Consider the following 114,073-nt stretch of genomic DNA (forward strand, 5'->3'; position numbering starts at 1 on the left):
TGGCTTCATATTCCATCATATGGATTTGACACGTGTGCCAAGTTTCCCAGTGATGCTTTGATTACCTATCCTTTTGAAGCAGGCGACCAAAAAGTATGGCCAGAAAGCAACTTGCCTGACTTGGCACAATCTCTAGAATCCAGTTTGAGGCACCTTAAAGTAACACTCACACACACACACACACACGCCTACACACACACACTTGCCTCCCAAGAGGTATCTTCCCTAATGAAGGGATACTGACACACCTTAAAGAAAAAGAGGCACCTTAAAGTAAGAGGATGCAATCCATCAACATTGGACCGATGATGGACCCCAAGAGGTTCGCATACATGCGGGGAGGTTACCGTACTAAAGAAGGATAGTATTAGCAAGAAGCAATAGGAGGTGATGAGTTGAGCCTCGAGTCGGGTACAAGGATGTAAACGTAACACATGCTCCGAGGAGCCCAACTAGGAATTAGTACCTAGGAAAAAGATAAAACTAACAAGGGAAATAACTTGGACATGGAAGTACACCCTTGAGATGAAACCATATATAGGGATATATGATTACATGAAAAGTGTAACTATATATTGAGATATACATCACTACACTCACGAATAAGTATGGTCTGATGGATTTATAAACCTATATACACACACACGAGCATAAGTTTGGGGAGATACCCACGACCATGAACATACAGGGGTATACCCAATTAGAAATCACCAAATTAGTGGACACTTATCTCGTATGGAGCAAGGTGCGAATATATACCCCCACGGGGATACCTACCCTGAATTACCTTAGATAGGAGCTAACATACCAAGCACACAAGGGCTTGAAAAAGAAAACCAAGGGGACCCGTATTGACCCCCTAACTTAGAAATTGGGACAAAATGCAGTGAGTGGCAAACAATGGAGATGATCTACCGCATACCCTGGACCATTGAAATGGATGAAGCACGGAGGGCGTGAGCATTTATGAGCCATTACAGGCCCTCGGTACCGAAAGTTGCCGAGGCACCTCCCCCAACATACACAAGCACCAGGAACTTTGGATTCCTTGGGATTCCCTGGGCCTTCCCGCCTTCTTGCCCTCGGCATCCCCACCTACCAGATTTACAACACTAACTAGGGTGCGGTAGGCCGCCTAAGGGGAACGACGGAATGAATTGCAAATTTTATAGTAAGTTGATTTAAACTAACAATGTTTTAAATTGAAATGAAAAAAGTAAGCTGAGAATATCAAAATTGTATGCTTTTTGCTTAAAAAGCAAAGATATGCTTTTACCCACGAGTCTTTACACTATTTGTATAAAACCTTCATAATTGGCATTAATTAAAATCAATCTAAAGGCTCATATTTGTAAGGGCTAAAGTCAATATAGGGGCTTAAATTCATTACAAGTGACTCAAGGAGATGGAAGAAAACTGAAGAGTATGATTTCTGTAGGTTTTGAAAGTCAAGAAAGGGAAATACCTTAGTATAAACTAAGCAGGCAATAGTAGGTTCAAGCAAATGTCATGTGTGAATAAGCGTTCTTTTCTTGCAAGTACCTCAACACAGAAATAGATAAGAATTTAGAATATGCAAAAGCAAAAGTCAACAAACAAGGTGAAATTCAAAACATATATATACATATATATAATATACTTTATATAACCACACATAGTGTGGGCGGAGAGGCGGTGCACTTCCTTCTCCAAAGAGTTATAATCTGAGGAAACGGGCCCTTCCCTATGCGCCGAGATTGGAATCGTTGAGATTGAGTATTGCGAATATGTAAGAGACTGACACATTACCTAAATCTCAATGGACGTGTTTGTATTCCAAGTTGAACATCCAAATTTGTGTACGCACCAAGTATGTACGTCTGCTTCACTTTCTGAAATGGAAATAGTATTAAAATACGGTATTATTGAACAACAAATGATTAGTCTAGCTTTTATCAAAATTATATATATAAATTGCTACATGTAGTGTAATGTAAACGACATTTCCGAGGCAAGGTCATAAACATATGTGTCTCTCAATCAAAATCACCAATTCTGATATAAACTAATTTATCTCGAGTCTCCACTCTATTCCATGGTTTGATGTACATGTGGAACAATCCAAACTATGCAAAAGTCTAAATATGTTGGCATGGTTTGTTGCATCGTATGTGATGATTTTAACATTGGGAGGGAGCTTCCTCTTCTTCCAATGTAGAAGAAGATCAATCTGACATCCTAGGATATATAAAGGTGATCCGCCAAATGGTGCTCGTAGCGGCAAGCTTGCTTTATGAATCACTTCCTCAAGAAATCATCGCCGCATATAATTCTTGCATATTTGCAAATCCTCCTATCCCTCTACATGCTCTTCGGCATCATCCTTGTGAGCTAATTAAATATCAAAGAAGGAATCCCCAATCAAATCTTGGTCAGTAGAACTTTAGCCTTTGTTAAAGCCATAGCTCAATTCAAAGTTCTTATGTTCATCATCCTTTTGACCAAGCTTTGCCCCGCCGATAGTGAAGGCTCATTGGTTGCTTTCTTCATGTCCTGCCACTTCATGGCATCCATATTCAGTGGCTATCTAGGCTAGGCACCATTCTTGCGTAGATAGTGAGAAGGAGGGGGAATTTGGGTGGTGAGGAAGAGAGGGTAGTTGCCCCAACTACAGCACAGAGCCAAAAAAAAAGGCCCAATAATAGCTCTTGGAAGTTACCATAGCTGCTGATACGAAGTCGAGGTGAAGCAGACTGCTCTTTAAAGCCTTACTTTAATTCACGTGTCGAGTGCTGATGGGGTGAAGCGAAGGGAAGCAAGCCAGGAAATGGCAAAAAGCATCCAAACCTTTGAGCCCCACCCAAGGCAAGCCCAGGCAAAAGGTGGGATAAGTCAGGCTTGATATCACATATGGTGTTGGATGGGGGCTATGGTGCAGATAAGTTTCAGAAGGGAAAATCTCAATCAAAACTTTTTGACCAAAGCGCATCAAATTAAGCCTTTGATCAGCCTTCTCGCCACAAACAACAAAAAGAATGGAATTAAAAATCCCGCAAAACAGCTAAACTCTTGTGCTATATTCTTGACAATGGCGGCTTAATGATCTCCCCTTCAAAGCTCTCGATGAAAACAGGGAAGAAAGCTTGCAGATTCTAATAACAAATATTGGCAAAAATGGAGAGGCAAAATGTGAAGAATCCAACAAAGTCAGAAGATGAATCAACAGGAAAGGACCTCATGAAGGCTATCGACCATCCCAATGGACAACCAAAACCATGAATTTTACCTTTTGCCCCCGCTTAAGCCTTCCCAGTAGGGTAGGCCCAAGTTGTAGCGAACAAGACTGTTGAGACCATGAACATGGCTTGGGGGGGCACTAATCAGCAACAACAGCAATAGCAGCAGCTTCTCCTCCTCATGTTGTCTCTTCCCACTTTCATTGCTTCTTCTCTACAAAAAGGAATACACAACCTCATTTCTTCCAAGTGTGTTTTCCTTTCAAGGAGTGCCTTGACAAGAGCACACGACTGGAAAAGATGTCAAGGCCAGCCCTTTTACTCTGTTCGTGTTCTAGTGGCTGAAGTGGCGCATGCAAAAGAAGATGTCGCTTCTCTCAAGATGCATCTACTTGTAAGTTTTCCCTTCCTAAACTCTTTTTGGGGTGCAGTCATGCAAATTGTTTATAATGAAAAGCTTCAGTAGCTTCACACTAGATTGTTGTAGATGTTGCCTGAAGAGAGTGGTCAAGGGGCGAGACAAACACGGCTAAGCTGATCATGACGCTACTGCTCCTGGGACTCCACTTCAACTGAAACACCATAGCAAGAACGTATGACGTCTCATCATCTTAAAGGGCACCATAGCTACTGATCATTCCACTCTTTTGTAAGTGTCTACAACCTATGTAGCCTCAACCGCAATCGTTTGTCGCGCAGCTCATCCAGCCAGGTTATTCTCGACCCATGACCAAGTTGGCCGGAAGAAGGATCGCCATAGCAATGTAATTTGCTTCACCGTTTCCTTTAATTCGTTTGGCTTTCTATTGGACTACAATGTTTTCATGACCTGACCAAGTTCACCTCGTGGTTCTAGCAGTCAATGTTGAATCGGCTCTTAACGAAGAAATTACTTCGAAGCAACAAAAAGGCGAAGCGATTCTCTGCGGATGAGCTGTCGAATGATTCTTATTACGATGCAGACGAGCTGTCGGACAATGGAGGTAATTGAAAACCGTGTTCGTTTTTATGTAAAGATTAAGCCTCATTCCCGTGTGCAAACTTTGCATCAAGATACTTGATTACCGTTGTTTAAAGCTTGGAGATGTAAGATGATTCGATGCATATATGTTTGCATCTATTATATACAAGAATTGTAGGAAGTTGAAGTACTGGTCGGTGGGATTTTGAACAGTAAAACGAATTGTCATGTCTCGGCTAGGAATTACGACCAGACCTTCAGACTTCCTACAAACTCTCCTCTTCGTACGACACCGGGATCGAAGTCATTTCTCGAGTCATTAGAGACGATCTCGATGAACCGACAATATACCTCTATCTAAATTTCCTGATATGAGTCCGTTCCTTGTACACCACAACACTTCATTCAGTCGAAAGTGGATCAATGATTGAAGAAATTGATTTGCAGGTTATTCGTTGGGACTTGGAACGTGGGAGGAAAAGCGCCTCCCAATGATTTGGCTATTCAGAACTGGCTAGGGCTTCAACCATTTGCAAACATCTATGTCATCAGGTAAGTAAGATGGCTGTAGTTTAAATTCCACAAGAAGACTCTGTTCTAGAGGACGAACGCAGGAAAGAGACGACTGACATCGATCACTGGCCATGGATTTCCACACCAGATTCTAGGAGATCGTTCCTTTGAATGCAGGAAACGTCCTTGGCATTGAAGACAGAATACCAGCTTCGAAATGGAACGCGCTGATTTGAAACACGTTGAACAATCCCTGCAAGTTTGGGAGAACGGAATACTACAACGCTCGTTCGTCACCCTCTCGTGATGATCTAGATCAGACCCCCGGTGTCGATGAGCCAGCAGAGCCCTGCGGAAGGTTTTCCTTCAATTTAACGAGCGGTTAGTGTTGGAGGGCTGCCTTCGCAACAAATTGCTCGAAAGAGCCTACTGCCCAACGGCCGATTTGCCACCTGCTGTTCAACCTCAGCGGAAAGACCTGAATGCTTCCTCCGCCCTTGGAGATAAAGCACCCTGAGTGGTGAAGACTCCTGATTGAGACGCTAAAGCCTTACAAGAACGGCATGCAGTTTGGGCTGCCGTCAGGATTCTTGTTCCACTCTGATTTAAAAACACTCATGGGAAAAGCCCACCAGAAGTGATAGAGAACACACAGGTAAGGCCAAAACCCCGCACAAGCTTTACGGGTGAAGATACGATGCCCCTCCAAGCTCCAGACCTCTGCCATTCGCTCGCCCTCCTTCTACACCCTTAGTGGAAACTGAATACCGCATATTCACTGGCTCGAGTTCGCTTAGTTGAGGATGGACGCCATAGCTACCATGAGCCCCTCATGGCCAACATAAGATAGGCGAAGCACCCCCTCTCCCTCTACGCACTCACGCTGGTTAACCTGAGTATCTCGCGGGACTGATTCCTCGATATCTACCATTGTCTATTCGCTACTATCGTAAATCTCACAGGCCCAATCGACAGCGAGCTGCCTCAAATCACATGGGTCTTGCGGATGCAGAGTGTAAGGCAAAAACTAGAAGAAGGATACAGATACCATTTCCTCCCTCAATACGCGCTCGTTAGTCTCGTAGTATTCCAAAACTCCTCGCCTATGATTATCGACTGCTTCCTGAGGCAGAGCTCGTTGTTTTCTTAGGCTCGAAGTTTTAGCAGACAACGCATTGTTTTTAGTTGCGTGGCAAATGCTGGAGATTTGGAACTCGTAGAGCACGATGCAATACCAGCGACTAGGCTCTGCAACAGTTATTTGTAGATGCTACGAAAAAGCATACTCTGGACCATGGAGAACGAATGTACGTGAAAATCTGTTCCCAGAACTTCATTACTCTCATCAACTCAGATGCGGGCACCTTGTTGAGCCCGTATGCTGAGAATGGCCAAGTGCTAGGAAGAAAAGCACAAGGAAGCCTGGCATATGGGATGCAGAGACAACGAACATACTCACGAGCATACTCGGAGGGAGCCTCTAACGTTTTAACGGATGCATGGAGGTCGTTGGCGCTGTAGGGGATGTAACCCACGCTCGGAATGATCACACGTATAGTGGGACACAATCGGTCGATCACTAGCATATCACGATAGGAGAAACACTCGCGACAACGTTGCTTGACAGCTGCTCACTGTTATCACGAGCGACCAAGGCTTTAAAAGAAACGAAAGCCTCACGCGCTCGATATGGATCTTGGAACCCATTGCGAATGCCCGTGTAGAGCAATACGTTGCAGGCCGTGTCTGTGCCGAGGCGGAGAATAAATAGGCATGGGGAAACAAACCATAGTGAGCTTCTTACGAACTCCCTCATCTCCCAATGATGATAGGAGTTGGTCACTGCAGCTCCAAAGATCCACCACCTTGATACTCGATGCGCACCTCTCTTTCATACAATACTTGGCCTGTTCTAGAATATCCCCACCGTTGGTTTATGGGACGTATAGCTAGCATGAAATGTAGCTCGTCGAGTTTCCCTTTACTTTGATTTGAGTGCGTGTCTATGGACCTCTCAAGTTTGTCCTCGAATTGACTTGCCCCCACAAATGGGATGTTATTGGTAGGAATAATGGTTCAACTCTTAATGGATTTTTTTCATGTATATAGCAAGAAACAACCATTATTTCACAGCAAAAGAAAAAAAAAAAGGCACAAACTGTTGTTGGTTTCCTCCACCCACAGGATTGATTATATGGCGTAAAACTTTAAAAAACCTTATAGTGTTACTGATTTTGACCTAGTATCATGGGACGTTTTGATACATTAATGTGAAAGTAGATGAAACGGGGACCTTCTTATGGTTAAAAGTAGTTTTCCAACCATGACCTCGGTAATGTAAACACGAAATACCCTGCAGACTAGGGTTTCAAGATCTGCAACAACTAACAACATGATATCCATTTGAAAGATGGGCACCCTCCTGATGATTGACTTGCCCTCGATTGTACAGAGTTAGGAAGGAGCTATACCCTGATTTACTGTTATGCTTGTGTAGTCTCCTTACATAAATCTCAGTTATACTAATATACTCTCAATGGAGAAAAATCAGGATAGCACTGTTTACCTAATAGATTTTTCTAATTCCCATGCCACTTGTGGTCTGAATGGATCCTAGAATCCTTCATGACTCTAGGGTGCACAATGCAAATGTTGTCCTACTATATGAACGTTAATACTTTTGGTTAATGCAATTGGGTAATATGTTTTAAAATGGATTATGACTTCCCCTAAAAACTCCATCTCCTCTTGTTGCTAAATTGTTGGGAATGACAGGGATGACAACTATAGCTGAGCTATGAAGCCTGTGGTTACAAGTTAAAGACAACAGTCCTAACTCTTGTTTTTACTTGATTGATGCAAGTGATCAGTCCGGCTACCTATCTCAACTTTTTGGCAAAAAGGAAGGGGATTGATGATACACTTACTAGCAACTTAGACTATGATACAGTGACCCTCAATTCATGAATACTCACCACTGGAGAGCCCTTCATGTTAACCCCAAAAGGAATTTTGACACCTTTTGATGTCTTTTGGGAGGTCCCATGCAAACAATACCTAATTGGATGCCATGCTGTCCATTGAAACTTGGTTATCACAAAAGACAAGGCAAAATTAATGGATAATTTGAGTTCAACCATGTTTTGGACAGACTAGAGTTTAGGATTAGGATAACTTTAAGGAAGGGCGATGTTTTACTTCTGCACTTTATGCTCAAATTTTTGATTCTGCATATTATATACAAATGATATATGGTCTTAACATGACAAACTTGCCTCGATAATATTTGTCTAACGGAAATGCGTATGAGCATTTACCTTGGATGCGTGATGCACTAACCCCAAAAGCATGCTATACATAGTGGAATGCTTTAATAGCATGGCAATGATGATGCATTGGATGAAAAAGGCATTCTTTACATAGGAACCAAGAATGTGTAATGGAGAAGTAGATTATATTATTTCAATAGGTAACACACACCATAACAAGCTCATCGGGATGACAAAGATCCTAACTTGATGGGTTTGTTTCTGTCTCCTCGGGCACCTACTTGGTTTACGGACCTCACCAGGATTGGATATGAGGATCCATTGCCAGCCCCCTCACAAGCATGCCAAGCAGTCATGACCATGTTCCCTTAAAGCATCCATGAAACTATAATTGGCTTGGACTCGCACGAATTGAAAGAGCACCCAGATTCGGGAAGACTGATAATAATGCAATTATCCTTCAATGACTAGTGCAAAGTCTTAGTTCTCAGCAAGGGCAAGGCAGATGAGGCAATAACCCTCATCAAGCAACTCCATGGATCTCTAGACCCTCTAGACCAGATCATTCATGAGGACAACAAGGCTCTCTTAGACTTTGTGGAATCATCTCCAAACACTATGAGGAACCTATTTCTAAACTTCAGTTTGACCCCCGGTTCAACCCAACCTCTGCTGAAAACATGGGACAGAAGTGTTTCATCCCTCCACAAAAATCTGATCTCTCCCCCCCAAACACAATTTCTGCAATATGGAGGGACTATCTCAAGACAATCAGGAGAAGATCTTCTCAAACTAAATGGTGACTCTGGTGACAACTGCTAGAAAGAGCTCATGCCCCACTCACACAAATCCTTTCTTCCCACCCAGGGTTTTGGAGGCAGAACTTATGGCACACGATAACAAAGTTTGGGATCTACATGATACGGACCTCTTGGCTCCATTTCACATCGACACTTTGTTGTTTCTCATTGACCTTTTGCAGTTTACTAAGAGCATAAAACTAGAAGTAAAACAAGTAGCTCAAAACTTTGATATCCCAATTATATATAGCCATGCGCTGGCCAGCTTCTTCCCCATGGCTATGTTTGCGATATATTTAATGTGGGGAGACCATATATAAAATGCAGATGCAATGAAGAAAGAATGGGCTGTAAAGCCCAATCACTTTGGTTTGACCATGCCATATGGTTCATTGTTAACAATTTGGTCACCTTCTTCCCAGGGAGACCCCTAAAAGTAGGCTTCAACTCATTTCTATTATTTATGAAGACCCCAGATATGGTGATGTTTGGAAGAGCCTCTGTTACCTTCATGTACATGAGGGAATTGATGCTTACAGTAGTATGGAACTTGGAAAAAAACCCTTCTTTACCATTGCTCCCACAACTCTCCCCTCGAATGTGTTCATATGGGGAAAGAATAGTAAGAGGACATGATGGCAGTAGCCATAGAGCAGTAAGCTCCTCAAAACGGGGCAGATTTCAGTCATCACGAGGTGGAGGACGGTGTGGGAGATCCAAGAACCTACAGCCAGCCCAATCATGCACCTCGAAGTAAATTGAATGGCAAAATAGTGCAGAAAGCTCAATCGACTTGGATACAGGTGAATCTTAGGTAAGGCCTTTGAAGATTATGAGAGGAGGCAAGATGATGTCCTTTATGCAAGATGTTAATACAAAACTACCAGTTAAGCACCTTCTGTATGACGAGAAAGATTGATATTTTGCAGGTATGCAACCTCACCTCAAAAAGCCTTGCCTTCCTCCCTCATGGAGAGTTCACCTTAACCACTCACCACATGAATAAAATTATGAAAGGATTTATATCTCTCGAATTTAATAACCCCCTTCTTGATTATTTCTCCTTAAAGAAGCTAATTTCTAATTTCTGCTTGGAGCTCACTCACTCACTCACACACACACACACACACACACACACACATGCATGCATGCATGCGTGCATGTGTGCACACAAGTATGTGCACATGCATGCGAGCACACGCACACACACACATCAATGCACTTTAGAATTTGATTTGTGCATTGTTGTTATTATTCCCAAGATTCTTGTATTCTAATTTTATGCCTCAGGCTCTTGATATCCCTTGGTATGGTGCATATGTGCACTACATCGACTCCACTTTGGTTCTTACTAAGGTTTGACTTAACATAAAAAACTAGTGACGTTGAACCTATATTAGGAGACTTAAAGTTTGTGAAAGGATTTAATTGTGAACCACGTAGACTAAAGTAAACTTACATGTTTTGAGTGATTGGCCATGTGTTGTTCAATTTTGTCCACGTGTAGCTCAATTTTGACTACTCCAATCAAGCAACTACTGAGTGGATCTTATCAATTGAGCCAAACCCCATGCTAATTTAAGAACCAACTTGAGTACAAAATGCTTACATCCCAAAACATTCCAAATATTAGAGTCTCTAACCAAGAGCACCAAAAGTTTGGGCATTGCCGATCACATGTTACTATAATTTTTGACCTTATGTTTTGTAGTTTTAACTCTGTGCCCTTGGGTTTTGACCCTATGATGATTGGCTCCAACTTTATGCTACTAATTGACCTTATGCTACTTAGGTCTACCTTATGATTGGTTCTTACCATGCTTGATCCTAAAACAACCGACCAGATGTTGCTCAATTTTGATTATGGCAACCACCAAAGTGAACCTTCAAGCCACTCGCCGTCATATGCCCAAGAATTGATTGATGAACCCATATTGAATGCTATATTTACAAATGCTCCAAGTTTTGGATTTGTCAAATCATGATTTTTCATTGAGGTTTGGGGACACCCACTACATCTCACCTTATGTTGATTGGTTTTGACCTTATACTTCCTAACCTTTTGTTCCTTGTTTTAACTTTTGCTACCCGATTCCCGAGATTTCTTGCTTTCATTTTGCTTGTTGTGGTATTGGCTCCTTAGAAAGTCATAAAGGACTTAGAATCACACTAGCTATTGCTAATGAAGTGCCAGTATTGAATGATTAATGCCGACTACTTGTCATTGGAAAGGACAATCCCTTACAAAACTCTCCACTACTACATATTCCCTTCAAGTCTACATGGAGGACACTATCAAGCATTGTTGGATTTTTAAAATAAATCTTCAGTCATTATGAAAAAACTTTCTCCTATGGATTGATACCTTCATAAGGTCTATTGTCCCTTGATAATCTTGGCTTGAGATGCTCCTCCACCCATGGCTCAACTAGTGATACAATTGGTGATAGGCCTATTATAGCTTTAGAAATTTTGAGGGTCTCTGTTAGGAAATAAAGGATAGGATAGTAATGGACTTTACTCCTTTAACCCAAAAAATCTAGGAAATCTATGGGCCCAATCTACACTAACCCTTTCTTTCCTAGTAGGGTGTTATTGGAAGTGTCTATAATTGGGCAAGGTTTGGAATTTAGGGGATATGAATCTAGTTGTAGATCCATATATTCCTAATCTATGCAAGTACTGCCATTACCCTCACAATGTATTGGTACTTTGCCTCATGGGAGGGAATATCTCAGGAATACAAAATGTATCAATAGGGCTAACCACATCAAGAGGGCTAATCATGGGAGGGAATATCTTGGTAGTATAGAATGTATCAATCGAGCTAACCATATCCATTTTTTAGAGATTTTCTAGAAAAAGACAATTTGCATAGTTTTTTACAATTACTCAGAGAAGGGAACTACTATAAAAAATGAAGAAGATAAAAGAGAGAGATGTGCCAGTGCCATCCAGATAGGTTTGGAGATTTCATAAATCCTATCTTGCATAACTCTAAGTATTTCTTGAGAGGATTGCTTTAGAAAAAGATGTTCGTGGTACAAATAATATCTTCATTGAAAATCCAGAATCCCTCGTGGAACTCTAGAATGTCTATGGTACAAATAATATCTTCATTGAAACTCTAGAATCCCGCATGGAAGCATGGGAGAAATTGTTGATAGCATTTCACTTAAAAACCAAAGGAGTGAGTGCCTTGAAACTCTACTTTGAGGAATATAGCTTGGTTTTTTTAAAAGACTACTCAAAAAGGAAAGGCCAGCCACAGAGGGGTGATTTGATTAATCTAGATAATGAGGAAACTAGGAGGAGCTAGGTATTTTGTTGGAAGCATTCTTATTATTTCTATACATAAAATCAACTATGACTACTACATTTATGCCTAGAAACATGATTTTTGAACAAGAAAAAAAAAAAGCTACAAAGCTCAAATTTTGTCCTCATCCAAGAGGACAAGATGAATAGAATGACCATGGAAATGATCAATTCTGATCTTATGGAATGTTTTTTTGCTTACTCGTTTCCTTCTCTAATGGCCACATTCAAAGCCTGCAAGGGCTCTTTCAAATGGCACAAATGCATGCTCATTTATCTACTAAAAATTTATAGAGATGGCTATGGAGGCGTTAACTTCATTCAAGAGGACAATCCTCAGGGACTATGGGATTGATACAAGCTCGTTTAGGATGATCAAGTCAATTTATGATATTGCCCTTAGTTTGCTATCTGTACTGTAGATATTGTGAAATGCTATTAGAACATCCCTTATGAAGGGGAATGGGGCCTTGCATCACCACTAAAAAAGTTTATACTATCAGCATTCCAGAATACATAGATTGTTAGCACTATGAAGCAGGGTCCACAAGTAGTGTGGGATTGTTATTACGAAAGTGAAAATTTAACGTTACCAAGAAATAGAATCAATTCATAAAGACACAAAAATCCATGAACAAGAAGAAGACAAGTAATAAGCATTGGGTACAATCTCCCCCCCCTAGGTGTGTAACTCTATCTTCCACACCTAGACTGTGAATAGATATTATGTTACTTTAGAGCCATGAATACAAAAGATGCATGGTGTCTTCATGATACCTACTTTTTCATACTCTCCCTCTCATCCATCCTTTTCCATACTTTTCCTTTCATCCATCCTTTTACATAATTTTCCTCTCATTTACCCTTTTTCATACTTTTTTGAAAATAAAGTTGACACAAGCTCAAAAGGTATGGTAGGCATTTTAATTCCTCTACCATGTTAAAAAATCAGTTGAGCACTATTAGGAATCCTAAGGTTATTGTTTTCAAACTCCTAGGCATACCTATGGGTTTTGGCATTCCCATGAAAGACAGGTGGGACATGGTAATGAGAAATTCGACAAAAATCTTGATAGAAGGAGAGCAATCCAAGAAAATCTAGCAGGCAAGAAGATGGTACTTAATCATTGCATTTATCCTATTGTTATTTTTTCCCTGTCTTGCTAGCACCCTTGTAGAATTTGCTTGGACAAATTCATTGCCAAATGTAGATCTTTTCTTTGGTAAGATGGAGCTTTTACACAAGACCCAAGCAAGAAGGAGGTCTAAGGGTAATAGGTGTGAAACATGCTACTGCTAAGTTGGCTGCCTCCTAGATTATCATAGCTCTCCTCGACCCAAGCTAGGCTGGGCGTAGCTCCTCTCTAGAAACTTCATGTAGATTAGACCCAACATGGCTGTCAAGTGGAGAGGGTAATATTTCCATGAGCTACTTCACTCCCATTCATCCACGTCTTCATCTGTACTCAGGTAATCAATAACATTAGATGTCACAATTGAATGCATCACACATCAATCAATTCTAATGTTATTGTTAATAATCAAACATCAATAAACACATGAACATGGCATCACAGTATCGTATGGTCATATAAGCACATGCCATCCATATTAGTATTTATAGCGGAATCACCCATTATACTAAATGGCAATATAAAATACACATGTCTAGCTAGGCATCCCGAACTAAACACACAAAGTATAGATAGGACCCTTGCCACATCTCGTGCGCTTGTACCTAATACTTTGCTTATACGTAGTCACTCACTTACTACCAATAATCCTAGCAAGTAGGGTGAAAAATAAATATGCGTAACAGTCCCTCTTGCTTAGGGAGCAACTAACCTCAGTTGCAATTGATTATAAGAAAGGATCAAATCAGGAAAAGCTCGGAAATACCATTCTAGAAACCATTGTGCATCATTGTTTGAATGGATTTTAGACTTCACCAGATAAGAGTTATAGGTCTTTCCTTTACGCGTATTTCTTTGTTGATGATCAAGAATGCAATCAGGTTCTAATATTTTTTCCTCATCAATGATCAAGGGTGGCTCTTCAAAAGTAGGATAGTTAGGTACTTCTCCCTTGAAAGGTTCCAATAAATGGATGTGGACAACATTATGGATCTTCCAATGATTTGGCAATTCTATCTATAAGACACATTATTTATCACTTGAATGATTTTGAATGGCCCATAAAATCGTGGTGCCATTTGGACTAAAGGCCATTTCTCCACACTTTTTAGTCTTCTTTTCTCAATTTGCACTGACACATAGTCACCTTCTTTATATATCAGATGTTTTCTTTTCTTCTTTCATCAACAGAATGAAAGAATGGAAGCACTCAATCTCTCAATCTCTCGATCTCTCTCACGAGAATGATGGCACCTCAGCGGAAGGGAGATCCAAGCTCTGATACCATGACAAAATATGAAGAGGGGAGAGGAGAAGAGTAGAGATGAGGAGAGAGGGCACAGCTAGAGAGCACACCACAAATGAGTAACTATACACTAGATTTAGTTGAAAAAATAGAATATATACAAACCCATTTAGGGTTAGGGTTAGAGGATCTAACCCTTTCCTTTATAGCACTCTATAAGGTTAGTGCTATGCACATATAATCACGTGATGGTGCTATGCACACATGATCACATGATGTTGAGCATGAACTTGGCCTGTTGGAATATTTCTTTTGAGCTCTTTTGATTCACAACGAGACTTCTTCCATGATGTTATCATAATTGTGCAGAAAGTCATCTCTAGCATCTCTAGCTTCTACATCTTTATGGATTCTAGTAATGGGTATCGGTAGAAGCTTTCCAGAAACTATTCCAAATGGAGCTCTCCTAGTAGCAAAGTAATGGGTATTGGTACAAGCTTTCCATAAACTATTTCAAATGGAGCTCTCCTAGTAGCAGAGTGGGGAGTATTGTTGTATGCAAATTGCAACAAATGCAAATACTTATCCTAACTCTTTGGTTGACACCAACATATTCTCTAATCATGTCCAGTGTTGTGCTATTAGTGGCCTCGGTCTGGCCATTCACTTCTGGATGAAAAGCAAAAGTGAAGTCTAGTTTGGTTCCAAGATTCTCAAATAAAGCTTTCCAAAAAGCGCTACAGAGCTTGGAGTATCGATCAGAAACAATAATCCTAGGTAGTCCATGATGTACAAAGATGTGTTTTAGGAACAAATGTGCTTCTTATTGTGTAGTCAAGACTTTCTTGCATGGAATAAAATATCTTTGTTTACTTAATCGATCTACAATGGTCCAAATCGATTACCCAAGTGGAAATACAATAATAAAGTCCATTGAAATTTATTCCCAAGATTGTGTAGATACTCGTAAGGACATCAATAATCCTACTGTCTTTCCCTTGTAGCTTTTGATCTTTTGACATGTCATACATTTAGCTACAAACTTTGCCACATCTCTCTTCATGGAAGGCCATTGAAATTCCTTGGAAATAACTTGCAAAGTAGCAGATACTCCTCTATGTCCCATAGAGGGTGGCTGATGCATCTCTTCCATAACTTGTAATTTGTAAGGTTGAGTGATACATAGCCTTTTCTCAAAGAAGAGATACCCATCACTATATGAATAACTTGGGATATAGAACTCCAATTATTTTTTTCAAGCTTAATCCAGATATTAGAGAAATTTTAATCGTCTTAGTAAGAATTTTTCATTTCCTCATATGGTTGCATCTTTAAGGCTATAATGTTATTAATTCGTGGTCTTCAGCTTGGTGCATCAGCAACCACATTCTCTTTTCTAGGTTGATATTGAATCATGGGCTAAAAGCGTTGAATAAAAGATGCCCATTTAATATGTCGATCAAAAAGCAAAGGTTGTGTATGCTTAATACTTTGCTGATAAGAAATTTGGAACCCATCAAATAATGTTTCCGAATTCTTAGTGCATGAACAACTACAATTAGTTCCTTGTCATAAGTACTGCACTTGCATTCAATTGGTTTTAACTTTCTACTTTCAAAGGCAATAGGGTGGTTGTCTTGCATAAGCACTGCTTCTCCAATACCTTGTCTACTAGTATTAGTTACTATCATGAAAAATGGTCTTGAAAAATCAAGTTACTGAAGTACTGGAGCCTTTGTTAAAGCTTCTTTCAAAGCTTGGAATGATTATTTTGAAGCTTAGTCCAATTGAAGTACTTGGACTTCTTTAGAAGATTTGTTAAAGGATTTTCTATAAAAGGAAAGGTCCTAACAAATAGTCTATAATAACTACATAGCCCAAGAAATGATCCTACTTCATGGACGTCCTTTGGTTAAGGCTAAGTAGAAATGCACTCAACCTTTTTAGGATCCACTCAAATTCCTTGTGATGAGACAATGTGACCCAAATATTCCATTTGATATTGAAAGCAAGTGCTCTTTTTCGGATTTATAAACAATTGATTTTCTTTTAAGAGTCGAAAAACTAACTCAAGATGTTTCTTATGTTCTTCAACATTTTCACTAAAATCAATATGTCATCAAAGAACCCACTACACTCAGATGATTCATCATCCTACTAAATGTAGCAGGAACATTAGTCAAACCGAAAGGCATAACCAAAAATTGATAATGACCTGTTTGTGTTCAAAAAACAATTTTATAAACATCTTCCTCGACCATTATTACTTGATTGACAACCCGCTTTCAAATCAATTTTGCTAAACACCTTAGCTCCCCTCAACTTATCCAAGAAATCATCAAGTCTTGAAATTGGGTAGAGATTCACAGTGATTTTAGTACCTTATAGTCCCATTTTTCTTTTTAACATGAAGGATTGGCGCATCATATGGGGAACTACTCAGTCTTATTAACTTTCTTTCCAAAATTTCTTCAATTTGTCACTGAATTTCTTTTTGTTCCATTATGTTTACTCTATAAGGAGCATGACAGGGAGGTGAATTACCAGAAAGGATGTCTATTTTATGATCCTCAAGCCTAGATGCTGGTAGACTAGGCAATAATTCTTCCATAAAACATTTTAAAGATTGGGATAAGAACTATGCATGTTCCTTATTAGATTTTTCTTGAGTGGCAATGATGGAATGGACAAGAACTAAACAAACTTTTTCCTTCTTTCTTAAAGCCCTTTTTGCTTCTGTGTGATTCAATAATGGATTCAATTCTTTTTCAACTAGACCATTAAGACACAATTCTTCATTGTCCTTTACAATTGGCATTTGATGACAATCATAATCAATATTGGAGTTATACTGGTGTCTCCATGGCATCTAACTTCCTTGACACAATTATATCTAGTGCCTGTGAAAGCTGACTTTATAATGAGTAGGTGAGACATCAAGATTTAACATTCCAACCATTCTTTCAGAAATAAAGACATACGAGCTACCACCATCATGAAAAATTGTGACATCTTTACCACCCACAAATACTTCCTTTCATTTTCAACAATGAATTTGGAGCATACTTACCAGCAAGTCTTGAAGATGAGTTACACTCTTGCTTAGTATCGTCATCGTTAATCATGTTGACTTTTGCTAATGGAGCTTTCTTCTTTTTAGGACGATTGTTGGCAAAGTGTCCCTCCTTATGGCATTGGTGCAAGTAATGGACTTCTTAATTGGGCCCTTTACTCCACTGGATTTGTTGTGATAACCCTGTACATTCTTGATGTTTGTAGGAGCAAACCTAGAGTATGCCTTACCCTTGAACTTCTTGCCCTTCTTTAGAAATGGTACAAATGGCCTCTGAGTCTCACCTTCTCTAGGCACTCCATTTTTCCTTTCACAGTTTATTGCAAGTAATATTGCAAAACTCAATGAATGTGGATCGAACATGTTTATCTCTGCCCTGATTTTAAGTCTAGGGCCCAATACAAACTTTCTCTTTTGCTCTCTTTCTGAAATCTTGTTGAATGACTGAAGTTGAATAAGAATTTTTGAAAACCTCTCATTGTAAATAGATATATTCTCGCTCTCAAATTTGCTTAAATTGTCCTATTGTTGCCTAATTTTAGCCTTGAATTGAGTCAATAAAAATACTTTCTTGATAAGCATTTTGAGCTCTCTCCACATTTTAGGACGCTTCCTACCATTCTTTACCACATTCCACCAAAGAGCTACATTATCAACCAAATGATTCACTGAGCACTTTATTTTGTCCTTTTTTGGAATTTTCTCTCCGTGAAGATAATCATCATGCTTACTAACCCAAAATAGTACAGTGCATGCATCCTTTTTCCCACTGAAGTTCTGGAAAGAACAACTTTTCCCACAAATCTTGGTATCCTTTCTTGACTTTTTTTCTCTCAGTGTGGCCTTTATAGTGCGTCGAAGTCTCTCATTCTCAGAGTTAGATTTTGAAGTGCTCTTCTCTTGTGTCTTTTCCTCTTTTTCTTAGTGCACTTGATCTCTCTTTCTAAATTCTCTCAGTTCTCCCTCTCTTGTAATAATTGTTCTTGTAGTGCGTGCAACTGATCTTGGATTGATGGTGATTGTGGAAAGTGTTGTGCCATTAGGACTCAAAGAAAAATAGGAAATTTACCTTAATAAAATATCAACTTATCTCACTCATGATTTTTATCAAAAAATCTTGCAGAGCAACAATTGATCCTCTAAACCTATGTTTTTAATGATTTGTAGTTTTCCAATGCTAACCTCAAGGAATTGATGCATATTTGTTAGAGAGTACGGTTCTTGTTGAGGTTATTGCATTGATAATATTGGCATGGCATTTTAACAAGGGTCCTAGATGCTTGTACGGAGAGTGGAGCCATGTATGATGATAGAGCAACTCTAAAAGATCGGGGTACTTTGGAAATGCATGAAATTAGACCCTCGTTTTGAGGATGCCTATTCACATGGAGTATTTGACCCATATTAGCTACTACTCTACATGTCGAGTTTGCAAACATTTGTTAAAACAAGAATATTTCTTATCATAATGCACTTATAATTAAATCAATTCCCCCTACCTTTCCCCCCTCTCTGTCTCTCTGTCTCCCCTACTTCTCACATCCTCCCATCCCATCCCCATGCCCTACTAGGCTTCTTTGCCCACTGTTGCCAGACTTTCTCTAGCTCATCCTCACTCATCTCTTTTATGAATACCAACCACAAAAGCCCTAAGTCTTTGTAGACCTCTTATAGCAGCTTCTTAAAGAGATGCACTATCTCTAAGCTCGAGAGGCCCAAGTAGCATGATAGATTAACATTCTTAGACTTGATGTCTTGATGATCTAGATTAAGGCTACTGATCTTCAAAAGGAGGTGGATGATCTTCGACGATAGGTAGAAATAACCCTGAGGAGCATTATGGTTGTAGAGGAGTGCATAGCCACAATGCAGTCAGCCATCAAGGAGGCTCCCAGGTCGGTGGATGTAATGAAGCAAGAGCTTGCAAAAGAAACCATTTCAACCACCCTACTTAAGCACCAAAACAAAGAGCCAATAAAGCTCTTAACAAGAGAGAATGCTAGATCATGTGCACTCCTACTACTGTCAAGTATGCCACCACTTTTGTGACCTCAATTTGGGAGGTACAAGAGCATGGGATCAATGGGGCTTGGCGAGTGGTGTGTGACCCCAATAGGTTTCAGCCCTTGATCGTATACTTTAGGGATACTCAATCTTGATTGGTAGCACTGTTGAAATGTGTAGTTCTTTGGGAGTATCCATAGATCCATATGGATGAGGATCTTACCCTCTTGTAGGTGGAGGATTCTCTTACAGCAGAGCGAGATACTGCCTACAAGGGAAGTACTATGGGTGTGAGTGGATAGTGATTCTAGGCTAGAAGTGCGACTCTTAATAGGACCTAGATGGATGCTCATTGGAAAACCCACCTAGAGAGGTGGGGTATGCAAGATTCAAGGACCAGACCTTGACGTGCACCATTTGGAACTACAATGGAACCTTGTCGTCAGATCCAGGGAACTTCTTAGAGTTTTACATAGGATGATATATTATCTTTTACATAGAGACTTATTAAAGTCCAGAGTGCCCACTACAAGTAGTTTGTGGTCATTCATGGGTGTTGGCCTATCGAGATGAGACTAGATAGACATATACAAAATACAATGATTAAAGGAGTCACAATTCGATACCGATCTTCTCTCTTGGGGTGATCGCACAATAGAGACGTAAGCCCCGTGTTGGTTCCTATGGTAGCTCAACGAGACCTTCTCATTGCAGTCTCCTTAGAGACCTCACATTTGACTACGGAGCTTCAAGAAGAGGGTAAGACATCTCTATATCCGGCCATATATCTAGATATCATGGACTTTTCAAACCATGGCAAAGTTCTTCTTGGGGACTAGGATTGGTTGGAGACGACAAGGATTAATCATTGACTTTCAGCATGACTATTCTTTTAGCTGACATTGATCTAGATGAGGAAGGCATACCTTGAATCTTCGCAGATAGGCAAGCCATGGTCACCTTATATGGATACTCTTTCATGGATATGGGCAAGATACATGACCTGATTATCTAGAAGGCCTGCACAAATGGCCTTCAACATCCACAGAGTACAGTTGCAGAATGCAGGGTAATGAGTGATTAGACGTGATTAAGATTCATGATTTACTTGGGTTGCAGCCATGGAGGGAGTAGAGTGCAGGCTTCATAGGGTTTGAGCCACAAATAACCCAAGCGATTCCAGGCCTCACGGGTTTTGAGCTGCAAAGATTGGCCTCGCTACTCCAGGTTTTGAACCTCATACACAGGTTTTGAGACTCAGATGGCTTAGGACTTGGAGGCGTGAGGATAATACAAGCGCTATTTGGCGCTTTTATATGGTTTACACAAGTGCTATTTTCAACACACAAGAGTGGAACAATAGAGGAGAGATGGAAAGGATAGTGAAGATGCCTTAGCACCCTACGGGCCCAAGAGCCTTATGAATGCAAAGAAAGGGAGAGTGCAAAAAGGAAAAGGGTTGTCCCTCCCTTCAAAAGGTGACTTATATAAAAGGCCAAATGGTTGACTTTGGTCTTCATTGTTGGATGCACAAGTTTGGAATACAAGCTCCCTCTTCTCTTCCAAGAGTGTCTTTGGGTCTTCTCTTGTTTCCCTTGTAGTGCCTTTGTGTTTGTCACTCCATCCCCCTTCATTCTCTCCTTCCCTCCTCCTTCCCCCTCTCCTCTCCCCTCTCTTCTCCCCTTCTCCCTCTCCTCTCCCTTCTCCCCCTTCCCTCTTTCTCTCGTGGAAACACATTCCAACAATTCAGGAGCCACTTGAGTGACACGTGCGGCTGGCTTGTGCCTTGCATTACTCTCACAAGGAGTAGCTTGGAGTGGAGGCTCCATAGGCATTCCTTCAAGATCCCCATGACACGTGAGTCACTGCTGTTGAGACTACACATTTTTAGCATCGCTGTCACGGAGTCCAAGGTATGCTTTTGCATTGCATTTGCTTTCTTTCATAATCTACCCATTGCACATTTCTTCAAGCTTAACTTGGAGTTTTGTTAGTGGAATTTTAGGAGAGGAATGAGGAAGGAAGTGTGAGTTTGGATGGAAAAGAGAAGGAAAATTGTCATTTTCTATTGGAAAGTATTTTTGAGTATGGGAAGCTTGTTTTTGAGGTTCGTTAGTGTTTTGAAATGATAGGAAGGTAGTTTCTAAGATTACTGAGGAGTGTATGGTGTCAAAAGTCACAAAAAACAACCAAGAATCATGAATCATGCTGAAAATTGAAGTGGTTTTGAGTGTTGATAGTGACCTCTTTAAGAAATCTCTTATTTTGCATTCAAATTTTGTTTTTCTCTCTTGTTTTTGCATTGAGTAGGTAGACTAGATAGTTTAGCATCCCCCCATCACAAAAAACCTTGAACAAAAGCTCCAAAATTGTCAAGAATCATCAAAAACTAGTCGGCAACAGTGTGCATTCCCATCCCCACGGGTTGTTGCCTTAGCACTATCCCCATGACCATCGCCATAGCGCTATCCCGTCGATAAAACCTTCATTGACCCATGGCCTCAGTCTTTATCCCCATGACCAACTTCTAACCACCGTCTAACCAATCGCCCTAATTAATACGTGTCAAAACTAGGGATCCCATTGGTCTGACAATCGTTGACCCATGGCCTTGAGCTCATGCCCATGAATGTTGGCTTACTGTCTACCCCATGCCCGTCACCATATTCATAACTGGACAATGGGTGCCTAAAGCTCATGCCCATGACCGTGGTCATATTGTATCCCACCAATCCAGATACTCGCTGACCAGCACCTAAAGCTCATATCCACGACCGTACCCCATGCCTATCGCCATACCATTATCTCACCAACCTCATCATCCCTCCACCCGTAGTCTTAGCTCCAACCCCATGACTGCTATGGGGATACAACCTACATCCTATCCCATTGACATGTGTCACTTCCCATCCCTACGACCGTGGCCTTAGCTTCATCCTTACGATCATCACTTTAGTCCTATCCCCACACCCGTCTGGATATCTCTGGGGTAGTTCAAAAAATATAGAATTAAAGCTTCATCCAGAGTGTGCTATTTTAGAGGACTTATACATCCACTTGAGATTTGGAAGAATTTTGTCCAAGGAACCCACACATGAGGGCAGTGCTTCGAGCTACGCTCAGCCCACCTTTCGCCCCAGTTGGGGATCGGTCCAGACCGAAAGCTCGGTTCCTAGCTCTCACTTACTAATAGGACCCCAACAGGATGATCCATCTAGCTCCTATGAGAGGGAGAGCTTGAATGAGGAGATGCAAGACCCCACGGGTCCAAGGGCTTCTGAAGCCCCCTTCAATAGTTTGGCTCCCCCCAACTCTCGTGCTCCTTTTCTAGCGTCCAGGTTAAGAGAAACACGCACCAACATGTTTGGACATTTAGGCAGACATGGAGAATCCCTTTGCTAGTATGTTTGTGGGAAGGGAAGGTCAGCAACAACCAGCTCCTGACCTGCAGATAGGGACTAAAACCACCTTTGTGGACCCGGGGCCCACAACTTTTGCAAGGCACCCTTAGTGGGAATGCATGGAGGATGAAGACCCATGGGATGAGGAACTTTGTGGGACAAGACCCTAGCTGGGGAGATGCGAGAGGCTCTCAATGGGGGGCTTCTTATGAACTCCCAACCTTCTAGGTGCCCCCAACCTTCGACGGCTATGTGGCACCACAGGTTCCACCCTACCGCCCAAATGCAAGGAACCTCCATGCAAATTCCCCGTGACCCAACCCCTCTGCTAGTCTGACCATTCTCTCCTGCATCTATTGCTCTAATGAATGGAGGGCTTGGCACGTTCGCCCCAATGCCAATACCAGCAACTCAACGGATTCCACCACAAGGGCCATGCTTGACACCGTCCCTATGTCTAGTTAGGCCCACAATGACACCGCCTCCACCAGCTTCCCAAACGGTGCTATTAGATGAGGCGATGCGCATCCTAGTGAATGCAGTAAGAAGGGGGGCCACACCACCCCCGATTGCACTAGTTTTCCAGCGGGGATCAAGAATCCCTCAAGGAGTCGACCCATAGCCATCTCTAAGTTGATGACCAAATTCCTTGGGGAGGGAGATCCAATCTCTCACGTGGAGCAATTTGAGTAGATATGTGAAGCCTTTGGAGCCCTCAAAGCTCTAGAAATGGCTAATGTGTTTGGTCTCGGTCTGGATGGCAAGGCAAGCCAATGGTATAGGGTTCTCTCACCCTAGAAGAAAAAGTCAACTGGGAAATGCTGAGAAAAGCCTTCATTGTAGGGTTCACCCCCAGTGGACATAAATGGAGCCCGATTAATCAAGCAGAATTACAAGGAATCCCTTCAGTATTACATAGCTAGAATCAAGCACCTGAATTCCCATTGCAAACCATACGAGCGGATGAGCGACGAACGATTGTTGCCCCACTTCCTCATCATATTAGCAGACCCGAAGCTGCATGGCCACTTGATGGTTATGAATCCTACCTCCTTTGAACTATGCAGTAAGGTGGCTATCCATATAAGCGATAATATGATAGACAAGCTTACCTCGAACAAAACCCCGACCCCATCATAAGTATCACCATCGGTCACGTCTTCTAGTGTGGAGCCGACCAAGAAGGAGAACAACAAGCCCAAGGGCTTGGATATGAGTGAGATGGCCTCGAATTTGCTGAATCAGCTGGACCAACAATGGAGGTCAGGGACCTCCAAGGAGGTGCCAAGTAACCCCCACTTGTTTCCACGAAGACAACATGTGGTGCTCGATATGTAATGGCAACCATCCCTTCAATGAGTGTCCCCACCTTAAGGTAAGGCCAACCCTCTACTACACACACTCTCATAGATGGTGGAACGATGATACCTCCCAATGCCGATTTTCAAGGGCCCTGCCCCAACCTATGTATCAAGGAGACCCCCACTAGCCCTGACGACCCCGCCTAACCCTATAAATGCACAAGGTGCCCCTTTGGCTAGTCCAGGACAGTATAGAGCACAATAGGCTCCTCTACCACCACCCATACTGGGTCCCCAACCTCCCCCACCCCGTATAACTCCCGTCAATCAAGTATTAGTAGAGGAGGTGCCCAATGATTAGGAGGAAATGGAACCATGGACACCTCGACTACTACCCTTACGAGGAAGTGGCACCCTAAGGTGGGTTTCACATGCAAGCGCCCGTCATGATTAAAATATTGGTGTGGCTAATCAACTCCCACACTCACTTGAAGCGGCTTTCACATGCGGGTGCCCATCACAACAAAATAAACTACGTGGCAGTATAGTCACACCCGATCAAGGAAGAAAAGTTGGGCAGCCTCAGCATGCCACATAAGAGGCTGTCCACCAAACCTTCGCCAATAAGTACGTAGCGAGAAGATTTGAACCTAGGTCCACCCTGCTCACAGCTTGGTAGTTCAACCACTAGGCTCACCACATTGGTTGTAATAATAGTGCAACATTTAATACATATTGTGTTGCTTGTGAAAGGGGCAATGGACGGGAGATGGACGGCACCCTCATTTGGGGGAAAAGGAAGCGGACATGACCTTCAGGGGCTTCACCTGTCTGCTAACAAGTGTGAAGCCCCCCTAAGTCATGACCTCCTACAAGAGGATCAACAAGTCCCAGTGTTCTAGACTGCCCCCTTGATCGCAAGGGCCAGAGTCATGAACTATGTTGCTCAAAGGCCCCCGATCCAATGTTATACCTGCCAGGGCATGCATAGGGCAAGTGAGTGCCCCTACAAGAGTACCTCAAACCCTCGAGTTTCATGCTTCAAGTGCTAGGGGTCGCATTTCTTGAAGGATTGGTTTTACAGGGATCTTGCCCCAACTACTTCACCCACACGACGACCCTTACACCCTTGTGTGCAGGGTGTGGAATAGAACATTTATTCAAGGATTGTCCCTTGAGAAGACCAGCAACTCTTGTCACCCCGCCTAAGAGCACCAGCCTTAACTTACTGAGTATTGAGCAAGGCCAGGTGGTAGCAGTATCCTTGAAGGTCATCACAAGCATGCAGGGCAAAGCCATAGGCAGGGCCATGAAGAAATAGGCAGCTAAGCCATTTGCTCTGGGGTAGTATGGCATTGACTTCCTATGAATGATCATGAACTCACTCGTTAGGATTGCTATGGTTTTGTTGAGGAAGTGAGTTCCTCGATCGCTGACTAATTCCAACGGGCTTCTAAACTGCGTGATGACTTGTTCATATAAGAACTTGGCAGTGGATCTTGCATCAGCCTTTATTGTGGCTCTTCCTTCTACCCACTTAGTGAAGTAGTCGGTGGGGTGGCGAGGATGATGTATCATGCCCCAGTCCCCTTAGCGGGTGGGCTTATGGGACCAATGAAATCGATGCCCCATTTCTCGAGGGGTTGGTTGGCTAGGATTCTGATCAAGGGCATCATGTCTGCCCCGTGTGGGATTTGGATACGTTGGTAGGGGTCACATCATTTGATGAGTTTGGTCGCATCTCTGAATAGTGTTGGCCACCAGAGACCAACTTGAAGCACTTTACGTGCCATAACATCAATGGCAAAATGACCTCCTGCGATTCCCGAGTGGGCTTCTTCAAGCACCTCGATGTATTTGTGTTTGCACACAGATCTTCGCAGTATGCCATCCTTACCCATGTGGTAGAGTTGGCCTGCTATCAGTTGATATGGCGCTGCGTCCTGAATGAGTTTACGGGCTCTATCCTTCTTGAGGTCCTAGCCTAGGGGTAGTCCGTTGGCCAAGTAGTGGCCGATTTCGGTGGCCCATTCTGGAATGACGTCGAGGAAGAAGAGGGAAGTGTCAAGGAAATCTTCTACTCCCATTGGAGCTTTGCCGTTTGGGATCCTCGATAGGTGGTCGGCTAGAAGGTGGGTTTTGCCCTTACGCACAGCGACTGTGAAGCCAAATTCTAGCAGGATCAGCATCCCATCATGCAAGGTTTGTTGGCCAAGTACAGTAATGCTTGATGGTCCACGAAGAAGACAAACTTGTTAGCTAACAAGTAGTGCCTGAACTTCCTGACTGCATAGACCATGGTGAGACCCTCTCTCTCGGTGGTGGTGTAGTTAACTTCGGCCTCATTTAGTTGACGGCTTGCAAAGTATATCAGGTAATCCAAATTATGCTCCCCGGGTTGGGCTAACACACATCCAATGGCAAAGTTAGAGGCATCAATGTGGACGTGGAATATTAAATTCCAGTCGGGAGACTTCAATACTGGTGTGGTGGCTAGAGCTAACTTGAGGGTTTCAAAGGATGTTTCGCATTCTTCGCTCCACTCAAAGGATACTAGCAACTTGTATAACGGGCGGGCTATGTTGGCATAGAACAAGATAAACCTCCGGTAATAGCCCATACGGCCAATAAATTGTTGGACTCTCTTAGCATTGGTGTGAGGCAGTAACTCCAAGATGAGTTTGATTTTGTTCTGGTCCGTAGAGATTCCATTTCGGGACATTATGTGACACAGGATGACACCATGTTTGACCCAAAAGTGGCACTTAAGGGGTTGAGGGAGATGCAATATAAGCGGCACTTCTCGAGGATGAGCCTGAGATACTTCAGGTGGTCATCCCATTTCAAGTTCACACAGATATCGGCCAAGAAGACTTCCACAAAGTCCCTTAGTTATTCTTTGAATACCGTGATCATCATACATTGGAAGGTAGCCGGGGCATTGGTTAATCCAAATATCATAACCCTGGCTGCATATACACCCCATTCAGTTGCGAAGGCAGTCTTGTTTTGATCTTGGGGGGCAATTGAGACTTGGTTGTAACCTGAAAAATCCATGTAGGAAGCTATACGCTTCCTTTCTGGCTACCCTTTCTAAAACATGTTCCGTGAATGGCAGGGGATAGTGGTCATGTCTTGTGACCACATTAACCTTCTTCAAATCCATGCATACTCTGATTTTTCCATTTTTCTTTAGGACTATCACAATGGGTGATGCCCAATCTGTATGCTCGATCTCATAAATGAATCCTACATCTATGAGTTTTCGGATTTCTTCCCTCACCATGAGTGCATATTTAGGATTCATAGGGTAGGTTGGTACACTCTTTGAGGGAGTGGATTGTGAAGTACCTAGCTTGAGGAGGATTGGGAAGAAAATCTTGAAGCAGCCCGACATCTCAAAGCCCAAGGAAAGCAAGAAGAGTGGTCAAAAGAGAGTTTAATAATTGTGTTATAAACCAAGATTTTCCAAGCAAAGAAAAAGGTACAAATTCTCACACAGGTTGACATGTGCTCAAATGATATGGTAGGCATTTTAAGTCCTTTAGCATATTACAAAATCATTTGAGCACTATTACAAAAATCAGGCATATAGCCTCGCATACAAAACTAGAAGGAATATTTCCATGAGCTCCTTCACTCCCATTCGTCCATGTCTTCACCTGTACTCAGGTAATCAATAACATAAGAAGTCACAATTGAATGCATCACACATCAATCAATCCTAATGTTATTGTTAATAATCAAGCATCAATTAACACACGAACATGGCATTACACCATCGTATGGTCATGTCAGCACACGCCATCCATATTAGTATTTACAATGGAATCACCCATTATACTAAATGGCAATATACATGTCTAGCTAGGCATACGAGAGAGAGAGAGAGAGAGAGAGAGAAATGAAAGATCAAACGAGTAAGTGGGCTAAATTAGACTTGACTTTGACATCTCATGATGAGAGAGAGTCAAAGAAAAATGGTTAATGCATAAAGACTAAATATATGAGGTGAAATAGTAAAGATTTCAACAAAAATAAATTTGTTATCATTCTTAAGAAGTCATTTTGTCACATACCTTGGCCATTTATAGCAAGACAATCAGGCTGGGAGCTCCTATGATATTGAGTATATGACCTTGAGAATGATAAGTTGAAGTTCAAGCTATAAGGATTGATGTACATAAATGTATATTTTTTTTAGTAGATAAGACCTACAACCTCACACACACACACACACACACACACACGCACGCACACTTGCCTCCCAAGAGGGATCTTCCCTAAGGGTGATTGTACAATACCTAGAGTTCCTACATGAGGAGATCCTTCTCGAGACTCTAGGTAGAGGTGAGTTCTAAAAGAGGTCAAGGCCCCTAGGGTAGTGTCTTTGATGAAGACAGATGAACACTTGGCGACAACTTGCCCTCGTAGTGTAGGTTGAGCCTCCATTGAGCTGCAACCTCATTCAAGTCAGCAGTACTAGGAGGGCATATAGTTATATGAGTCATAGACCCCTTGGGTTGAGCCTTTGATGCCATGTTCATGTGTTTATTGATGTTTGATTATTGACAATAACATTAGAATTGATTGATGTGTGATGCATTCGATTGTGACTTCTAATGTTATTGATTACTTGAGTACGGGTGAAGACGTGGACGAATGGGAGCTCATGGAAATATTCCTTCTAGTTTTGTATGCAAGGCTATATGCCTGATTTTTGTAATAGTGCTCAAAAGATTTTGTAACATGGTAGAGGACCTAAATTTTCTACCATACCCTTTGAGCACGTGTCCAACTTATTTTTGGAAAAGTATGGAAAAGGGTGAATGAGAGGAAAAGTATGTAAAAGGATGGATCAAAGGAAAAGTATGGAAAAGGATGGATGAGAGGGAAAGTATGGAAAAGTAGGGATCATGAGGACACCATGCATCTTTTGTATTCATGGCTCAAAATTAATGTAATATCTATAAATAATGTAGGTGTGCAAGCGAGAGTCACACACCTAGGGGTGGGAGATTGTACCCAATGCTTGTCTCTTGTCTTTTTCTTATTCATGGATTTTCATGTCTCTATGAATTGATGCTATTTTTTGGTAACGTTAAATTTTCCTTTTGTATCAAAGACAAGTCACGTAAACCTCCAAGCTTGTGGAGCATCTCTCATCCCCGCTTTCTCAAATCAGATACATAGGCTTTTGAGGCCCTTTTAAACTTCTTCATCCATCTAGGGAATTGAAAATTCAATTCAGCCTACTCACAGCAAGAGAACAACATTCGGGCACGTGAGAGAGAAGGAGAGATAAGTGCTCTTCATCAAGCGACAAATCCACTTCATAATCCGGCTATACCTTTTTCCAAGCCTTCGAATTCCTTGGATTGTTTGGGCTCTAATCAAGTGGATTAGTGGGTCTGATGCATGCTCATCAAGAGGAAAATCATCACAGCTTGTGGAAGAGGGAGTTAAGAGCAGTGAATTTCGCTATAAGTGCTCAAATTTTGTTGATAAGCTAAGCTATTATTAGTTTTCTTTTTATCCCATCATACCTCTCTCGCGCGCGCAAGGAGGGGAAGTGGGCAGTAGTACGAGATGGACGACTCCTTACAAGCCCCCGTCGGGCACCCACCTCTCCTCCCGCATAGGGAGGTGGGGTCTATGAGACTCAGACATCTGAGACCCTATCTTGTACCATCTAGAACTGTAATGGTACCTTATGGTCAAAACCAAGGAACTTCTCAAAATCCTATACAGGTTACCTTCTTTAAAGCCATTCAAACCATAATATTTGACTTGTCAAAACTATCGAGTCCCCTTACTATCTAGGTGAAGTATCTAGCAATAAGACCATCCCATAATTAGCTGACAAAATGCATATCATATATCTTTGGAGAGCTTGTAGTTAAGGAAAAGGTGGGCCGTGTCTTTAGGAGCATTGAGACAACATTGACAAGTGGGGACCTTTTCCTATTGCTTTGTCGCTTGCATAAGAGTGCACATAGTTTTGTCACAATTAACCATAGCGAGCAAGACTACCTCTTTGGTATGTTTTGTCCCAAATCCTCTTTAGCCTCATCTTCCAGAACTATACATTTTTTTATAAAGATACAAAAAGACCCCATTGAACAAAGATAATGGGTACATGGATTAAGTTCTTTTGGCCCTTCTAGTGGGATTCATTAAGAAAATTCGTATGTGCCCTCCCATCCATCATAGGGTATCCTTGTGCCATCCATCCCAAGGTATCCATGTCCCATAATTGCATCTTGGTTTTAATGAAAAATAGTCAAACATGCTTAATATAACCCTTTGGGTATAGCCATTATTGCTCTTTTTTGTCCCACAGGCCTTCCCAAACTTGAACCCCTTTCTTGTTTAGCGTCATTGCTTGTTTGAGTGCTCCATCTTGCAAGATTTTATCCTTCCAAATGACAAACAACCAAATTGAATCCTTGGGAGTAAAAGTGCTTGTTCTTTTAGAGAAACCTTCCAACAAACAAACCTTCTCATCATCTCTCAACCTTCCACATAGCCCTCCACAAAAGTGAACCTTTAGTAATGCAAGGCTAACTCCCAAACAGGTAGACATCTATGAGTACTCCTTCCAAATTTTACAATAAGACAACCTAATGTGTTTGAAGTGCCTCTTGAGTAGCATAGACTAGTATAATTCTTTATTTTGAAATGCCTAATGATCCACTTCCCCAAAAAATGTGCAGTTGACCATTCAAGGCTAAGAATCCCCAATCCTCCTTTAGCTTTGGGTAAGGTGCATATCACCCATATAACCTTGGCTAGCCTTCTATTGTCCTCATCTCCTCCCAAAGGAAAGTTTTGAACATGGAGTTGATCTTGAGTAAACTTGATTTAGAAGTTGACTAGCATGATAAAAAATAAATCATAGAAGCATAAAGGAAGTGGTTAAGTACAAACTTCCTCCTTACAAGATAAGGCTAGTGCTCTTGCCATTGAGGACTTTATTTTTAATCGTCTAAATGACCCATCCCCACCAAGCCTTCATTGAGCAATGAAATCCCATACGAATTCCCACCAAGCCTTCATTGCACAATGAAATCCCATATGGACTTTGTGCAACCTGAAAGAGACCTCTTTTGGCATCTCCTCACATCCTTTATCCTTTAAGATCTCTAGTATTTGCCCCTTAATTCCATAGACACCCATTTTACTATGGTTGGTTTGAGAGCCTAATGCCATATAAAACATATTCAAGCATTCCATTAACACTCCAACTGAACCTTTATCACTTTGTGGGGTGAGATTTGTGTCATCAACAAATTATTGGCATAATAATTGCCTACCATTATAGATCTCAATTCCCTTAACCTCAACTCTTTTAGCTCTGTCTTGACTTAACCAGCCTAGAGCATTTGTAGCTTTGTAAAGAGGGGGGAGACAAAGGACAACCTTGTTGAATGGATATCTTCAAAGCAAAAGCTCTAGAAGTAAACCATTGACCTCTACTTTAGCCATTGGATTGGATAATAACGCATTTATAAATCTTTTGAACATTCATCCTACTTTTAATGCCTGTAATATAAATCCTTGCTCCATCCTATCAGGCCTTATCAAAGTCAACCTTCATGAAACAAATATCTTGACCTTCTTTTTTGCCAACACTAAACCTTCCCACAATGTGATTGCGGCCTTTAGAATGTTTCTACCTTTGATGAACCTTTTTTTCCTTCCCTTATCCAATCCTACATTTTTGTTTAAAGCCTCAAAGCCAATGCCTTAGCTATTATCTTGTAGCTTGTGTTGAGCATCGTGATGGGTCTCCAATTGGAGATGGGCTCATTGGCACCTCCCTTGGGAATATTTGCCTCTTACATTCTTATAGTTTGCCTTTTGTGGGCAATCTCAGGCAAAATGGCCACCCATGCCATCAACAAAAACATAAATTTGGAAAGTTTTTAATAAGAAAACTTATGCACCATCCTTCTTCCTCGGCCATCATCTACTACTAAAGCTTATGGCAAATCCATAGCCAAGTCCATCATTACACATGCTTGTGGGTTTCTTGTAGGGCTAATGAAACGCTCTTGTTTATTCCCCAATAATTAACCTAGAGGGGCACAAAGAGCTTCTAGTTTTGGGAAAAGAAAGCTAATGGGAGGTTTGTGAATCCCACCCATGTGGAAGCATTAGTGGGTGGGGGCATATCGGGGCTAAAATCAATATCCACATTTTGCATTGAGAGAGAGAGAGAGAGAGAGAGAGAGAGAGAGAGAGAGAGAGAGAGATTATATTATCATCCATTGGAGACCAAAACATCATATATGGGATCAACGTAGGTTGTACATTAGTTAGGCATTCAGAGTCCATTATTCCTGCTCATGCATTCATAGTAGATTCTACTTTACAATGTGTTTTTAATTTTGTTTTTCATTTTGTTATTGTTGTTGTAGTGACCTTGCGATTTTTCCTTGAGTTTCATGCGCTTCATATGAGATTTGGATGAATTTGAAACTTGAAACCCTGAAATTCGAAATCCAAACATTGAAACTCCTAACCCTAAAGCCCGAAACCCAAAAAGTGAAACATTAGCTTCCAAAATACAAAAACCATGGGCAAGATAAGAAGTATACATGCCACCCTTGCATCTCGCATTTCGAGACTCCATTGAAGTGGAACCCCTTACCCCTAAAATGTCAGCTGCCCAACCCTCCTTTTTTCTCCATGGGAAGACCCCAAGACCCAAAAGAGAGGCAAAATATGCTTACGTGCCAAGCTCTTTTTATGGGGCACAATACTAGCCCTTTGTATTAAGCTAATTTCTTTTCCTGTTTTTAAAAAAAGAGAAATTTATATTCTCCCTCAACCTCTTACATCTTACATTATTTGCAAGTGAGGGGTGATCATTTGACTCGTGTTCCGTCTCCACTGCGAAATTGGTAATCCAACACCATGGCGATGCTTCAGCGACGTTTGGTGATACTTCTCATCACGACCATGCTTTTGTTGGCGATTGGAGATTTTCGAATACGTGCAGACGTTGTTAGTCTCAACGATGCCACCTTCATGGACAAAGTGAGCTTCTATTCGTGTCCACCGTTATACACGATGTCATATTGGCTACCATGTTTTGGACACCATGAAAATGCTCTCGTCTAGCCTAATCTCTACATCTGAAGACAGCTGAAAGGTGAAAGGGTAGTGGGAACTTCGTGCGGGGTTTTTTCTCGAGTTTTAATGTTATGAATGAGTTTTCTGCATTATGCCTTATCAGATGAAGGCTTGACTTCACGAATCATACCTTCCGTTCATCGATTGGCATAGAGTAGAGTCGTCGCTACCAGTGTATTCATCGGCCATGCTATCTGACCAACTGTCCATCGTTAGCCGGCTGGCCATATACAGTGCTGGTACTGGTTAATCAAGTGAATGACAAAGTGACCCTTTCCACGTTGGGTTACATAGTAATTTTGCACAAGATCAATGCAATTTGAGGATCTTCTCGCGTTCAAAACATTGTAATGCATCCTATTAACTTGGATGTGTCTCGGGTCCAGCCTACTGTCTGGTTTGTTCCTTTTCTGTTCTTGTTCTATGTTTGATCTCTTTTCAGTTGGGTATTTTTTGGACCGGGTTTAGTTTGTCACAATCTCTTGGTCCAGTTTTTGGTCACCTTTGGGTCCACTGGGTTTGGATCCAACCTTTTGTTGTGCGATCTGCAAACGCGTACCACAGGTGGATATTCTTCCCTACAATAGCCATGAGCTCACTCTTGGACTTGGCAACGACATTCTTAAGTCTCTCAACTTCGCATTTGAGATTGCCAAAGTTCATCTTGAGCTCTCGGTATGGGCTTGTTGCAGCTGGAGTAGTTTTAGACTATCTCGTCATCCATTTGGTCTTGATCCAGGTTTGTGTTGGGGTAAAGGCACATTGCCACCCTTTAAATGTTACAACTACTATGACTGTCCTAAGACAGTCATAGGGGGAATACCTAATCCTAATAAAATTTTTGAGTTTGTGGTGTGGCTCAACACAATTTTCACACACCCACACTCCCTAGTGTCTCCCTCTCCTATCGTTCCACTCCCCTCTTTCCCTCACAAGTGGTATCAGAGCTACCCTCTCCCTCTCACTCCAGTCTACCCCTCCCTCTCCCCTCGGGCCTCGTGCCCTCTGTCAACAGGCAGCACGCGGTGTGCTTCAAGGCGCAGCAGGTGCGCGAGCAGGGCGCAGCCGCGTGCAGCAGGTGTGCGACCAGCCGCGCGCAGCAGGCCCGCGTGCAGCCATAGCTGCAGCAGCAAACGGCGGCCGCAGCCTACCAGGCGGCCGCAGCCAGTCAGGCAGCCGCAGCTCCAAGGCGGGCGCAGCCAGCGCACGCAGCGCGCAGCACCGGCCGCGTAACCAGGCTGCACAGGCAGCTGGTCGTGACCGTGACCAGCCACGACAGGCAGCCGTACCGGCTGTACGGACGCGTGCACGTACAGGTACAGCCGTACCGGCTGTACCCTCAGCCAAGGAATTGCCCCATTTTTTTGGGGGATCCGTGCCCTCGCAAGTACAGGGTACAGCAGGTACTTGCAGGTACAGCAGGCACAGAAATTTTTTTTTTGGGGAAGAAGGAAAAAGTGAGAGCACTCTGCTCTTTTGCGTGGTACTTGCAAGTACACGCAGGTACAGAAGTACAACGAGGTTTTATCTTGATGCATTCCCGGAATTTTTCAGTTCTAAAACTGTGTGTTTGAGGTACAGCAAGTACACTCGTGTCCCTCGTGCTTGAGGTGACTAGTGCCACAGTGTGTGGTAGTTGCACAGTTATTTTTCGGGAAGGTCAGATGCCTTAATTTGTAGAGGGCTTTTATGCTTTTGCTGAGTGCAAATCTCAGTTTTCGGGTGACAATTTCAAAGGGCTTTTGCCTGGAAGTGTATGCAGTGTATGCCTTGAGGCAGTGTGGAGCCAAGGTGCCCACATTGGTCTTGTTTCCGCAGTGTACTCAGTGACATTTCTTGCAGGTCACATTCTGTGTACGACACTTTGAAAATCTCAGTTGAGCCACGCTTGGCTAGGGCGCATCGAGTTTACTCGGTCCCTAACTGTCCATCGTTGACAGTGCTCAAAAGTTTTTCTTTTCGGTGTTTGTACATTGACATGAAAGACTTGGGTGATGCAAATCACATACTGGGTATGCGGATTTCGTGACAGGTCTAAGGGACTTTTGTTTCTGTCACAGGAAGAGTACATTGGCAAAGTACTGCAGAGGTTTAACATGGAAGGGGGGAAGTCTATTAGTACCCCGTTGCCTCCTCATTTAAAACTCAGCAGTAAGGACAGCCCCAGATCAGATGATGATAAGGCTGAGATGGCCAAGGTTCCGTATGCATCTGCAGTTGGTTCTTTGATGTATGCCATGGTTGCCACTAGTCCGGATATTGCTTTTGCGGTGGGAGTCATCAGCAGGTATATGGCAAATCTAGGCAAGCGGCATTGGGAAGCAGTGAAAGGCGTCTTGAGGTATCTCAAGGGTACCAAAGACTTGTGCATATGCTATGGTAGGCAGGATGCATTGGTGCATGGTTTTACAGATTCAGACTATGCAGGGAATGCAGATAACCGGAAGTCTACTACCGGTTACATTTTCACATTTGCAGGAGGTCCTATATCATGGGTGTCTCGTTTGCAGAAATGCATTGCACTGTCAACCACTGAAGCTGAATATATTGCAGCCACTGAGGCTTGCAAGGAAGCAATATGGCTTACTCGGCTGGTGGGAGATTTGGGCATTACAGGAGATATGCCAGTTTTGCATTGTGATAGTCAGAGTGCTATCATGTTGGCAAAGAATCCGGTCTTTCATCAGAAGACCAAGCACATAGATGTGAAATACCATTTCATCAGGGAGGTACTGGAAGACAAGCGGCTTGAGCTTGTGAAGGTGCATACTGATGATAATCCTGCAGATTTGCTCACTAAGAGCTTGCCTACAGAGCGGTTTGCACATTGTTGCCGCATCATGGGATTAGGATGAGACCATTCTTATTTTATGGTCTTGTATACAGTAACTGTATATTACTGTAATTTTTATTCTTTTCTCCCCTTTAGGCACATTGGCCTTTAGGTGGGAGGTTGTTGGGGTAAAGGCACATTGCCACCCTTTAAATGTTACGACTACTATGACTGTTCGAAGACAGTCATAGGGGGAATACCTAATCCTAATAAAACCTTAGAGTTTGTGGTGTGGCTCAACACAATTTTCACACACCCACACTCCCTAGTGTCTCCCTCTCCTATCGTTCCACTCCCCTCTTTCCCTCACAGTTTGATCTGTCTAGATCCAAGTCAAGTAAAAATTTAAACTCTCTCTCCGGCCTACCTCGCCACAATCCACTTGATACCTCTTGCTCCGCTTCAGTCTCTTGCCTCCTTGCTCTCCTCCCTGCTTCCTCCCTCCTTGTCTTGCGTCCTTGCTTTGCAACTCTACCTACTCCCTCCTTGCCCTACCTCTTGATACCTCTTCTAAGAGTTTGGAGATGGAGAGCATAGTTACCAGGGAATGGGAATGTTTCGGGAACGTGGGGGGTCAGAATGGGAATGGGAACGCCCGCATCATATGAGACGTCATCAAATCACATGGAAACATACCAAAATATGCTAGGAATAACCAGATGTAGCAGCTCTAAGCTTTCCAAATCCCCCGTGCTGTCCAGTTGTTCTCAGAGACTCTTACATTCTGTAATCAAATCGGCCTCGGCCTCAAGCTGGCTGTCTGCTCCTCGAAGAACTACATCATCTCCTCGTAGTACCGTGTCTGTAGGAAAAGATTATGTTTCAATAGCTAGAGAGGGAGCCAGTGGTTGGCCGAGAAATCCAAGGCGAGTGCCGTGTGCACCACATAATCCTTAGAAAACTGAAATATACATCAACTCAAATTGCAATGTGCATTGTGCAATGAACAACGTGCATAAACTTTAAAGCTTTAAGCCAGAGAATTGCAATGTGCTTTAAGCTGAGTGGGCTGAGTGCTTGAGAGAGGGGGCTGAGAGGCTGAGGGGAAGGGGTTGGAGAGGGCTTAAAGCCCTCCGTCGGCTCTAAAAATGGTGCTCCCGCATAGCCCTAAACCCAGAACGCCAAAGACCCAGCCCGGAACGCGTTCTGGCCGTGTTCCCGGAACGTTTCCCAGGCGTTCCCCCTTCTAGGAACGTTCCCAGATGTTCCTGCACTGCCATCCACCTGGGTGCGGCATTCCCACGTTCTAGGAAGATGGAACGCCGTTCCCTGGTAATTATGATGGAGAGAGCTAAAAAATGTGGAGCAGATTGCAAGAATGAGATACAAGAGGGCTATTAATATGATAAAACCCTAAAATCCTAGGGAGAGTCAAAACTGATTGCTCTACTCACTCAACCTCTAATTGTGGTTAGGGGGAAAAACCTTAGAAGGAAAAAGTGTCCCTAACCCTCCTAATCAACTTATACATGGCCACTGCCTTAGATATTATAATATTTCCAACACCCACTGCAATGACAATGTCCTGGTGGACTAAGTGTGATCTCAACCACTAAATGAAAGTAAGTCCAAAGCTTTGCGGAAAGCTTTAAAGTTTTCTCTGGAGAGGGCTTTGCTGAAAAGATCTGCAAGGTATGATTTGTAGATAGTAGATCAGACTGGTTTCTTGTGCCTGTAACCTCTCTCTGACATAATGATAATGGATCTCAATGTGTTTCGTACATGCATGAAACAGAGGATTCCGTGCCACCAGAATAGCACTCTGTCTACCCTGTACTCAGCTTCACAAGATGAAGTTGCCATAGTGAATTGTTTCTTGCTCAACCAAGAAATGCATGAACTACCAATAAAGAAACAATTTCCAGTGGTGGAATGTCTAGTGTCATAATCACCAACCCAATGTGAATCACTGAAAGCATGCAAATCAAAGTCACCCCCCTAGCGTAGAACAGACCAAGACACTGAATACCCTTCAAATATCTGAAACCACGCTTTACAGCACACCAATGCTGTGTCTTTGGGCTGTACCTGCTCAACTAGATGCATGAAAGTGAATATCTGGACGGATATTACAGAGATAAATAAGGCATGCAACAGCTCGACTGTACACAACAGCATTAAAAGGTTCACCTGCATCATGCATGGACAGCCTCAAACCCTGGCTCAATGGGAGTTGAAATAGGCTTGCAATCTTGAAAATTGAACCTTTGTAACAGCCCCTTAATGCATTTTGACTGTTTGAGCACAATGCCTTCATCTGTTTGCAAAAACTGAATGCCCAAATCATATCAGACTCTCAAATGAAGCTTCAAGGTCCTTCTTGAATTCTACAAATTTCTCTTCATTTGTGCCTGTGACAGCATATCATCCACATAATCAGCAAATCCTTTTTGTCTGTTTTGACATAAAGGTCCTCTCAGTTGGACTATTCTGTAGACCCTGATTGGTAAAAAATGTATGATTTTTCTTATACCAAGCCTGTGGGGCATGTTTCAGCCCCCATAGTGCCTTCTATGTTAAAAAAATTAGAACCTGAGATAGTGCTAGACTAAAATCTGTCCTCTTTCTTCTAATATCACTTGCAGCTTACATGAAATTGTTTCACGCATGAATCAATATTGCAGACTAGAAGTGCTATTTAATGAAAGCAAAATGAAGGGGCAACTTTGATTGTAATATCATTGACACGGTGCACCACTGCTGTGTTTATGCTCACCATCAAGCATCCAGGGCAGTGGACAGCTGCGTGTTTTGGGATGTTTGGTGAAGCTTTCTATAAGAATGGTTGGCTCAGATTTGTGCAATATATCCTTAGACATTTTTGGACTCCTTTACTGTTTTGAATTTGGTGCTTGTTCTCTCTTGTGGACACACTGGATTAACTCCTCTCTAAGATCCTTCCGTTGCACACACCTTATCCATTTCTATTTCTTCTGTGTGGGGAAACTAGCCAAGGATTTAGTTTTTTCTAAGACCAGGTAGCTCCATAGGCTTGAAACACGTGGAAAAAGAAGGGGCAGGAGCCCTCGCTGAGCTGCGGGCAGCTTATAACAGGAATTTTATGTTGTAAAAGTTGTCTTCCGTCACCTTCAACCGCCCTGCAGATTTTGAGTCACGAGCGCTACCTCAAGAGGTCTTGGACTTTCAAGAGGTCCAACTGGTCTGCTAGGTTCAAAAGTGTTTCAAGCTTGCCTTTGGTGTTCCAGATTGTGCAATAATCATAGAACCCTTTTGGCATACTTGCACCGAGGTGCTGCAAACAATTGAATGGGCCCATGGGTTTTTAGCCACAAGCCATCAACATTAGTATTGAATTGTGAGATTGAAACAGTTTTGGGTGTACCTTTTTTGGAATACATTTCCCTCGTATAAGTGGGGTTTCTTCAATACGTTTTAGGAAAAAGTAAAGATGTTCAAGTCTAATAGGAAAGATGATCAAACTCTCCTATTTAGTATAAGAGGCTTTGTGTTAAATTGGATATTTCTTTGTAATGTACACATAAGGAAGTCCAGCATTAAAAACACTGCTATGGTTCTGGTTTGTATTCATCTATTTGGCATGAAGCTCAAATATCAGGAAGAGTAAAGTTTTGGTTTAAAAGGGCACCTTCTTTCTTTTTTCTGTTTCAAGAAGAAACAGAAAGAAGAGAAAGAACCCACAATCCGTAAATGCAAAAGAGTTCAGGGTTTCACATGCAGTGACTTATTATTCAAATAAATGTGGCATCAGAAGCATTCATGACGACTTGAGCCTTGCGAAAATTTATTCTTTCTTATTGTAGATGTGTTGTCTCTAGCCATGCATTTTGATATTTCAATGATATGCTCTTTTTGGCAGGTAAAAGAGAAGGATACACTTTGGTTTATCAAATTTTGTGTGCCTTGGTGTAAGCATTGGTGAGTACTTTGAGTAAGGTGTTGTTAACTTTGATGACATTAGATCTCAGCACGTCTAAAGTCCTTTTTTTTTTCTTTGCCTTTTGCCTGATGTATGAGTAATACCTTAAGCAAGATCCTCTAAACCTATTTTTTTAATGAGTTGTAGTTTTCCAATGCTAACTTCAAGGAATTGATTCATATCTGCTAGAGAGCATGGTTCTTATTGAGTTCATTGATAATATTGACATGGCATTTTAAGAAGGGTCCTAGATGCTTGTACGGAGAGTGGAGCCATGCAGGATGATAGACTCTAGAGTGACCTCTGAAAGATCGGGGTACTTTGGAAATGCGTGAAATTAGACCCTCGTTTCGAGGATACCTATTCACATGTAATGATTTAATTATAATTGCATTATGATAAAAAATATGCTTGTTTTAAAAATATTTGCAAACTTGACACGGCCCCCTCCCTTTCCCCCCTCTCTGTCTCTCTGTCTCCCCTACTTCTCACGTCCTCCCCTCCCATCCCCATGCCCTACTAGGCTTCTTTGCCCACTGCTGCCAGACTTTCTCTTTGCCCTACTAGGCTTCTTTGCCCACTTTCTCCAGCTCATCCTCACTTATCTCTTTTACGCATACCCACCACAGCAGCCCTTAGTCTCTGTAGACCTCTTATAGCAGCTTCTTACGGAGATACACTATCTCCAAGCTCGAGAGGCCCAAGTAGCACGATAGGTTAACATTCTCAGACGTGATGTCTTAACGATCTAGATTAAGGCTACTGATCTTCAGAAGGAGGTGGATGATCTTCGACAATAGGTAGAAATAACCCTGAGGAGCGTTATGGTTGTAGAGGAGCACATAGCCACAATGCAGTCGGCCATCGAGGAGACTTCCAGGTGGGTGGATGTACTGAAGCAAGAGCTTGCAAAAGCAACCATTTCAGCCACCCTACTGAAGCAGCAACAAAGAGCCAATAAAGCTCTTAAAAATAGAGAACGCTGGATTCCGTTCACTCCTACTACTGTCAAGTATGCCACCACTTTTGTGACCTCCATTTGGGAGGTACAGGAGCATGGGATCGATGGGGCTTGGCGAGTGGTGCGCGACCCCAACAGGTTTCAGCCCTTGATCATACACGTCAGGGATACTCAATCCTGATTGGTAGCACTGTGGAAATGTGTAGCTCTTTGGGAGTATCCATAGATCCATATGGATGAGGATCTTACCCTCTTGCAGGTGGAGGATTCTCTTACAGCAGTGGGATGCTGCCCGCTAGGGAAGTACTATGGGTAGTCCTCTCTCTAGGCTTGGGTGTGAGTAGACAGTGATTCTGGAAGTGCGACTCTTAACCGGACCTAGATGGATGCTCATTGGAACACCCACCTAGAGAGGTGGGGCTGTGAGATTCAAAGGACCAGACCTCGACGTCCACCATTTGGAACTGCAATGGAACCTTGTCGTCAGAGCCAGGGAACTTCTTAGAGTCGTACATAGGATGATATATTATCTTCTACATAGAGACTCGTTAAAGTCCAGAGTGCCCACTACCAGTAGTTTGTGGCCATTCGTGGGTGTTGGCCAATCGGGATGAGACTAAGAGACATACGAAGTATGGTGATTAAAGGAGTCACAGTTCTATACTGATCTTCTCTCACTGGGGTGATTTCGGAGTAGAGATGTAACCCCCCATGGTAATTTTTCTATGGCAGCTCAATGGGACCTTCTCATCGCAGTCTCCTTAGAGACCTCACATTTGGCTACGGAGCTTCCAGAAGAGGATAAGACATCTCCATATGCGGCCATATATCCAGATATCATGGTCTTTCGAACCGCGGCAAAGTTCTTCTTGGGGACTTTAATGCTAGGATTGGAGACGACAGGGATTGATCATTGACTTTCAGCATGACTATTCTATTACCTGACATTGATCCGCAGATAGGCGAGGCCTGGTCACCTCATATGGATACTCTTTCATGGATATGGGCAGGATACATGACCTGATTATCTAGAATGGTCTGCACAAATGGCCTTCGAGACGGCTTACTTATGTCCTGCATGGAGGTGGTTCGAGTGTAGTTGACTACCAATGGGATCCCTTGCCTTTGCTTCTCACACATCACAGACTTTTCCATACTGCCACCACTCCCCTGGAGCCAACCATACCTACTTGTTCTTTAGCTTGTCCACCTCATACCCTACACTGCACATCCCATCACACACACTTAGCTATTAGGAGATCCACTTTAATCACAAGCTAGCCTCCACCGACGCTACTTGCATTTCTATTTTGTTTGCTGATATTGATGACTCCCCTTGCTAGAAGATACCCGCTCTCTTCGCGATGCTGCCCTTCAGCCTTTCCCCCACACCACCAAGTCCAACCACCCGGCACCCATTGGATGTCCCCTGCAATAAATGGTATGGTAGTTGATGGTCACTTTGGTCTGACTAAGCAGATGAAATGGAAATACCACAGTTTGTGGGGTTCTGGCACATTGTTCAGCCAGTTTAAAGTGGCTGTGGGGAAGACAAAATTGCAAAAATATGATGAAAGGAAGTTTGCCTACTTCTGGTACCAAGGAGGTGCATGCGTGCAAAAGAAAAGGGAAAAGTTCCAATGTCCTGCTCTGTTTTGGTGAACAGAAAGCTTCTGGAATGAGCTGAAGGTACGACTCGTAAGTGTACCTGGAATAGTGTGCTCTTGCATGGCATGCATGCGGATGCATTCACCTAATTAGGACTTGAAATTTTGGCATTCATGCATGCTTATGGAGTTGCATGCATATGTTATGTGTCTAGCTTGGTAGCATGCATTGATTATATGAGCTTGCATGCAGAGATGGCATGCTCATGCATGGGTTAGAAAGTCCTGCATAAAGGTTTATAAGTTTGCATGCTCATGCATGGGCTGGAAAGCCTACATGATGATCTATCAGTCTGCATGCAATGTTTAACATGCTCATGCATGGGCCGGAAAGCTAACCGGAATGCATGCATTTCGATCTATGCTTGCATGCCAAGTTTGCATCCGCATACATGGGCTAGAAAACCATGCATGCAGATCTATGCTTGCGTGGAAAATGATTGCATGCCCAATGGACTAGACAACCATGCATCCAGCTCTGTAATTTTGCATGCAGTACATGCATGCTCTGTTAAGTTTGCATCTAGTGGTTGTATGCTCTTGCATGGGCTGGAAAACCATGCATGTAAAAGTGTACATGGAACTTTTTAGTCCAGTGAAGTGCATGTGTACGTGCGTTTTGCATGCATTAGTTATCATTTTTGTTCCTTAAATTGTGATTTTTTAATGCGATATATGTTAATTGGTATGTAGATGTTATGCATGTATTTGTTAATATAATCCTCTCCATGTTTCATTTGAAAGTGACTTTCAAGAACATGTCTTAAGCACCCACCCCCCCTCCCCCTAGCTGCTGTTACTCTCACCCCCCCCCCCCCCCCCCCCCCCCGCGGCCCCCTTAGAGCAGCCTCCTCCCCCCCCGCCTGCCTCTCGCCCTTCCTCGTCTCGACCTACGGGCAAGGGGGTGCCTGAGCACTCTTCGACGCAGCCCAGCTCTGGCTCTATCTCCTCACAGTCAGGGTCATCGGGGCCCTTTCTCAGCTTCCAGGTCCTAAGCCCCACCATGCTCATCCTCCACCTAGAGAGTTTTGGAGGCTAGGACCATGGAACTACCTAGAGATTCCGGACAGATACCCGCTTGCTCTGGAGGTGTCAATCCTGATTTTACAGCCCCGAAAAGGGGTTCCATAGGAGTGTACGGCTCTCGCACTCGTCCCTTCTGGGGATTTCACTTCTCAGCTAGTGGGGAGGAGCAGTGGACCCCCACGCTGTTTGATTTGATGATGGGGCAGCAGATGTTCAGCATGATGGAGGAGTGGCGAGGCCCGTAGGGGAGGGACCCGTGGGTCTCCCATGGGAAGACCGCCACTTTTCAGTTGGGTTTTTCTGCAGATAGACGGGACTTGGGAGCAGCTATTTGTGTGCTTCGCCTAGGTCTTGAGGTTCAGCTTAAGCATGCATCATACTGGACGCTACAGCAGTGTGCGGATAGCTTGGAGTCGAGGCCTCCTTGATGCAGTGGGCCATCAAGGTAGGCATCGAGCCAGTTACGCCACTAGTTCGGCGCTGAGTGGATTTGGACTACTCCCCCTCCAAACCACCGGTGAAGTCATAGAAGTCGGAGGTTATAGTGCAGGCTCCTTAGCACAAGAGAGCCTTGTTTTCCACCCCCCCGCCTCCCCATGAGTTGGACCATGGTTTGTTGGAACATGCACGGACTCCACGATCGGGCACGTCAGCAACCCCAGCACTTGTTACTTCGCCAGGAGTTACAGAGAGCAGTGGTTGGTAGGACAGTGGATTTCCTTTTGGTACAGGAGCATATGTTTTTTGCCTCGGACATCAGACGTAGACGCCACCTCCTTCTTGGGAGAGGCCCAGAGATCTGGTCTCCCGCAGTGGAAAGGAGTGGAGGGGTTTGCATCTCAGTCTCGCAGGCGGTTGCATCAGAGGTGTATGACCAGGGGGAGCTCATTATAGGTAGAGCAGTTTGGATGGGATTACGGATGGGAGATTCCAGGACTGGGATCCTGAACGTGTATGCCCTAGCAGCGTCTGGCCTTCTGGGGGCGCTTGACCGATTGTCTCCGGGATGTAGACTCGTGGATTGTTGGAGGGGACTTCAACAATCTTGAGTTCGGAGAAGACAAACAAGGGGGTGCTTCTTTCTCCGAGATGCCCGCGGCGGAGAAGAGTACTTGGGAGCAGTTTATCTTTTCGGTCTGTGGCAGGGACTAAGGCTGAGTTCTTTAGGACCCCTGGCAGTCTTAGTTTCTCCTTTGGCCAGCGCCGGCATGATGGATAGGTTCTACGTTGGAGATTGGGCCATGCATAGAGGTGGTTCCACGGGCATTCTTGCAGGGACTACCCTCTCAGACCACTCGCCGATTGTGTGTGTTTCATTTGCAGCAGCCCTGTCGAGGGCTCTCACAGAGGGGGGGTTCGCATCCCAGATGCGTTGATGCAGGAGGAGGAGGTGTTGCATGTCATATCGGAGATTTGGCAACAGCCAGAGGACACTCTGGAGGGTGGCTGGGCATCTTGGACAGCCAAGGCGATTCAGAGTAGTGAGGAGCTCTGCACCCAGGCTCTCCGCCGTCGTTTTTCCCTTCAAGTGACTTAGCCTCCATTGAGCGTCTCAAGGAGCAGGACACAGAGTTCCAGTGGCTTGTTGACAGCTATGAGTGTGCACGTCTAGAGCTTCAGGACACGGAGTTGAGGAGGGCTGAGTATTCTTATCATTCTGCTCATGCTCGTTGGGTACAGCAGGGGGATAGGATGAGCTGCCTGTTCTTTCAGGCCACGGGGCCTAGGTCGGCAAGTGCCCAATTGCAGAGGCTGAGAGAGCCCAGAGGATGGTGGAGATAGAGGCAGCTATTCCGGACTCTTGGAGGGAGGGACTGCAGGTTTTCACTCCGGCACACTGGCTAGGACAGTTCTCTAGGACGGGTGTACCTCTGAGGATTTAGCTGTGCCTGTAGTCGCTAGTCCCCACGAGCGCACAGTTCTATGATGTGGGACCGGGCGGACTACTGCAGCCCTGGATCACAGGGGATCAGGAGATGGATGGGGTGTTAGGCCAAGTGGGTTGGCAGAGGGTCATAGTAGTGGGATGTTTGGACAAGGAGTGGTCAATCGACCCTTCTTGCATCATAGACCTAGATGTCCCCCGCTGGAGACTATGGTTATGGGAGGGACGCCCTCGCAGCGAGAGACAGTGGGACCCCAGAGAGTGGTTATGGCCGGTCAGAGCAGGTTTCTCAGAGAGAGTGGAGGAGGTGCCTTTCTTCTTGTACACCACGCGGATAGGACGTCGCATCTAGATGGACGCAATGGCTTGGACCCCTTTGTGGGAGAGACACTGGAGTGCGCGGCAAGTGCTTGAGGAGGTTAGATCCAGATTTTGGGCCCGCCTGTGGTCTAGCTTGCGTCCATGGAAGATATCTTATTTCTTTTGGATGGTCGCACACGGTAGTCTCCCAATGGGCCCGTAGCTTGAGCAGATGCGAGTGGATGGCAGCTGCCACAGATGTATAGTCGGAGCTGTTGGGGTAAAGGCACTATGGCCACCCAAGTACAGTTAGTACACTTAAGTACAGTTAGTACTTTTATTTGTTAAGTACACTAAGTACGGTGTACTTAGTGTTGTAACCTTATCCTTTCATATAAAAGGTTGACTGTGTGCTAGGGGAGGTACACACATATGTTTTATCCCCACACTCTTGTGTTTATCCTGCTTGTGTGTCGGTGTGCTCCTTCTCTCCCTCGCCACAAGTGGTATCAGAGCCTGCCTACCTTCTTCTCCCGTCTGTCCAGCAACAGTGCCAGCAGCAGCATCGATCTGCTGCTTTCAGCAGGGGCTGGCAGCATTCAGCGCTGCCAGCGCCATCAGCCATCGAGGCTATTCGTCGCTAGCAGCAAAGCTACCAGCGACGCCATAAGCGGCGACGCCAGCAGCCAAGTCACCGGCGATGCCAGCAGCCAAGCCTACGGCGACGCCAACAGCCAAGCCGCCAGGCGACGCCAGCAGAAGCGGCGCTACCAGCGCCACAGGCGCCAGCAGAAGCGGCGCCACCAGCGCCACAGGCGCCAGCAGCGGCGCTACCAGCGCCACAGGCGCCAGCAGCTCCGCCACCAGCGCCACAGGCGCTAGCATCTCCACCGCAGTCTTGTTATGGGCGACTACTGGCGCTTGAACGAGGGCCAGCTTCGTCTCGCTTCTTTTCTCAGAATTTTGCTTTCGGTCCAGGGGCTTTTGCCTAATTCTTGTTCTACACTGTGTTACACAGTTTTAGGGGCAACTGGAAGCTTGATGTTGACAGTTTTTGAGCAGTTAAACAGTCAATTTCTGATTCTGTACTAAAAAGTACAGTCAGGTACTGTTTTGTGTCAACTACTGGACTGAAAACAGTCAATTTACTGAAGTACAGAGTGCACAAACTACTGCGGTTTTTACTGTAATAGCAGGGCAGATGCTGTTGAAAATCAGGGTACTGCTGGATTGTACAACAGAGCATTTATTGATGCATACAGTTCTGCTGTTCTGAATCTGCAGCAAGCAGTAAACAGTCAGAATTCTCTGATTAAGTGGGAGAAAAGTTGCAGGTGCAGGTCCTGTTTTTCCGTTGCAGGAATTTAATTTTTTGAGCACAGTACAAGTGCCTGTGTGCACTTGGTTTGCAGGGAGTCAGGCACCCAAGTGTGGGTTATATTTCTTGCTGATTGTAATGGCTTCATCCTCGGAATCTTCTCTTCTCAATATTAAAAAGTTGCAGGGTGCTGCTAACTACCCAATGTGGAAAAAGATGGTCCTGAATGTGCTAATTCTCAGGCAGTTTCATGCTCCTATTATACACAAAGGTGTGAAGCCCACTGGCACAACTGATGATGCTTGGGCACTAGCTGATCTGTCAGCAAAGTCCATAATTGAATTGTCACTCCATGAGAGTGTTGTTTGGAATGTGGATGGTGAAAAAACAGCCTGGGGTGTGTGGAAAAAGCTACAGGACACATATGAGCAGCAAAGTGTAGCCACAAAGATATATTGGTTGCGCAAGTTCTTCAATCTGAAGATGAAGGAAGGGACCTCCATGGATGCACATCTCAATGAGTTTAATTCAATTGTCACTCAACTTGCAAATCAAAAGTATGTGGTGGCTGAGGAAACCAAGGGTATGGCACTCTTGATCTCTCTTCCTGAAAGTTGGGATACATTCACCACAGCTGTAACAAATGCAAACACTTTCATAAGTTTTTCAGATATCACAGGGCTGATTTTGCAAGAAGAGCAGAAGCTGAAAGCTCAAGATGCAGTAAAGCCTAACAATGCCTTAAATGCAAGGGGGAGAAGTCAGCAAAGAGGCGAATCTCAGGAAAGGGGAAAAGGGAGGAGCAAGTCCCGCTCCAACAAAGATGTTGAGTGCTACTACTGTGGCAAAAAGGGACATACCAAAAAGCAGTGCTTTAAACTGAAAAATGATAAGAGAGACAAAGCCAAAAACACTGATCCGTCAGATGCAAAGGCAATTGTACCAGTAAGCAATGGCAAGAGCAGTGTGAAGATTGAAGAGCTTCATTCTACACACGGTTATGACAGTGAGGGAGAGGTTCTATTTCTCTCTACTTTGGATGCTCATTCTCTCCATGCAGGAGATTTTGCAGACATGCACTCTTGGATCATTGACTCAGGTGCCTCATTCCATGTTACACCTTACAAAGAATTGTTTGTAAGGTATGCAGCAGGGAGTAATGGAGTCGTTTTTCTAGGGGATAATCATGCATGCAGTATTGTCGGTGTTGGAGATGTCAGGCTTGTATTTGCTGATGGTACTCAGCTTATGCTTCACAATGACAGGCATGTACCCGAAGTCAAGAAAAATCTGATTTCTACTGGCATGTTGGATGACGAAGGTTTTGTGACCAGCTTTGGTCATGGTTTCTAGAAGGTCACCAAAGGTGCCCTGGTTGTTGCCAGAGGCTCTAAGGTTGACACAATGTATACTCTTCATGCTAAAGTATGTAATCATGCTGATATTCATGCCACCGAGCTGCCGAATATTTCTATGTGGCATAGCCGGATGGGACATATGAGCATAAGTGGAATGGAGCAATTGGCTCGCCTTGGCTACTTACCATCTCTTAAATTTTCTGATTTAAAGTTTTGTGAGCACTGCATATATGGTAGACAGTTACAGTGTCCTCATAAAAGGAGATTAGGACATAAAGATGCTCAACTTGAGCTTGTGCATACAGACGTGTGTGAGATGCCTAGTCCTTCACTTGGAGGTGCACGGTACTTTGTCACATTTATAGATGATTCCACAAGGAAGGTGTGGGTGTATCCTCTTCGATTGAAGAGTGATGTCTTTCCAGTGTTCCAGAAATGGCTTGCTATGGTTGAGAACCAAACAGGCAGAACACTGAAGGCTTTGCGGTCAGATAACGGTGGGGAGTATATGTCTAATGCATTCAATGCATTTTGTGATGCTAGAGGTATTAAAAGAGAACTCACTGCTCCTTACAGTCCAGCGCAAAATGGCACTGCAGAGCGTATGAATAGAACCATACAGGAAAAGTCCCGCTCTATGATGTCACATGCTGCTTTACCTCATGGATTTTGGGCTGAGGCTGTAAAAACAGCAGTACACCTCATCAATAGGTCACCAAATAAAAGACTAGATGGCAGAGTGCCAGAGGAGCTTTGGACAGGAAAACCTCCTTCCTATAAGCACTTGAGGGTCTTTGGCTGCACTGCGTACGTGCATATACGCAGAGAAGATCGCAGCAAGCTTGATCCTAAGTCTCTTAAATGCATTTTTCTTGGATATGGTGACAGTGGTGAGATGGGTTACCGCCTATGGGATCGTGTGAATAAGAAGCTAATACGCAGCAATGATGTCTTATTTGATGAGTCATGTATGTTTAAGGCAGCAGGTAAGCCTTCTGATGCTTCAGAGGTTGACATTGATGACTCGGGACATCCTGTACAATTCAGGCAGGCTGCGAATCAGCAGCGTAATCAGCCAATGCATGATGCTGCAGCAGGTCCAAATGGACAGCCCGCAGTGGCGGAAGATGTACTACGGGACATGCCACCTTTGGAAGACCTCCCAGGCATAATTCTGCAGCCTGATCTACTGGAACAGCCACCTGTTTTAGGTGAGCAGCAAGTTGGACAGCAAGACCAATGGGTCCGAAGGTCCACTCGACAAATGAAACCGCTAGACAGATTTGTTCCAAGAGCAGATTTTATTATGCTTACAGACTGTGGAGAACCTTCCTGTTACAAGGAAGCCGTGCAAATGCATGATAAAAGGCTATGGGAACTAGCCATGAAGTCTGAAATGGACAGTCTCCATAAAAATGGTACTTGGGAATTGGTGCAGTTGCCTAAGGGCATGAAATTATTGCCATGCAAGTGGGTGTATAGATTGAAAGTCACACTTGGAGCTAAGCCAAGGTATAAAGCCAGGTTGGTTGCCAAGGGCTTTAAGCAGGAGTATGGTGTCGATTTTGATGAGATCTTTTCTCGAGTGGTTAAGATGACCACACTCAGGATTGTACTTGCTTTGGTTGCATGTGAGAATTTGGAATTATGCCAAATGGATGTGAAGACAGCCTTTCTTCACGGTGATCTTCATGAAGAGATCTACATGCAGCAGCCAGAAGGATTTGCAGTCAAGGGCAAGGAGTCACTTGTATGCAAGCTTAAAAAGAGCCTTTACGGCCTGAAACAGGCACCAAGGGATGGTATAAGAAATTTGATACCTTCATGAAGTCCCAAGGTTTCAGGAGAAGTGATGACAATCACTGCTTATATACCAAAAGGGCTGCAAATGGCAGCTTAATCATTCTCATTTTATATGTGGACGACATGCTTATTGCTGGTAAAGCTCGTAAGGAGCTTGATGACCTTAAGAAAAGATTGCATGAGGCCTTTGATATGAAGGACCTTGGTGATGCAAATCACATACTGGGAATGCGGATACGGAGAGACAGGGGACAGCGTTTGTTGTATTTGTCTCAGACCGAATATATTGGCAAAGTATTGCACAGGTTTCATATGGAAGGGGGGAAGACCCTTAGTTCTCCATTGCCTCCATATGTGAAACTCAGTGCAATGGACAGCCCACACTCAGATGCTGATAGGGCTGAAATGGCCAAGATTCCGTATGCTTCAGCTTGTGGCAGTCTCATGTATGCCATGGTTGCTACCAGACCTGATATTGCGTTTGCAGTGGGAGTGGTTAGCAGGTATATGGCAAATCCAGGCAAGAAGCATTGGAATGCAGTGAAAGGTATCATGAGATACCTGAAGGGCACACAGGAGTTGTGCATATGCTTTGGCAAGCGAGATGCAAAGGGAGCTTCTCCCCCCCCTTCTCACCATCCCCCTTAGTCGAGAGAATATAGTGTTTGGGAGACGGTGGCTAGCATCACGGCTTGGAACATCAAGGTGGCCTGTTGCAGCTGGGTCATGGGCTAGCACCATGTTCCTCCGATGGCTACGGTGGTTGCCATTTGGCAGGATACATTTATACGCTGTGATCCATTTGGGAGCGCGGTGTTCCAGGTTCTCGAGCTACCGACGATAAGCGGGCACGTTTATGCAAGGCTTGGCCTGCAGATGTATTTTATGATCTCACGCCGCGAGGGATTCACTGGCTGTATAGTCCACCACCGTGGTTGTTAGCCCCTGTTACAGAGAATCCCTAGGCAGTGAGCTGGGATCTCTAGCAACAGGCGGGTTTTCTTTCAGCCCGTTTTTGTTTTTGGCCACGATTGGCACCTTTCCGGTTTTGCCAATTTGTATGGTTGGATTTTAAGCATTAATAGAAGTTCCTTTTCTCTGTTAAAAAAAAAAGAACATGTCTTAAGCATTTTATGAGTTCAAATATTTATTAAGTCAGGTACTCTGTATGACTATTTTGACAATAAAGAACTAATGTGCCAGCTTTATTCCTTTATGGATATTTCAGCTAAGAATTTGGCTGCCTGCATCATTATGTTAATGACACAATAGAACAGTGTGTGGTTTGGACAGCCCACTGTGTGATATGTCCTTGGGAATAATCCAATTGGTTAAAAACTAAGACCGTGCTGGGTCACTAAGATGGCGTAATTGTGTCACTTCAGTGACAATCTCAATGAGGATTGGTCTTCTGGAGTGTGGATCCACCTCGACCCTAACTAAATTGAGGGAAACTTTTTATTCTAAGTTCCATAGATGCTTTGGATTGAGCAGTAGATAGAGGTTGTTGAGTACCATTCATAACGAAATCCCTTGCTACATGCCTACTAGAGTTGGCAGGTGTGGTATAGGATATAAATAGTCGTGCATTAATGTGTCTTATTAGACATACATGAGGGATTACTCTCCTATATATTTACATATATAGGAGAACTAATCCCTTATTAATAAATAAATAAATCTATATAAATATAAATATAAATACACACACACACATAGATATGTATACACACACCAAGCCGTAATGTAGGTACTCTAAAATAATTGGAGCTGCTTTTTACACTCCTTGGGAGCTGCCATGTGCCCTCCCTAAGCTGATGTACTAGATGGTTTTTCTGTTGTCCCGTAGACCTTTGGTCTCCTGTGGACGCTAATATACTCTCTCTCTCTCTCTCTCATGCGCATGCGCGCGCGCACACACACACATACACATGAACGTGCACACATACAGCATGCACATAATGCGTTAGGAGTGAAATGTCATTGCTCTCTAGAATGTATGAAGTTGTAGAGATGTTCATGATTGGGTGCCAGGATGTCACGTGTCCTAAGGCTCATTGTGTATTGTGTTCTTTCATTTATAATTGCCTTATGGCTCTTTGGCTTCTAGTATCTGAAGTCCTTGTGTTGTACTTGGGTATGTTTTCTTATTTCAGTCAAATCTCATGGAAAATTGAAGGGCAAGTTTAAATTTATTCTTCTGATGCACAATCTTTACAGTGGTCGTGCAAGCGCGTTATGGGAAGAGTTAGGGAAGGCATTAGATGCTGAAGATGGAGTTGAGATCGGCCAAGTGGATTGTACAGCAAGTAAAACAACTTGTGTGAAATTTGGAATTCGGTCGTATCCAACTTTAAAGCTGTTCTATGATGGGGAGGACTATAAAACCTATTTAGGTCAGTGATCTTCTCCTCAGTTATCTTGATGAAATACGTTTGACTTCATTAAAATAAATAGAATAGGCCCTTGCTGTTGCGGCTAGCTTTAAGTGCCTTTTCTGTTTTGGGGTTTATCGGTTGGGCTTCAGGGTGAATCTTGAGTTATTTCTTAGTATCATTTTGAACATGTAATGCCAGCAATACACAAATCGCTACTTCCATGAGGTGGCAATTGTATCTAGAGGGCCTAGGAAACATAAATTACAATGTCTGCTCATTATAGCAGAGAAAATACCAGTATTACTTATGACCAATGTTCTGACACGTGTTTAAAACACATGTTTAACAAATTTCCAATTATTGCATTGACTCGTTCCACTTCTATATTCTGTTCGCGCAGAGAAGATATGCTTATTTGGCTGGATGTTATCCATTGATGTTGGAGATATCATAGCCAAAGAGTGTGTTGGTGTGAAGTGTTGGATCTCTTGGAGCTGTCCTTGAGTGCTCTACCTCCCTTGGCGGCCTCCTAGCTTGCTGGTCGGCACACTGTTCAAGGCACGCCTGCACGTGTGGACCTTTGAAGACGTTTTGGAGCTTTTTCATTGCCAATTTTAGGGTTTGCACGACACTGCAGCAGAAACCGACCACCTGTGCACATTGGTTCAGAATTTTGAGGCTTTTTTGGAGGCTTTCCCGACCTACTTGAGGCTGCTGTTTGCATCTCCGAGCTGTTTTGGTGCTACTGCTGCACAACCGCCTCCACCAGAGTCATCTACGAGCAGCTTCTTGATCTCTAGGGCATCTAGAAAAGCTGTTTTTCAGAAGAATGTTCTGATATCATTTCGGAGCTGTTCCAGGGAACCGCTTTTCACTTTGGAGCTGTTCTGAGGCTTCCAGCATATCTACATCAGCCTTTTTTCACTGTGGTGACCTGCTGCAGCACTTCGGAGCTGTCCTGCTGAGCCGCCTTGCTTATGTTGGACCTGCTGCAGCACTTCAAGCAGTTACTACGACCACAAGAGCTCCATTTCTGGTTCAGTTCTGCATTTCGGAGCATATTCTTGCTGTGTTTTGATTAGGGTTTGTATTTGGAGCACCTACAGCCACCTATATCTGCCCACTTGCACACGTGGAGTCTACTATTGCATTTTGGGAGTTCTAGACCAGCTGCCATACGTGCTCGTTCATCTAGTGCTGCGAATTTGTTACCTCAGTTTGCTGCTATGGAGCCTCGTCCTCGTGGTGAAAACCCATCAATACAACTCCCAGCTTGGGATGAGAAGAATGACAAGGCACTGGGGCTTATTGATTTGAGGCTGGCTAACAATCTACTTCATCATCTTGACCTCCATAGTTCAGCCAGGGAGAGATTGGACAAGCTTGAGCATATTTTCGCCACATCTGCTAGACCTGAGGAGCAAGTTTTATCTGCTATATTACATGATCTATCCCTCTGTGAGGTGGTAGATGATCATTAGTGGTGCTATGTGTTTATGTTGAGTCAAATAAAGGTTCTTAGAAGGGGGGTGTTGGAGATATCATAGTCAAAGAGTGTGTTGGTGTGTAGTACTAGGTGATCTAGTACTAATCTATGTGTGTGAGTCATGTGTGAGTGCGATGTGTCATCATGGGACTTATCCCATATGCACTAGGTGCTCGTGTGTGAGTGAGTAGCCTATATAAGGCTTGTACTTCACTTATCTTGTCATACTTGATGAATGAATGAAAGCCATCTTCATGTCTTCATTTGAGCATCATTTCCTCACACCCTAACCTTCTCTCTCTCTCTCTCTTCACCATGTTTCTAACAATTGATTGTGTGTCAGTGTTTCTCACACTTGGCATATCCATAGGTACTACACAAATTTTCTGAACCTATATAAAAGAAACACGGGATGGTGAACCTTTCTATTTCTAATTTCTTCATTCAAGTCTGCGTAGCTATTCTTTCAAAGTCATCCAGAACCTTGAGCCTTGCTCTCATCTTGTTGGAGGTGGAAGACATTATGGCTATGATGCGAGGGCAGCAAGTTACAGCATGGTCATCTTTTAACTTTGGTTTAGACAGGATGTTGTGATTTAATCCTGGTCCAGAGGCTCTGTGGTAGAGTTGCAAGCAGCTTGTCACTGGTTGTTAACGCCAATAAGCACATTGGCTCGTTTGTTTTTCATGCTTATGCAGAATATGCATGCTGGAGACATATAAATGTTTCAGGCATCAACTAAGGAATCTAAAAAAAATATCAACAGGAGCTGCAATATTGTATGAGATCAAAATTACATCAAATGAAGGAACCTTGAACACGAGTGAGGAAATTAAAAGAGAGCAAAAAGATAACAACCTAGAGACCAAAGACAACCTAAAGGCATAAGTGCAGCAAGAATTGGAGGGCTCAATGATTCAAGAAAGCCACACATAAAATGCTGATGCAGTCCTTAGCAGCCATGGTTAGATGCCAACACCAATGGCTCGATAGGCTAAAGAAGTCAAATTCCCAAAAGAGCCAAATTCTTCAATGTATGACAAATACAAAGATAAGAGCAAAGAATTTTAAGACCATAAGGACACAATCTCTAAACTAGAGTCGCAGATGTTGAGCCAAAATACAAAAGAGATGGAGGAATTAGCTAAAGAGATACTCATGCAAGCAATCACTGGCACGACCAAGAATTATTGCCATCTCTTATGAGTTGAGATCTTATGAAAGGCAAACCAGGATCCAACGACGAATGCTAGCTTTTCGATACGCTAGTGCGACCTACTGCCACGTATGCAACACCCTTCTGGGGATGCGATCTAGTACTTACAAGCAATCGGTGGTAGATTTGTGCATTTGCCCAAATTTTTGACATTATAGCCACATTTGCAGACATTGCAGTTAGATTTTGTGGGCAGCAAGCTCATTTGCAGTGATAGCCTTGAGGCTTGGGCAGTTGCATTTGTGCAGTCACATTTCTTCATTTGGAGATATTTGCAATGGCAATGCTTGGGATGATTTTAGTTGTGGATAAGCTCGATGGCATTAACTATCCTATGTGGTCATACATGGTGCGCCACTTGTTGGTTGCCAAAAATATTTGTGGGTATTTTTGCAAGAACGGATGTGAGACCTATGTCTCAGGCGCCTGTTGCCTCGGGTGGTGTACTGTTGCTACATCTGGATCATCTACCATTGTTGCTGCTTTTCCTTCTTACTCGATGGGATGCGGGAGATGCACAAGCCTATGCTTTGATTGCCTTGTCACAACAAAGGCTACATGAGATCAATTCGCTGTTCTTTGAATGAGGCCAGAGTTGCCTTTTTGCGCAGGCAGTTAGATAGTGCCAAGATGGAAGAAGGAAAGAGTATGGATGCATACTTGACCAAGAGAAAGGACTACAAAGAGCAACTCATTAATATTGATGAGATTGTGCCAAATCCTCAGGTTGTGTCCACCACATCAAGTGTCTTCACGATTCTTATCAGGGCTTCACTACGGCATTGAGATTAGTGACCATGGGTAACCCCAGCCACTATACCTTTGATCAACTTGTCCCGTTGCTTTTGCAGGAGGAACAGAGCCGTGCAAACTGAGTTGCCTCCATGAATGGGGATCAAGCCTTTGCCATGGACCATAAAGGCAAAGGCAAGGGGGCAAGAATTTCAACAAGCCTAAGACTTAATGCTGGTATCTCATCTCGTTCTAGTGAGGGTGATGGTGGCAAGAAGAAACAGAGATGCAATTATTGTAGGAAGCTCAGATAGAACATTTCAGAATGTTGAAAGCGCATCGTTTCAGAGAAGAAGAAGAAGCAACAAGGACTTGCAGTTTCAACTCTTCTTCTATGGGTGAGCACAGCCATCAGGCAGCAAATATTGCTCTTGATGATTGGGCAATTGTTGTCACATGCCATAACGATCCTTCCAAGCATGATGCAACTTTATTTGTAGCCGTTTTAATGTCCGATTGGTACTTTGATAGTGGTGCTTCCAAGCACATCACCTCATGCAAGAAACTATTTGTGTCCTTCTATGATGCATAGCATGTGCCAATAATGCATCTTATCTGGTGAGAGGCATTGGTCAAGTGGAAGTCACTTCAGCCTCAGGTGATGCAGTCACTCTTTTGGAAGTTTTATATGTTCGAAATATCAAGAAAATTTTGATTTCTATTTCAGTCGTCGTCACAAATGCATATAGAGTGATATTTGATGGTTATAGTTATGCTGCGTATGAATTCTGGCACGACACAGCATTCCACTTACTGGAACACTTACTAGAGGGCTGTATATTCTTGACTCTTATGAGAGAGGGGCTGTTATTAAGGCAAATGCAGCTTCTGATTCAGTTATTGTTGATAGTAGATACACACCTATGGCATGAGAGACTTGGGCATCTTGACTATGGTAGTTTGGTTAAGATGCATTCATATGACAAGGTGGCAGATCTTCAAAGAATGCATGCACTTTCAAAGCACATTTGTGAGGGATGCTTGTTGGGGAAGATGCACGGTGCATCCCGTAAGTTGCACGTGATGTATTTGGACCAATGCGGACAACATCTTTTGGAGGCTACTCTTTACTCTGCCACTTTTGTGGATGACTTCACCATGCACACTTGGGTTTACCATTGAAATCCAAGCCTGATGTCTTTCCTTTTTTTCAGCATTTTCTTGCCATGGCTGAAAATGAGAGCGGACACAAGCTTCTGATACTCCGCACTAGCAAGGGGGTGAATACATGTGAATTTTCTGTTTTTCTAGCAGCCTGGGGCATCATACATTAGTGCATAGTGCCATACACACTGCAGCGAAATGGAGTTGCAGAGCAGAAGAACCAGAATTTAATGGAAATGGCTAAAGGGTAAATGTCTGGTCATATGTGCCAACTATGGGCTGAATGAGCACCAACCAGGGCATTGAAGTCAATTACTCCCTATGAGGCATGAACCGGCCGTAACCCAGTGCACACACACCCTCTCAATCAAGGCACAAGCTAGAGGATAAGGAAGTAAAGTGTGTTTTTATTGGCTACAACCCACAAAGTAAAGGCTACCGATTGTACTAGCCTAGTGCTGGAAAAGTCATTAGATGTTGTTGTTGCCGAGCAAGCAGCTTTGCCTTGGTTGGACTGTCAAAAACAGCCTTCTGTTAATGCCTTTGAGATCCTTGACACACTGCTGCCCCTCTTCAAGTTTGGTACAGATTCATATCAGCCATTGGAGAGTTTCTTAGCCTCAGATTGATGCCCGATATGCCTCAGCATGATAGTTACTGAGGAAAGGGATGTCATTATACTTGATGTAGTTTTTGTGATTCAATCGTTTGGATGAGGAGATAGCTACCCGAAGATCAGAAAAAAGCACTTTGGACTGTCTTTTGTGCTTCGATTCACGTGCAGGATTCTAATACGCAGATTTGAGGCCCCAAGATGGTGGATTTTGGCAGAAAATGATGATGACCAAAGTGGTAGGAAATCAAAAGACGGTTAAAGTCTATACTATTGATTATTTCCAGATTCCACACTGTTTGGGAGATACGGGCCTTCGAACAGGGCTGATTTTGTAATGTTAAAGGAAGAAAAGAAAACTAGCTAAATCGCAACGTGATCTATTTTTCATGATTCAGTCGTTTGGATGAGGAGATAGTGACCCGAAGGTCAGGAAAAAGCACTTGGACTGTTTTTTGTCCTTCAACCCACATGCAGGATTCTAAAATGCAGATTTGAGGCCCAAGATGGTGGACTTTGGCAGATAGTGATGATGACCGAAGTGATAGGAAATCGAAAGACGGTTCAAAGTCATCCTATTGATTATTTCCAGATTCCACACCATTTGGGAGATACGGGCTTCCAAATAGGGCTGATTTTCCAGTGAAAAAAAAAGAACTTGCTAAATCGCAATGTGAGCTATTTTTGGAAGCAGGGGGGGTGATTTTGGGAAATAGCAGGCTCACACCTCAAAATGATAGATTTATGAAGGCTAGGATTAATGGTGAATGCACGGATTTTTGCCATAGCTCTTCGTGTGCGGATTTCGAGGCAGATTTTAGAGGAGAAATAGATGCTCGACTGAGATCAAGACCGAGGACCAGGAACATAATTTGAGATTGAGATTTCTTATGAGATTGAGATTGCGATTGCGATACCTACCTCCGACTATGATTGAGATTGAGGTTGTGATTGAGATTAAGATTGCGATAGAGATAGAGATACTAGAGGTAGGGCACGGGGGTGGTGGGGCGGTACATCCTTCTTCCTGTGGAAATATTTCCCAAGGATTTCCTTGAATAAATATATTCTTTCTTATTCTATTTCGAATTACTATGCTGTGAGAGAATCTCGACTTCTGTGACTCGGCGCTTCACATTGCTATTGCGTCTCACAGGCATTGGAAAGTGCATCAACTAGACATCAAGGCTGTCTTTCTTCATGGTGACTTGCTTGAGGAAGTCTATGTCAGCCAACCTCTTGGCTTTGAGGCTGAGGGATCTAAAAATAAGCTATGCTGGCTGCGGAAGACTTTATATGGATTGAAGTAGGCACCCCGGGCGTGGTATGCCAAAATTCATGCGCATTTGATATGCCTTGGTTTTCATAACAACCAAACTGAGACAACACTTTATGTCAAAACTGTGGAGTAGATTTGCTCATGCTTATACTTTATGGGGATGACATACTTTATCCTCAGGCCATATACGGAGCAAATTGCAGCTTCGAAGGCTGATTGCAGAAATCTTTTGCCATGACATATATTACTCCGTTGCATTAGTATCTTGGCATCTAGTTTTCTCATTTTGAGGGGGGCATTATGATGAGCTTGTCTAAGTATATTCGACAGCTCTTACATCACTTTCAGTTTGAGGATTGTGAGCCGGTTTTGACACCTTTGGAGTGTGGCTTCCGTTTTTCCTCAGAGGATTGCAGTGATCCATTTGATTCCACTCTTTATTAGTAGGTTGTTGGTTACCTGATGTATTTGTGCCATGCTCGGCCTGATCTGTAGTATTCTGTTTCCTAGGTTTATGCAAAGCCCACCACATAGCATTTGTAGGCAGTGAAACGTGTCTTCTGTTATTTGAAAGGCACACAACATGTGTGGCTTCTCTATGATGATAGGTCTTCACTGGTGATGCATGCTTTTACAAACAATGACTGGGCTGGTTGTGATGATATGAGGGTGTCGCACAGTGGCAATGTTTTATGCTTGGGACTTTATGCATATCTTGGTTCAGCAAGAAGCAGCCCACAATTGCTACTTCTAGTTGTGAGGCTGAGTACAGGGCAACCTTTATAGCTATAATGGAGTGTGTCTGGCTTTGTATTCTACGTACAGATCTTGAAGTCAGTCATACACCATCTACACCGACAGCTAGAGTGCTTTGGCTATTGTACACAATTTCGTGTTTCATGCGCGTACCAAGCACATGGAGATTCACTATCGTTATGTCAGGAGCGTCTGTCAACTGGAGACATTTAGTTTTCCTTGTTATGATGGAGGACAACTTGGCAAATCTCTTCACAAAGGCTCTACCGTGACCCAAGTTTGAAGCTTTTCGGCAAGCTTTATACCCGGTACCTTTTGTTACGTGATTCTGCTATCCATTTACTATCATAGGTTGCTATATCCATCATGGCTAAACATGTGCAACCATGATAGTTTCCAGCTATTCCTGTGATGTTTCCAAGATATTTTGGCCATATCATGGAGGGGGGTTTGATGCCACATTTTCTTGGTATGAGCCTTGTAGGCTAGATTAAGACAATTAGTGCAGTTAGTACTAGTCCTATCTAGGGTTAGTACACTTATGACATTTTCTCCTAAGTTAGTCCTATATGACTAACCTTGTACTCTCACTTTCTTATTCATTCTTGCAAGTACTTCCACTCTTCACTCACAAAAGCCAATGTCATGGGGATGTAAATTTCATGTGCATCTAAACCCGTGGATGTTTGGCTGCAAGGGATTGGCCTAGAGGAATTGTCTACTTCCTAGAATTCCCTACTGGCCACGGGTATTGGCCTAGAGGAAGCGTCAACTTCCTAGATGTCCCTAGTTCGATTTCTAGAGCACACACGATGCCCAAGTGCTGGGACAAGGCAAGGCTAAGAGGGGTCCAAAAGGTTGGGCCCAAGGAAAACCAATGTTCCATTGGTTGGAGAGGGTTAGGACTTTAATGTGAGGGCAAACCAATGTTCCATTGGATGGAGAGGTTTAGGACTTTAATGTGGGGGCAAACCAATGTTCCATTGGTTGGAGAGGGTTAGGACTTTAATTGGGGGGCAAACCAATGTTCCATTGGTTTGGAAGGGCTAGAGCTTTAGTGAGGAGCCACGTGGCAATTCCTCATGCAAGCCTATCCACCCTTTTCTCATCCCAAGCCTTTGGTATGGGATTTTTGGGCTGCTTCTTTCACTTTTCAGGTTTCCCAAGGTTATCCACTCCTTTTTCTTGGCGGATTTCCACGCGTTTGGATGCCCTCTTCCCTCTCCTTGCTCCTTCACGCATCCAAGTGGGTACATCATGTTTTCTTGATTGAACCACCCATTCTGAAGCTGTTGGGCTGTTTTGCACCTCCAGAGATCCTGTTGCAGATCTTTTAGCCTTTTTCTCCTGTTTCTAGCTTCTACACTCGTGAGCCTTGCTCTTCGTTCTCCTTTCAGCTCTTAGAATCTTTATCCTCGCTTCCTCTCTCTTTTCCCCTTGATTGGAAGCCATTTCTACACCCTTGGGGGCCTGGAGAGAGAATAGGTGCAAGGCAGAGCTTGCCCCTTTGCCATGGACAGTGGGTATGGATATTTTGACTTCCTTTTGGAGTTCATTTGTCCTTTTTGAAGTTTATTATTGCTCTTTGTTGTTAGAGGCCCCCTCTTGGCCATTCAGGCTGTGAATGGACACCCAGTTACAGAGGGTGTAAGCAGATTGGAGCCAAAGGGGCAGTGTGTGAAATTCATCCTGTATTGAGGTCATTTGCTCAGTGTGAGAACTATATTGATGCATTGCCACTCTTGTTTGGACACAATTGTGAGGAAGTGCCTTAGCCTTGCTTGGCAGTTGGGTGTTAGTGGGTGCATTCGAATTGGATGCATTTTGAAGCCAAGTGTTGGCTTGTGCAGTGGACTGCTAGTGTAGCAGAGTGCAAGGGTGAGCCCTTGGTGTAAGAACACTATTTTCCACTGCCAAAGGAATTAAATAAATGCTGAAAGGGGCGCCAGGGTATTTGGGGCCAGTGTGGTGTCCCATGTTTGATTTTATTGAGCAGGGGCACTCTAGCCTCCATCCAGTTTCTTTTTCTCAGTTTATTTCTAAGTGTTTTTCAGTGGCAATTAATTAATGGAAGTGATTGGGAATGATGCAATTGTGAGATTTGGGGGAGAGAGAGAGCAAGAGGGTGAGTTGAGAGTTGAAAGCTTGAAAGCTTAGTTGCAATGAAGAGTGTGAGAGTACAACTGAAAGAGTGAGAGATAAGGTTTTGTCCTAGTGACAAAACCTTAGTAGTCACTAACCATAGTTAGTGAACTAACTGCGGCTAGGGGAAAAAACCTCTTAAAGAGGGAAAAGTGTCCCTAACTAGCTTATTAAATTACATTGGTCACTGCTGAATTATATCTATAATTCTAACACCCCTTGCAGTGCCAATGTTATGTACAAGGCTGATCAATCACCAAACGGATATAAGTTCAGGGCATTGCGAAATGCCTCAAACTTTTCGCGTGGTAGTGCTTTGGTGAAAATATCTGCAACGTTGTCATGTGTGGACACAAAGATCATACTGATCTCTCCTACATGCAATTTCTCTCTGACGTAGTGATAGTGAACCTCATTGTGCTTCGTGCGAGCATGAAACACTGGATTCTTTGCCACTGCAATGGCACTCTGACTATCAGTGAGAATTGGAGAAGGACCCTCCAAAGACAGATGAAGATCAGCAAATAGAGGTCGCAGCCAGACACATTCAACTGTTGCTGTGAAAGCTGCCCTGTACTTAGCTTCACATGATGAGGTAGCCACTGTAGATTGTTTCTTGCTCAGCCAGGAAATGCAAGATTCACCCAAAAAGAAACAATTGCCACTAGTGGACTGCCTAGTGTCATAATCACCAGCCCAATTTGAATCACTGTAGGCATGCATCTGCAAGTCACCCCCCCTGGGAAATAACAAGCCAAAAGACTTCGTGCCCTGCAAATAACGGAAGATGCGCTTAACTGCCTGCCAATGCATAGTTTTTGGGCTGTGCATATACCTGCTCACCTGAGATACTGCAAACTGAATATCAGGTCTAGTGTTGCAAAGATATATGAGGCATCCAACAGCCTGACTGTAAAGTGTGGCATCAACTTATTCTCCTGCATCATGCATTGTGAGTTTCAGCCCCAGCTCCATGGGAGTGGCTATGGGCTTACAATCATGCATGTTAAATCTGTCCAAGAGTTTCTGCACATACTTGGACTGAGACATAACAGTGCCACGTCTCTCTTGAGAGAACTGGATCCCCAAATAAAAGTGAAGCAGGTGCAAATCCGACATGTCAAAGTTGGTCTGCAAATCAGCTTTGAAATCTGCAATATTATCTTCATTGGACCCTATGAGCAGTAAGGCATCGAGATAAAGAAGGACGACTAAAATTTCCCCCCCATCCATCTTGATGTAGAGGGTGCTCTCAGTAGGACTATTGTGCAGCCCCTTGCTGGTCAAAAAGGCATGAATCTTGGCATACCATGCACGAGGGCCCTGTTTCAGCCCATACAAAGCTTTGTTTAGCTTGCATACCTGAAGTGCATTTGCTGTAATTTCAAAGCCTGGAGGTTGTTTGACATAAACCTCTTCCAACAAGTCTCCATTTAAGAAGGCTGTTTTTATGTCCAACTGATGAACATTCCACTCAAAATGTGCAGCCATTGCAATAACAGATCGGATGGTGGTCATCCGGGATGTAGGAGCAAAAGTCTCCTCATAATCTATGCCCTTTTTCTAAGCATAGCCTTTAGCAACCAGCCTTGCCTTGTATCTGTCAATGGAGCCATTTGGCTTCCGTTTCACCTTGAAAACCCATCGTGTGCCAATGGCATGTTTACCTGGTGACAAGTCTACAACATCCCAAGTCTGATTTTTCTTAATGGACTGCAACTCATCGTGCATGGCATTCATCCAATGCACATTGTCCTTTGCTTCTTCGAATGTTGCAGGCTCCTCCTCATCGAGAAGAGTACCTGCATATGTTGATTCCACTGAATTAGCACCTTCCATGTGCCTTGCTGCACTGCGAGTCCTGCCAGGTAATGGAGCATCAATCTTACTCTCCGTGAGAGTCTGTAACAGCCAGTTTGGGACTGTTTTTGCTGCATGTATGTGTGGAGGTGGCAAGACATCTTGTGGCTGAAATGGAGCATCGGGAGGTGGCTGTAATTTCTGATTTGCATCAGAGGTCCACATGGACTCTCAAGCCCTAACTATTATCTAACCGCATGAGGAGGAAGCCCGATTAACCTAACAATACCCCCCGCAATATCAGCAGGGGAACCCAAGGCAATGGGTAGCAACCCCTCAAAAACATCCTCTGAAGAAGAAGGCATATGAAATTCAGCCTGAGTGTGAGCTGAATTTTCTGCAAATATCACATCTCTACTGACAATGATCTTGCATGTAGCAAGATTGTAGAGACGGTACCCCTTGCTTTTTGCACTGTACCCAACAAATATGCACTTAATTGCCTTATCTGACAACTTATGCCGAAATTCAACTGGCACATGAGCATATGCAAGGCATCTAAAGACTCGGAAATGATCCATTGAAGGCTTTCTCCCATTCCAGACATCATAGGGAGTTTTTGTTTTCAAAGCCTTAGTGGGAGCCCGATTTAAGATGTAGTTGGCACACATTAGACCTTCAAGCCAGAATTTGTGAGGCATGTGTTTGCTTTTTAGCATACATCTGTCCATCTCCATAAGAGTTCTATTTTTCCTCTCAGCTTTGCCATTTTGCTGAGGGGTCAGCCTCACTGTGAGCTGATGCACAATACCCTTGCCTTTCAGAAAAGCATCAAAATTTGCAGACAAGTATTCCCCACCTCTATCTGTGCGCAATGTCTGTATCTTGAGTCCAGTTTCATTTTCAACCATGGCTGAAAAGTGTTTAAACACCGTGAACACTTCTGATTTGCGCTTCAGCCCAAAGACCCAAGTGAAATTGGAGTAATCATCAATAAAAGTAACAAAGTAGATATGACCACCCAATGATGGAGTCCTCATGGGACCACAGACATCACTGTGTATAAGCTGTAATTTGCGGACAGCTTTAACTGAACCATCCTTTTTGAAGGGGAATCTATGCATCTTGCCTAAAATGCACCCTTCACAGGCATGTGGAGGAGGTATCCCAAGAGGTGGCAATGCATCAACCATAGAGTGCTTCTGAAGTGTCATCAAGCTGTTGTAATGCATGTGGCCATATCGGGCATGCCATAATTCTGCATTCTGCATGGCAGCAGTAGGAGTAGAAACTGCAAGAGCATGGGCTGCTCTTTTCTCAAAAAGATCAAGCTGGAAAAGCCCACGCAGCAAAGTACCAGATAATCTCAAGGCATAATCATTTTCCCTATCTCGGACAGCACATTTGTCATCCTCAAAGATGACCTGAAATCCAGCCCTGTTAAGAGTGGACACTGAAATGAGAGTTTTGGTGATACCAGGCACATACAAGACATCTGAAAGTCTGAAAACTGAGCCATCAATGGCGGTAAGCTCAACTTCTCCTGTTCCACGTATTGAATATGACGAGTTGTTGGCACAAGTGACTTCCTTACCAACGGGAGGTGGATGCAAGGAAGTAAAGAGACACTTCCTAGAAGTGATATGCTTGGAGGCACCGCTGTCAAAATACCAAGTATTCAGTGTTTCATTGACACTGAAAGCTGGTGCATCCGTAGAGGGGTCATAACTGCAAGTCAAAAAGGCATATGTATCATCATTACAAGTGGCTGTACTATGCCGAGCATCTGGAGCAGCCAGCCTAGAGGCATAATCCTGTCCAACAAAGTTGGCTGCAGCATCCCCACTGTCAGATGCATGAGGAGCTGAATCTGAAACAGCCATACCGGAGCTGTTTTTCTTCTCTTTTGCAAGCCTTTTCTTGCATTCTGCAATGTGATGACCTGGCTTTTTGCAGTAATGACAAAAACCCTTCTTCTTGGGCTTACTTGCATTATTTTTAGCCTTTTGTGAAGGCTGTCCTGAGCCACTGGAAGGCTGATTTACTGATGTCTTTGCCTGTCCCTTTGTTTTTGACTTGAACTTAGAGAGCATAGCTTGTTCACCTGCACGTGAAGCCAAGTTTTTCCTGGTTTGCTCTTCCTGAAGCAGAAGTCCTATCAACTCATGAAAAGTGAGAGGATTTGCACCCCCCCTCAATGATAAGTTCAGCGAAGTATGAAAGCTGAGATAAGACTCAGGAAGAGAATTCAGAGTGGTGGTAATCATCTGTGAATCAGGAATAATCTCATCTATGTTCAATAATTGCTCTCTGAGATCTTGTAGCTTTTTGAGGTGGACTGACATGGAGTCACCCTCTTCCATATGTGTATTACTTAACTCTCTTTTCAAAAAAGATACCCTTGCATCATTCCGGTCTGGATACATACTTTCTAAGATATCCCACGCTGCCTTCGAGGTCTTACACGACCGGATATGCGGAATGATAAATCTTTTCACTGAAAGAGAGATGCATGGCAAAGCTAAGGCATCCCGTGAATCCCATCTCTTCTGCTCTGGAGTAGTGGCTATAGCTGCACCAACAACTTGTTCTGCAGCTGCACCTTGTGCACGATCTCTTTCGAGCGGATCTACTCCAGCTCCACACCTGGCGGACATGGTTTCTTCGTGAAGCTCGACTTCTACCGCCGACACTGCCTTCAGATCTCACAGGAGGGCTTCATCACACCTCCGGGTTACACACAACTTCATCTACCACATGCGCTCCGGATCTCCCTCGGTTAGTTTAGGGTTTCGTCACACCGATTACGGATCGAGAGCGGATGCGCAGAGGGTATCCCATGAGAGGGGCGTCTTTGCCCACTTTGTGACTTGCAGGAGATCGAGTCGGAGGAGCACTTTGCTTTCAGATGTCCTATCTATTATGCCATTCGAGGCCGGTACCACTGTCTCTTCCGCGATGGATTCGGCCCCCTCCCACACATGCTGCAGTTCCCGGATTAGCGATGCCTAGCCGCTTTCTTACATGAGATGACTCGCCTTCGAGATACCTCTCTCCAAGCACGGCGACACGCGCAGCACACACAGCGTGAGGACACCCAGTGGTCCGTCACTGACTTCTTCTAGTCACAGGATACCTCTCCTCAGTCTAGCCGACGACGCGGACGTGAGCGAGAGCCAGAGCCACGACAGCTGCGCCAGCGGACAGACTCATACATCCGGGTCCATGACATCTCGTCTCTGCTCTTTGCCGGCCCCACCGGGGTTACCGTTGCCCTCATCCACAGGGCCACCCGCCGCCCCCGACGACCGAGCTCGACTAGGCCGCGTGACGTCAGAGGCCAATCATCTATCGCAGGGTTTTTTCCGGCCTCCCATTTGACGGCCCCTCTATGATTGGTCTCTGATGATCACCACCTGCACATATATATTGTATCTCCCCCCTCTGCCCCATTTTTGGTGCCCCCCCCTTCTTTTTTGTATCATCTGGAGGTTGACACATATTTTTTGTATCAGGACTAGACACACCGTCCTTCATAACCTCTTTTTTGTAGAAACGGCTGGCTGGCCTGTTTTGAGACCGCCACCGTTATGCTCATTTTATCAGTTATCTTTAGTCTCATAGACCTTCACGGTCTCCCGAAGACTTTAATAAACTTTCTTTCTTTCTTCTTTCTTCCACCTCCTTGCTGGGGAGGGGTATTAGGTGCCATACCTGCTGGTCGGATCTCACCCCCATTCACATAATCCCATAAATTGCGAGAAATAAGAATATTGCATACCATAAAACTCCAGAGGGAGTAGTTGGTACCATCCAACTTGTCTTCCTGTGAAAGACCACCGAACTGGAAATCATTCTGATTTTGCTGGGCAATATCTCAGAAAGAGATTTTAGCAGATACAAGACTGAATTCCTTTATTGGGAATGAAATGCACAACTCCTTAAAAACACAGCCAAGCACTGGCTGTAAATGCAACTCAGATTTCTGCACTTGCATTGTTAGAAATCTGTCCAAGCATCAAAAAAACTCTCCAGAATTTGCCAAAAGTGCTGCAAAACACTTCAAGAAATGCAGTATGAACTGAAATCTCCAAAATTGCTCTCCCAACACAAAAGCCCCAAAATAGGCCCGAAATTGCAACCAGAAAGGGGCAAATTGATCAAAAGCCCCAAATGTTGTAAGAATTGCGCTCTGTCTGCAAAAGCCCCAAATTCCACTGCGAAATTGCACTGTAATCACAAAATCCCCAAATTTCTTCAAGAAATTGTACTGCAAAATTGAAAGCCCCAAATTTCGAGCTTGAAATTATTTGCAAAGTCCCAAATTTTGTCTGCAAGATTGCAAGCAGAACCAAAAACCCCAAATTTCTGAAGCAGGTTCTGCAACTTGATTGCAATGTCTGCAACAAACAAGATGCCCTAAATGTACTCCCAAAAACTAAGCCAAACAATGGTTGTCTGCAAAATGTGCCTGCCAAAGATCACTTGCAAGGAAGAGCTTGTGCGCAAGTACAACCTGTGCGGCCATGTACGATTGATGTACGGAATGTGACGCAGATTCGGGATGTACGGCGAAGTACGTATGGCGAACTGTTTGCAGGTACGATTGGTACATATGGTGATGATGCAGGTAAGGCTGCAGGTGCGAGCAGGTACAGCACGTACGACAGGTACGCGCTGGCACAACAGGTACAGTACGGGCAAGCAGATCTGCGGAGCAGGTACGTACGGTGTTGTACGGCGACAAGCTGTACAGCTGTACGGTCGCGTAGTACGACGAGATTGCAAGTACGGCTCTGTTGCAATCGTGTTGTACGGAATGCGCAGGTACGGTAGGTACGGCAGAGTACGAGCAGGTACAGACGAGTGGCGCAAGTGTGGTGCGGGACTGTACGTAAAGAGTTCGTACAGATTGTACGGACGACGATGGAGATGAAGCAAAAGCTTGTGGGCTGGTGATGGAGGCGAATATGCAGCAAAAGGTGAAGGGAGCACGGAGCACGGAACTCTTGAACCTGCTCTGATACCAAATGTGAGATTTGGGGGAGAGAGAGAGCAAGAGAGTGAGCTGAGAGAAAATTTCCCTAAGCTCCTGCGAGCCTCCCCTCCCCTCCCGCAACCTCTACCTCCCCCTAGCTCCTCCCCGCCTCGACCACCCCCACCCCCCTGCCTCTCCACCCTCACCCCCCCCTCACCCTCCGCCTCACCTCCGCCCCACCCCCCTGCCTCTCCACCCTCACCCCCCCCTCACCCTCCGCCTCACCTCCGCCGTTGCCGCCTGCGCCCCCTCGCCCTCCGCTCTCACCCCCTCGCCCCCTCCGCTCTCACCCCTCGCCTTTCCGCCTCACCCCTCGCCTCTCCGCTCCCTCACCCCCTCGCCCCTCCGCGTCACCCCGCTGCGCCCTCACCCGCCTTCCCCCGCCCACTCCTGTCGCCTCTCTGCCATCCCCCCTCGCCCCTCCGTCTCACTCCGCCCCCCCCTCGCTACGCCTCACCCCCCCCTCGCCTCTCCGCCTCACCCCCTCCCCCCCTCGCTTCACCCGCCCCCGCCTCCCCACTCCGCTCCCCCTTCGCTTCACCCCCCGCCCCCTTGCTACACCGCCCCTCGCCCCTCCCGCCCTTCCGCTCCGCCCCGCCCCTTCCGCCCCGCCCTTCCACCCCGCCCCCTCCCGCCCTCCCGCCCCGCCCCGCTCCGCCCCTCCCCCCCTCCCGCCTCCTCACCTCACCCACCCCCCACCCTCACCCCCCACCCCGCGCCACCTCCGCCTCCCGGCCTCCCGCCCCCGTTTCCACCGCCCTCCGCCCTCCATCCTTCCCGCTCCCCACCTCCGCTCTCGACTGCGCCTCCGCTTCCCCCGCCCGACTCACGTCGCCCTGGTTCGCCTCACCCGTCTTCTTCACACCCAGGCTCCACCCTCCCGCATCTATCCCCTCCCCTTTTTTGGGTGGCAGCCTCTTCTTCATCGGAAGCCTCGCAGTTTGTCTTGGCGGTATGGCGGCTCCCTGCCCGGAACCGGAGGCCCAGTCGGACCCTCCCTCTCCAGATGCCTACCGCGTCATCCTGACAGAGCAACAATCGTCTCCGGTTCAGGAGGTTGCCAATGACTTTGCCCTTACCTCTGTTTATGGCAGAGTCATTGGACATTCCCCCTCCAGATCAGCCATCAGGGACTGGCTCCAGTCCACTCTCATGCTAGAGGACGGCCATATTGAGGAGGTGGTCCTTATGGGAAGGGGCATCTTCTGGCTCAAACTCTCCAATGCGAAAGCTGCGAGCAACCTGATTGTTGGTTCCCCCACGTCGGTGGATGGAAAGATTATTATGATAGTCCCGTGGTACCGTGGATTCAGCGCAGCGGATTTCGATGCTCGGTTCCGTATACCTCGCCATCCAGTGACGCTAGTTTTTCCGTTCTTGCTACTGAGCTGCGGCCGATTGTCAGGGACCTGGGCTCCCACTTTGGCTGGGTTATGCACGACACTTTCGCCAACGCGGTGACTACGGCAGGAGCTCCCCGAGTCCGTGTGGCTGTGGCGGACCCTGCGACTCTCCCTGCAGTGATTGAGATCGTGACAGATGTCGGCAGCATCACCCAGAGCATGGTAGTCACCGGACAGCCAGGCCAGTGCCTAACGTGTCACGGCTTTGGGCACTTGGCGGCTGTTTGTCCACGATTCGCCAGCTCTTCTCGGCCTCCCCCTCCGCCCCCTCCCCCCCCCTCCGAGCAGCCACGTCAGGAGGAGCAAAGGCAGCCGGAGTCTGGTCCAGAGTTAGCTGGCGGTTGGACGGAAAAGAGGAAAGAACAAGAAGATTTCTAATAAAGGCAAGGAGGCAGAGGTTACCCAACCTGCAGCAGCACCTCAGAGACCTGACAGGCAGCCGCCCCAGGGTCCTGGGAGAGCTTCTTCTTCGACGGTAGCCCGCCCTCCACAGCCTCAGGTCCCCCTCTCTTCCGCTCCCCAGTCCCTTTTCACTCAGTCCCAGCCCCTTCCCCAGGCGCACCCCCCTTTTCCCGACCCGCAGCTTCAACCCCTGCCTCTTCCTCCTCAGTCTCCTCCTCCTCCTTCTCAGCCCCAGTTCCAGGTGCATCCCCATCCCCCCCCCGCCTCTCTCAGCTCTCCTGCAGAGTTAGCTGTACCGATGGTTCCTCAGCCGAGGGCATCCCCCGCTCCCCCTCCTCCACCTCCCTCGCTAGTCGCCTTCGTGGAGTCTGAGTCGCCTACCCCCCAGCCTCCTCCTCCTTCTCCTCCACTGGAAGGACACCCTGAGTCTACACCACTACTAGAGCAGGCTTCCCTGTCCGCTAGCCCCTCAGTGGCAGACTTTGGTGGGCCTCAGCTTCAGGAGAGAGAGCTTCCTCGCGACTTTTACAGATCTGGCCCCTGGGACTACTTGGATGTGGCCGACCTCGGGACCTTCCCTGCTTGTCTCGACATCAGTATCTTTCTGCTCCGCAAAGGGGTGGATGGGAAGATAGCCGCCTTGGCCCCGAGGGATGGCCCTAGCTTTGCTTTCACGTTCCTCAGCGACGGCACCGAGACTTGGACAGACGACTCGGTCTGGGAGGCTCTCAGAGAGCAGACGCACGCTCAGGTTTGCTCCTGGATAGGCCCGTCCGGTGGGCAGCTTCTCGAGACTCAGTGGTCCGAGGGTGACGTGCGCCTGCGGTGGCGTTGCGCCGCCAAACGCTTCAGACTGATTGTGATCCTCAGGCCCCCTCTGTCATGGCCCCTCCCCCAGAATGTCAGAGCCTGGACCCCTCAGAAACTCCGAGCCTTCTACGGGATGACTACTTCAGAGATCTCGAGCTGGCTCGAGAAAGCATTTGCTCATGGCACCAAAGGCCTCTCGCCTTTGCTGAAGGTGTTGAAGAACGGGCAGGACGACCCCGCCTCCCCCTCCAAACCTTCTCATAAGCGTCAGCGCCTCCACTCCGAAATGTCAGCTTCTTCATCGACATCGGCCGCGAGCAGATAGTTGTTCGCAGCCTCCCAGTCCTCACCATGAGCCTACACCTTGTATCCTGGAATGTGAACGGGTTTCATTCTTCTGGCACCTGTGGTCCTAGGAAGCTCATTTTGAGACAGGAACTTCAGCCAGCAGTGATTGGTCGTTTGGATGTACTTCTGCTCCAGGAGCACAAGCTTTCTGCGGCTCACTCCTGTAGCTGCGGGAAGATTCTCCCTGGACGTTCTCACACTTATTGGGAGCCCTCGATCGGCGCACAGGGGAGGAGTGGAGGTGTCTGTACTTCCGTGTGCGAGCAGTTAGCCCAAGGAGTTTTTGGTGATGGCACGTTGATCCCAGGCCGTGCCCTTTGGGTAGGCCTGGAACTGGAGGGTTCCAGAATAGGAATCCTCAACATTTATGCTCCCACAGACCTCCGTTGTAGAGCCACCTTCTAGAGGACACTCACAGGGATTCTCCCAGACATGGATTCCTGGATTGTTGGAGGTGACTTCAACAATTTGGAGACCTTGGAGGACCAGCAGGGCAGAGGACCAGAGTTTACAGGTATGTCTCAGGCAGAGCAGTCCGCTTGGGACTCATTTATCTTCACGACAGGAGGTAGGGACAGCTGGAGAGACCCGTCCTTCCGTCGTTGGCACGGGAGCTTGGACTTCTCGTGGGGCTTCCGTAGGGAAGGAGGCAGACTCCTGGAGAGGCTGGATAGATTTTATGTCAGTGATTGGGCCATCAGCAGAGGCGGTCAGGCGGGTATAGTTCCAGGGACGACACTTTCCGACCATGCGCCTGTGCTCTTATCATTAGACTCGGCAGTTCAGGCCCTTTCCCCCCGTTCATGCCGGATTCCCGACTCCATTTTCTCGAGGGAGGACGTGCGCAGCAGTATCGGCAGTCTATGGGACAGAGATTGGGGCGAGTGCGTGGATCTGGTTGATTCGGTGGCGCAGGCTTTGCAGGAGTCCAGCCAGATTTGCCAGCTCGCAGCCCTACAGGTTCGACAGGAGTGGTGGGGCAGAGAGAGAGCTCTTCGGAGGGACCTCGCTTCCATTCAGCGACTCCAGCAGGCAGCCCCGGGCTCGGAGGAGCTTCGGATCCAGGCCCTTTTAGCCAGAGCCCTTCTTGAGGAGACCCTCCAGCGCCGTTCAGAGTTTTCCTATCACGCCTCTCTCTCTTTCTGGGCTCGGAAGGGCGACCGGATGTGCAGGGAGTTCTTCACGACGCATGGCCAGAGAGCAGCAGGTGATCAGCTTCGGAGTCTTAGGACAGCGGAGGGGCACATCGTTACTGATCCGGGTGAGGTCTTGGGGTTGGCTATCGACTTCTACAGGACTCTTTTCCAGCAGGAGCCGCTTGCCCCTCGCACTCGACGCTCCCGTGAGGAGGTGTGGAGGCACATTTCATCCCTGGTCCAGCCCAGCATGCAGGCGACGTTGGCACCGTTCACTACGGACGAGATGTTGGAGGCCTTGATGGCCATCGACGGGCAGAAATGCCCGGGCGAGGATGGACTATCCCGAGCATTCTTCACCTCCTTCTGGGATCAGATCCATCAGCCCCTCCTAGCAGCTCTTCAGAGGATTTTCAGCAGCGGATACATGCCAGAGAGCCTCTCCTCGGGACTGATTTGCCTCATCCCGAAGGGAGGAGATCGACAGGAGATCCGTCAGTGGCGCCTGATCACCCTCCTTACCACTGCCTACAAAATCCTTGCCAAGATGATCAGCGCCAGAGTTCGGCCTCTACTTCCAGACCTCATTCATGACACTCAGACAGGCTTTGTCCAGGATCGCAGTATCCTGGATAATGTCTTCACCTTCTCAGAGGCGGCGGAGTGGGCTCAGCACAGTGAGTCACACCTAGCCATCCTACTTCTCGACTTTGAGAAGGCCTACGATCGAGTGGACTGGTCCTTTCTGGAGGGGACTCTGGAGTGACTAGGTTTCCCAACAGGATGGATTCAGGGTATTTCAGCGTTATACAGGACAGCTTCTAGCAGGGTCATCATTGGCGGCAGGATGGGTGAGCGTTTTCGTTTGGAGAGATCAGTGCGTCAGGGCTGCCCCCTTGCTTCTTACCTGTTTCTCTTCTTCGCCGAGGCTATGACATACTACCTTCGGGCGAGGTCTATGGGAATCAGGGGTGTTCGCCTTCCACTCCGGGAGGACACGGAGCTCCTGGACTCGGAGTACGTGGATGACACAGCACTGTATGTCCAGGATGATGAGATGATGTTGGAGAGGGTGAGGATGGCCCTAGAGGTCTTCTGTTCGGCAGCCGGTGCGAAAATCAACTGGAACAAATCAGTTGGTTTTCTCACAGACCCTGGGGCGTACTCTCAGTGGGGGAGGTTTTTGGGTTTCAGGTGGATCCCGAGGGGACAAACAGCTAGATATCTCGGTTTTCAGGTTGGCCTGGATATCACGCCAGCTCAGCAGTTTCTCCCGGTGCTAGATTCCATTCGATGGAAGCTGGCTTTCTGGAGCACTGCTAAGCTCTCCCTTGCAGGTTGTGCCCTGGTAGTCAACCAGGTCCTCCTAGCCACGGCTTGGTATGTGGCTTCCTGTTGGTGTTTCTCGAGATCCAGCGTGGCACAGCTTAGGAGGTTGGTTCGGAACTTCCTATGGTCCGGGGAGGATGGCCTCAGAGATACCAGAGCCAGGGTTGCTTGGCAGACAGTCATTCTTCCGTAGGCTGAGGGTGGCCTAGGGGTCATCGATCCAGAGCTTCAGAGTCAGGCCCTGTTGGGCAAGCTAGTTATCCGCGGTTTGACCCCGGGGGGGCAAACGTGGAAGATGTTACTTCAACAGGGGGTCGGTTCTTGTGTCCCGCGCCGAGGTGGAGAGTGGCTACCGTCCCTCAGGTGGATCTTCACTTCCGTCCCGCTCACTCAGCCCCGCTCCCCACTCGTTCGTAGCCTCCTCATGGTTTGGAGGCGGCTCCGCCTCAGTCTCATACAATCCCCTCCTAGCTATCAGGAGGAGATCGTTCGCCAGTCGCTTATCTGGAACGATCAGGTCAGAGATGCCGAGGGCCTTCAGCTGGGGGAGAGATCACACATCAGGTGGGACGGCTGGATGCGGGGGCCAGCCCGGTCCCTTCGAGTTTGGAGGGACACGTACAGACATTTGGAGACGGCTGATCTTGCAGACGCAGTTGGAGGTGCCCGTGGAGCCCAGGCGAGACGTACGGAGATAGACGGCGCGATTCCAGCTGACTGGTTGGTTCCACCCGAGCTTCAGATCCTCATGCCTGGTGATGACCGTTGGCTGGGACAGTTCACCCCCCGTGGCATCCCACTGGTGGTCGCAGGGCGGATGGACGACTCCTCTGTTTCCTTCTTCGCGGTTATGGGGGATGGCCGACTCAGGAGAGAGGATGTGCTCATCGACCCCCTACTCCCATGGCAGAGGGTTCGGGTCGTAGGCCTCGTGGGGAAGGTTTGGCGGACCGATCCTAGCATAGAGCAGGATCAGCTGCAGCTTTGGCGACTCTGGCTCTGGAAGGGGCGGGCCTTGTCAGAGCTTGATTGGGACCTAGGAGAGTGGAGATGGCCAGAGATTGTGACAGGTCAGGGGCCGACCTCTTTCTTTGCCTACAGCACGACATTGGGCAGGCGAGTTCTCGGGAGGATGCAGAGCCGCCCTCCCACCCAGCGGCCCAGTTGGTATGCACAGGGTATTTCCAGGTTCTTTTTGCAGGCCTTCTGGAAGGCCTTGTGGGAGAGCTGGCGACCGCGGAAGATCTCCTACTTCCTGTGGCTTCTTGCCCACAAAGGTCTTCCAGTGGGGAGCTGGTTGCGGCAGATAGGCCAGGACGGACGTTGTCAGATCTGTCATGAGGACGAGGAGTCACCAAAACACTGCCTATGGAGTTGCACTCGCGCCCAGGAAGTGTGGAGGTGGACTTTCGGGATCCTTACTCGCGCAGCACCGGAGCTAGGATTGATCACTTGGGGCGCGTTCTGCTGGTGTAGCACCGCACCTGGTTTTCATCACTTATTCGAGGCATGTCAGCAGGACCCCACATTCCTTATCACACAGGGGACGTGGGGGCCGATCGAGAGCATCCCGCCGCACCTGGCAGAGGCTGGCACAGGAGCTCAGGAGAGGCAGCCAGTCTGGGAGATTATTAGCAGCATCGCAGGATGGCACATTTGGACCTCGCGCTGCGCGCAGATCCTCGGTGGCACCTCCTTATCGACTGCTTAGATCATGACTGACATCTGGAGTGAGATTATACACACCCTCAGAGGCCAGTGGGACCAGATACTGGGGGACTCCCGGCCCAGCCGGGAGAAGCGGAGACGTTTCCTCCGGGTTTGGGACACACAGGGCCTCTTCTTCGAGCAGGCTTCGCAGGGCCTTCAGTGGCGCTACTCACCACCTCTCTGGCTGTTCATTCACACTCGCCTGATCCCTCCGTGAGAGAGAGCTTTACTTTTTGTTACCTTTTGGGCTGCGTCCGATTTGTGAACGCAGCCCGTCAGCTGCAATGCTGACCTCTTGTATCTTGTTTTCGAAGTAATATAATTAGCACTGTTTTTTCGGCAAAAAAGAGAGTGAGCTGAGAGCTGAAAGATTGAAAGCTTAGTTGCAATGAAGAGTGTGAGAGTACAACTGAAAGAGTGAGAGATAAGGTTTTGTCCTAGTGACAAAACCTTAGTAGTCACTAACCATAGTTAGTGAACTAACTGCGGTTAAGGGGAAAAACCTCTTAAAGAGGGAAAAGTGCCCCTAACTAGCTTATTAAATTACATTGGTCACTGCTGAATTATATTCTAACAGCAATGTGGCTGTAGAAGGTGTAAGTGCTAAGATAGTTACGGTTTACTGCCCTTTAGTTAACTGAAGGCCGGCTTCAGCCAAGGCTTTAGTGTCATCCTATGTGGCACATTGACATAGTGTGCACAATCAAAATGCATCAAACACATGCACTAGATGCAATACTTGCATCTGATTATGCAATACTTGCATCTGATTGGATCCCCGAAAGTAAATGAGATGGCGAGTGAATGTTTGTATGGCACGTGGCAAGGCAACAAGAGATAGACCAATGGAATGGTGCCATGTGGCAATCATATCCATGATGGATGTATGTGGGGACTTGCCAGATCATATGGCCCCTTAAAAATCGCATTCTAACCTAGGACCTAAGGTCTACCTACATCTCTTTTTAACATTTAATCAATCCTATCCCAAAATTATCCCAAGCGTAATTTAGTGAATTAAGTCCATAGGTCATCGTTTTTTCCAACATGCCTCCTTGATGAATTATGGATAAGGCTTCATGCCCATCAAGTTGGAAAACTTCTTATGCTTAATTCTAGCAAAAAGATTTGGTTAGGATATCAGCCAACTCATCTTCTATTAGAGAATAGGTAAGCTCAATTTCATTGCTCAATATCCTTTCACGTATAAAGTGATGCTGCATCTCAATTTGCTTTGTCCAAGCTTGAAATACAAGATCCTTGGCCAATTCAATAAATCTTTCATTATCGGTCAATGACGGAGTTGGATCTTCTTCAACATATCCAATATCATTTAAGATCATCCTCAACTAGATAGCCTCACAAGCTGCATTAGTTGATGCTCTATATTCTCTTTCATGGAGAATAAAGCACTAGTACTTCGCTTTTTACTGTTCCACGGTATCGGGCCGGATGCAATATTGAAGCAATATCCAAAAGCATACCTTCTATCATCTGAGCATCTTACTCAATCACTATCAATAGACCTTGACACTTTTAGATCATTGCTTCTTTCATATACTATCCTATGAGTCAAGGACTCCTTCACATATCATCTGGGAATTCTCTTGGCTGCCTTGAATGGATTTCTTTCAAATGAGCCACATATTGGGATACTGCACTGACTGGATAGGCTATGTACGGTCTGGTGGTCATCAAATATATTAGGCTACCTACAAGTTGCCTATGTAACCTGCCATCTAGTCCAAGACTACATTGATCTTTTGACAATTTCTCACCTTGATTCATTGGTGTATTGATCGGCTTGTGTACTGTAGGAAACTTTAGGGTTAGCAGTCAGCGTAAGTGGGCCCAGTTAGCCTTAAAATGGGGGTCCCATTCATTGTAAATACTCTAGTATCCTCTTGTACTTTTAATTGTAGGATTAATTATAGGCTTTCCACGTGGCAGCATGATGTAGTAAACCCATAAGCATATGTGTGCTGGCCCACTTTCGCAGAAATATATAAAAGGGCTCAGCTGTACTCTTCACTCATTCAACACTAATACAAGTACACTTCTTTCTTTGAGTGTTAGTACCTCCTAAGCATCAGCCTGAAGGCTGTACATGCAAGAAGGACAGCATCTAGCAGCCATCCTAGCCAGCCCACATGGGAGCTGCCAATTCCCATGCCCTCTTCATGTAAGAGAGACTCTATCCTATCCCCTTGTTTCCATTTCTGCCTTCTCTGCTATTTTCGGTAAGCAGTCCCTAACTGTTAGGCAGCATCAGTCGAAGGTTCTGTTTCATTTGGTATCAGAGCAGATTTTGGGCCAGATTATAGGGATTTTGAGGTCCATATGTTCTATAATTTGAAGCATCATATCCTAAGCCTAAGGACTATCTCTTTGCAAAGATTCGTCGCCAGAAGTGCCAGGAATCCAATTCTGCCACGTGTCGTCCATTTGGAGGGTCGAATTTTCAAAGTGCTTAGATTTTAGGGCTTTTTGCATCGATGGAAAGCTCTTGATTCCCTGATTCTTCCTGTGTGCTGAAATCTCAAAAATGTGGAGGATTGACCGCAGATTGTAGACAATTTATCTGACGCTGCTGGAAAACCAGAAAATGACGAGATTGGCTGAACTAAATTTATCCATGTGTACCTCATTCTGGTCACCCTGACCTCTAGAAGTTATGCCGGAAGTTTGGTTGAAATAGTTCACACGAGGGAGCTATGAAGGATTTCGACTGGCTGGACAATAATAACCATTGCGATCTGCAATAATTCAGCGCAGTTCTGTTGGGTATCAGCATTGGCGCAAACTGTAGCCTATCTATCTAGAGGGTGCTGACCAAGTACGATAGAGATCAGACCAGAATTTGTGACGATTTGTGAAGATGGTTCCTTGAACCAGCGTCGGACAACGATCTGCCAAAAGTACTAGTTATTTTTGCAATCCAGGTGTTGTCCTATTGATTCCTACTTTTATTTGGCCTATTCAATCCTTCCTTGCATAGTGACTGCCTGAACACGCAGAAATTCTATGGTCTTATATTCCCCGGAGTATCCTTTCATTTAGATTTGCATTTGATATTGGTGAAATTTGATTCGTAGCTGGGAATATCTGTTTCTAATAGCTCCAAAAAGATTTGCTTCTAGCTCCAGGAAAGGCAAGATGGCTGTTAATTTGCGGTCAGGATTGGACTATGATGAGGCTCAAGATTTGGGCCTACAGATGGAATTGCCAATGAGGCTGTAATACCTAGTGAAGACATTCAGGAGAGTGATTGTGGACCAATAGAGCAAGGAGCAAGCTCTTTCAGCAGAGACGTTTAGGAGTCCCTCTCCATAGTTACACAGCCAGTCTTCTTCCAAGTCACCCCACGTTAGGGACAAGTCTAATCTCGAGAGATTTATGGCAGAAATGATGGAACAGCAGAAACTAATGATGGAAAAACAAACTAAGCTGATACAACTATTTATAAGCCAGCAACAGCAGCTTCTTGGACAATTTGGACAGCTTCAGTGAACCGTGGAGCAGAGGATTGAAGATGTGGAAGAGGATTCCAAGGTTAAGTTTGGCAATGCTTCTTTTCAGTTAAGGAATATTAGAAGTTATGTGAATTCAGTAAGGAGCAGAGTTGAACCTAAAGGAAGGGAATTGTTAGAGATGAGCATCCCAGTCCCAGGTAAATTGAGTATGATTATAGAGGTTTCAGAATCTAAGGATGAGTCTGATGGTGCAGAGGAGTTTCAGGGTTGTGGGCAGGAAGGTCTCAGAGATGATGAGGTGGAGGATATGTGTTCAACCCCGGGGGCTTCAATCATGGTGAACTGAGAGCCATGAATGGCTCAAGGACCTGAAATCTTGAGAATACCACGCGTTGCTGTGAACCCTGCAGAGAAGCTGAGGGCAATGGGGGTGTTAGTGATGAAGAGCTTTCTTGGGATACACCATATCTGCCCATGCTCTAGAGGGTGCAAGCAGTCCCATCACCTTCAGAATTAAGGGGAGGTCATGGGCAGAGATGCTTATGTGTTGGTGGATAGTGGAAGCACTCATAGTTTTGTAAATGCTAAGTCTATCCCCTCATTGAAGCTGCCAGTGGATGATCTACCACATACTTGAGGGTTGAAGTAGCTGATGGCACCTTTACCACTAGTTAGAGAATCTGTCTTGAAATTGCAATTAATATCTCGAGTATTCATGTACTATTGAAATCTTTGCCTTGAATCTGGGACCTATTTACATTATACTTAGCTGTGACTGGCTCAAGACTCTAGGTAAGTTTACTAAGAATTGCAGGACATGACCATGACTTTCCTAGACATGGGCAAGGAGGTTTGTCTATTTGGAATTCACTCTCAGAAATTATGATGGTGATAGCTAAGCAAGTAAAGAGATTCCTCAAGAAGGAGGTCAGCCTATTTGCTTTGAAGCTAGAAGCTAGAGGCCCTCAGAAACCTGGTAAAGACTTCAAAGTTAATGATGTGGACATGTTGGAATTGTTACAGCAATATAAAGATATATTCAGAGAACCCCTTCTTGGTCCCCCCTAAGACAGAAGTGGATCATGCCATCTATCTAGAGGAAGGAACCAGACCTATCTAGAAGGCACCTTACATGCTATTTAAAGCTGAAAAAGAAGTGGCCACTCAGATTCAAGAGCTGATGGACAAGGGTTTCATCACCCCTAGTAATCCCCATTTGCATCCCCTGTCCTACTTGTGAAGAAGAAAGATGGTATCTTCAGAATGTGTATTGATTACAGAGAGCAAAGGTGCGGAGCAAAGACAGGGAAGCCAAGTTCCTGAGTGGTTTTTGGAAGGAGCTCTTCTCACAGATTGGGACAAAATTGACACCTAGCACTTCATATCATTCCCAATTAGATGGTCAATCAAAAAGGGTTAATAAGCGTGTGGAAGAGTACTTGAGGCACTTTTTCACAGAGGTATTGGGATAGCCGGTTGTCTGGCAGAACTCCACAAAGCACACCTCTATTGGCATGTCTCCATTTGAGGCTTTATATGGATGCCAAGTCCAATTTCCTTCTACCATTAGAGATCAAATCCACTTCCATGACCAGGTCTGCATTGGGCTCTATGTACGTGAGATGCGCCACCACATGGAGACCTTGCTACGACAAATCAGGGAGCACCAGGAGGGGACTAGACCACAGGATACAGAGGCTGACCAGCAACAGCGGCATGTCACAGATTTCTATGCATTTGAGTCAGCTCCAGGACACAGTGGGGTGGACAAGGAGGAGCTAGCTGATACGCAGGCTGTATGGATTGCTGAGAGAGGATTGCAGAGGCTACTCGTGACACGGAGAGCGACCAGAGCACATTTGATTGAGGTCTGGCCTATCACAACTTTCCTCAAAGAAGACCGCCCGAGCCCGAGACGAGGGGTCACTCTGAACATAGCTCAGCGGGTTCAGAGATCGAGGAGACCACACCCTCCTCGGCCACCACAGCGTGAGACGGCCAAATTGACGCAGATCCGAGACATCTTCGCTGCTCACAGACCAGCACGACAGTGCTGGGTTTTGGATTTTGAGATCTTGTCCCAGTCCTAGCTCTCTTCCTACGTTAGAATGACATGACATGACATGACATGATATGATATGACATGTTTTGTATTTGATTTTGCTTGAGCTATTGAGCTCTTTATTTCAGCATAGTACCTAGCAAGGGCCTTAGCGTGCCCTTTGCTCCAGCCCTTTGTGGCTTGTATGAGTTTTTTCCCTTTTGGTGTTTTCCACACTTTGTCCCATAGGCCCCGCAAGGCCTTCCGCGTACGGGTCATATACCAACGGTGGAGTCTCTCTCTCCCCCCTCTCTCTCCTTTTTCATTTGTCTAGGTTCTGATATTGGATTTGTTTGTTGCTCTAATCTGTTTCTATTGGAGAAATTAGGAATGTGGGAATTTGGATGCCCATTTCTCATAGTTTTGTGCAGAAGTTCAAAGGAGAGCCAACTTCACCTAATGATCTACAAGAGTGGCTAACTTGGAGGACTACTTCAAATTAAGTCCTAGGGATGATGCTGCCAAGATTCAGTTTGCAATTCTTCATTTGGAGGATTATGCCCATACTTGGTGGAGGCATTATCTTCAGGAAGTAAACAGTGGACTTGGACCAGCTATGGCCACATGGGAAGACTTTAAACATGAAATGGTTGTTACACTCCTCTCCCCTTTGATTGTGGGATCAGTATGCATGTCAGTGGTATGACTTGATGCAAAATGGATTAGTTAGACAGTACATCAAACAATTTTGGAAGCTCTCCCTGGTTGTGAAAGGAGTAGATGAGAAGCAGAGAATGATCAGCTTTATATTTGGGCTGCAATCATCAATTGCTTAGATGTAATGGCATCTAGACCCAAGTAATTGGATGAAGCCATGCAGTTTGGCAGAATTATATGAGCCTAAGTTCAACTCTAGGGAGAAATATATTGGAATTGGGGAGAAATATATTGGAATTGGGACCTTCCAGAAGCTATCTACTTTGGATCATAGTGGGAGGATGGCCATGGGTGAGCTGAAACTTCATTTGGGTTCTAAGTCTTCTCCATCAACTTATGGGACATCAGGTAAAATAATTCCTAAATATCCTACTGTCAAGGTCTCAAAGACTAAGAACACTTTACCTGCAGGTCTTTTGCATCCCTTACCCATTCCTGAGGGTAAGTGGCCACATATTAGTATGGATTTTATTACTGGACTGCCATTTACAGCAAATGGATGGAATAGTATTTTTGTGGTGGTGGATTTGATGACCAAGACAGCCCACTTCATCCCTATCAAAACGACTTATATCTCTTCACAAGTGGCCAACCAGTTTATGGAGAATAGGAGATAGTAAGTGACAGGGAAGCCAAGTTCCTGAGTGGTTTTTGGAAGGAGCTCTTCTCACAGATTGGGACAAAATTGACACCTAGCACATCATATCATTCCCAATTAGATGGTCAATCAGAAAGGGTTAATAAGCGTGTGGAAGAGTACTTGAGGCACTTTTTCACAGAAGTATTGGGATAGCCGGTTGTCTGGCAGAACTCAACAAAGCACACCTCTATTGGCATGTCTCCATTTGAGGATATATATGGATGCCAAGTCCGATTTCCTTCTACCATTAGAGATCAAATCCACTTCCATGACCAGGTCTGCATTGGGCTCTATCTACGTGAGATGCGCCACCACAGGGAGACCTTGCTACGACAAATCAGGGAGCACCAGGAGGGGACTAGACCACAGGATACAGAGGCTGACCAGCAACAGCGGCATGTCACAGATTTCTATGCATTTGAGTCAGCTCCAGGACACAGTGGGGTTAACAAGGAGCAGCCAGCTGATACGCGGGCTGTATGGATTGCTGAGAGAGGATTGCAGAGGCTACCCGTGACATGGAGAGTGACCAGAGCACATCCGACCTATCACAACTTTCCTCAAAGAAGACCGCCCGAGCCCGAGACGAGGGGTCACTCTGAACATAGCTCAGCGGGTTTAGAGATCGAGGAGACCACACCCTCCTCGGCCACCACAGCGTGAGACGGCCAAATTGACGCAGATCCGAGACATCTTCGCTGCTCACAGACCAGCCACGACAGTGCTGGGTTTTGGATTTTGAGATCTTGTCCCAGTCCTAGCTCTCTTCCTACGTTAGAATGACATGACATGACATGACATGATATGATATGACACGTTTTGTATTTGATTTTGCTTGAGCTATTGAGCTCTTTATTTCAGCATAGTACCTAGCAAGGGCCTTAGCGTGCCCTTTGCTCCAGCCCTTTGTGGCTTGTATGAGTTTTTTCCCTTTTGGTGTTTTCCACACTTTGTCCCATAGGCCCGCAAGGCCTTCCGCGTACATTAATATAAATAAATAAATAAATAAAAATATATATATATATCTATATCTTTTTTTTTCAACCAGCATGCGCATGATGAAGTGGACAGAATGCAAGCCATCCTACAGCTGGCCAATGATAATCTCTTCAGGGCTCAATCTAGAATGAAGAAGTATGCAGATCAGAGAAGAAGACATGTGGAATATAAGGAGGGAGAGTGGGTATATCTCAGACTGCATACACATAGATATGTCTGACTGAAGGGGGACACTAACACCAAGTTGGGCCCACAGGTTCTAAGGGCTGGTGACCTAGCCTACAATTGGAGCTGCCCCCTACCACCAAGATTCATGATGTATTCCATGTATCCCTGCTTAAGATATGTGGAGACAGTAGAAATTCCTGTTGCAACAGAGTTGCCTCCAATGGATGAATCTGGCCAAATAGAGTATATTCCAGAAAGGATATTGGGTTATAGGGATAAAATCCTCAAGAACAAGGTCTTGCTGGAGTAGTACATTAAGTGGAAAGGCTTACCAGAGGAGGATTCCACATGGCAGCCTGAGAGTATTTTGCAGCAGTTTCCAGATTTATTGAGCTGAGCTGAAGGGTTCCCTACTCATGGCAGGCTAGAGTACCTATGCTCTATTCTTTTCAGTCTGTTGTATTATTGGAACTCATTTTGAGGACAGAATTTTTGTAAGGAGGGGATTGTAAAAGTAGGAAACTCTAGGGTTAGTAGTCAGCCACTTAAATGGGCCCAGTTAGCCTTAAAATGGGGGTCCCATTCATTGTAAATACTCTAGTATTCTCTTATACTTTTAATAAAGGTTCTAGGATTAATTGTAGGCTTGCCACGTGGCAGCCTGATGTACTAATCCCATAAGCATATGTGTGCTTTCCACTTTCCCAGAAATGTATAAAGGGGCTCAGTTAGGCTTGCCACGTGGCAGCCTGATGTACTAATCCCATAAGCATATGTGTGCTGGTCCAATTTCCCAGAAATCTATAAAGGGGCTCAGTTGTACTCTTCACTCATTCAACACTAATACAAGTACACTTCTTTCTTTGAGTGTTTGTACCTCCTAAGCATCAGCTTGAAGGCTGTACATGCAAGAAGGACAGCATCTAGCAGCCATGCTAGCCAGCCCACATGGGAGTTGACAATTCCCATGCCCTCTTCATGTTAGAGAGACTCTATCCTATCCCCTTGCTTCCATTTCTGCCTTCTCTGCTATTTTCTGGTAAGCAGTCCCTAACTGTTAGGCAGCATCAGTCGAAGGTCCTGTTTCAGCTTGCAATAAATCAGTCAAAGGTATATTTATCAGCTTTAGTGACGATCATAAAGCCTAGGGGATTTGGAATCCTGAAGCATGCAATATCATCACTAGTAGGGATGTAATCTTTGATGTAGCAAAATCTGGTTATACTTCACGACAAGATACATCATTCTATCCTATCACTTAGAAAGAAAGACTGAATCAACTGTTGCTGACGAACTTCATCACATACTGGTGGTGAGGTTGAACCTCAGTCAAGGACCATACCAAGATGATTTTATGAAACCATCAAAGAAGGTCGTGTTATTGATTGACCCTAAACCGTGAGGAAGAACTCAAAAGATCTACAAGGATATGAAGGGCAGTTAATAGGCTCAATGTGAGTCATGCATTAATGACCATAATGAAAGATACAACTGTGCTTGAGAGATATGAGGATACCAAGAATATGTTGGGAAGGTCACCTCCCCATCTGTAAGCCCCCATATGAGGAGAGCATGGGGGGGGTGAACCTAGGGTTTGAGTGTCTATCACATGGGCATCTGATTGGATGTCATGTGGACAAGAGCCAGAAGGGATCGAGTGATAAGACGGGGCTGCCACATGGACAGCATCTTGGCTGTCATGTGGGCAGCACATCTAGAGCTGTTGTGGGCAAGAATCAAAGAGATGGAGGGTACCTGGAGCTAGGATGGATCTGCAGCAGCAAAAGGCGAAGCAGTAGCCAGCACAAGGAACCCGGAATAAAAAGCAATCACATGGCGCTGACATCTACAGGGTGTACGGCTCTGTACGGAACTGGGAGAGGGCCTGGCAGAGGTGCAGTTATGGCAGGATGTGCAGGCGCAGATGTGGAGCAGCAAATATGGCTGTCAGTGGGCAGAAGGCATGCCTTATATAGGCTGGATCCCTGCCTTGAATGGAGGGCCAAAGGCCCTGGAAGTTTGGGCCATAAAAGCCCCGGTTTGTGAGCCCTAATAGGGCTGGACCAGCCACAGTCTGGTCGGCCAGATTGGGGCAGGCTGGTCGGTTTTTTCAGCAAGGCCCTAGGCCTATAAAAGGAGAGGCTCTTGCCTCATTTCAGCATCCAGCAGTGCAGCTTCCAGCAGAGCAGAAAGGAGTAGCAGAGCCCAAGTAGGAGGCTCACAGGTGTGGGAGCCTGAAGGCAGGGACCTTGCTGAAGGCCCTAGGCCCATAAAGGCCCAATCTGGTTGGCGAGATTGGGGCAAGCTGGTCGGTTTTTTCAGCAAGGCCCTAGGCCTATAAAAGGAGAGGCTCTTGCCTCATTTCAGCATCCAGCAGTGCAGCTTCCAGCAGAGCAGAAAAGAGCAGCAGAGCCCAAGTAGGAGGCTCACAGGTGTGGGAGCCTGAAGGCAGGGACCTTGCTGAAGGACGACCCTGATTCAGAAGCTCTTGGGAATCGACTTCCACGACTAGAGGATTGTGCCCTTGCGAGAAGGAGGGTGACTCAGGTTCAGTCAGGTGCGTTCAGAATCCTGGTCTACTGAAATTGAGTTTGGTTGACTTTGCTGTGTGGTATAAACAGCAGAGATGTCGACCTCTACAGCCTCTTCAGCCCCTGCTTTCCCTTCCTCCTCCCCCAGTTTTCTCTCTTTCACTATCCCTAACTTTGAAGAGTCTGGGAACCTGGACGGGACTAATTACCCGATCTAGAAAGTGAAGATCTGGAGTCATTTAGTGGCTCGGAAGTTGTGGAACTAACCACAGGAGTGGAGTCGAAGCCGGAGGACATGGTGGACAGGAAAGGGGAGATACTCATGGCAGTAGACAGAGAGGAGCTCGAAGCTTGGGAAGACAGAGATGCCCATGCCCTGGTAATAATCATAGGGACTACGGCAGACTCCGTTCTTCCACATATCCAGCTGGCCGAGACGTCAGTAGAGGCGTGGGCCACCCTGAAAGATATGTACGAGACGGACAACACCTCCCGGATTGTGCTTCTTCAGCATCAACTCTACAATCTTGATATGGAAGAAGGAGATACGGTACATAGCCATTTAACGAAGGTCAAGTTGGTGAGGGATCAGCTGGCAGCAGTTGGTCAGAAGACAGACTCATGCCTTTTGGCCTTGGTGGTACTGAGGAGACTGCCTCGGAGTTCCAAGAGCTTTGTTACGGCTGTGACAGCAGGACAGAGGACCAAACCTCTGACGTTTGAGGAGTTGGGTCTGTTACTGCTACAGGAGGAAGCTCGGGAGAAGCTCTTCAACGAGGACAAAGACGACAAGGCGATGTTGGCGAAGGATTCCGCTGGCAAAGGAAAGGGCAAGCCTTACGGTGGCAAGTCCAAGAAAGACGACTCTGACGACGAGGGGACTTCGAAGAGGAAACATAAGAAGAAGTGTTTCTACTGTGATACGCCAGGACATTTTGCAAAGGACTGCAGAAAGAAAAAGGCGGATCTGAAAAACAAAAAGGAGTCTGACTCAGATTTAGAGGGAGAGGCCAAAGCAAATGTGGTAATCAAGGAGTTGTTCCTGGTGACATCACCGAGTGTTACTGAGGTCAGATATGTTGATCCAGAAATCACAGTGAGGATGTCTGACATAGAGATGTGGGTTGACGAGGAGTTAGATGCCTTTGTGAAGGTGAAGGACAGCATGGAGCGCTTGGTACCTTCCAGGTGTGTGGTTGTTGACACTGACACGAGGGTGGATTCCATGGAAGGCCTTGGGGTCTCATGGTCAGATGGATGCTGGAGTTCAGAAGGGGACAATACACAATTACACAAGCGCTTGGTGGGTGCCTCAATGAGGGTTTGCTTTCAGAGCGAACATTCAGGCAGTACAACAGTCTGGTATGTATTTGATATTCTGCATTTGAGCCTTTATAGCATGCTGTGGAGAGACTCTGCTCTTCATTTGTCTCAGGTGATAAGAGATAGGAAGGAATTGGCCTTCTTCGAAGGCAGAAAGGAAAGTATTGGTGCTTCTTCAAATCTTGGACGCAGATTGCTAGAAGGTGATGGACAAAGAGTACTGAAGCCAGAAGAGTACCTGCTTGAGAACTCAGCGAGAGTTCATGGTCCAGGTTATCTGAAAATATTCATTGGTTGCAGACCTTGCCAAAGGAAGGACAGGTTGAAACAGACCCTCAGAGCATGGTGCTTGGAAGACTCTAGGTTGTTCACTCATTATGAGGGGGACGACTGGAAGATCGTGACGGCTGGATTGCTTAAGTTCAGAGGCGGGAACGTGACTGAAGGAGGTGGTACCAGGAGGTGGTACCAAAGATGGACCTGTGTACCAGGATGGTGTGCGGAAGTGGAACCGGAACCGGACCTGGTGGAGCAGGAGCCACTGGATGAAAAGCCAGGAAAAGATTTCGACGCCGAAAGGTTCCAGAGGACTACAACCAGGGAGTTACTGGAGCATCGTCATCGACGTGTAGGCATTGGGCCGAGATGTGTCGGTGAGAGGGGGTGTTGGAAAGGTCACCTCCCCATCTGTAAGCCCCCATATGAGGAGAGCATGGGGGGGGTGAACCTAGGGTTTGAGTGTCTATCACATGGGCATCTGATTGGATGTCATGTGGACAAGAGCCAGAAGGGATTGAGTGATAAGATGGGGCTGCCACATGGACAGCATCTTGGCTGTTATGTGGGCAGCACATCTAGAGCTGTTGTGGGCAAGAATCAAAGAGATGGAGGGTACCTGGAGCTAGGATGGATCTGCAGCAGCAAAAGGCGAAGCAGTAGCCAGCACAAGGAACCCGGAATAAAAAGCAATCACATGGCGCTGACATCTACAGGGTGTGCGGCTCTGTACGGAACTGGGAGAAGGGCCTGGCAGAGGCGCAGTTATGGCAGGATGTGCAGGCGCAGACGTGGAGCAGCAAATATGGCTGTTAGTGGGCAGAAGGCATGCCTTATATAGGCTGGACCCCTGCCTTGAATGGAGGGCCAAAGGCCCTGGAAGTTTGGGCCATAAAAGCCCCGGTTTGTGAGCCCTAATAGGGCTGGACCAGCCACAGTCTGGTCGGCCAGATTGGGGCAGGCTGGTCGGTTTTTTCAGCAAGGCCCTAGGCCTATAAAAGGAGAGGCTCTTGCCTCATTTCAGCATCCAGCAGTGCAGCTTCCAGCAGAGCAGAAAGGAGCAGCAGAGCACAACCCTTGGGGCCTACATCCAGAAGCTGAAGGAGTACCAGTGTTGCTGCAGACTTAGCTCAGTGTGAGGCTGAGACCTTGGCTGTCTTCTAGGGCAGCAAGGAGCTGAGGTCAAAGGACGGAAAGTCTACAGAAGCTCCAGGTGGAGCACGCGGGCTCAAGTCTAGAGATAGCCAGCTGATAGGAGAAGGACCTTGTGGTAAGATCAGAGGACCACACCATTGGTGGGACTCTGGATCTATCTCTCTTGTATTGTGTCCATAGTTTTGGACGGAAATATATATTTTGGTGGTTTCTCTATCTGGCCGGTTCATTGTCTATTGATGAGTCTGCACATCTATTGAATGCACACAAGTAAAGAAGTTTGTGATTCCACACCCCACACCGCACACTGTGTGAGCTCCTGGGCATTACTATAAGTCTTCCGCTGTGCATACCCTCTGTTGGGTATTTTCTATTTCCAAGTGGCAGGAAGGCATGAAAGAGAAGTATGATAGTAAACTCGGTGGTTAGTAGGTCTAGCACGAGGAAAGACTTACATTGGTAACAAATGCGTTGACCGGATTAAATGAAGAGCGATGGAAGTGTGGAAAAGTATTAAGCCATGCTGGTTATAAAGGTTTATGTCCAAAAATAAGGGATTAACTTTGATAAGACCTTTGCGCTAGTACCCAAACATAATACCATTATGGCTGGCCTCTTTATCATATGGACATTAGAACCGCTGTTCTAAATGGTGATCTGAAAAAGGAGGTCTATATGGACCATCCACATGGGTTTGACGTTAAAGGCAAGGAGAAATAGGTCTAACTACTAAGAGATTTGTATGGCTTGAAAACAAGCACCTCGTGCTTGGTATTCAAGAATTGATGAACATTGGCTTCAATGAGAGTTTATCACATTATACTGTGTTTACAAGCATGATAAGGCAAATAGTTCTCACTGTCTTATGTATTGATGACATTGTCATCATTGGTATAATGAGGAACAAATGAAACAGGCCAAATAGGACCTCAACAAACCTTTTGATATGAAAGACCTTGGCTATATGCATTATTGTTTGGGAATTTAAGGTCCAAAATAAAACGTTTATATCCCAAACCAAGCATGCCAATGAAATCCTCAAAGCATTCAAAATGAAGAATTATCTTATTATCGAGTTTTCTTTGTTAAACTTAATATCTTATTATCCCATAGGCTTTGTGATCATCACTAAAGCTGATAAATATAGCTTTAACTGATTTATTATCTTATTATCCATCTATTCTAGGTTTTAAACCTGACTCTTTAGGAGTTTTTGTTTGGTACGGCTTTTGTGGCAATCTGGTTATCAAGGTACGTAGCTATATTTACCGCTTCAGCCCACAAATAATTTGGCATATTACGAGCTTTCAGTATTCTCACCTAAGTATAGTTCATGCGCTCAGCCACACCATTTTGTTGGGGAGTATGAGAAGTAGAGTGTCATCTTCCAATGCCCTTCTCTTCACATAATTTTGTTGACTTACATCCCCCCCTCCCCCTTCCTTCTAGAGATCCTTAACTAGCTTCAACCTAGCAACAAATTCTTTAAAATATTTAAGGGTCCCAAACTTCTCCTTAGGAGGGATATCCATGTCTCCTAGAATAGTTGTCCACGAATGTCAGGAAATAAAGCTTACTTCCTATAGATATGACGTTAAGAGGACTAGAAGGTATCAACAGCTATGCTTTCCCATGATACACCTTTGCAATCATCTTCTCTTGTTGAAGATGAGGCGGACCATCACAAACCTTTCCTATTCATGAAAACTAGGCTTTCATGTCAAGTGGCCAAACCTTTCATGCCACAAGATTTCTTTACTATTTGATTGAGAGATGTAGGCCTTAAAGTTAAGTAAGATGATGTTTGTTCATAAAGACCTTCCTCGATTCTCTTGGCTATGGTTTTGAAATCATCAGATTTGTCTCAAATGAGACATTCCCCTTCATCAAATTCCACCTTCTTGTTTTGTCTAGCAATGGCACTGATAGATACAAGTTTTTTCTTTAGATCTAGAATGAACGAATTGTTATGTATGTCCCTTATATCTTTATTCAGCATTCGTACCAGTATCCTTTATTCAATGAAGTCAGAAGTTTGCTAGCTCAACGTGGTTACTATCACTTTCTCTAAATGAGAGAACCACTCCTTATGCGGAGTTTAGTGGCTGGAGGCTCCGGAGTCAATGATCCATGACTCATCAGCTTGGACAACCTTATTTGGTTTCCAGATAGCTAATGCTTGCTTAGAATTACTAGTTTGGTGCATAGCTACATTAGTAGTGTCTTTACCATGAGGTTCAGGCCTATGTTGCCATATTTGTCTGAAACTCAGGAGCAAAGTACTTTCCCATAGTAAAAGCAAGTTCCTTTGTTCTTTGTGTCATTCATATCATGATGATCTTTATATCATGTTGACACTGGGAAGTAAAGTTCGGCTTTGGCTAAGGGTGGAATCAAAGTTTTTGATTTTGTCTTTTATTTTTAGCCAAAAAGGTTGTATTATCCCAATTACCTAACTTCTTGTTCTGCCTTTTGGTTTCCTTAGTGATTAGACAACCATGTGGTTGGGAGGATGCGCTCTATAAGGGAGCATGGTAACAAAATTGCCCCACAAGTTTAGAAGGTTCTTGAGAAGAAGATCAACTACCTATGGATCTAGTGAAACCGGCCTTCGATAAACAAAAGGGCAGTGATCTTCTTCTACTCAGTCATAAACTTCATAAATAGCCACAATGCAAGCTTTAGTCACTTAAATCACTTAGCACAACTTAGAAACAAGCTTCAATGACAACAAAGGTGAGGCTAGAATGCCCCTGCTCAATGAAAATAGTACACAGTGCACCCACTGGCCCCAAATGCCTTGGCGCCCCTTACGGTATTTATTTAATGCTTTTGAATGGAAATGCTTTACAACAAGGGTTCAACCTTGCATTGTTCCTCTCTGCAAATCCTCTACTTGTCTTCAAGGCATCTAATCCCAGTGCACCACTAGAATTCCCACTAGCAAGGCATACTCAGGCATTCACTTCTGATCTAACACAACTTAGAGGCATTCAGGCATCCAAACCACTGGCAAACTGAGCTCAAGGCAGCCTCAAGGCTATCACATGCATCCACACTGTCCTTAGGCCTTCCACAGGATCACCTTGGCCTTTGGGTGCTTACTAGAACCTGTTGGAGTCCTGAAAGGACTGCACACAACACGCATGCACTGCAAAAAGCTGCAAAGCAAGAAAGAACAAGGAAAAACCGAACCTGGAACCAACTCCTGGTGTCTGTGGCAGAGGGGCGAGCTCCTTCCTCGCACCTATCCTCTGTCCAAGCTCCCCGCAGGGTGCAGGTGTCTTCCAGCAATCAGGAGAAGAGAGAAATGAAGGTAGAGAGCGGAGGGTGAACAAGAAAGAGCTGTAGAGGAAAGATGGTTCACAGATCTGCCCCGAAAGGATTGCCTCGGGATCTGAGCCTGAGTCCTCCTAAGAGAAAAAGCAATAGGGAAAGTTCCTCCTGCAGCCTGCACTGGTCCAAAACAGCTCTAGAACAGCTCCAGAAGCCACCACGCAGCCAAAAACATGTGCACAAAGGTCCAGCACAGCAAAAGACAACCCCGGGCACCTGTTGGAGGCAGCTGAACACGTCTGTACGGATTCCGTACAGCCGTGCGGACGTCAGTACAGTCCGTACGAAAATTTTCCAAAAGTTCAAAAATGAGTTCTGGCACTTCCTAGAAGTGCGTACTAGCCTTGGAACAGTCAAAACAGTGTTAAAACGGCTGAAAATAGGCTTGAAACAGCTCAAACAGCTCAAAAACTGCACAAGAACAACTGAAAACGTCCAACACCTCTGGGAGAGCAAGCAGACTGGTTGGCCAGTTTGGTCGGCCAGGATGAGGCTGGCTGGTCGGTTTTATGACAGCCCCTTGGGGGCCTATAAAAGGAGAGGCCTCAAGCCTCATTTCACATCCAATAGAGCAGCTTTGGGAGGAGCAAAAAGGAGCAGCACATCCACCATCCTTGGGCCTCTACACAGGAAGTGAAGGAGAGAGGTGTTGCTGGAGACTTAGCTCCAGGAAGAGGCTGAACCTAGACTGTCTTCTAGGGCAGAAGGTTGCTGAGATCATTATCACTTGGAGCAGCCCTTAGGATAGCAGACAGGAGCAGCAAAGGGGGAGCCTTAGGCCTACATTCAGGAGGACAAGGTGACCTAGGAGAAGCTGCAGACTGAGCTAGAGTGGCTGCCCACCTAGGCTGGCTTCAGGACACAGCAAGGTGGAAGGGATCTAGAGAGAGAGTCTACATATGCTTGAGGTGGAGCACGCGGGCTTAGAGATCTAGAAGTGCTAGGCTTGTAGTAGAATTGTATCCCGTCCTAGTTTCTAGACGGACGGAAATATAAAGTGTTGCTTCTATATTTGTCTCTGAGCATTGTCTATTCACTGGCTTGCACATCTATGCACATAAGTTAAGAAGTTTGTGATTCCACACCCCACACCACACTGTGTGAGCTCCTGGGCAATACTATCAGTCTTCCGTTGTGCGTACCCTCTGTTGGGTCATTTCTAACAGGAGATTCATTGCTTTGACTCATTGTGCTTCAATTGGCGTATCACAGAGACTATGGGCATGTGTGTGTGCTTTGGCCAGACAGATCAATCAAATGAAATTAATAATGCCTAAGAAAATTAGCACAACTGAATCAGATACCAAATCGAAACAAGGCTTAAGTCTTTACCTCTATTTAAAGTCAACTAGCAATGATGATGATCCTCTCTCAGCCAAATTACCTCCAAGCAATTGTTGCTCTTCTCTCAATGTGAGAGGATCTCATGGCTATTGTATGCTCCAGTATGGGATGATAACAGGGTATAAGATGATTACATGAGGATAGCTCTTAATGACTAGGATCATGACCCACGTTATACAACTTGCAATGTGTATTGTCCTTCCTTGTAAGAACAGAGGATCTACCAATCAATGAGCTAGGATGTGCAAGTGCAGAGGGTAGTTCTCGATGTTGAGGTAGACACACACAGTCAAGTATGTCTTCGCCAGCCGTCAAATTGAGGTGATTGTGGATATCAAAATAGGGCAAAAGTGCTCTTGAATGGCGAGGCTGGGGGGAAATATATGAAGATGAGGACTGTATAGCCCCTCAAAACAGACGGCATACCTTCATCAAAGCCAATGGTACTCTCAATTGTTGTGCTTTGCTGAGATTTCTGTGCATGTGCTGTTTTGTGGCCAAAGCCTTGACACGTACTCGGAGGCTTCTATCTACTAGGTTCTTTTCTAAATGTGCTGCCCACATGACAACCTTGCTGCTGTCCATGTGGCAGCCCCTTGCTACCCTTTTCTATATCTCATCCCTGCCCCCCATGGTAGCTATGATGCTGCCCATGTGGCCGTCCATTAGTTCCCAAGTCCACCCCCCCCATGCTCTTCTCATATGGGGCTTACAGATGGGGAGGTGACCTTTCCAACAACAAGGCGGGTTTTCTCAATGACAGAGATGGGTTTCTTAATGGTCATACCCATGCAGACATTGATGCATTGCTTAGTCATTTTTCGAAGCAATTGAGGAGAAGTCACACACCCACTTTACTTATCTTATGAAAATTTTCAAGGAGTGGACTCAAGGCCTGCCCCTTTTCAAATGATAGAAGTTCTAGACTTCGAAGGGTTTATTGATGGTACTTATGTGAAGGCCAAGATAAACTTATTGGACTTTCAAAGGGACTGCATTTTTGTTTCTTCATGCAACATGACATTCCAGTAATGCAGTACAAAATGAATCATACACAAGATCATTGGATGCCAAAGGGTGGTAACATAGGGTTGTGGAAAAGAGATGCTCTTGGAAACCTTTGTTGCGAGTTGGGGAACCAACGGTGCTTCCAATGTGTGAATACTCAACAGATAGTGCTGAAGTGATCAATGGTATAAGGACTATATAATATATTGGGACAAGCATTGGATTGAGAAAGGTTCTCTAGACCCTTATTCTCTATCTATGATACCATATTGGAAAATCATGATTGAGGAATTATCAGAACCTACTGGAAAATGACAGCAAAGGCTTGGAGGTTGGAAAGGCCACGTGGCTGTCTATGGTTGGCTAAGGCAGATCTGCACGGGAGAACTATCCTGAACAAAGCGATGAGCTGGCGCAAAGACGACCCTGCTAAATGGCGCAGCAAGGGGGCAGAGGTGGAGACTATGGTGGGTCAGCCACTTGGCCACAGATGTGCCCAAGGGTGGGGCCGGACTGCCCTTGGGGCTTGGCAGCACTTCAAGAGGGCCAGCAAAGGGTCCTTATATAGGGCAAGAGAGGCAGCCAACCAAGCCAACCTAAGGGTCGGTTGGTTAGGGCTGCTCAGTCTGCATAAGTCGGGTAGGGGGGGTTGGTACAAATCCCCCTATTGGTCGGCCATTTTTGGAGGGCTCAGCAGCAGAAAAGCTCCATCAGAAAGGAGCAGCAGGGAGCTTGTCTTGGGCCTCATCACTGGAGGAGAAGGGAGCATACAGAAGCTGCAGACTTAGCTGAGGGTGCTGCCCACCTAGGCTGGTGCAAAGACAGCAAGGTGGAAGGAATCTGAACAGAGAGTCTCTACATACGCTCGAGGTGGAGCATGTGGGCTCAAGTCTAGAGATATCCGGCAGATATTAGAAATACCTTGTGGTAAGATCAAAGGACCACGCTCTGGTGGGACTTTGGATCTATCTCTTTTGTATTTTGTCCATAGCTTTGAATTGGAAATATATTGTTTGGTGGTTTCTATATCTGGTTGGATCATTGTCTATATGAGTCTGCACATCTATGTGATGCACATAAGTTTAAGAAGTTTGTGATTCCACTCCTCCCCACACACACTGTGTGAGCTCTTGGGCTATTCTATCAGTCTTCCGCTGTGCGTATCCTCTGTTGGTCGATTTTTAACATGGTATCAAAGCCCAAGTAGGAGGCTCACAAGTGTGGGAGCCTGAAAGCAAGGACCTTGCTGAAGGATGACCCTGATTCATAAGCTCTTGGGAATCGACTTCCACGACTGGAGGACAGTGCCCTTGTGAGAAGGAGGGTGACTCAGGTTTAGTCAGGTGCGTAAGGAGTTCTGGTCTACAGAAGGTTGAGTTTGTTTGACTTTGCTGTGTGGTTTAGCAACAGAGATGTTGAGCCCCTTCTCTCCCTTCCTCCTCCCCCCAGATTTCTTTCTTTCACCATATCTAACTTTGGAATCTGGAAAACTGGATGGGACAAATTACCTTGTCTGGAAGGTGAAGATCTAGAGTCATTTAGTGGCTCGGAAATTGTGGAAACTGACAACAGGAGTCGAGGCGAAGCCGGAGGATACGGTGGACAAGGGGGAGATACTCATACCAATAGATGGAGAGGAGCTCGAAGCTTGGTAAGATAGAGATGCCCATGCCCTGACATTGATCATAGGGACTACGGCAGATTCTGTGTTTCCTCACATCGAGATGACCGACATTTCAGTATAGGTGTGGGCCATTCTGAAGGATCTGTACGAGATAGATAACACATCCCGGATCTTGCTTCTTCAGCATAAGTTCTATAACTTGGATATGGATAAAGGAGATTCAGTACATGGCCACTTGACGAAGGTCAGGGTGGTGAGGGATCAACTAGCATCGGTTGGTCAGAAGGTGGACTCGTGCCAGTTGGCCTTGATGGTACTGAGGAGGCTACCTCGGAGTTTCAAAAGCTTCGATTACGATTGTGACAGAAGGACAGAGGATCAAACCTCTGACTTTTGAGGAGTTGGGTCCATTGCTGCGCTAGGAAGAAGCTAGGGAGAAGTTCTATAACAACGACAAAGATGACAAGGCGTTGCTGGCAAAGGATTACGTTGGCAAAGGGAAGGGCAAGCCTAACGGTGGCAAGTCCAAGAAGGATGACTGTGGAGATGATGATGACACTTCCAAGAGGAAGCAGCAGAAGAAGTGTTTCTATTGTGACACGCCAAGCCATTTTGTGAAGATTGCAGAAAGAAGAAGGCGGATCAGAAAAACAAGGAGTATTACTCAGATTCATAGGGTGACACAAAAGCCAAAGCTAATGTGGTAACCAAAGAACTTTTCTTGGTGACATCTCCGTGTGTTACTGAGGTCAGATATGCCACCCTAGAAACCACAATGATGATATTTGACATTGAGATGTGGGTCGACAGGGAGTCAGAGACCTATGTGAAAGTGAAGGACATCATGAAGTGCTTGGAATCTTCCAGGTGCGTGGCTGTTGATACTGACACGAGGATGGATTCCATGGAGTACCCTAGGGTTTCATGTTCAGATGGTGGTTGTAATTCAGAAGGTGATAGTACATGATTGCATAGGTTTTTGGTATGTGCCTCGATGAGGTGCATGGTTTGCTTTCAGAGCAAGCACACAGGCAGTATGACGGTTTGGTATGCACTTGATATTCTTAATTTAAGCCTTTATAAGCCTTTATAGCATGTTGGAGAGAATCTACTCTTCATATGTCTCAGGTAATGCAAGATTGGAAGGAATGGGCCTTCTTCGAAGGCAAAAAGGAAAGTGTGGGTGCTTCTTCAAATCTCGGACACGGATTGCTAGAAGGTGATGGACAAGGGTACTAAACCCAAAAGAGTACTTGCTTGAGAGCTCAGTGAGAGTTCGTGGTCCAGGTTATCTGGAGATATTCTTGGGATTTCATTTCTCGAGATGGTTCTTTTGTTACGGACCTTGCCAAAGGAAGGACAGGTTGAGACAGACCCTCAAAGCATGGTGCCTGGAAGACTCCAGGTTGTTCACTCATTATGAGGGGGACAACTGGAAGATCGTGGCGTTTGGGTTGCTCGAGTTCAAAGGCGGGAATGTGACTGAAGGTGGTGGTGCCAGGAGGTGCTACCAGACATGGAGTGTACCAGGATGGTGTGCGGAAGCATAACTGGACCTGGTGGAGCAGGAGCCACTGGATGAAAAGCGAGGAAAAGATTTCGCCATCAAAATATTCCATAGGACTACGACCAGGGCACATATTTGTTGGCAATGCATAAGTTTAGAAACAATTAAGGTATCTCATCTTGTAAAATTGAGTTGAGAGAAGTTCTCACCACATCTATTGAATGTGTTTGGTTGTGACGATTGCTTGTAGATCTACATGCATCATTAGAGTCTCCTACTCCTGATAGTCAGAATGCTATTGCGGTGGCACGAAATCCTGTGTCTCATGCTTGCACGACACATTGAAATTCACTATTATTATGTTAGAGAGCGGTTACATGTAGGGAAGATCAGGCTGATCTTTTGTGCGACACATCATTAGAATGTGACCAATTTGTTGACCAAGGCACTAACTCCAGAAAAATTTGAGGCTTTTTGCAAAGCTTTAAACCTATTTCCATTTAGTGATTGAGATCACACCTTGTACATGAAGACATTGTTAGTGTAGTTGGTGCTAGAAATATTTAGGCAATGGTTAATGTTAGGTTAGTAATAAGGTTAGGGCACTTTTCCCTCATTGAGGTTTGTTCCCCTTAACCATATCTATTGGACCGTGGTTGAGTAGTTGTGTGTTTATGGGTCCTAGCCCCAGTTTGGGTTTCACCCTAGGGTTTTATACCCTTGTACTTCATTTCATCCCCATTCTTTTTTTTTTGGGGCCTAAAAAAGACATTCTATTAAGTATGAACAAAATCCAGCGAAAGCTCATGGCGGAAATACATCATATAAGCATTAAAAGAAATCCTCAGAAAGAGGATGAAAACAACCAAGGTTGAGGCTAAAAATGCCATCTCAACCGTGTAGAATTCTCAGAGAAGTTGGAGCCCCCCCATTCTCTAAAAATTACAGCTCTCCTAGCAAAAGTTGCCCAAGACAACCCCTGCATGGTCGCCCGAATGGCCATCAATGTATGCATAGTGTCCGTCCATATATTGGCCAAAGTATGAGAGGGGCGGACTTGGGATCCATCCAATGCCTCTGTGCATCTGGCTCTCCAAATATGCCACGCTGCAATACTGGCCAGTATCTCCCAAGAATAAGTTTCATCCTCATTCTGAATACAGTAGTTCAACGAGTTGTGTCTCCTCCCTGCTTCCATTTCTCACAATGAACTCTTCTCTGATTTATTTTAGAGGATCTCTTTCCTTTTCGTCCCCGCAAGCGTCTTCTTCCTTGCAAATTGCAGAGGATTAGGTGACTCCCCAAAGAGTGATTCATAGGCTTTGAAAGATTGCTCTGATACCATGAAAGAAAATAGAAATGGGGAGGTATGCGAAACTACAGTGCCATACATATTTGCATAGGTAAGAATAGTGTTGAAAATTAGGTGGTCACCTTCCTAGTTGTGCCCCCATATGAGGAGAGCATGGGGGAGGTGGACCGGGGTAAGGTGGGGCTTCCGCATGGGCAGCGCATTGGCTGCCATGTGGGCAGCAATCATTCACAGAAAACATAGAGAATGGGCTGCCACATGGGCAACAGCCGCCATGTGGACACCGCATAGGCATGTGGGCAGCACATCTAGGAGTATACCTGGCAGATTGGAGGTTCCCAGGTGGACATAAGCTGTATGGAACTGCCACATGTCAAGCAGGAGCCAGGCACCTGTGTACAGGCATGGACAGGCCCAGGAACCAGGCAAAACTGTTGGAGCTGGTAGGCAACTGGCTGGAGCAGGGTTATGGCGGCCAGGATTGGGCTTGAAAAAGACCGGGACTGGGGCTAGAAAGAGCCTGGGCCACTGGTAGACTTCCACGTGGCCAGGCAGGACCATTAGGGCAGCAGAAGAGCTGCATGTGGGGCTGAACCCACAGACCAGCAGGTCGGCTCACAGACTCGGTGGGTTGGCCTGTCTGGGTCGGTTGATTTGGGGGCGTTCTGGCCCTACAAAGGGAGAGCCTCATGGCATCCACTTGAAGAGCAGATTGGAGCAGCACCTCAGCCAGGATTTGGACAGGAGCCTTCACCCTTGGCTGTCTATCAATGCAGCAAAGAAGACAGATCAATTGGGCAACTTGTGCCTGACCATTGGCTGCATTTCGGAGCAGCAAGGAGGTCAAGGTTCCAGGTCAAGCACTGCCTTACTCGTGGCTCTGGGAGGATCAGCGTGAAGGTGTGTTTGTGGGAAACGACGATGGGGCCCACATAAGCTCATAGGGAGCATGCAGGCCAAGTGTTTTTGGGAGTACCACAGAGGTAGAAGAATGGTGTTTTGTGTCTTCAGAGGTCCACACCTAACTAGCATTCTGTTGGTAGAGGGTGGCATACTGAACATGTCTATTTTGTCTTGCGTCCATCTTGGATGGAAATATAGATTTGCTGGTTCTACATCTCTCTTGTGCATTGTGCACGTACTTATATCCAAGTACACAGTAAGGAAAGAAGTTTTTGGATTCCAAGTATACCACTGTGTGAGTTTGTGGGCTTTATAACTTCCCTCTGGGGTTGGACCGTCCGCTGCAGTCTTTTGCTCTAACAAAGATATGCACACACAATGGAATTTCTGCAAATTGAAATGCCAATCTTGATGGGAATGAAAGCAAACAATTGGAAATGCATGAAGTGTACTGCAAACACACAATGAACCTCAAATATAGCAAAACATAACTGAGGAGGGAGAACCTTTCTGAGAAGCTTCACAATGGCTTGTCATTGAAGCTAGGGATTCAGCCCATCCTCTGTGGCATAATGATGCAGTGTGTCCAATCAGAAATCAAATACATGCGATGCAATACTTGCATTTGATTGACTGCCCTAGACTAAGTCAGATTTCTAGGGGTTGGGATCCTGTAACTATCTTGAGGTCCCTGATGCGAATCCTCTGGCTTTGGAGGTGACCATGTTGATTCTGAAGCCCCGCAAAGGGGGCTCCATCAGTGTGGTTGGCTCCTGCACCTGAACTTTCTGGGGCCTCCAGTTTGCCTCTACTGGCGAGGATCAGTGGACCCCGTCTTGTTTGATTGCATGATGAGAGAGCAGATCCACCGCATGATGGAGCAGTGGATGGGCCCGCAGGCGATCGACTAGTGGCTCAATTATGGTGATTCAGTTGTCTACTAGCTCGGCTTTATAACAAAGAGGCCGGGAGCAGGCCTGGCAGTTGTAGTGATCTGCCTGCCATCAGAGGTGGAGATCACACATTTGACTTATTGGATGCTTCAGCAGTGCGCCGATAAGTTTGGGGTGGATGTTTCTTTCATGATGCAGTGGGCACAAAAGGTAGGAACTGAGCATGTCATGCCCTTGGTATGTCGACGTACAGATACAAACTACTCTCCTTCCAAGTGCCCCCCCGAAGTCACGGAAGTCTGAGACTGTGGTGCAAGCTCTCACTCATAGACGAGCCTTGTTCTTTCCTCCTCCCCATGAGTTGGACTAGAGTTGGAATGCGCACAGGCTTCATGATTGTGCACGTAGTCAGCCATAGCATCTAATACTTTGGTAGGAGTTGCAGAGGGCAGTGGTAGGATGAGCAGTAGATTCTTCTGGTACAAGAGCACATGTTCTCAATAGCAAACATCAGTCGTCACCACCGCCTATGTTGGGGGAGAGGCCCAAAGGTGTGGTCCCCTGCAGTAGGCCGGAGTGGAGGTGTTTACATTTCGATGCCCCAAGCAGTGGCCCCTGAGGTCTATGATCAGAGTGAGCTTATCACAAGTCAAGTAGTTTGGATGGGTCTTTGTTTGGGTGAGTTCAGGATTGGTATCCTGAACATGTACGCACCTGTCTACAGTCAGCACCGCCATGCTTTTTGGAGGTGGTTGACTGAGTGCCTCTTAAATGTTGACTGTTGGGATGTTGTTGGAGACTTCAACAATCTAGAGTTCAAGAGGAGGAGATGTGGGCAGCAAAGAAGAGCACTTGGGAGTAGTTCATCTTCGCGGTCAATAGCAGAGACCCGTGAGGGAGGCGGAGTTCATTAGGATCCCAGGCAGCCGTCTCTTTTCTTTTGGACAGAGGAGGCACAATGGCTTGTTGGAGCACATTGACAAGTTCTACGTTGGCAATTGGGTGTTGCACAGGGAGGTTCCACAGGGCATTTTGGTAGGTACGACAATGTCAGACCTCCCCCCAACTGTGCTTCATCTAGAGCAGTCTCTTTGCGGATTCCCCCAAAGGGGGGTTCGCATGCCATATGACCACCTCCAGGATGGGGAGGTGCAACAGGCAGTAGTCGAGATTTGGCAGCAGCCATAGGGTGGGACCAGGGAGGGGTGGGCCTCCTAGGTGGCTAAGGCGATCCAGCGGAGCAGCGAGGTGTTATAGTCCCAAGCCCTCAAATGCAGACACGCTCTACAGGAGTAGAAGAGAGCTCTGCGAGACGGGACTTAGCATCCATAGAGAGAGCAGGACCCAAGCTCCCAACAGCTCATTGACCGATACAAGAGTACGAGGCTTGATCTCCTAGCCACAAAGGTGCGATGAGCCAAGTTTTCGTACCATTTCTCGCGAGCCAAATGAATCCTGCAGGGAGATAAGATGACCAAGCAGTTCTTCCAGACTGTAGGGTCTTGATCAATTGGGACGCAGCTCCAACGACTACGAGATAAGCAAGGATGGATGCACACAGACCCTCAGGAGATTCTCGAGATGACCACAGATTTCTATCGGCAGTTGTTCGAGTCCAAGGAGGAGTCTCCTACAGTCCTTGTAGCCGGGGAGCCAATGTGGGATCAAGCTCGAGCAGACAGTTAGAGGCACTGCTCATTGATGAGGAGCTACAGAAGGCTCTCAAGGCCCTCCCACCTCATAATTGCCCTAGGGAGGACGGTTTGACTCTGGTCCTTTTTTAGAGTTCTTGGGAGTTCATCGTCACCTCACTGAGGTAGGCTCATTAGGAGATCTTTGAAATTTGGCTCACTTCCTCATTCACTGAGTTGGGGCTAGATTTTCTTAATCCCGAAGGGGGGGGGGACAGGTCAACATCTGTTAGTGGAGATCGATCACCCTTTTGGACACCGCATACAATATCCATACAAGATCTTAGCCAAGGTCTTGAGCTTGCGGTTGCGTCCCCACCTCGTTGACATCATTAACAATACGCAAACCGGATTTATTCAGGAGCATTGCATCCTGGATACCATCTTCATCTTTTGGGAGGCAGTGGACTAGGCTCAGGAGTCGTCACAGCCTCTAGCTATCTTCTCTTGGATTGTGAGAAGGTTTATGACAGGGTGGAGTCGTCCTTCTTGGAGAAAACCATGCTCAAACTGGACTTCTTAGACCAATGGATCATGGCGATTTCAGCTTTCTATGCAGGGAGCTCTAGTGAGGTGCTTATTGGTGGACACACGGGCTACTCGCCCACTCGGTATGACAAGGAGGTCCCTTGCTCCCTTCCTCTTTGTCTTTGTAGCCAAGGCGCTAGGCTACTTTCAGCATTCCTAGGTTGCAGGATTGACTGGGATGAGGCTCTCGATCCAGCAAGAGGAGGAGCTGTTGAATTCAGAGTTTGCAGACGACTTGGCCCTGTATGTGGAGGGATCAACAGGGAGCCTTCAGACAGTCAGGGGAGCATTGGCCATCTACTGCGACACCTTCGGGGCTCGTATCAACTAGACCAAATCGATTGGCTTCTTCACAGGGGCAAAGGAGGTACAGGAGGTTTGAGACTGGGGGGCTGCCTTCGGTTTTCATGGGATTTTGCAGGGACAGACTACGAGATACTTGGGTTGCTAGGCAGGGATTGACATTTCAACAGAGCAACAGACCGCCCCTGTTTCAGAGAGTGTTCAACGGAAGCTTTTGTATTGGAGTTCAGCCGTACTCTCCCTAGCAGACAGAGCTATAGTGGTCAACCAGGTCCTTCTAGCCACGGCCTGGTACATGTTCTTTTGCTAGTGTTTCCATAGGGGCAGCTCAGGCGCTTAGTGGCCAACTTCCTTTGGGCCGGTTTGGATGCCACGAGGAACACCAGAGCTAGAGTTGCTTGGCAGACTGTGATCATGCCGCAGGCACTCGAAGGCTTGGGCATTGATTTGGGGATGCAGAGCAGAGCCCTTTTGGGCAAGCTAGTGGTATGAGGTCTCACTTCAGGCCGAGAGCCTTGGAAGCTCCTCTTGTAGAGGGATCTTCTCAGAACACCCCACGCACAGGTGGTCAGCGACAGTCTCACCACTGGCTTTTTTATGAGACCCATCTCACGGGGAAGGGATTCCTACGCGGAACCTTTTCAGGGGGTCGTAGATACTGGCAAGACTCATCTGGGCTCCACCTCGTTGTAGAGAGGAGCGCAAGCGCCAGTCCCTTTTTTTGCACCCAGAGGTCCAGGATCACGGTCGTATGCGCGGACAATGGACACACATAGGATGGGCTTAGTGGGACAGTGGCCCATGTCGGACGCGGAGTAGGCTTCCCTCAGATCCAGATGTGAGGTAGAGGGCTCTTTCTCATATCCAAGGAGTAGGATAGCGAGCGGATGAGAGAGATTGACACAGCCATCCCTGAGACATGAGGGTAGCGACTTGGATAGATGGCAAATGGTTGGGCCAGTTCTCCAGGACAGGGTCCCTCTGAGAGTTATGATTAGGTGAGGCAACGACCAAGTCAGCTTCTTGAGAGTAGTACTTGGAGGGCTCCTTCAGCCAGTGGCTGAGAGAGACCCAGAGATGGATGGGAGCTTGGATTTGCTCCACTAGTAGATGATCAAGGTGGTGGGCCGCTTGGGCAAGGCATGGTTTATCGACCCTCCTAGCATTCCGGACCAGGATGCCCCTCGGTGGTGCCTTTGGATTTGGGAGGGCCGTCCCCTTTGGGAGGTCCAATGGGACCCGGGGGATAGGTTTTGGCCGTCCAGAGTAGGTCACATAGAGAGAGTAGATGGCCTTCTTCTCCTACACAATAGGATAGGAGGAGGTCTCCAGATGGAGGCATCGGCTTGGACCCCTTCAAGAAAGAAGAGGAGCAGGTGCAAGAGGTCAGATCTTGATTTTTGACATAGCTATGTTCTAGTCTTCAACCATGGTTCAACCATGGAAGATCTTGTATTTCTTCGGCCCCTGGCTGGATCAGGTGCGGGGATCCCTTCGGGTTGTGACCCGGATGGAGAGTATTCACCAAGATTTCACTTAGGGCATGACGGCTTGGTGACAGAGGGGGGGCGTGCCTTCCACATCGATGAGGTCTCCCCGGCCTACAGGATACATGGACAGAGCATTTGCCAGATCAAGTTGCATGAGGTGACCCCACCAGCTCGGCATCGTCCTCTTTGTTCTCTAGAGGACGGTGTGTGGGAGACAGTGGCCAGCATCACGGCATGGAACATTTGGGTTGCGTGATGCATCCTAGTGATGGGCGAGCACCGTGTTCCACCTGCGGCCACTCTAGTCACTATCTGGCAGGATATCATCTACACTCTGCATGCCACTTGGGAGCGCGGGTCATCGGATTCTAGAGCAACCGCTGAAAGGCGGGAGCGGTTCTGCAAGGCAAGGCCTGCAGGCACTTTCTATACGCCACGACGATTCGCTGGCTGTATAGTCCTCCCCCTTGGTTGTTAGCTAGTGAGCTGGGTTCTCAGGAAGCAGGCTGGTTTTTTTCTTTCAGCCAGTTTTTTCTGTTAGTTTTCCCAAGGTCAGCGCCTTCGGGATAGCTGACTTGTATGGTTGATTTTCCAAGCATTAATAAAAGTTCATTTTTCTGTTATTTAAAAAAAGGAGATGAAAAGAAGTGTGACAAGAATCATGTTTACAATTGGGGATCACGTCCTGGTTGACAAGCGAAAGGGTTGATGCTACTTTAGGGCAGTTTTCTTACACGGCTGCTGTCCTTCAATAAGAAATCTGTTGGAAGCCAATCTCAGATCTCAAGAAATGCTCTCTGCTGTCCTTTTTTTATCCAAAATTGACATTCATCAGCGGGATTATACATCCTGAAGGCAAATAAGTCAGATTTAAAATAGTCCATGCCAAGTGATATTCTAGGTGGCAGCATGCAAAGGCAGTAGTCACGTGTAGTTGAGTGAAGGAGCCTCCTCTTCTTGACGAATTGAAAGCTTTGTGCCACTGATTCTTGTATATCACAGTCCTGGAGATGCACAAGCGATTCCTCCACTGGGGAACGAGAAGTGTACATTGGACCATTCAAATCAAAGGACAACTCAGCAGAACTTCTCTGATCACATTCCATCTGTATGTGTTTTACCTCGAGGAGAGGAGTTAAGCTTCTATGAAATGTATTGATCATTCAGAATGTTCAACTAATTTTGAGAGAAGACGCAAGTAACAATAAACATAATAAAACCCAAAAACAAATGTATCCGAGAAAGCACAGTAAAAACCAAAAGAGAGAGAACTGGTATCATTTCACCAAAGTGCGGATGCTAGAATCCAGTTTAGAGAGGTAGCAAACTGTCCAGATCTCTAGATATGGATGCTAGCATTCAGTTTATGATTTGCAGGCAACACAGCAATTCTATGACCGGATGCTAGCACTTGGCCATTGGACCATGGCCTCGTCAGGGACCCTTTAAATGTTGTGCTAGCACTAAGCATTAGAGTGGCACCGCCCTGTCATGTTCATAAAAGAGGCATCCTTAGGAAACAAGGCCATCTTGAAGATGGAAGTCTCTGCCATTACAGTAGATCCTTATCACTCGTGTTTTGTTTATTGCAAGGTATAGCTGTGCGCTCTTGTATATTCTGTACTTGGCTAGAGTCCTTTATGTAGCATCTCCAATAAATGTTTTCACTGATTTGTGTGTATTGATGAAACAGGCCAACGTGAACTGACAGATTTGAAGAAGTTCTCTGTGGAAGCAGCTCTTCAGCTAACGAAACTGGGTGTGGAGGAAGATCAATGACTTCCAATGCCTGATCTGTCAGTTGGCTTATGGATTAGCCCTCCCTCACAAACTTTTGATATGGCTGTTGAACTCTTGTTATTGCTGGCTTATGATGCTATGTCTACAGGGGCAATAAGATATTGTTCATGTGTTCGTGCACATGTATGTGCACACGTATCTCTTTCTTTTTTTTTTGGGGGCGGGGGGGGTTTACATGCATGAGTGTATCTTTATTTGTGCATGAGCAGGCGTGTGCGTGAGTGTACATTGTATGCTCATGTGCATATGAGAAACCAGCTAACAGACAAAAGAAACAAAGATCAATTGATCAATGATCGTAGAGCACTGAGGATCTGCAAGACCAAAATTTACAACACGAGTGTGTGACTTGACAAAACCTCGTTTCATAGTGAAATGAAAACAATTTTGGTAATAGAAACAAAAGAGAAAATTGCTATGAGATATTATAAAAGACTTAGAGGAGCACAATTTGCAAAAGACTTATAGAATGCATGACTGTACAAACAAGTTTTGCTTTGATAAGTCATCACAAGCATCACTTTTATTGAAGAGGGGAGTCTGCATACCTGCCACCATCCAAGAGGAAAAATAATAAGAACCATATTTTCACTTAGTTGGGAAGACAGGTGTCATAAACACCCCTCCCTCGTTATCAAGATCACAATAAAAATAGTAGCTCACACTATAGACTTATACAGCTAATCTTTGATAATGCTTAGGACATGAACTAAGCATATTCACAAAGAATGTGTTCAAAACCTGCGTCTGGTGCAAAAACGTGCATCTGGTTTGTGTTCAATATCAGCTGACTTCTGTTTTTAATGAGAAGAAATATCAGCTGACTTTTGTGTTCAATATCAGTGACTTCTTGTTTTTTATGAGAAGGTTTTCTTCTGTGAGATTACAATTTACAAAATATTTTCTTGGACTGAACTTATCTCATCTTCACGAGTATTCATAGCTTAGGTGACATGATTTTCGAATCAATTTGCTCCTTGAATCCATGATTTTCCTTCTCTATGCTCTCGCATAGAGCTCTATGATATTTTTGTGCATCTGGGAGAGCATTGTGGTCATACAATCGTTACTCCCACTGATTACACTATGAAGCCTTGGGGATGCCATGATAGCTAGTTTCCAATATGCATGTCAAAAGCCAAAATCTTTGACCTCCTGATTAATTGCATACTTTCACACGATGAGTTGGGTCACACTCTTGAGATGTACAGCTGCGGTATCCTTTTATTTCGGACAAATTGCCTAGTAAGCTTGGAAGGTAAGACTATAATTAAAGCAGCGCAAGGTCTTCTATCATACACCTACAAATATTGCCATGGTAAAATTCAAAGGTGTATTATGCTCTTGAACTCCAATTATGTATGTGTCTTATCCAAGGGTGCAATGGGCTCTTGAACTTTGCGCTTGGTAATTCTCTTTTATGCTTTTTACTCTTGTTCAAGGAAGCTTGCCTTAGACTAGGCCTTTCATCACCTTGTCCCCCTTGGCCCACACTAGACCTTGTTTTTCCCACCTATCTACCACTTCCTCCTCAAGGGAAGAACTTTGATGCTACCCAAACAATAAACCTCCCCTGTATTGCAAGACACTAGTTTGCAAACTTAACATTTAGACGCTTGGAACATACTCATAGATTCTTTCTTGATTCATCAAGAAAAAATGGAAATCAGTGCAAAGAAATGTTCCTAGATTCATCGAGGTATATACTCATAGATTCTTTCTTGATAAGGCTCATCATCATTTTTTTCCAAAGGACAAGACATGTTTTATTTCTGAATAATGGTTCGGCCTGCACTTGTTTACTTGTTGTGTTGTTTTGTTTAGGTTGGACAAATGATAGTGTCTATAAATAATGTAAAAATTGGGACCTAAATGCTATAGTGTATCTCATATCTGGCACCGTATCCAATCCCTTTTTAATTAATGCAACATGAATTGTTTTTAAAGAGCTATGGAAATTGTGGAGCAATACTCGTGATAGTTCCTTTTTTCGCACTGATTTTCATTTTTTCTTGTTTTGTGAACGTCGCTATACTTGTAGTGATATTGTATTCAACAATATTGTGTAAGTTTTCAATAACTTAATAACACGCTGATTTGTAATATTGCATCCAATCCTTTTTTAATGCAACATGAATTGTCTTCAGTATGTGTCTTGCACAAGGGAGTATGTGTATTACAACAAGTATTATGAGGGAATACATTGTTTTTCAACCTAATTACGAAGAAATTTAAGGATATGTAAGAGCTACTTAGCGTGGTGGAACATATTAGAAAGGGTTCTACTATAGAGTTGATAGTAAGAAAGTGTACCATGTGGACATGAATGTGACTTAAAACAAGATTCTTGTGTGTGTAGTTGAAGGCTATAAGAAATAAATTGTTTCCTTGGTTGCTTTTAGCTTTGTATTTATGCATATTCTATGTGTGATGGTATACCATTAGTAAAGTACATGCATCATAAAAGGGGAAGGCAAGGATAGTTGGATTGCAATACATTAAGCCTAAAAGAAAATTAAGCTAGGTGGGAGGTTGAGAAAAAAGTGTCTTTGTAGTGGCTAGGATTGTAGCTTTCACGAGCAGGTGAGTTCATGGTTTATTTTCCACATATAGTACCACTCTATGGATCGGCCAAAATGTAGCCTCATCTCTTCTTTGCATGATTTCATATAAGGTTTTTCACAAGATTTTATCTTGATTTTGTGTTTTGGTTATACTTGATAGAAGTTAAGTCTATCGCAAAAAATGAAAAAGAAAAAAAGAAAAAAGAGGCTTATCTATAGATGCAAGTCTCCAAGCTTCAAGCAAGGTTAACTTGGTAGGTTATGAGATCTAAAAGAAAGGAATGGACTTTCTCTTTTCAAATATAGAACCTTGAGATGGATCCTTCGCTTGCATTAAATTGGCATTAGTCCATGTTTGCATCAGAACCCTCATTGAATGCCCACATCTAAACAAAGTTCAATGTGAGGACGCTAAATTTACAATCATGTGCTTATGCAAGCTGTCGCAAATGTATGCATAGATGTTAATAGTTTTTATGGTGCATGAAATGAATATTATCGCTTCTTTGGACAAATGAAAAGTAGAAACTTGATTATTGCTTGGTGTTTTTATTTAAAGATACAATGTTTGTAAGAAAAGCAAATGTTTATCCAAACAAGGTAGTATAAGGTTCTTGGCCATGCTTCAACCATCAAAATCTAAAGTACCAATTATGTATAAAATTTTAGTAAATAGTCATTAGTCATTGCAGACAATTTTGACCCTAAAGACCCCTTAGTCTTGCATATGATTATTTATAGGTTTTAAAGTTTTCTTAGTTAAATTTTGTGTTTTCGTTTTGAGTAGATGCTCCATTTCGAGGGAAATTCCATCTATTTATGAATGTGATAAACATCCTTTCTTGCATGCTTTGGTCTTGGAATGCGAAGAAAGAATACCTTGCAACTTTCTTTAATCTTATAGTTTTGCCTTGGGATGTGTGCAATTTTTGTGTGTTAAAATGACTTCATTGTATCTATACATACTAGTGGAAATTTGTTGGCTAAGAAGCTTTTTTGAAGCCAGGATACTATAGTCATCTCAATGTATTTTCTTCATTGTTATTTGTCTTTGGAATGGCAAGTCCAAGTTAAAAAGTATTAGTTGTTGCTGAAGACTCTACCATGATTTGATACATTTGTGAAAGTAATAAGTTGAGGACTATGTGTCATGTTGAAAGATTAAAACAATATTGTTGGGTGTGTATATAACTAGAGCATTAGTTGAGGGAGACTTTAGCTATCATCAAATGTTTCAGGCTTAGAGGCTTAGTCTATAGGTAGCAATGATTTAGATTGACATATCAAATGTAACCTCCAAACTTGAAAATTAAGGAAGCTTATAGAACATGCACACATCTTTAAAAAGCTGTAATTTTCCTTATCGATTTGCTCTCAAAGACTTCCACATACACGTGTGCTTGAGTCCCACTTTACCATCAAACAACTTTTACCTCACACACGAGCATTATTGAGAGCCTCCCATTTTTGCCAATATTGCTTGCACTTGGCTAATAGGTTATCTCTGCCCATTATCTTAATCTTGATGGCCTTTATATTTTTTGCCTTTATATCATAGGTTGAAACATCAATAGGCCCCCCCAATTGAAGAGGATTCAAAATTTTATATAATTAGTGAAAAAGGGAGCAGTGGAGGGATAGAAAGGCAAGGGGTGGGGTAAAGAGGAGAGTGATTAATGAGCTCAGAGAATTTAGAAGAGGGTTGAGTTGGTAGGAGAGTGGGAATTCCCATATTTATCAAGGGAGGGGGGCCCTCCTCTCTTATTTTGTGAGGGTACTAAGTTAAAACCCTTTTACTATTTCTTGAAAAAAATTGTCAGAATGCATCAAAATTGATCATTTAGGGACGTGCCAAGCACCGCTACTACAATATCTATGAGAAGTGAATTCACGACTACAATGGGGCATGCCTTATAATGATTATTATTTTTTGTTATAGATAAAAAAGTTAAAGAACAAGAAGTTATTGGAAAGGCACATGGATGTAATACTATCTTTCATTGAATGGAAGCATTCATGTACATTGGCTAAAAATGATTTGATTGAATATACCAAGAAATTTTTTATACCACATTGGATATCTATATTTTGTTCTTTAAATTATCATTGTAATTCTTTCATAATGTATCGCTTTAGGTTAATTATTGTATTTAGTTAGCCAGGACAACTTTGAATTACTACATGAATCAGTGAGATGAAGAACAATAGGTTGTGCATGGATGAGAGTAGCTAACCCCCCTTTTACTATGCTTCTTTCACAACATCTTAATGTAGCATACTGGTAAAGACCATGAAGAGTAATGGATGTCTTGAGCAAAAGTTTCCCCTTTGCATAAAATTTTGAAGTTATCCCTTTGACCTTAGCTTACTTGGCACTCTAAGTTTATACCTGAGAAATCAATTTAATTTCTCAATTGAAAAATAAAGGCCTTTTCAAGTATCTTTCTCCTTAGGTGGCTATATAATTTGTTGAGATTAAGGGCATTTAGGTAGATAGATGGGAAGTATGAGTGCTCAAATTAATGGAGGATGAGTGAGTAGAGGCTATTAATAAGTGTGGAAGAGAGCATAAATAGGTCCCCCCTTTGAAAAAGAATGTAAAAATGTCGTAATTAGTGAAAAAGGGAGGAGGGGAGGTGTGCGTTGGCAAAGGCAAGGGGGGGGTAGTGAATAATGAGGACTCCCTCTATTTATGAGGGAAGGGGCTCCCTCCCCTCTCATTTATGAGGGTAAGATTTTCAAACCACTCTACAATAATTTTCCAACATTTAGCCTATGAGTGGGTAAAGATGTCTCAAGTTCAAATTCCCCTTTGCATGAAATTTTGAAGTTAGCCCTTTAGCCTTAGCTTAATTGAACTATCTCCACCTTTTCACCTAAAAAATCAATTGAACTTCTCCATTGAAAAATAGATCCCTTTTCAATTTTGTTTCACCTTAGGTCAAGTTATATGTATGGAATAATTTGTTAAGATTAAGGGCCTTTAGAATAGGTGGATGGGAACTAATGAAGGAATTAGGTAAGGGGGTGTGTAGGATATATAGGATCACCTTGAATTTTTATTTTATCTTGCGAAGGTATCCAATTGCACCTACAACATTAGAGGGAGACTTGTTATAATGCATGATTTGAGACTACTACATTACATTGATGCTTTATATGTATCTCAATCTTAATTTTTTAAATAGTGTGGCATGCTATTATGAACATTAGATTTCTTGCTTTACAACTCACAAACATGCAATCAATTTACTTGCAAAATGCAATCTTTTCTAAGAATACAACTTTTTCGTTAGACTTAAATTATAGCTTTTACCTAAATCTTTGAGCAGGATTTGACATTATTGAGATGTACCTTGGTGGTGTGGCATGCTATTATGAACATTAGATTTCTTTGTTTACAACTCACAAACATGCAATCAATTTACTTGCAAAATGCAATCTTTTCTAAGAATACAACTTTTTCGTCAGACTAAATTATAGCTTTTACCTAAATCTTTGAGCAGGATTTGACGTTATTGAGATGTACCTTGGTTCTTGCATTATGCTCCTAATTGGTACATTATTTTCATAAGTGCTAAAAGTCCCACATGTAAATCTATTTACCCCCAAAATCTAAAAATACTATGGTACTTATCTCTAGCAATTGTGAAACACCAATCTTACACATGGTGAAGCAAAAAAATTTAATTGAAATCTTAAATACTTTCATATAGCATCATCATAAAAAATATTAATTTATCTTTAGAAAGCTTCAAACTTGTGAATTTGTGCATGTTTTAAATTAACAAAACATATGTTCACATTTAAGTGGAAAGTCTCATTCAAAGAAGTTTTGAAACTTTCAAACAAACAATGAATCTCACCTACATGTTTTACGAGCTACTTGCTTATTTTCCATGATCCAAAGGGCTTACGAGATAGCTTTATTAGCTTGGGGTTCCTTGGTTTGTATTCAACTCTTCACTATAAATAAAAGCTTTAAAAGGTTTATCTGGTTTTATTTGGGGATTTTTGATTTGTCATTCAACTCTTAGCTCTCAAGAACATCAAGGAATTTCTATTTTTGTGATTTTTTTTTTCAAAGGCAAAGAGGGGATTGATTGTTCTCCACTAAAAGGGGTCCTTATAGTGTTTGAAGGGTAAAGGGTAAAGGGTAGAGAGTGGAGTGCACACGATGTGACTAACTATACACTATGATATTCCAAAGAAATCGAAATATAAACATGTTCACCAATTAGGGTTAGGGTTTGTCCCTTTGTTCTATCTCTATTGTGCAA

General features: G+C 45.0%; 1 protein-coding gene across 1 annotated transcript; it reads left to right on the forward strand.

Annotated features, from left to right (window-relative positions):
• Positions 1-33,081: 33,081 nt before the first annotated feature.
• Positions 33,082-107,522, forward strand: PDIL5-1 (PDI-like 5-1). The gene is made up of 4 exons (XM_087376087.1): positions 33,082-33,279; positions 40,047-40,105; positions 52,645-52,820; positions 107,123-107,522. Exons 1-4 carry the CDS (start codon positions 33,157-33,159, stop codon positions 107,206-107,208), a joined length of 444 nt encoding a protein of 147 aa, XP_087232213.1. The 5' UTR covers positions 33,082-33,156; the 3' UTR covers positions 107,209-107,522.
• The last annotated feature ends 6,551 nt before the right edge of the window (positions 107,523-114,073 follow it).

This window comes from Dipteris shenzhenensis, chromosome 6, assembly GCF_047967505.1.
Source record: "Dipteris shenzhenensis isolate YYH24624 ecotype China chromosome 6, Dip_SZ_1.0, whole genome shotgun sequence".
NCBI lineage: Eukaryota > Viridiplantae > Streptophyta > Polypodiopsida > Gleicheniales > Dipteridaceae > Dipteris > Dipteris shenzhenensis.

Coding starts and splice junctions, on each gene's coding strand:
- PDIL5-1 (XM_087376087.1), top strand. CDS start 33,157: ATGGCGATGCTTCAGCGACGTTTGGTGATACTTCTCATCACGACCATG. Junction 33,280..40,046: donor ATGCCACCTTCATGGACAAA/GTGAGCTTCTAT, acceptor TCTTTTTGGCAG/GTAAAAGAGAAGGATACACT. Junction 40,106..52,644: donor GTGCCTTGGTGTAAGCATTG/GTGAGTACTTTG, acceptor CAATCTTTACAG/TGGTCGTGCAAGCGCGTTAT.